Consider the following 143,420-nt stretch of genomic DNA (forward strand, 5'->3'; position numbering starts at 1 on the left):
CTTTGTGCATGTAGTTTTAGCCCATTGCTTCGTGTCCTACCCTCTGCTGCCAACTGGAACAGCTCTTTGCCCTCCTCCAAATGACAGCCTTTCAAATATTTAAAGAGAGCAATCATGTCCCCCCTCAACCTCCTCTTCTCCAAACTAAACATTCCCAAGGCCCTCAGCCTTTCCTCGTAGGGCTCAGTCTCCAGACCCCTGATCATTCTTGTTGCTCTCCTCTGCACCCTCTCGATTTTGTCCACGTTTTGTCATGAACCTTAATGTTCCATTTGCCAATCTGCCAAGGCCCATAAGCTTGCTCTGAGTTTTGCTTCAGATTTAGATTTAGTCTTCCATTCAGGTGTCATTCAATTCCTAGAGAAAAACCAACAAAGTCTGGGTGTACTGGTTTCTTCTATTCAGACATTGTAGATGGCTGATTCCGCACACATTGGATAATGCACTTTCAATGCACTTTATCAATCGTTTGAGGTGGATTTTTTGTTCCGCACATGAAAAAAATCCATTCCAAATGATCTATAAAGAGGATTGGAAGTGCATTATCCAACATGTGCGGAGTCACTCAATGTCTTGAACTATCATCTCAACCAGGTTCATTCAGCAATCTCCACCTGCTTCTTTCTCATAAGATACATGTACATATTTCTAACCTTCGTATACAAAGTCAATATCCTCGGTAGATATTTGGTTGGCTGTTACTATCTAGGAAAATATAAACTATACTATATATATAGGAAAATATTGAGGAAATCAACTGTTATCCACCCCTCCTGAAATTCTCATTTTAAGGTTTTACTAGATGTGTTGAGGGTTCCATATTTATATGCTTATCCAATTTATGTATTGAGCAGAATTTGGAAGAGACGTAGAAAAGAAAATGGTTGTTATATGTATGGGAAGCTGTAAGTTGCTTTACTTTGCTAAAATCTAAACTATTCTCCCATCTCAGTTCCTAGACCAGAAGTGGGCATATCTAAAGAAAATGGTTTCAAGAAGCAATGAAGGAAGATGAAAGAGTGGCTGAGTTTTGACCCCTGCATTGGCATAATCCGTGTGCATGTGCATTTGTATGTGTGTGTCTATGTATATACAAGTGTGTGTGTGTAGTGCATGTATATCTGTGTGGAGGTATAGGTGTGTCTATACAAATACACCCATATGTACAATAGCTCCTCTATGTTTTTGCACACAAACATGAATGTGCCTAGCTCTGTCCTCTTTCACATTTAGCTATACCCTACAATTGAGAACATATCCACTTCCACATTGCTGTTCTCCAACAGATTTCCACAAATATCATACTGTTGTTTTTTCAGCTATAGTGCTGATGGACATCACTTTTGATCTCCCAAAATTTGGGAGAAAACCCCTCAAATTTGGGGAAATTGTTGTCTTTATACATTTTTGCTAAGAATCCTATAAAAGCTCCCCCCCCTCATCCATCCTTCGTCCATGTGAGATGCTTCACCTCCCATAGAATCATTTCTGGAATAAATGGGAGCTAATGCAGAGGGTTTGTGGGGGCAGGTTCTGGGTTACCCATAAGCATAGGGAAGCCAAAGAGAGGGCATTCAATTTGGCTACATCTTACATTTTTGGCTATACCCTCTTTCGGCTATATCCTCCCCATCAACCTGAGATGCATGTTAAAAAATCACAGCACAACAGCAGAGGAGGAAACCCATGAAAAGAAAGTACAACCATGCCCTGCATCTTAAATGGTCCACAGGGGAATCTAGAGCAGACAGAATAAACATTCCTTTGCAAAGGAGATACCACTGGCTGCACCCTCCCGTCTCCTGGAAGCAGTTCCAGAATCTGTGATCGAGGCAGGAGGTTTGGTAGCATGAAATGAATTCCATCTTCTCTCCACCAGTCCTCAGTATAATGAAACTGGGTGAACAGTGGATTTGGAATTCCCAGTGAGATAAGAACAAACGCCTGGCAACTTGACAAATGTGTGAAAGGGCATTGTGAGGAAAACAACTAATGATTAGAGCAGAACAAGTTCCAATTTCATACTAGATTTTAAAGTTACTACTTAAAACATGCAAGATTATCAATGATTAACTATTATCAATTATTAAGCTGTCCTGTCCTCTCCCCCAGTTTGTATGCAAGAGTGCGTTGAGTTTGGATCTAACCAAAAGCTTAGGAGGCATGTTTAGGTTTCCTGTCACCATGCTTCATTTCCTTCTTACATCCTCAGGCTTCCCCATGAACTACAATGGTATTTTATTAAATAAGAGAGAAATCAACTGATATTTTAGCTAGTTTTATGTATTTTGATACATTAATTTTATGGTTGCCAAACTTCTGAGCAGTGGTAAAAGAAAAATAAATTTAGCACTGCTGCAGGCCTCTGTGCTGGTATGTCAGTTCTCAATACAACCCAGATATGACAATGGGTATCTCTAGGAATTGATGGAAACTCTATGGTAAGACTTTCTGGTGATTCCTAGAGCTACCCATTGTCACTTCGTTCTGAGTCTTACCTGGAAGTGAGGAAATGAGGTCAGCAGTGTCACTAATGTCCCCTTTTCTTTTGTAACATATAGAATCATAGAATTGGAAGGGTCATCTAGTCCAACCCCCAGTACAATGCAGGGTCACCTACTCCCTGCACAATGCAAGAAATACACAAGTACCCCTCCACCCAACTGCCCCAGTGACTCCTGTTTCATGCCCAGAAGATGGCAAGACACCTCCAGGATCCCTAGCCAAACTGGCTAGTTCACATGAGAACTAGCTAGTTCACATATGGAACACCAGTTGATCACATTTCAAAATGAAAGGCTCAGATTTGAAAAAAAGCATCAGGGCTAATACCTCCTTATACTACTTAGTTAATGAGGCCATGATGCCTCCAATCAATCAATATGGAGCCTTTTGATGTGTCTCTGCTTGACAAACAGGTGAAAGTCATTGCTACAAGTGCTTTTTATCAGCTTGATTTGTTACATAGACTCTGTCCCTTCCTGAATAGAGGAGAGCTTGATTTTCTGGTATGATTATGTAACTACCTGGGTTGACTACTGTAATGAGTTCTACATGGGGCTGCCCTTGAAGATCACTTGGAAGTTTCATCCAGCTCAGACTGTAGCTGCCCGTTTCCTTACAGATTTGGGGAGATGTGAACATATTCAGCCTACCTAATATCAATTTCATTCGTTTAGATGGCTACTTCAAGGTACACGCTTTGACCTTTTAAAAGTCCTCTACACCCTAAGACCAACATACCTTCTTCCTAAATGAGCCTCCACTCAAGTTGTGTTTTTTTTCTAATTGGGGTTTACTTCATGTCCAAACAATGTGCAACTATGGCAGATAGAAGAAGGGTCTTTGCAGTAAGCTTGAGGAAAGTTCTGCCCCCTGAACCCCAATGTTCCACTTACTTTGCTCGCATTCAGAAAGGAACAGATGTGATTCGTAACAAAATGTCAGATCTGTGGCTAAATAATAGTTGTATCCAGACTACCTTCTGCAAACAGACAAGAGTCCGTTGTTTTCAAAAGATTTACTGAAAAAAGCAACCATTATAGTCCACTGGCCCAGATGCAATATCTGGGCTGGTACACGTGTATTGTTACGAATGAGAGGCAAAGAATACAGTACAAAGGAATTGCCGATGGGGTGGGTAAAACTGGAAGCCACGTTTGACGGAGACCCCTCCAAATTAGGATTTTTCCTAGTACAAGCTTTACAATTCTTTAACCGTTGGGGACATTTGTTCAGAGATGAAGCCAGCCAGATCGAACATTTGGGGTCTCGCCTACAAGGAAAAGCAGCAGAATGGTATGTAGCCCTTTACGAATTGGGGGCCCCTGAGTTAAACACATTACAAGGTCTTGTAGATGCGCTTCGCACCCAATACGAAGACCCTTTGGAAGAAAGTAGAGCTCGGACTGAATTACAATCTATTAGACAAGGCAGCATGTCGGCTAGAGACTATGTTACAAAATTCCGACAGCTGGCCGCCAAATGTCCAAGGTGTGAGGAGTCCACCAAAATAATTCTGTTCAAACAGGGCATGAATCCCAGACTATTGGACAGGGCCCTTATGCAAGATAATCCCCCCACACTCTTGGGGTGGATTCAATTAGCTTGTGAAGTGGAAAATTGTATGCAAGAAGTACGCTTGGTCGAACAGCAACAAACCGCTGGGCACCGGCGTTCATCTGTACTTGTGAGAGGGAGCAGGGGTGCTGGATATGCAACTAGAGGAGCGAGAGATGCTAGATGGCAACAAGGATTGTGTCTACAGTGTGGCCAAAGCGGTCACTTTGCGGCACAATGTCTGTTCCAGCCTGTGCAAAGAAATCCGTTCCTAACAAGGCATCCAGCCCCCACCTCTCAGTCCACGCCAGCCCGCCCGACACCCGCTCCCAGAGCGTCGAGAGGCAGAGGGATTTCCGCAGAAATCCTCCCGAAAAAGGCTTAGAGCTTGAGAAAATTATGGACTATGATTCAACAGCTCTAATCGGTGAGGAAAACCCCGAAAGTCCTACCTTGGGAAACGAGATGGATCTGTCGTAAAAGGACCCAAGCGGCAGATCAAAAATCAGTCAGTTCCAATTCCAGAAAGACCTCATGGGTCCATACTATTCATACCAGTAACGTTAGTTAATCCAGAAAGAAAAACACATATTTGTGTGCAAGCCCTCATAGACTCGGGCTGCTCTAGAGACATTATTGCACCAGCCTTAGTAAATGGATTAGTACTCCCTGTAAAAGAACTGGAAACTCCAGTCATTTTTGAACAAATGGATGGCACTAATATGAATCCTGTCACTACCGAAACTATACCTGTCATTACAGGTATGGGACAACATTGGGAGACGAGATCATTCGTAATTAGTACTACAGCAAAGTACCCTTTAATCTTGGGAAGCAGATGGTTGTGGGATCACAACCCCTACATAGACTGGACAGTAGGAAGCATTACCTTTTCCCATGATAAATGTGAAAATCATCGTTGGAATCAAAACTGAGGTAACAACCCTACTCTCATTGAACAAGCCCTGTTAACTCAAGAGGAACTTAACCAAATACCTAAACAGTATAGAGCCTATGTCCAAGCCTTCACCAAAGAAGAAGCCAACTCCTTACCTCCCCACCGGAGGACAGACTGTGCTGTGGAAATTTTACCGGGTGCATCTTTACCCAAAGGCAGACTGTATCCCATGAGCCCAAATGAGCGGGAGGAGCTCCGCAAATTCATTGACACTAATCTTCAAAGAGGATTCATCTGACCCGCAAATAGCCCGCATGCTGCTCCAGTGCTATTTGTCAAAAAAAAGGATGGGGGATTGAGACTTTGCACAGACTTTAGAGGACTTAATGCAGTCTCCTCCAGCAACGCCTACCCCATCCCACTCATCTGGGATCTACTCAACGTCGTGGCGCAAGGTAAGATCTTTACGAAATTGGATTTAAAAAATGCTTACTTCCACATTCGTATAAGGGAAGGCGATGAATGGAAAACCGCGTTCAATACGCCCCTCAGCCAATACGAATACTTAGTTATGCCTTTTGGCCTGGCCGGGGCCCCTTCGGTTTTCATGTCCATGATCAATGAAGTATTGCATGACTTTTTGTACAAAGGAGTAGTGGTGTATCTAGATGACGTTTTAATTTATGTACCCAGCAGTTTAAGAAAAGAAGTGTTACAACGCTGTCACGACGCCCCTACGGCTGGCCACTACGGGTACTTAAAAACACTCCATCTAGTGCAATGGCAATTTTGGTGGCCAGGCATGCGCAAAGACATTTCCCAATATATAGCGTCATGCCCCATCTGTCTCAGCGCCAAGTCACGCAAAGGCAAGCCACCAGGACTTTTACAACCTTTAGAAACGCCAAGCAGACCATGGGAAACCATATCCATGGATTTTATTACAGACCTCCCCCCCTCCAAGGGCCACACTTGCATTTTGGTTGTAGTGGATTTGTTCTCCAAGCAAGCTCATTTCATACCTTGCACCACTATACCTTCGGCCTGAAAACTAGCAGATATCTTCCTAAAACACATTGTTAAACTGCATTCTTTTCCGTCAAAGGTGATTTCGGACCGCAGCGGACAGTTTGTTGCCAACTTCTGGCGGGAGCTTCTACAAATTATGGGAATTGAGCAAGGTTTAAGTTCCAGCCATCATCCTCAAAACCGACGGACAGTCCAAAAAAACTAATCAAATATTGGAACAGTTCCTCCGCTGTTATATCAATTTTCAAGAAGACAACTGGATCGATTTGCTTCCCTTAGCAGAATTTTCGTACAATAACAGCGTACACGCCTCCACTGGAGAAACTCCCTTCAAAGAAGTATATGGCTTCCACTTCAAACCCTTCCCATTTGAAGCGCTCCCCCCTTCTACTTCAGCTTCCCAAGATGTTTCAGAATGGTGGGGGGAAGCAGCTCAGCAATGGACTCTAATTAAAAAGCATCTCGACAAAGCCAAACAGGACTACAAAAAATATGCTGATCGCCATCATGTGGCCGAATGGGACTTACAACCTGGAGAACTTGTTTATCTATCTACAAAAAATTTGAAAGTTACTCAAACCAGCCGAAAACTAGCATTGAAATTTCTGGGACCCTTTCCTGTTCGTAAAGTAATCAATAAAATGACTGTAGCCCTGGATTTACCAAAGAACCTACGCCATGTACATGATACATTCCATGTCAGCCTCTTAAAAAAGGTTCCCCCAGCAAATCAATGGCACACCCGTGCCCCTCCTATCCCTACTTTGATTGATGATCAGACCCATTATGAAGTGCAACAAATTTTGGACTCTAAACTTAAAAGAAATCAGCTGTTTTATCTTATCAGATGGAAAGACTTTGACTCTGGGTTTGATGAATGGGTGAACTCTGTGCATGTTCATGCTCCTAGATTAGTAAAAGCATTCCATACCCGCTATCCGCATAAACCAGGGGGGGCATTTTAGGGGGGGCAGAAATGTCAGGTTCAGAATGCTTCCCTATATGTTGTAACCAAAGAGACTCCATTTTAATTCTTTTAGTGTTCTGAGTGCTTTCTTCACAGGTGCCAAGATGTTCCCTAGCAGCTATCTCTCAGAAGAGGAATGTTTTGACTACAGCTTTTCCAGCCCTGGGAAACTTTCACTTTCTCAGCTTCAAAGGGATTGTTTTGAGAACTATGGGGGGAGGCTGGGCCTGCTGGGTCTTGATACTTTGTACTGTATTCTTTGCCTCTCATTCGTAACAATACATGTGTACCAGCCCAGATATTGCATCTGGGCCAGTGGACTATAATGGTTGCTTTTTTCAGTAAATCTTTTGAAAACAACGGACTCTTGTCTGATTGCAGAAGGTAGTCTGGATACAACTATTATTTAGCCACAGATCTGACAGCAGTATACCCTTTTACAGGCCTAACAATATGGTGTTAATTTGATTGCAATAATAACATGCCCTGAAATAAGGGGAACGGGATGGACAAACTAAGCTACACAAGTAATAACCTGCGTTTGTGTATGTGATTAGCAGAAGCTCTTTGAAAGTGTTGCATTACAAGAACCTGTTCTTGTAGACAACACTGTTGAGCCTGCCGTGCTCATAAATAATTTCTCCCAGCCACACCTAGGTATCGCTAACAGATCAATTTACATATTCTGTACAAAAGCAAAGTTTGCCATGACACATTGTAGAAACAAGCTGCCACTTTGATCCCCAGAGGAGTTGCTATGAAGAAGGTCTCTTTAATAACCAAATATAGGCAGGAAGTTTAATGGGAAAAGAATTTAAACATTTCTTAACATGCTTATGAACATTTCACAAGATGATTTGGCAAAGATGATTTGGCAAAGCGGCAGAATTAGCTGGACTAATCTTTCAGTTAATTCTCAGTGTTGGCCAAATAATTAAGCAATCCGGAGAATTAAAACCTGTTCTGCAGAGTTTTCTAGACTCCAGCCACCAAAATAATTAGCAAAGGAAAGACTAAACCAGCTAGCATGGATTAAAAAGTTAGAAAAGGAAAGACTAAACAAGCAAGGATCCAGCAAGAATAGATTAAAAAGTTTGAGCTGAGAAAGCGGGAGGGAAAGCAGGACAAATTCTCTTACTGAGGATAGTTATTGATTTACTAAGAGTTCTAACAGCAAGTAGAAACAACTACTTATTCTGCTTGTTTCAGTTGACAAAGACTGCCCTAGTTGTGTTTTACTACTTTTGTGGCAATCTCTTTATAGTTTCTTATTTTCTGGGCATGGATTTTATGGATCCTAGTACCTTGTTGTTCCTGTTTGTCCTTACAATGATGTTCTTTTTGAAAATGGGCAACTTCTGGAAGTCCAGCAGCCAGGATCTTCCCCCGGGACCAAGGCGGTGGCCCCTCATTGGAAATCTCCACCTCCTGGATCTGAAAAGGCCTTACAGAACCTTGTACAAGGTGAACATTTTGGTTCTTTCCATGCCACTCGTGGGCATGTTTTATGTTATCTTCTGGGCCAGGGAAAGTATTCAAGATGTCCTCTCCCAAATGAAGATATCAACGGGCAAAATAACAAGCATCTACAAGGCATACTTGTTTTGTTCTTGCTTACTTAATTCTTTGCAATAGCTGCAAGCTGCAATAGCTGTGTTTACTGCTCCTTGGTGAATGCCAGGAGGAGACCAGAGGGACTTGCTGGCTGAAAGAGAGGATTAAATAAAATCTTTGTTTTCGGCTTGTGACCTTCTCAGAAGCTCATGGCTGGAAACAGGCTTCTCAATGGATTCTTGATCCAATCCTTGCTCTTGTTTATGTTCTTTAGTGTTTTAAAGAGAAGCAGGAACTAGGACTGGGAAAGAATGCACAGGCCCACAGACTCCTCTGCCAACTAAATCATTGTGTAGCTGATCAATGGAGAGTATGTGAAATGATAAAAAGATAGAGAGGTTTTAGAAGATGTGCTGCAGCTTTTATTTAGCGGGATTCATGAATCAAAGCAAGGGTAGACAGAAAGAAGGGGGAGAAGGGAAACAGGCAGTCTGGAAATCTGGGATAACTGTGTCCAGGAAAACTAATGAGAGGGGATTAAAGGCATGGATCCCTTGCCACATGGGTGCAGCCATGGGCATAGAATTTCCAATTTCCTGGGGGAGGGGCTGGGGCTGGGCCAGATGGGCTGCTATGCTAGGTCCTTAAAAGAACCGGGGCCCGGTGACATCATAGGGAGGGGCCTCTACTATCTATGGAAGCGGGGCCATGGGGAATTTAGGGAAGGGCTCCCTACAAAATTAGGGGGGCAGAGGCACCCCCCTAACAACACCCCTGGGCTGGGTGAAACCTAGCAGAAGGTGGGAGTTGGCCAGCGGTTATAGCGGTATCTCAGCAATCTCCTGCCGCATCCTGTTTTTGAAATTCACTTTTAGAATAGTCACTTTAAGATCTAAAAGTATACATACCTTGTGCATAGGACAAACTAATGGTCACAAATTTGACTCTAAGAAATGCAACACAGAAAAACCTGTAGGGGAACATTTTTAAAGTTTTTTCTGGACGTTCGTTTACAGGAATCTTGTTTGTGCCTTATTCATAAGGGTAACTTAGTACTGAAATGTACTAAATTATGGGATCACAGATGTGTTCATTTGGTAAATGCATGAAGTCTTTCTGAGCCAGGGCGGAATACAAAGCAGTTGCTGTGCACTCAATTTCTGAGCAATGTACAGAGTTCAGACTAGTACCAATCTTCTTCGCACTTCAAACTAATATCTTATAAGTGAGTAGAAGCACATTTTGAGACAACTCAGAACAGCACTCATAGTAGGGCTGCCAGGCCCCCTCAATCTCCCAGCAGGAGATCATTTCTGGGAAGTGACGTCATTTCTGGGAAGTGACGTCATTACACAGCCCCTGGATCGCACTGTTGGGGGCTGCTGCAGAGCGCGGTAATGCTCCTGCATGTCTCAGCAGCCCAAAACAGGCCCAATCTGTGCCAAAATGGGCCTGATCTGTGCCCATTTTGGGCCCGTTTTGATGCAGATCATTTCAGGCCCATTGTGATGCAGATTGGGCCTGTTTTTTTCACGCCCAATTCAGGCGCATTTTGATGCGGATTGGGCCCATTTTGGGCCCGAGCGGAGTGCAGTGGCCCCGATACAGGCCCAAACAGGCCCGATTCTGGAGGCTGCTGTGCGCGGGAATGCATAGCACCGCAGGGGGGGGCATGCATGGAAGGGCACTTGCCCCCACTGGCCAGGTAAGTGGGGGCGGGGTGAAGGGGCAGGGGATCCCTCACCCCCACCAAGGGTCTGGCATCCCTAGCCCGTAGCCATGACCTGAAAGAAAACTCACAGTTATATGCCACCTAGGATTTTAAGTTACACTGAATGTGTTTGTTCTAACTGATGTTCTTTGAATGAGTTCATTAAGATCAATTTCTGGAGAGATTTGTTTATGTCCATGAAGAAGACCCATTTGTTTGAGCCTGTCTCATGCTTGACTGTAGAAAGGTCCTTATTCTATGAAGCCGTAAGAATGACCTTTCTGAGATGCAGGAGGAAACAGGTATGGTAAGGCCAATTCAGATAAGTTTAGCTAATTCTGGTAGTAGGTGATGCAGACATTTTCCTTGTCTGAATATTCATGCCAGGTAGCTGCTACCGGCATCGCTCTCCAGGTACTATGAAAGAATTGTAAAAGACACTGTGCAATACTGACACACCCCTGAGGAAGTCCGTAGGGACAAAAATCTGCGTGAGAAAGAGCCAGCCCCAGTTTTGGGCGTCTGGATTCAATCACCATCAATCCACTGGTCACATTGCAAACTGAAAGAAGAAAGGAAGAAAAGTTTATACCTCAAGGCTATTTGCTGAACTGACTTACCTTCTACCGTGGAGTCTTTACCTGTGGAGATTATTACACAATATGTATTGACTATGAATTGTTGTTGCACATGAGAAATTGAGCACTTGCCACTTTAAATTGTGCTAGTAAATTTTGGATACGCTTTAGACTTGGTGTGTGGGGGGGTTCCCTCTCTTGTTTCTGTGTAATTTAGCTGGGTCTTGCCTTTTGTTATATATTTTGGTCCTTGGCAAATATATGTGGCTGTCTGCTGGGACGGGCTTGCCTGAGTTGCACAGGCAGGGTGTAATCCCCGGAGCATCTAACTTTTTGTAATTTGCCAAAGTGTTTTATAGCTTTTAATCCAAACAACCACCAGGCAAAGTAAATCACAGTGCAATATTATTATATGCTTGAAAACAGTTCATATTAGCTGTTGCTGCCTAGGTGGTAAACAATTGTCAGTACACATCTACTTGACCAACTCTTCAGAGTATAGACATTTTAAAAAATGCTTAACAGGCTTGCTTGGGCCATTCATTAACTTTAAAAAAGAACTGATTCAGCATCCACTTCAGCAAACATAGGAAATCACAGGCTTGAAAAAGGCACAAAATATTTATCTACTAAAAGAATCCTCAAATCTTATAGCAGTACATTTTCTCTAGTTTTGAAAGTGCTACTCGTCTTTTAAAAAAAAAAACTTCTTTCAGCGTTAGCTAGTTGATTGCTCCTTTGAAACTGTACCATACCATTTTATGTAACAGCAAAATAAATAGTATCATCATGTACGGAGTGCACATTCCTTGCCAATGTTCTCTCTGAGATGCGCACAGGGCAAAAGGAAATTCTGGAAAGGCTTCTGATCTGTCTTGTTCAAGCAGATGGGCTTTCTCATTGCTTCAGACAGACAGCATCTGGGCTGCCCTTTTAGGAATTGTCGTTTTCTTCAACAGATACCACCTCACCACTTAGAAATGGAATGGAAATTGAAAGAGGTGCTTAGGAGCAGCCCCCCCCCCCCCCATGTACACACTACCATAAAACCAGAGGAGTTAGCCGTGTTAGTCTGTAGTAGCAAAATCAAAAAGAGTCCAGTAGCACCTTTAAGACTAACCAATTTTATTGTAGCATAAGCTTTCGAGAATCAAGTTCTCTTCGTCAGATGCATGATCCAAACTGGTCAAATACAGAAGAGGAGGGGAGAGAGGGGAGAAAGAAGGGGACATAGAGACTATGAATGGTTATCACATTATCACAGGTAACAGATTCCCTTTACAGAGGCGTGGTCTGGGGGAGCCCAGTGACGCCTGGTGTGGGCTTTCGGGGACCACAGTTCTCTTTGTCAGATGCAGCTGGCAGGGAGAGCTGTGGTCATCGAAGGCTTATACTACATAGGAATTGGATACTTTCACTGCTACAAACTAATAGGGCAAACTGACTGCACACCAAAAGGAGATGTTTACATTTCCAAGCAAAGGAATGTTTTGACTGCCTCCACGCTAATTGCATTCTGTCTCCTTGTGATATATGTCCCCTTCTTTCTCCCCTCTCTCCCCTCCTCTTCTGTATTTGACCAGTTTGGATCAGGCATCTGACGAAGAGAACTTGATTCTCGAAAGCTTATGCTACAATAAAATTGGTTAGTCTTAAAGGTGCTACTGGACTCTTTTTGATTTTACTACCATAAAAAACTAACTGTTCTCAATGCTATATAGATCCATCCCACACTCAGCAAAAACCACAGCAGCAGCAAGCAAGCAAGCGAACAGAACTATTTTAACAAGGAAACATAGGCCCTACCCTTCCCCAGTGTTCCATTTCCAAAATACAATGTAATTGTACAATAAGTGAAAAGTAAAATAAAATAGAGACTCGCTTTTCCCTATTAAAAGGAACAGAAACTGGTCCTTAACAAAGTAGCATAGATTGCAGAGAAAATATGATGGGCAGTTGGAGCATGGTGGCTGGTGTGAGTTAGAGAGAGAAAGTAACAAACTTACACTTGCCTTAGGTTTAGAAAAGAAGCAAGAATTCTTTATTATAGGAACTCCATACTTTGATGGGGAGGTGGAGTGGTAGATTCCTATCAACCTAAGTCTAAGAGTGGGCATGGATGGGACAAGTCCTGCCTGCACAGTGCAAGATGGAGAGAAAAGGTAGAAGTGTGACAAAGGGAGGAAAAGAAGGATGTCATGAGGAGGAAGTCTTGAGATTATCATTCTACACATCAAAGGATAGTTCAGGGCAGTAAAGGAGTAAATAGTAAATAGATGCTCTAACCTTTCTATCTTTCTAACTCTCTGGTTTGTTCCCATCTGAAACATGAGGGAAGGGTCAAGTCCTCCTCTTCTAACATTCCCCGAATGTAAATTGGAGCCAAGCAAATATGTTTGGCCCAACAGAGGCCTTGTAGTCTGACTATTGATACATTGAAAGTGAGTGGAGCCAGTCAGGGTTAAGGATTAAGCTACTTTGTGTGGACCATAGCCACAGATCTTTTAAGGCAGTGCATAAATTCTTTTTTAATCAAAAATATTTTTTATAAATATAAACAGAACAGAAAAAAATTAAAATATCACAATTATAATTACATCAAAAGAAAAAAAGAATAGAGTAAACATATAAGATAATAAACAATGATATTGTAAACTATAAAAATTACATAATAGCAACCATTTTACTATGTCTTCTTGTAATAAAAGATTGTCATTTAATTTCCATCTTTCCCTTCTGTCTCTGTTTTGTTCCCAAGTTACTGCAAACTAATTGTGATCTGCAAAGGTTTTTGGTTGTATCTTTGCACTCTCTACTAGATTGATAACTAAGGTTTTTGATATCCAGCACATATCAAACCTTAAACATGTTTGGTGTCTGTCAGAAAAGAAAGTACCTAGTATTCAGATTTTTGATCCTCCAAGCATCTTCCAATAGTATCATTTCCATATAATTAAACATATTTGGGGGAAGTTTGTCTTCTTTGATTTTTTCACCTTTTTTTTTAAAGACCATTACCCCATTCATGTCTCTCCTTAAAAATCTAAAATGGGATGTTTCCACACATCTTACCTGCCTGCGGTTCTGCACGTCTTACCTGCCTGCAGAACCGCAGGCAGGTAAGACATGGGGAAACGGCCATGGATTCGAAAACATTTCCATAAAATTTTTCTCTTGCATTGTTTGGGGCATATATTGTTGCTTGCCATCCGGTAGTCTGATTTTCAAAGTCATATATCTTCCTTCAGAGTCTCTTAATTCTTCTATAGCATTTATTTGTAAATTGTTTATATAAACCACGACTCCTTTTTAAAAATAAATTCTTAATAAATGGAGAAATACATACTAGCAAACAGGAACAAAGCCCCAAAGAATGATGGAACTTGTAATATGATAAAACAGGGAGGCTGAGCAGTCCTGTGTTTCACCTGCCATTATAACTGATTCCCTCATGTGAGTTGTCACTGGTTGCCTGTGGGGGGGCTTGACCCCTCAGCCCCCTCGTAGTTTACACCAATGGATGCAGCAGATGCAATTACATGCCCTGTACTGAAAATGGAGAAGTGGACATACACTTCCCACGGTTTGTGTGTGCCACACAAATCCACAGTTACACACACAGACGGAACAGAAGGGTTTGAAATTAATTGTTCATTGCTGCTATTTCATTGGATGGTTGTACCCACCAGCACATTGGAGAAGGAAATGGAAATAAAGTCTTTGGGAAATGACAGATAGTCCCTTGTTACTATCATTTTAAAACAGAAATGACATTGGTGTGCCAGTGTAATGCCAAGCCTTCCTCACAGGTCCCTTCCCCACCCCAGTTTCTCCCAACAGTGTCAAGGCACCCATGGGCATTAAAGGAAATTGCAGGGAGGTCTCTTGTTCCAGAAGAATAATTCACCAATAGAACTGATAGTCTTTTAGAGCTGTCTTTTAGGGGGACCTAGCAACCAGAGTCCCCAAGGCAGCAAACACTAACAATTTAAGACAATTTAAATTTAAAACAATATATTATTAAAACAATACAATAATTACAGTCACACAAACAACACAAAGAACAGGGAGGAGGGCCAATAATAGGTACTGGAGGTATGCCAGATAAATTTTTCAAAAGTCATTACCAACTGATGGAAGACAGAAGTAGAAGGCTTTGAGGCCTTCTGTGTAATGATATAGGTGACCACAAAACTCAAAGTCTTCTATCTGGTACCACCACTGTTATGGAAGTACCATTCTACCACGTCTACCTGGCACATTTTAAATCAAATGTTAGGTGCCAGTTTTAAACATTCTATCTACCCAGGGATTTGGTGTTTAAATTGATACTTAAGTGGTCTTTTTGAGTAAGCTACCCATGGTCTTGAAGATCTGAACTGTTATTTCTCTTTTTAAAATTACATTTCAGTTATCCAAGCAGTATGGTCCTGTCTTCAGATTTCAAACGGGATTCCAGAAAATGGTGGTTGTGGCAGGCTATGAAACTGTACAGGAGGCTTTGGTGAACCAGGCAGATGCGTTTGCAGAGCGGGCCAGCATCCCAATGTTTGAAGAGTTCTCAGAAGGTCATGGTGAGGACATTCTTTTGGATTAACAAGTAGGCTTGTTTACTTATCACTGTAGCAAATTATCCTAGCAGATATGCAAAGTGGAGTTTCCCAGTCAGAACTAGACTGGCTTAACCTACAACTTGAGCGTAGTTTGCCAGTTTTTCAACCCTTATATATAGATCTGCAGGCTTTACATTCATATGTGCCATCAAGTCTCCACCAACTTGAAGGAGAGGTGGTTGGACAGTGCAGGAAAAGAGAGCCAAAGGGGATGACTCAGCTATGAGACCAACGAGGCAGGGAATCTCAGGACAGTTCAGAAAGCCTTGCAATGCACATTCTTTTTTTAAAACAGGGTGGGAAGAGGACAAGGAGGATTAGCTGCCCCACCTCCTGGGTTGAGGCAGAGGTAGTGGAAGGAGGCAGCAGTACTGGCAGGGTAGGCAAGGCAAGGTAGAAGCAGTGGCAGCTGCGAGTGTCCTACAATGAGGCCGAAAAGTGGTCCCTCAGGTGGTAGATTTGGAAGGGGCACCTCCCATCCTACCTGCTCATATCTTACTTCACTGCCTCCTCTACCTTGACTCAACCCACTCTTCTGCTACTTCTCTGCCAGGAACCACAGCTTTGCTTCATTCCTCCTATAGACCTCTTTAAAGATGGCATGGCAAATCTTTCTTCCTAAACCTAACTGATGATTTAGCCATTATTTCTGGTTTCCTGCATAAATAAACCCATTGCATCCCTTCATCCTGGCCTTCCAGCGATGTGCAAGACCTCCTTCTATATACCCCCTAGGTTTTGTGAATACAGCCCTAACGGCCATGCCAGCCCTTCAAACCAGCCCTTTTCATCCATGCAGGAGTCATTTTTTCTCACGGTGAGAACTGGAAAGTGATGCGAAGGTTTACGTTAACCACGTTGCGTGACTATGGGATGGGCAAGAGGACCATAGAGGACAAAATTGTCGAAGAGTGCCATTCCCTAATTCAGAAGTTTGAGTCTTACAAAGGTAGGCTGGCGTTATCTTCTGTTGTAAGAGCATACCTGTAAGATCATACCTACTGGCCACAGTATGAACTGATTTTTGTAATGATTTACTCTTATTTCTTTCCCCCAAAGAATCCGAGGAAATTGTAATTGGAGTGCTCTGACAGTTGCTTGTTATGTATCTCTAACTTCTAGGACTATAGCTCCCAGAATTCCTCAGGGAAGACAAAATTAACATTAAACCTTGTTGTTTGGGTGAAGATTAAAAGGAAGAAAAAGTTGCAGAGTTTAATATGAGCACATCGGAAATAAGTAGACAGACGTCTATTGTTTTAGCTCTAGAAAAATACTTTTACTACGTATCAGGGCAAAGAAAATATTTGGTAAGAAATTTGGAAAGAATTTGGAAAGAATTTGGTAAGAAAATAATAGCTAACTAACTACATCTTGATGATTAGACTAGGAGCTTAGAGAGAGAAACTTAGACAGACTGAAGCTTAGATGTTCCCTCAGATTGAACAAAGAGCAATAAAACCTTATTATGTGTTGCTAGCTAATTGCCCCCCAATAAACTGGCTCATCCAATAGACAATCCTAGATTCCTTCATTAAGACTAAAGACTCCCCTTTCCATGGCGGGAACATTTACTCAAGGCTTAAGTGGTCCTATGCTAACTAGCTATCTGACTACAAAAAGAGAATAAAAATTTAATTCTTTCATGACTGAATGTAGGACACTTGCAAAAATCCCAACAAACCTTTCTGAGGGCCAAGCTACAAGTGATGAATGACACTTGAACAGCAAGTGGATTGAGTTGGGGCTTTTGCCAAGCATGGCTTCTAATTGGCTATTAGTGATTTGATTGGCTGTGCAGATTTTTAAAGATATTGCTTTGGCAGAAGCTGCTTCCACAGCACAAGGATCTTCACTGTGTGGCTGAAGGTAAGCTGCAGCAGTCGTTTTGTGCCTGGCTCCATCTCCTGTAGCAGCCATTTTGTGGCAGCCATTTTGTGACTGTGCCTACCACTCTATTTCAGAATTCCAGATGTGCTCAAAGACTCAAAAAAGTTGGGACCCCTGCTGGAGTGTGTAGAAGTCCAGCAAGAGTATTTATAGCATTCCACTCTTTATTATAGATGCAGAGGAGTTAGCCGTGTTAGTCTGTGGTAGCAAAATCAAAAAGAGTCCAGTAGCACCTTTAAGACTAACCAATTTTATTGTAGCATAAGCTTTCGAGAATCAAGTTCTCTTCGTCAGATGCCTGATATCTGTATCAGGCATCTGACGAAGAGAACTTGATTCTCGAAAGCTTATGCTACAATAAAATTGGTTAGTCTTAAAGGTGCTACTGGACTCTTTTTGATTTCACTCTTTATTAGCATTTCTTAATCAAAACAACTCCAAGTATAATGTTTAAGATGAGTTTGTATGTAGTACACAGCATGAGCAGACTGAATCCATTCTGGGTCCCCCCCCTCCATTTAAGATAGCTGCACAAATTGCAAAATTTGACTCCCAGAACAGCTGGTTCTTCCTGTTTCCAGTAGATATTAGTTGAGCCTGGCCCTTAGGCAACCACAAAAACCTCAATCCTGTCAGGCTGTGGAATAGTTGATTGGCAAGAGCATGAGGTAATTACAAAGGCATTCCCTCTCTTAGCTCATCTTGAGAAAAAGTCAAGTTTTAAAATATTCAAATAAGGCATCTTAAAAGAAGAGTTCAGAATATGTGTTTAAATTGACAAACCCTTATTAAAAAGAGTTCTAACCAGTTAAATGTCTGCCCATATCATGGGAGGCAAGAAAATCCATGTTAGAGTAAAAGCAGTGAAAGTGTGCCAGTAGAAGAGGAAAAGAAAGTTGAAGCAGAACTAGCCATGAAGCAAAGAATAACTCACCTGCTCCTGGAAAGTGGTATTTCTGTCTTCTCCTTAAATGCTAGCTTTTTTTTTGTACAGGAAAACCATTTGAGACAACAGTAATCATGAATGCAGCTGTTGCCAATATTATAGTATCCATATTACTTGGCAAGCGATATGAATATGAAGATCCCACGTTTCTAAGACTACTGAAGTTGGTGAATGAAAATGTCCGACTTGTTGGAAGTCCCGCTGTCTTGGTAATCTAACTGTTGAAACTGGTTAAATAACTTGGGATTTTGATTTGGAATTTTGCTCTGTATGGTACAGTCATTCATGGTGTGAGGGACTCAGCTTCAAAAGCTGGGATTGCCAGACAGTAGAGAGGATGGTTAACGTGTTTCCTGCCCCGGTGTGGCTAGCCTGAAATGGCAGTTGAGGATGGAACGTTGAGGGATTGACAGTTGGAGTAAACAGAAGAGTGAGGGGAGTTGGAGTCTGGCTTCTGACCAGAGAGGGTCAGCCAGAGAGTCCTCTGTGTGAAAAAGGAAGGGAAGGAGTTCCTTTAAAAGTGAAATCGGTACATTCCTGAAGCATTTTTAGTCCTTGGACTAAAGTGGGAAAGACAGCACTAACTCCTGCGTAGACTCAAGAGATCTGGGAATTATAGTGGGCCAAGGAACTAGGTAGAAAGGAGTCTCCCCTTTGGCAGCAGGAACAGGGTTATAGCTCATAAACGCCTGCCCAGTATCTTGAAAGGGTTTGACTCAGTGGAGTTTCCTAAGGTCTGGAGAGGAGGGAGAGTTGTGCTGTGTCTGTGTGTTAAAAGTGGAGCATTTGTGAAGCAGTGCCAACCTCTCAAAGAAGCCAGCAACTTAGAATCCTACCAAGTGTTTTGTGCCTCACACCAGTAAAGTTTCTGTACAAAAACATTTCCATTACTTAATTTCAAGCACCTGCCCACCTATCTTCTAACATTACATACTTGTAAATAAACGTTCTGTTACACTTTGAGTCTCCCCAAGCCTTGTGGGCCAGTTTCTGTTTATGGGCAGTGCAAACCCCTGATCTGTCCCCTACTTGGACTTGGCTGGGTAACCATTAGAGATGGGCATGATCCGCATTACGATTGAAAAACCCCCACTATAATGATGATCGTGCGATCATGACCCAGCGGATCGTGATCGTCCACGGCCAACTATCCAGTGATCGGGAGGGGCCTGGATCGGGGTGATCGGGCTCGGATCAGGGATCCAGACACTCGGGCACCAGCAATCTATTCCCCTGGCAACAGAGCCAGGGGAATGCCTGAGCTGTGTTTGCCCTCCTTCTGTCGCCCTGGAAACCTGAATGGAAGCCCAGCTTTCCTTGATCAGCAGGGCTTCCTTCCAACCATGGAGCAACAAAGCAGTCACCAGCTGGGAGAAGACACCCAAGGGAGGGAGGGGGAAGGGGGTGTTCTGCCACCGCCAGCACACACCTTCCAACCTGCACCGGGAATACCAGCGCACTCCTTTTTGGCCTGGCAGGCAGGCACACGGGGGGGGGGGGTGCCGGGGGGTCGGCCGGAACGGCTTATTGCCGTCTCCCCGTGCTTGCTGGGCCCGGCAGACGCCGCCACCACCCACCTTTCCACATAGCTGGGAATAGCAGCACGCCCCGCTTTGGACTTCACAATCCACGGATTGGAAACAGGAGATGACGGTCTGGATCGTTAATTCGGGATTGTCGCTGGTGCCGATCCACGATCAGCTTGATCGTTAATTTTTTTGGATCGTGCCCACCTCTAGTAACCATACTACTCATATGTTACAGAAGGGTGGGACAAGAAATAAAGTTAAAGCTTAACATCAACCATGCTACTAAAGGCTTCCCAGCACAGTGTACACCTTCATAGGCTTAGAGAGGAGACGTTTTACCTCAGGGTAGGGGAAGGTCAGCCCAAGACTGAGATGTGGGTTTGTGACACATGGCAACATAAAGCTGCCTGTCTTTTGAACACTCACTGCCCTAGCAGATTATCTGATGGCGCTGAAAAACTGATTCAACAAATTTAGGGGAAAATATGTTGGACAGGCCTCTCAGCACTATTCTTCATCAGCACAGAAGGATGATGTTGCACATGGGATTCATGACAGCTTCTTAGTCAGGCTCCATTTGGACTCTCCCTGACTGGGATGGCTCAGGAATCAGGATGCCCCAATCTCATCATATCTCAGAAGCAAAGCAGTGTTGCCCCTGGTTAGTACATTGATGGGAGATCACCAAGGGGTTCTATGGAGAGGCAGGCAATGACAAACCACTTCTAAACATATCTTATGAAGACTCCTACAGGGTCTTCATAAATCAGCTGTGACTTGACAGCATTTTCCACCATATGAGGGCTCAGCCTAGTGCTGCCAGCCAGTGGCTGGCAGGAAACTACAGGCAGGGACATGGGAGTTGCTTTCATATTGATGGCATGACAAACCCACACCACTCTAGGATTCAGTACAAACTCTATGGTTTCACCATAGCATTCCCACTGAATCCTAGAACAGAGTGAGGTCACATCCTGGTTCACCCCAGAAATGACATTTCTCCATTGAAACAACAGCAATTTTTGTATTCTTGTTCACCCAGCTGGCCTACTGAGCAGTGGCAGGTCACGGGCTGCCCTCAAGTAGTATCCCACTCTAGCAAGAGACCTGGCAAATCTAGCTCCAGTCCAGAACTTGGAGTCAGCAGCTGAACCTTGTTCTGTTCAGCTGAAAGAGCTGCTAGCTCAGTCTCCCCTGCACTACACCTAAGGAAGCATACCCTGGCTGGAGGGATCCAGTGAGAGTTGCTGGCATCAGCTGACTGAAGGGCCCAGTAAGACCTAGGCTGGAGGTATGAAGCTGCTTCCCCTTGAGGATGAGACTCATCTTGTGTTCTGAAGACTGACTTGATCTTCTTGACTCTTCTTGACTTCTGCCTGCTGGACCTGGACTCTCGCCTTGGCCTTGGAGCACCTTGCAAATTCTGAAGCTTCCTGCAGTTCTGCCTAGCCTCAGTTCTTGCCCCCAGATTCTGACCATGCTGTGCCCCGCAGACCTGTAGCATACCCCAGTACTCCAGCTACCTCGTTCCTGTCTTGACTCTGGACTTTTCTTGCCTGCCCAGCCAGCTTGCATGCCTTGAACACCCGACATTTAAAACTTTGTGGCTGGTTATGTTAAGCTTTAAAAATAATTTCTTGTTGTCTTATTTACTGAGTGTGAGCAATGAGTACTGAAATGCATTTTTTTACTGCTGGCTGGGAGATGGTAAGATTGTGTGTTCACGGGTAGCATTTGTTCCTAGAGCAGAATCACAGAACGCAGCACCAAACGGAAGATGAGATCCATCCGGGCCAAGTGTCTGAACGAAAGGAGCAAAGATCGTTTAATAGAAAGAGCTTTGAGATTTCTGCCTCAGCAGTAGGATTTGGGCCTTGCTTAATCTTTCCCTTTCTCATCTGTTATTCTTTCAGCTGTACAACATGTTTCCTGCGCTGAGCTTTCTCTTCAGCAGTCGCAAGACTGTCCTTAATAACAGGAAAGAAATGCACACTTTCATACAGGAAACCTTCATAGAACGCCTCAAGGAACTGGATGTCAATGACCAGAGGAGCTTTATTGATGCTTTTCTAATCCGACAGCAAGAGGTAACAGTGTATTGTCGAAGGCTTTCACGGCCGGAGAATGATGGTTGTTGTGGGTTTTCCGGGCTGTATTGCCGTGGTCTTGGCATTGTAGTTCCTGACGTTTCGCCAGCAGCTGTGGCTGGCATCTTCAGAGGTGTAGCACCAAAAGACAGATCTCTCAGTGTCACAGTGTGGAAAAGATGAGGTCATTTGTATCTACTCAGGAGGGGTGGGGTTGAGCTGAGTCATCCTGTAAGAGTTTCCCAGGGTGTGGAATGCTAATGGCGAGAGGCTTCACTGTATCCTGAGGAGGTTCTTATGCATATGGATTGGTACTTGATGTGCTAATCTTCTCTGCAGGGCTATTGTCGGGGATAGAATGTTTTGTTAGCCTGGTGTTTTTCAGAACTGGAAACCATGCTCTGTTCATTCTTAATGTTTCTTCTTTCCTGTTGAAGTTTTGCTTATGCTTGTGAATTTCAATGGCTTCCCTGTGCAGTCTGTCAAAGTAGTTGGAAGTGTTGTCCAGTATTTTGGTGTCCTGGAATAAGATACTGTGCCCTGTTTGCGTTAGGCTATGTTCAGCCACTGCTGATTTTTCAGGTTGTCCAAGTCTGCAGTGTCTTTCATGTTCTTTTATTCTTGTCTGGATGCTACGCTTTGTGGTCCCGATGTAAACTTGTCCACAGCTGCAGGGTATACGGTATACTCCTGCAGAGGCAACCAAGAGGTAACAGTCTTGACATAAACCAATTACCAAATAACCACAGGCAAATTTTTCAGCTCTCTGTTTTAAATATGTTTTTGCAAGTCACAATAAGGAGTTTTGCTGTTCAAGAGAACAGCCAATGAAGGTAGCTGGGATTTCCTAAACTACAGCCATTCTTCTTGTTATTGGAACAATATGTTATGGGAAGAGAAGCACATTATGTGCAGACCAAATAGCAAAATCTGCACATTTCAAAAGTCTAGTGGATATTTCTGGAGGAAAGATTCTAGCTCTTCATCCATCATATGACCTGTGTTCTTACTCTTTCTTCCTTATTCCTATCCTTTGGCTCCTTTTTTTCCCTTCCTTCCCTCTCTGCTGGGGCTGCTAACCTCCAAGTGGGACTTGGAGACGTCCTGGAATTACAACTGATTTCTAGTCTACAGAGATCAGTTCCCCTGGAGAAAATAACAGTGTAGCATATGGCATCACGTTCCTGCTGAGCTTCCTCCGTGCTCCAAAATCTGCCCTTCCCAGGCTCCATCCCCAAATCTCCAGGAATTTCCTAACCCTAAGTTGGCAACCATACTCTCTTTCCCCCTCCCAGCTGGGCCATGTGACCTCTCTGCCGGACTCTGGGTTTGCATCCTTCTTCGTTTCTTAATATAGCCTTCCTGACGTAACCGGCAGGTCGATTTTGAGGCACAGATTCAGGCCAAACCAGCCATGATGCTGGGAATTTCATGACTAGCACTCTCCGCATTTTAAAACATATTGCAGAGGGCTGATTCAGACTTGGGCTGAGAAGGAAGGGAAATTTAAGCTTTCCTGTTCTGCAGTTTCCCTATTCTGTTTCTCCCAAGAAACAATCTTGAGAGACGGCTATTCGCTCCATTAGAGAAACATAGATATAATGTTTTGCCATATAAATAGTTCACATCTTGTTTTTGTTGGTTAGTATGGGGTGTTGGAATATTTGTTACTGTGACTAGTAGTAGTACACAGGGCCGGATTGAGGTGGGGCAGGGGAGTAGCCTGCCCCCGGTGCCGCCAAAGAGGGGGCGCCAGGCGCGGCTGCCAGCCGCCCGGGAGGCTAAGCTCAGGGTTGGGAGACCCTTGCCAGCCCCGCCGATGGTGCAGCTGGCTGGCTTGCTGCGCATGCAGGACCTCCCAGCCCTGCGCTCAGCCACCCATGCGGCAAGCCAGCTGCCCCAGCGCATGCCCTCGCCACCGCCAGCTCTGTGGCTCACCATGCACTGGGGGTGCCGGCTTGCAGTGCGGGCAGCACAGAGCAGTGGGGCACGCTAACTGCGCAGAGGGCCTCTTAGCCCTGCGCTCAGCTGGCCGCACGGCAAGCCGGCCACCCCAGCACCTGGTGAGCTGCGGAGCTGGCGGCAGCGAGAGCGTGTGCTGGGGCAGCTGGCTTGCCACGTGGGTGGCTGAGTGCAGGGCTAGGAGGTTTTGTGCGTGCGGCAAGCCAGCCAGCTGCCCCAGTGCACGCCCACGCCGCCGCCAGTTCCACGGCTCACCACACGCTGGAGCGGCCGGCTTGCCGCGCAGGTTGGCATGGCTCCCGCCCTGCATGATGATGTCACAAAGTGACATCATCACGCAGCGCCAGGGGCGCGTGCGCATTCTGCACTGCACAGAACACCTGGGCAAGGTTTGCCCAGGGTGCCCGCGTGCTTGGATCCAGCGCTGGTAGTACAACTAGTAGTAGTTTATTTTCCACGGTCAGTGACCAACAATTAACAAAAAACACCAATACTGTGACTAAAATGCAGGCCTCTAAAGCAAGAAGGAGGGGTGCTGGTTGGGTGAGTGAAGCATGCTGTGATGGAATGGTAGCTGTACCTTGGGGGTCTGAGTGAACTGTAATTTTTAGTCTGTGGGCTGAGGGAAAGTGGTCAGTCAGTCAGGAGCATAGATGGGCATGAACCAAAACATGAACCAAAATTCATGACGAACCAGGCCGGTTTGTGGTTCGTGAACCAGTGGTTCGTTAGATCCCATTTCTGATGATCTGCCACGAACTTTAGGCTGGTTCATTTGGTTCCTTTTTCAGTTCATCACTGCAGACAGTCTGGCGCCAATCAATCAGTTTCCTAGGCAACAGGGGATGGCCTTCCTGCAGACCTTCTGCTGACCCTGGAGTGACCGTTTGCTGACTCAGAAGTGGTGATTTGCTGGCCCAGAAGTGATATTTTCACAAACCAAAATGAACCAATTCATGAACCAGGGCAGGTGCATGAAAGTTTGTGGTTCGTGAAACATGACAAACCATGAACCATGTTTCATTTTATTTCTGGTTCGTGCCCATCTCTAGTCAGGAGTTTGTCAAAGACTCTAATTCAAACAGTCTGTCAGGTTCAGTGAGTCTTTGTGGAAAAGTCTGAGTTTATCTGTGTTTGTATGATTGAGCAGACTGTTTATTCTGTGAGCAACGAATGGAGGGAAATAAGTTTTTGTGACCAAGTCTGTGAATAAACATTCTAAGTTTTGTCTTGGGTGTTGCCGATTTTCATAACAGCATACTTGTTATTGTCCATATCAAGGCTAATGGAAGTGCCTTACCTCAGCTTTAGCAAGCAGCCAGACACTCCCCTATAGCAACATGTAATATGCCAGAATGGCATTGGTTGAGTATAATGTTGGTAGGCCTCCATCCACCAAGCCAGCTCCAAATGAAAGAGCAAGTTGTGGTAGTATAAGAAAATGACGCATGTGCAACAACACTCTAGGTACTGTATAGGATATACCATACTTATAATGTATTAAACTTTAAGTTGCTTTTTAAAGATGTGGTATATTTCTTTGGAGAATGACTCTTGAGTTGATGCAGCCCACTTGAAGTGCAAATACATAAGATGAAGGATGGGTATAATATCGGCACCTATAAAATGATGCCATAGTAAATCAACCTAAAGAACTCATTTTTCTTTAATGCTGTCCAAAATTTACTACAAGGAATCTCAAAATGGTTGGTTCAGGTTTCAGTTCTCTCCCAGTGTTCTTTGACCTTATTCCCTCTCCATTACAGAACACCTTACTTCCTTTTTAAATGGCGCTAAACTTTCTTTAAAAATGCTGTTTGCGTTCAGAAGCCAAAGTATGTTAAGAAGCCTGTAAGAAAGGTCTATCAGTGCCTTCCGTCTAATCTCTGCTGTAAAATTATTGGGCCATTCTTTGTATTTATTTGTTTGTTAGTTATGAAAAGAAGAGAAGCATAAATTTGTCCAGATAAACTGGATCTAATCTGTTTTCACCGGCAGAATAAAGAAGTCCTGTTTTGATATGCACACATTTACTCATGCCCATCTTTTAGTTTCAATTCTTTCTTCTGATCTTCTAGGAAAAGAACAAGAACAAGATTAATAAATTTTTCAATAATGACAACCTAAAAGGTGTTGTGGGTAACTTATTTGCTGCTGGCATGGAGACCACTTCGACTACCTTGCGATGGGGTCTGTTGTTGATGATGAAATACCCTGAGATTCAGAGTAAGTGCTTTCCATTGGTTTGTTTCCATTATTCTGGATTCCAGTTACGGATCACAGGTCCCCCAGTGAGGGCAGGGGATTCCCTGCTCCCACTCTCTGTCCCCTGCCTCCACTCACCTTGCCAGCGGGGGAAAGGGTGTGGGAACAGGACTCCCAGGGTCCTACAAAAATTTCTCAGAAATATTTATACCAACCTGAAACAAAAAAGCAAACTTACAACAACCTAAGACTGTTTAACGGAGGGAGGAAAACTGGGGAGATGTGAAAAGTCACGTAGGGGAGGCAGGAGAGCCTATAGGGTGATCTTCCTGCACCTGCCCTAACTTTAGGAAGCGATTCTAGACTCCAGATGTTCCAGTTCTATCTTCCCATTCTGCCCCCTCCCCTCCTCTCCTGCTGCTGCCTCCTTAAAGAGAAAAATGGGAAAGTAAGGGCAAACTGGGCAACAGAATTTACCCTGGAAGTAATTTCCGGAGTATATACAGAGTATATTTTACCCTTTGTATTGTATTACAGTAGCACGACAACAGGCAAAAATCCACAGGTGAGGAAATCTACATTACCACATGGTTAAAAAATCTCAAAGATAAATTAATGAGAAACCAAAGAGAATTTCACTTGTGAAAGATAAAAAGGAAATAACCAACCAACTGCTTTATCTAAAAAACAAAATTTTGGAAAAAGAAATTCTACCCTCCCCCTATAAAAATCCTAGCTGTTGAACACTTCATTCCCAAATATCAGGAGCAATAACAAGTGTTTATTCGATCTCTGATGCCCATTGAGAAATACCATCAAACCATAACATGAAACCCACTCTGTTGCCATTCTTTGCCAGTGGGTGAAGCCTTCATTTCGCTTGGTGTTCCCTCAGTCATCTCTCCTCCCTCCAACATTTTGAGAGTTCTTATCTTTTGTATTTATTTTATGTTCTGGTTTAATGATTTTTTTAAATGATGAATGTATGTTTTGGCTTTAACGTTTTTTAAGATGAGGTCAATTTTTATGTTTGGATTGGTTAGCTGCCGTGGTGGCCCTTGTGAGGGCAGAAAGTTGGAGTAATTTTTTGTTGTTGGTGATAGTGATTATTCTTAGTAGGTCATATTAAGATAGCCTTAATGGGGTGGAGCCTACCACTCCTCTGAGCAAAGTTTATTTATGTATTTCTTTATTAAAAATACTTATATCCCATCCTTTCTTTTGGATCAAGTCTGAAGACTTCTTCCAGTCTAAGGAGCTTTTATCTAACTTAAGTGGCTGTTCCTTTGGAGAAGCCATTTAAGTTACAAGAAGGCTACTTATGCTGTGGGAAGGCTCCTTGAAGGACATTATCCCAATATTTGCTGGAATAACGTCAGTTTTATTTTATTTATTTTTAATTTATTTCAAGATCCTTCAGTTTTCCCCTCATTGATGGAATAAGTCTGAAACCATAAAGTTTATTTTAGTGGAATGAAATATTTTATTTTCTCAGATAAGGTCCAAGAAGAGATTACAAAGGTGATCGGGTCTGCTCAACCTCAGATTGAACACCGATCAAAACTGCCATATACAGATGCGGTAATCCATGAAGTCCAGAGGTTTGCTAATATTCTCCCTATGGACTTACCACATGCCACCACTACGGATGTCACTCTTAAAGGCTATTTCATTCCAAAGGTGATCAGCCTTAAGCAACTGCATTAACTTTACAGTCTTCGCTCATTTGACATCTGTTCATTTGCAGCATACCACACTTTTTACAAAGAGCTTGGTTTGCAGACATTGAGAAAATTCAGAGCTAGCCAGTGCAGCCATTCTTAAGCCATTAATTTAAATGACAGAGACCTAAGTGCAGGACTGGCCCACCCATAAGGCACACCTAGGGAACCAGAGGTGGAGAAGAACGAAACTCAGCCCTGCCAGGCAGTGCCCAGTGGACAGCCCACAGAGAGCCTGCCCTCTCTCCTCCATTGAGGAGGTGGGGCCACAGCCTTATAACAAGTGAGGGTCGTATAACATGGAGGCCGCTTCCCCATAGTGCAGGGGGGAGGAGGAGGGTGGTGGCAGTTTCCCCAAAGTGTGAGGGGAAGGGAAGGCAGGCACTGGCTTCCCGATGGTGTGGAGCACATAGTAGTCTTTCGCCTAAGGTGCCAAAACGTCCTTGGGCCAACCCTAAGTGCTAGCTTAGTTTTCTGATGGAAATAAAGGGGAGTGAAGCACAACTGACTTGGGCTGGATCATGTTCCATTTCTCTTCAGGATCTTTCACCCTTTTATTCATTAAAGTGAAATTTCTGTCTTAACTTCTTTACACTTTCATTCTTACCTAATTCACTTTGTGGGTGGCATTTTTAAAAAATTGGTTGAAAAATTGTGATCATAGATAGGTTATTGACAGGCCATCTTCCTCAACTTTAATAGCTCGTTGCTTTGACTTTGCAGGGAACTTATATTGTTCCATTATTGTACTCCGTGCTGTATGATGAATCTCAGTGGGAAAAACCCAATAAATTCTACCCTGAACATTTCCTGGATTCCAACGGAAAGTTCGTAAAGAGAGATGCCTTCATGCCTTTCTCTGCAGGTAACTCCTTTTATCTTTATCACTGGATGTTGAATTCATAGTTTCACTACTCAGCTTCATTCCCTTGGAAGGCCACTTCTCACTTGTTCTTTCAAGATTGGAGCGATTCCCCAGTAGCACTATTAATCACTGTGTGGTTATGTACTTTAGTCTTCTTTTCATGTTTGCTGTTTGGTATTTTATGGTAAATGATTTGGGGGCAGCGTTCTGTGGGGAAAATGGTATAAAATATTATAATGAAGTTGTGCTTTTGTGCCACATCTGCACTGTTACAGGTCGGCGAATGTGTGCTGGCGAGACCCTTGCCAAAATGGAGCTCTTCCTGTTCTTTGCAAGTCTCCTGCAGAGATTCACTTTCCAGCCCGCCCCTGGGACGTCTAAAGAAGACCTGGACCTGACCCCTGCAGTTGGGTTTACTACGCCTCCCACACCCTACTATTTATGTGCTTTGCCACGTTCTTAAAATTTAACTGTACTTATCTTCTCTGCACAACACTCTCATTTCCTGCACCTTCTTGCCTGCCAGGAACATTTCAGATTCAGTGGATCAAAACTGTGCTTTGTCACAAATCTTAGAGCTTCAAATGCCTATCTGTGAAACTCACACAAGATAGTTCAGAGAAATAACTTAGATCAAAATTTGATCCTCACAGTCATTAGCTCTATAAAGCAGCTAATCCCGGCTGATTTGTTCAATTCACACATTACATCTTCTCTTTGAATCCCCATAACAACTAAATTGAATTACAGTCCAAGTGAGATCCATCCAATGGTAGCAGCTGTGTAGACAAAATAGATATATTTCATTAGCACTGTATTTCTGACTTCAAACTGGCTTCACAAAAGCTCAAGGCCTACCCATTCTACTAACCTTGGAACTTGTTTAAGTCTCACATTTGAGAAAGATATATAACACTAGAACAAGAGTTCACTGAATGAGTAAGCAAACCCTGTAGACTGGAGCTGGCACACCACCCAGTTTGCATTAACAACTCTTTACATCCCTGATTTCTGGTCAGTTGGCACAGCACAACAGGAATCGGGGAGTCGTTTCATCTTGTTCTCTCATCATTCACAGAGCACAACATTCCCATACACTCTAAGTAATATTCTTCTATGCTTAGAAGCTCATGATGTACCTTTCTTTCCGTTATGCTTCCTAGATAAGACAAAAGTCTGATCACAGCATATTTTGCTTAGTTGGCTGAGAATGGAATGTGTAACTTGTAACTGTTGCTATAACCATATTTGGGCATCCGGACATCCTGAATACAAGCTAATAAAACTCTCGCCTCCATCTTTGGAGGGACAGACTTTGCATCCAGACCCTGTCTCGTGTCGTTACTACAAAACCCAACAGCCATATTTGTAAAACGTTTTGTGAGGTTGAGAATTAAAGATACTGGCTTGGATCCAGCCAGCTATTTCTGTAGGCAGAATGATTTCTACCTACACAGTCTGAGTTGGGTTGCATTGGGAGACAAAAAGGCACACTCTGTGGGCAGAAATCATTGGATCCCAGCCACTGACTTGTGTGTTTCCACCAAAGCACATTTCAAGCCTTCCTCCAATGCAAAATACATTGAAAAGCCTCTTTCAAAGGAAGAAGGCTTCATACTTGGCTGAGTGGAAGGGTAAGACACAAGCAAATCTTTTCAGAAAACCTAGTCCTGTTGATGCTCTTTCAAGGTTTTGTCTATTCATTTATGGGTTTGGGTTGCAATCACCTTCCTACTTAGCCACCAACTCACAGTACCCATCTATCTTTCTTCTTTCCGTCGCTAATGTAATACAATGACCCTCATTACAGTGTTATGTACCTGTAATGAGGATTGTCAAACACTGTCAGGCTATGGATGACAGGATATGGCAGACAGATCTCTGAATCATTGCAGCAAGATACAGGTTCTTGGTGAAATGACTTTTATTCAGAAATCTGACCTCTTCCATATGCACAGGTCCATAGGTTTATTTAGAAGCAAGAATGCATCTGAGCAGCACAACTTCTCTTTGAAAGGAATAAGGCTTAAAGCAAGTACAGGTCTAAATACTCAAACATTCCCCTCCCTCCCAAACCACAAGTTCAGAACTAGTCTGGGGAACTGTTCTGGAGTTTATACATTAGTTAGACAAGATATAGAGAACTGTAACATTTCAGACATATGAGGTCATTTCAAAGAACATCGAGGGAGAAGATTGTCCGCAGCTCCACCAGCTGCATTGCTGGGCTGTGAGAGGGAGAAAACGAAAGTGATACACACAGTCTATGAAATCAACCAGAGAAGTACCTAGCAGTTACAATATTGAGTAACATCAGGATTATGTTAACAATAAGCATCAGAACCAGAATGAAAGTTGGCATGGGTGAATGGGTACAGACATACATGACAGTCTGCCTCCCTAAAGATGGCCTCCCTTCTCCCTAAAGGCCTGGTTTGTCAGGATAGCATCTGTGGAAGCTAGAAATTAGTCTAGGGGCATTCATATGGGATTTCTCTACCCATTCCTTTTAAGAATCATCAAAGTCTTTCCACCTAACTAGGTAAAAGAGTTTGTTGTGTTTAACCTTGGAATCAAGGATTTCTTCCACTTCATAGTGAACATGTCCATCTACTAAAATGGGGTGAGGGGCCCCTTTTCAGGGTGTCACTTGTCAGACAGTGGCTTGCTAAAAGTTGCAATCCAGACTACCTTTTGCAATGAGACAAGAACCCATTGATTCCAAAAGATTTACTGAATGATAACAACCATTATAGTCCACTATCCAAGACACGAGGATCTTGGCTGATACACGTGTTGTTACGAATGACAGGCAAAAGCTAAGGTACAGAATAGCAAACCTCTGCAGGCCCCATCCTCCCCCACAGTTCTCAAAACAAATGGCCCGAGGCTGAGAAAATGGAAAGCTTCCCAAGACTGGAAGAGGTGTAGTCATAACATTCTTCTTCTCTACGATATCTTCTACTGAGCAGCTTGCCACCTGCAAGAAAGGCACTTAATACACTGACAGGATTAAAATGGAGTCTCTTTGGTTTGATCACACATAAAACATAGTCAGAACCTGACATTCTGCCCCCTCTAAAATGTTCCTCCCCCAGGTTTGAGAGGGTATAGGGAATGAAATGATCTTAACAATTTAGGAGCATGAACATGAATAGATTCCACCCATTCATCATACCCAGAGTCAAAGTCTTTCCACCTGATGAGATAAAACAGCTTATTACGTTTAACTTTAGAGTCCAAAATTTGTTGTACTTCGTAATGGACTTGATCATCAATCAAGGTAGGTATGGGAGGAGCGCGGGTGTGCCACTGATTTGCTGGGGGGACTTTTTTCAACAAGCTGACGTGGAAAGTAGGGTGCACGTGACATAGATTCTTTGGTAAATCAAGTGCTACAGTCACTTTGTTGATTACTTTACGAACAGGGAAAGGTCCTAAAAATTTTAGCACCATTTTACGGCTGGTCTGTGCAACCCTTAAATTTTTTGTGGACAAATAGACAAGATCGCCAGGATGCAATTCCCATTCAGCCACACGATGGCAATCGGCGTACTTCTTATAGTCTTGCTTAGCTTTGTCAAGATGTTTTTGAATAAGAGTTCACTGCTGAGCTGCCTCCCCCCACCATTCCGAAACATCTTTCCGAAACAGCCGGCAGACCCTGTGGAAGAGGAAGAGGGCCTTGCGGTCTCAGAGGCGGGGGGCCTCTCGGAAGTTGCCTTGGCACTGGCCCTCGCGGAAGAGGTTGCTGAGGTGGTTGCTCTTGCGGTTGCAGAGGCTGTTCCCCTGGTAAGACTGGCTGTTCTTGCAGCTGGAGAGGAGGTTGCTCTAACGGTCCTTCTCCTCCATCGTCTCCCGGTGGCCCTTGCGGGGCCTCTAGGGGGGGCGGTACTTTGTCTGGGAGATCTTGAGGTTGGTCAGGCGGTGGTAACACTGGTTCTTGCTGATCATCCTCCGGCAGGACCGGTTGCTCCTCCTGAGGGGGGATCTGGTCGGGTACTGGGTACAAACCAGGTAAGATCCTTTGGAGAGCTGCCACCCCTCGACCGATCGAAACTCTAGTAGACTCTCCAGCTTCTTGTGGGGGCTCCTCTCCTGAGCCTCTTACGACCAACACCGATAGCAAGTGCACCGCATGTGCCAAGCTCTCCTCCATACTACTGATTCTCTCTTCCAATCTTTGTACATGTCTTGGGGCTGAGGTATCAACATCTTCCTCTGGTAAATCCTGGGGCTGTTCAGTGGGAAATTGTGTAGTCTCTACATATTCCACACAGGAAGCAGCAGCTCAGGGCCAAGGGGGAATCTCTCCCATTCCAGTGGCTCCTTCCTCCGATATGCCTGCCAGGATTCGTTTCGCTAGGCCCGTTATTGCCGAAATTCCAGCATCCACCGCTAAAGTTCAGCTTTGTAGCTGCTGCCAACTTTGATCACTCGACTCACGTTGCCCCGTCCACGGGGTGACTTCTGCGTAGTCCCAACTCATCAGATCGCAACGGGAATTTTCCCACACCTGGGTACTTTCTGAACCTCTCAGATCCCACTCAATTTGGTCGGATTCCCTATTCCAGTAATACCACGGTTGACTGCTGGACCTCTCCACAGACGAACCAACAACTCTGTTCCTGTCCATTTGCGATCTGGAAAACACCGTACTCGCTCTTCTCTCCCTCATCTCTCACGGCCTAGATCCCCACTGCCTCGGTGTGGGCAAAGATATTAGGGGTTCCGCCGCCGTCCTTGGTCGAGCTCCTGCTCTGTCGGGCGCAAGGGTATACACCGTTGTGCGACTTGACACAGTTCCTCCCCGAACGGGTTGATTTGTAGGTTCCAGTCCTTCCGAGTTGGAGGCATAAGGATCAAACAAAGGGTCCCTGTCGGACGCGGCCTTGGTATCCGTCTCCCCCGGCTTAGGCATTGGAACAGATGTGATTCGTAACAAAATGTCAGACAGTGGCTTGCTAAAAGTTGCAATCCAGACTACCTCTTGCAATGAGACAAGAACCCATTGATTCCAAAAGATTTACTGAATGATAACAACCATTATAGTCCACTATCCAAGACACGAGGATCTTGGCTGATACACGTGTTGTTACGAATGACAGGCAAAAGCTAAGGTACAGAATAGCAAACCTCTGCAGGCCCCATCCTCCCCCACAGTTCTCAAAACAAACGGCCCGAGGCTGAGAAAATGGAAAGCTTCCCAAGACTGGAAGAGGTGTAGTCATAACATTCTTCTTCTCTACGATATCTTCTACTGAGCAGCTTGCCACCTGCAAGAAAGGCACTTAATACACTGACAGGATTAAAATGGAGTCTCTTTGGTTTGATCACACATAAAACATAGTCAGAACCTGACACCACTGATCCCGGGGGGGGGGGAGGGGGAGCCTTCTTTAAAAGACTGAAGTGGAACACAGGATGGATTTGTTTTAAGTACTTTGGAAGTTCAATTTCTACAGTCACATTATTTATTACTTTCTTCACAGGGAAAGGACCTAAGTATTTCCATCCAAGTTTTTTATTAGGTTGCTCCCCTTTTAAGTTCTTGGTGGAGATATATACAAAATCTCCTGGCTTCAGCTGCCACTGTTCTGAGCGGTTTTTATCAGAAAATTTTTTGTAATCCTCTTTGGCTTTGTCCAAAGTTTTCTGGATGATTCCCCACTGGGAATCTAACTTAATCCACCATTCCTCCAAGTCTCCTTCTTGTGAGGACTCAGGGGCTGTAGCGAAAGGTAGAGCATTTCCTTCATATCCATGTACTATTTTAAATGGTGTAGCTCCTGTGGAGGAATGTACAGAGTTATTATACACATACTCGGTGAAATCCAGAAAATCCAACCAATCATCTTGTTGGTAGTTAATGTAGCATCATAGGAACTGTTCAAGCGCCTGATTGGTGCGTTCGGATTGTCTGTCTGATTGTGGATGAAAAGCAGAGCTAATCCCTTGTTCAATTCCCACTAGTTGAAGAAGCTCCCGCCAGAAGTTGGCAATGAACTGTGGGCCCGTGTCGGAGATCACCTTACTAGGAAACAAGTGCAATCTCGCTATATGCTTCAGGAACAGGCTGGCTAGCTTCTTGGCTGTAGGTATTGTAGTACAAGGAATAAAATGAGCCTGTTTTGAAAAGAGATCCACCACTACCAAAATGATTGTGTGTCGTTTTGATGGGGGAAGATCAGTAATAAAGTCCATTGAGATTACAGCCATGGTCTAGGGGGAGTTTCCAATGGTTGTAATAGTCCAGGGGGCTTCCTCCTCCTTGATTTTCCCATTATACACACTGGGCAGGAGGATATGTATTGAGATATGTCCTTTCTCATTGCCGGACAGCAAAATTGTATTTGCACTAAGTGCAACGTTTTAAATATCCAAAATGTCTGGCAGTTTTTGCATCATGACATTGGTGCAAGGTTTCTTTTCTTAAGTTAATTGGGATCTAAAGTTTGCTTCCCTTGTTGGCTATCCTTCACCTGTTTCGATTCGGCTTTGGGCACATTTCCCCCCCTCCTTTTCAATTTCTGCTTTTACTCTCTCTCCCTACTCTGAGAGATCAAGTTTCAGGTTGCTTGGCATTTTCACTGCTTGGCTACATGTTGTTACTGCTCCTCCCAATTGAGCTGGTGAAAAAACTGTATCAATTATCTCCTCCCTCCAGCTGTCGTGTTGGGGCATGTGTGAAAGGGCATCCACTAAGAAGTTTGTTTTCCTAGAGAGGTTTTTCAACATGAAGCTAAATTTGGAGAAGAATTCCACCCACCTTAACTGTTTGGCATTCAGTCTCCGGGGAGTATGTAGTGCCTCTAGATTTTTGTGATCAGTCCATACTTCAAAAGGCACTTTTGCCCCCTCTAGCCAATATCTCTAGGTTTCAAGGGCTAGTTTTACTGCAAAAGATTCTTTCTCCCATACACTCCAGTTGTGTTCAGTCTCAGAGAATTTCTTAGAAATGTATGCACAAGGGTGCAGTTTCCCCTCAACATTTGGCTGTAAGAGCACTCCTCCCATATAGATTTATTGAAAATTTTGGAGGCTCTATATTATAACAGACTTTGTATATCTACTGTTAAAGCGATAGTGATAATGTGATAAATGGGCCTTTGGAGTTTATTAATTGTTCTTAGACTGTATTCCTTCTCAGAATACAAACTAGTGGTTAAGCTAAACGACCATCTGCTCTTCTCAACCTTACAAGTATGAGAATCCAAGTAAACAAGTGCAGATGGACAAAATAAAACTGATGAAGGAGCTACTATTTTTAAAATGCAAAATCTGTGTTTTAGCTATAGAGTTATGTGGTCATCCTAGCCTTATTAATATGAAAACCCAAGCAAATAAGTTTAACTGGAACAAAATAGATGAAAGAGATATTTTTTATAGAATATAAAATTGTCTTTAAACTAAATATTGATTTGGCCTCTCCACCCTTACTATTATGAAAATTCAAGCAGACAAGTTTGGAAGGCATGGCCAGAACAGATATAAGAAAGAGGGGAAATTAGCATAAAAATTGCTCTTTTCTTTATGTTGATGTATACTACTGTCCTGCTGATATTTTATGTTTTGCTATTTCCATCTCCCACTCCTGGAATGATTAAGGATGTAAGATCCCTGATTAAAAGGTTAAAAGAGGTGAAAAGTGATCTATCTATAATATGCACAAAAGAAAAAATTATTAGAAATGATATAAAGAGCAGAGTAAGTGGATTAAAAAGTACAGAAATTAAATAAAGACTATAGAAAACAAAAGGGAATTTTGAAGGTATATGGGGTGCTAATTACATATATAGTGGCTTTTTGTATCTGGACAGATGGATATGTGTCTTTTATATGAATCTGCTAAATGTTTGTCTTGTTGTAACCCCATAAAAATTTAACATATATATATATATATATATATATATATATATATATATATATATATAAACAACATGGCCCCTCTTTCTCTCACCTTTGGAGGTTCAGATTCTTTTTGGACCTGCCAGTGTGGCCTTCTTACGGCAGGTCTCTCTTGTTTCCAGACGGTGGGGTAGACTCCTCCTCCACTTCCTTTCGTGTTGGTACCTCAGTATATCCAGGACTCTCATTGGCATCCAAGCCGGCCTCTGGTTTCCTACGTTTCAGACCCCCAGGTCCGTCCTGGCGGTTTAGGGGCCCTTGTGGGATCGGATGGGTATTGGCTCTTTCCCCCCTGCGCCAATTTCCTGGGGCATTGCACCGCAAAATGTCCCATGCCCCCACAATTGAAACATAGTCCTTGTCTCCATCGTGCCTCTCTTCCCAGCACTGAGATAGGGGCTTTTGAATCCAGCAGGCTGTGGCTCCTGTTCGCCAGGGTGGGTCTCCTGGAGCCTGCTTGTTGTTGCATTCTTACAAGCTTCACTATTTGGGTTCTATTTTCAGCCTCACAAGCTAATTGAATCCATCCCAACAAAGCTTGTGGATCATCTCGCATTAATGCATGGTCTAGTAGATCAGCATTTAGACTGTTTCAAAAGAGTTTAATTTTTACTCCTTCATGATGGTTCAGTATTTTGGCAGCTAGTTGCCTAAATTCAGCAGCGTATTCCCTGATGGTTCTGGACCCCTGCTTGAGGGTTCTGAGCTGTGTTCTGTTTCTTTCCCCCTCTAATGGGTCATCAAATTGCGCTTTAAGCACATTCGCAAAAGCGTTTAAGTCCTGCAACTCAGGTGCTCCCACATTATATGGAGTTACATACCACTCGGCTGCTGCTCCTACCAGTCGCGATCCCAGGTGGATTACTCGACTGTGCTCCGAAGGAAACAGGTGCCCCCAGTCTCGGAAAAAATCCATAGCTTGTATTATAAAAAAACCCCAAGTTTTGGGGGCTTCCATCAAATGTGGCATCTGATTTGCATCAACTTTGCGGCAACCCTGTTGTGAGGGCTCCTGCTCCTTGGTGCCCCACCCCCTGTTGAATTGGGGCCGCTCCCAATGGGGGTGGTTGCAAAGGTCCCTGTACCATTTGAGGTATTTGGTAGGCTCCATTTGCTCCCAAGTTCATTGGAGCAATGAGCAGAACCCCTCCGTATTGCAGTTGCACCATTTGTGCAAAACCCCTTGGAGCAGTGTGCAGAATCCCCCCCCCCCGTATGGTGATTGAAAAACTTGTGCCTGGATTCCTTGTGCTTCCTGCGGGATATTCCCTGGGGAACACCCCCCCCCCTGGGTATGTCCAATTTGTACTCCTGCCCCTGTTGGGACAAAACTGGGGTTCTTTGTGGTTGGCCTGGTTGGGACATCCTTCTCCCACTGGTTGCAACTGAGGCTCCTGTGCTTGCTTGAGCTTGCATGGGTAGGCTCCTTGACACTCTCATCCCCATTGTGGTGCCAGGCACTCCTGCACCTCTCACGATCGGAGGTATGGTTAAAAGCTGTGGGTCCCTGCTTGGGCCCATTCCCTCTCCCTGAGAGGGTATGTTAGCAGCCGTTGCTACAGCATAGGGTGGAGCAGATCCTCCCCTCATTGTAACTATAGGAGGCTACGCCATGGGAGGAATTACTTGAGTTCCCATCAAATGTTCTGGAGTCATTAAAATTAGTTTCCCCCCTTCTGCCCTGCCTTGTTCTTGTCCAATCTGTAGAGCTCTCCTTTGCTCCTTTGGCAGTAGCTGTGCACTGAATCCCATTGGTAAGTTCATCATTTTGTTCATTAGCCGGGCGGTTTGCTCCAGCTCTTTTCTCCTCTTTTCCATTTGGGCTTCAAGGATTTGGTACCTTTCTCCCATCTCTCTTGGTTGCGGTATCTGGCCCCCAACTGGGACTGATGGCCCGGCCACACTCCAATCCAGGGTATAGGTACCATCATTTCCCATATAATCCTGAGAACTTTGCCTGTAGCCAGGGGTTAATCCAGGGCCCCCCTGTATTTGTACATCCTCCAACACCAATTGTGTTGTCGCCTCTTGCGGCATGGGGAGCTCCAGCATCTGGTCCCATCCCTGGTTGCTTGGCCTAGCAGCAGCTCTTGTTTGTACATCTGCCAACACTGACTGTGTTGTTGTCTCCTGTAACGTTGGTAGCTGCAGCATCTGGCCCCATTCCTGGTTGCATGGCTCAGCTGCAGCTCCCGTTTCCCACCTATTTAGTGGGTCAATTGTAAATCCACTGTAGCATTTGTAAATCCTCTGTAGCATTTTCAGGGGGTAATCCCAGGTCCCCCGTTACTTGTAAATCCACCAGGACTTGGGTACGTTGAGCATCCACTGTGCTCCTCATCCAACCCCGCGTAAGTCCTGTTAACGCCAACAGGTCATATCTCATCACTTGGAGCAGTTCACTAAGATAATCCAAATGGTCCTCTTCTTTCAACTCTGTCCCCTCCGTCGGCTCGGGTGAGTCCCAGGCGAGGAACAAGCTCCCTTGGCAAATGTTTTTCCATCGCTTATAATCCTTTCACAACTCAGGGCCTCCATCTGGAGGGAGGTCTGGAGGAGGCTCCACCCCCCATCCCAGCACATAACTCTCCTTTTCCAAGGGGAGGTTTACATAATGTCCCAGTTCATCATCCCAACAAAATTCTGCTGCGCTGGCAGCTATATTTTCCACTACTCTCTCTGAAGTGGTCTGGGATGTTTCGAGGGAAAGGTCTCCCATGGGCTCGATCCTCTGCCCGTTCTCCAGGATGGAGGTCAAATGGGAAGCCATGGAGTGGTCAGGCGCTCCCATCTCACACAGGCAGTGACCAAATAGTGCTCCTCTCCGTCTCTCCTTTTTCTCCTGGTTCCTGGGTGCCCATTGTCTAGGAGTTGGTAAAGTAGTCCATGTAAGATGAGTGACCCCTCTCCTAGAATTGCTCCCAGTTCTATAGGAGTTCTTCCAGCAGCCTTTGAAAATGAACATATTTTAAAGTGGGGGATTTATTTTTTTTTGCATACACACAGCTTTCTCTCAGTCAAGCAGTGAAAATCTTTCTGCAGTGGTGGCAGCTATGTACCAAAGCAACATTTTTAAAAATCTTCACAGCCAATCAAATCTCCAATGGCCATTCAGAAGTGTTATGGGGCAAAACCTCCATTTGGCCCTACTTACTTTCTAAAAATACTTCATGGGCACCAGGAAAGGTGTCAGTGGTGCCATGGTCAGGGAGCAGTGAATATACGCTGCAGAGGCACACTAGCTGAGTACTCTCTGCTGCAGAGCTCTCTGGAGATCCAGCGTCCACATATGCAATGTCCTTGACCGGCTCCATTGTGTTGCATATACCCCTGTTGAAAGCCAAACTTGGGGCTGCCAGGTCCCCTGGTAGGGGATCCCAGCCTCTGCCCCCCACTGCTACTCACTTGGCCAGAAGGAGAAAAGGCCCAGGGAACAGACAAAAATGGGTGCAATGACATCACTTCTGGAATTGACATCATCAAGTGTGACACCGCCACTTGAGCACTTTGCAAACACAAGAGGAAGTCACCCCTGGTTAAGTGCCAGGTTTCCCCTAGGGTTGCCAGGTCTAGGTTGGGAAATTCCTGCAGCCTAGAGAGGGCAGGGTTTGGTAAGAGGAGGGGCCTCAGAATGGTATAATGCCATAGAGTCTGCCCTCCAAAGTAGCCATTTTCTCCCATCTCTAAACGCTCCAAAAATTTCCCAAGATGAAGTTGGTGGCCCTCTGGCCTAGGGCCACTGTGCCAGGATAGGCCACAGAGTAAAACTGAGTAAACATGCAAGCAGTGTATCCAGACTTCCAGATAAATGTGCTTCTCTTGTTTGTCCTAGACCAAAAAGTTAAAAAAAGAAGAAAATAATCCAGGCCTCAAGAAGATCCAGGCCAACTTTACAGGCAAAGCCAGTGTCACAGTGAAACATTTTAAACAGAGGCAAGCAGAGTGGCCCAGCATCAATTTAAACAAACAGTGTCCCTTCCATTCCTCCCATCTCTCCCCTAAATAATAAAACTCTCCAACCAGTCCTCCTCTCTCCTGATGTAGTGAGTCAGTTGATCCACAGCAGTCCAGTCCAGGAGGGTCACGCCAAGGCAAAGACAGTGAGAAAAAGCAGTGTCTCTTTCAGTCTCTCTGCAGCAGCAGCCAGCAACAGAACAGAAGCTGGCCCAAAGTCCAGCCTCTATTTTAAATCCCTTGCTGCATCTCCTTCCAGAGAATCCATTGGCTGGAAGGAGGATCCGGCAGTGGGACTGGACACTCCTAACTCCCTCTTTCTTTGCCTGATCCCCCTCTCTCCTCCCCCTTGTACTATCCCCCTCTCTCCTCCCCCTACTATCACTCATTCCTCCTCACCCCTCCCGTACCTGAAATTTAGGCGGGAATCTCTTGCTGCTTGCTTTGCATTGCATTTTGCAAAGCAAAGATTCTCACCTTTTCTAGCAAGAGGGGAGGGGTGAGGAGGAGGTAGTGTCACTCACTCCTTCTCCCCCCTCCCTCTTCAAAGAGCCAGCAGGAAACTTTAGCTTCCTGCAGAATTTTGCTAGGCGCTTGCAAATGCAAACGGCTAGCAAAATGGTGATTAGTTGATTTCCAAATATTGACCCAAATCTATTCAGAAATATCCAATTCGGTATTTCGGAATCAGGGCCAGTATGCTGGCCACGATTCGGAAATACCGAATCTTTCCAAATTGGGCCCAATTCGGGTCGAACACCCCTAGGCAGGAGGTGGTCTCCTGAAAGGATAACAGCAAAAAGGGTGGTGGTGACCATGTGTGAAGAAACAAGCAGTTGTAGTGCATTAAAGGTTATACAAGCTAGCTGAACTTAACAGTATAGTCTGTCTGTCTATCTCTCTTTGTGGATATCTGAGGAGGGGTGGCAAATCTGATGGCTGGCAGTACCTTGTGTTCATCTAAACTCTGCCTCTATTACAAGAAAAACTTCTGTCTCTAATACTCTAGGAAACCATACCTGGAAAGCATTGCTTCTGGAATGTCTCGACATTGATGAGGAATGGGGAGTCTTGGAAAATGTTCAGCGAGCTTAAAAGGGGTCAAGAAGGAATGTATATCTGCACTTCCCCCCCCCTCCCCAATACATTGGGAACTCTGGAGTTAGACTACAGCAATACTGCACACTTTCCACTTTCTTGGGAAATCTTGTTTTCTTCTTTCGCCTGGCTGAAGATTGCCCTGATTTGACTAGAAGTTTTCTTGGATCTTCCCGTTGCTTTTGATATTAAAAGTCCCCAGGTGTTCATTTTGCTATGTGAAGAAGCATTTTTCTTATTCTATTCACATTTAATTGTTTCTTTCCTTCCTATCCCACAGGTGAAGAAAAATAAGATTAGTTGATTTTTCCATAATGAAAACCTAATATTTCTTGTGAATAACTTATTTGGTGCCGGCCTGTCACAACTACACTGTTGTGGAACTTATTGCTAATGATGAGGTATCCTAAAATCCAGAGTAAGAACTTTTCGGTGATTCATTTCCATTATTCCAGTTATACACAGAGAGAGGGTGGGGGGAAGAAAACATGGTATGTCAAGTTTTAAAATTGTCACCTTTATGTATCCCACATGCATACGTTATATGTTCTGGATTAAAAGATGTTTTTACCAACCTAAGGGTGTAATCTTAAACAGTTGCACCAGCCCTTAAACTGTTACACCCTTCTTAAATAGTGACACTCTTCTAAATGTATGGACTTCAAAGGTTATAACACTACCTGAGATTGCACTGTATTAGCCGTTTCCATCTTTACAAACCAGGATAGCAATAGATCTTGCAAAGATAAAGATTTCTGTATAATACAGAGTGAAAGGCAACAATCTTAAGTAACGCATGCTACAAGGAAAAGTTAAGGGTTGAAAAGAAAACATTTGAAATTTTATTGGCTTTATCCCAGACAGTTAAAATTTTGTTCTATAGTTCTACAAGAAACAAATATTAAATAAATGCTAAATGTACGTCTGCAAACAGAATGGATAGTGGTCAAAATATTGACGAAGTCCAATAATTTTTAGATATTATAAAAATATCTGCATCTAAAGAAGATACAGGAAAGTGACAATGTTTATTTTTTAAAAAAAAAATTATTAGGTGAGCATAGTTTACAAATAGCAATTATCTATTAAAACCTTAATATCTATATTCCCCCACCCTTTCCCTCCCCCTTTTTCTAAGACTTCCAACAGCTTTCCAACCCAGTAGTAAAATCTATTACTAAATCTATTCTTTCTGTATGTCATTGAAATATCTTACTTTACTATACTAAATAATATCCATCAATTTTAAATCTAATTCTTATCTTAAACTAACCATAGTTAAAACTTCCCTTTATCAGATAAAGATTCATATCTCCTAATCCTCAACTTTAATCATTTTCCAGTTGCCACAATTTTCCCTTTACATCCCACTTCTTCTCTAAATATTGTTTTAATCTCCCCCATCCGTTAAAAAAATTCTTCTGAGTTCTGGTCTCTCAGCCGCCTCGTCATCTTGTCCATTTCTGCCATGTACAGCAATTTTTTTATCCAGTCTTCAATAGTTGGTATTTCTTGCACCTTCCATTTCTGCGCATATAGTATTCTTGCCGCTGTTGTCATATAAAATAATAATGTTCTGTATTGCATAGGAACATCTTCCATATTTAAGTTCAGTAGCAACAGTTCTGGGTTCTTTGTTATCGATACCTGCAAAATTTCATTTATTGCTTCTAAAATGTCTCCCCAGTACTGTTTAGCCACCTCACAAGTCCACCACATATGATACAATGATCCTTCATGATTTTTACATTTCCAACATTTGTTTGACATCTTAGCATTTCCATACGCTATTTTTTTAGGCGTCAAATACCACCTATATATCATTTTATAAACATTCTCCTTAATACTGGTACAAGTTGAAATTTTTAATGTATTTTTCCACAAATACTCCCATGATTCCATTGTTATATCTCTCTGGCAATTAATGGCCCGCTTCACCATCTGGACTTTAACTGTTTCATCTTCTGTATACCACTTCAAAAGTATTTTATAGATTTTTGATATCTTTTTCTTATTCTCTTGTAATGTTTTCCTCCAACTCCGAGTCTTTCCATCTAATTCCTCCTTTTGTACAGTCTTCTTTATATAAATCCTTAATTTGCCTATATTGAAACCATCCATAATGTGGAGATAACTCTTCTTCTGTTTTAATTTTGATCATATTTTGCTCCATTGTCAATATCTCTTTATATGGCAGACATGGTTCTTTGTTATATATAGCTCTCGGGTCAATGACTTCAAACGGTACCACCCATGCGGGGATACCTTCACCCAAATAGTTCTTATACTTTTTCCAGATCGTGAAGAGGCTTCTTCTAATGTAATGATGTAAAAACATAGCATCCGCTTTTAATTTATCTTGCCACATATAGGCATGCCAACCAAACAATTTCTTATATCCCTCCAAAGTTAGCAGCTTGCGGTTCTCCTATAACATCCAATCTCTTAACCACACCAGACAAACAGCCTCATAATACAGTCTAATATTCGGTAGTTGCAGTCCACCCCTCTCTTTAGCGTCACATAGAACTTTCATCTTTACTCAAGGTTTCTTGCCTGCCCATACAAAGTCCGATATTTTCCTCTGCCATTTTTCAAATTGCTTACTATCTCTGATTATTGGTATTGTTTGTAGTAAGAACATGATCTGTGGTAACACATTCATCTTTACTGCTGCCATCCTTCCAAGCCATGACAGATTCAATTTGTTCCATTTAATCAAATCTCTATCAATCTGCTGCCATAACTTGTCATAGTTGTTCTTAAACAAATCAATGTTCTTTGCAATAACCTCAATTCCTAAATACTTTACTTTATGTGTTACTTCACAATTAGTAATTTCCATCAATTCTTGTTGCTTTTGTTTGACCATGTTCTTACATAATGTCTTTGATTTTCTCTTGTTAACATAAAATCCAGCCAAAATTCTTTTATCTTATCCAAATTCTTTTATCTTATCAAGCAACTTCGGCATATTTTGCACTGGGTCTTCAACAATAATCATCACATCGTCCGCAAAAGCTCTAACCTTGTAGGTAAATTCCTTAATCTTTATGCCTCTTATGGCATCATCTTCTCTTATCTGAATCAGTAACATTTCCAAAATAAAAATAAACAACAATGGAGATAGTGGGCAACCTTGTCTTGTACCTTTTCTTATTTCCAGCGTTTTTGTTAAATCATCATTTACTACAACTGCTGCACATTGGTCTTTATATATCGCTCTCATCGCTTGAATAAATTCATTTCCCAACTGCAGTCTTTCCATTGTGGCGAACATGAAATCCCAATTTAAATTATCAAAAGCTTTCTCTGCATCAACAAAAAAGAAACCAACTTCCTTCTCACAGTGTCTGTCATAATATTCAATCGCATTTATTACAATTCTTAAGTTATCTTTAATTTGCCTATTCTGAAGGAATCCTGCTTGTTCTTCTGCAATAAACTCAACAAGCCATTCTTTTAACCTCTCCGCCAAAATTTTCGCAAATATTTTATAGTCATTATTCAGCAATGAAATAGGTCGATAATTCTTAATACTGCTCAAATCCTGGTCTTCTTTTGGTATCAATGATATATTAGCTTCATTCCAGGACTCTGGAACCCTTTGCCCCTTTAGAATTTCATTCATCACTACTTTCAGGAAGGGCACCAATTCATTTGCCAGTACTTTATAAAATTTAGCCGTAATTCCATCCGGTCCTGGTGCCTTTCCTAATTTAGTCGACTGTATTGCCTCCTTTAATTCCTTCTCTGTTATTTCGGCATTCAATTTTTCCTTCCATTTTTCTGATATCTTTGGTAAATTAATTTTACTCAAATATAGATCAATAGCTTCCAAATTTACCTCTTTCTTTTGGTACAATTTTGCATAGAACTTAAAAAATGTTCTACTAATAGTTGATTGATCCATTAACATCTTCCCTTCTTCTTGAATCTTAGTTATCACCTTTTTTTCCCTTCTCCTTTTCAGTTGCCACGCTAAATATTTCCCAGGTTTGTTTGCACTTTCAAATGATTTTTTATTTAATTTCTTCAACTCCCATTCTAACTCTTTACTGTCCATTGCCTTTAATTGTTCTTGCAAGATTTTTATTTCTTGATGAAATTTCTTTTCCCCAGGTCTTTTTTTCAATTGCAGTTCCTTAGCTTGGATACTGTCCACAATTTCTTTCCTCTTTTCTTCTTTTTTCCTTCTATCTCTTGCATTTAAGTCCATTAAAACACCTCTAATAACTGCTTTATATGTATCCCAGACTTTATATGTTCGAACAGTCTTATTTAAATTATATTGTACAAAGAATTTGGTTTCCTTCTGTAATATCTCTATATTGCTCTCTGACTGCAGCAAATCTTCATTTATTCTCCATCCTCGTCTTTTGGTGCTTTTCCCAAATTTCCACATAACTGGATTGTGATCTGAGCCTACCATAGGCATTATTTCTACATCCTTAGTCCATATAGCCAATTCTTTAGAGGCCCAGATCATATCAATTCTTGATAATGTCAAATGTCTTGCCGAATAATAGGTATATTGTTTTACTTTAAGGTTACTTCTTCTCCAAACATCTTCCAAGTTCTCCTGATCTTTAATTTCGAAGAAGGATTTTGGCAATAGTCCTCTTTTTTCCCCACACCTTTTGTTTTTTTGTCATCATTTAAGTTCATAACTCTTTTAAAATCACCTGCCAAGATTATTTGTGAGTAAGTTAGTCCATCCAGTTGTTTCTCTCCCCAATTTAGCATTTTTTAAATATTTCACATCTTGTTTCTTAATATGGGTCTCTTGTAAACAAATTATATTGCAATGCTGTTTGTTTAGTCAGTGGAAAATAATTCTACGTTTAGCTGGTGAGTTTAGTCCATTTACATTCCAAGATATTATTTTGCACTCCATAATCAAATTCTAGATCTTTTAGGTAAGTCTTTTTCATTATCCAGCAGAAACATCTCCATCTCATGTCCAGATCTAATAATTTTTCTGATTGTCTGAAATTCAAAGCTCAGACCCTCTGGTATCTCCCATCTGTACCTGATGTTTAGCTCTTTCAGCATTTGCACCAATTCTTTATATTTCTTTCGCTCCAACAAAACTTCCCTAGGCAATTCCTTCATTATTCTCACCCCTTTTCCATCAATTTCCAGAGGGTCTTGAAATTGCTTGCTGACAATATCTTCTCTTACTCTTTTGGTAGTAAATTGCACAATCATATTTCTTGGTAGATTTCTTTGAGCTGCATGTCTCAAATTAATTCTGTATGTCACATCTAGAAGAACTGCCACCTCGTCTACTTCCTTGCCTAAAAATTCTGCCAATATTTCTGAAATTTGCTCTTGTGCCAATTTCCCCTCTACCTCTGGGACTCCACGAAATCTGAGTTGTTTTTCCACATGTTTACATCCCATCACGGCCATTCTTCCTTTCAAACCCTTAGTCTCTGTCTTAAAAGAAGAAGACAACTTGGCCGTTGCATCCTCCACTTCCTTAACTTTCTGCTGCATCATTTGTAACTCTTTCTTGACCCCATCAATACTCTTTGTTAATTCCGCCACCTCTGATTTAAATGTCTCTTTTAGGTCTTTTACCATCTCTTTGATCATGTCTTTAATCTCTTTATTTCCCTCCACCACTTTCTTATCCAGACTGTCCAACGCCGACTGCCACTCCTTTTTTGACATCGTGGGGCTAGCTTTGCCTCGCTCCCACGAGTCTGCTCTCTTCCATAACTCCGTGGCGTGATTTAGTTATTTTTGGAACTTAAAAGCTTATTTTCATCCACTTTTCCACAATTTTAACACTTCCATATCCAAAATGGTGGGCGTCTTTTCTCTATGATTTTTATGCCAAAGGATCTGCCCTTACCCTTCTCCAAGATGGCCCACTTCCGCTTGTGGTGAGGCTGTACCCTTCCCTTTCCCAAGATGGCGTGCTTCCTTTTTCCGGTCTGCTCTTTAACAGCCGCTTCTGGCCCGTCACTCTATTACACTGATGCACTTCCTGTTCCGTTTTCACTGCGCAGCATTTCTCGTGGTTTTTCGGGTTTCCCACACTTCACTATCCCTCTTAAACCGCAGGTATGTAAACAATAGTCCTTTTTATGCTCTAATTCTTCTGCAATAACTTCTCGTTTATTAATTCTTTTACCGGAAAATAGTCAATAGAATTTTAAAGCGTTCCCGTTTTTTATCCTCCACTTAGCTTATGTTCTTTTATCAAGCTTTAACTTCAAAAGAGAGATAGCAATCTTTAACTTCCTCCTTTCTTTGCGGGTTGTAATCACTGTTTCATTACTCAAATTAGTCCAAATTAGTTTCTGAAGCTTGGGTACGATGGTCTTATGTCACCTCAGTGACTCCAAAGTTGCTGCAGAGATCTCTGCCACCCTTCTTCGAGCGGGACCTCAAGGCTGGGTGGAAGATTGTTGTGCAGATCTCCCCCCACAGCCGAGATCAAACACACTCTCGGGGTCTTGGGCGTTCTTGCCTGTTCCCCGCCTGAGAACAGGGGGCCACGGGCGATCTTGCACCCCACTAGCCCTCACAAACAGCGGCTTGGACAGCCCAGCTCCCTGAGCTGTGTCAGACCACCATGATCCCAAACCGGAAGTCCTGGAAAGTGACAATGTTTATTGATGTAATGGTTTATGAGATGCTTTTGGTTACTTTGACTTGCTGAAATACTGAAAATAAAATACAGGTTATATTAATACAGTGACACATCTTCCAATTGAAAGAACAAAAGTTTGTAGAATGTTAAAAAATTGAAAGCCCAAATATGGTATTCCTTCAGAAAATGCACCTAAGGAAATAAACAGTATCTATTAAATAATGTGTTTGAAGATCAATTTTTTTTGCATATGCACAAACAATGAATAAGCCCAGAAGGTTTTGTTTCAGCTTTTTTTTTTAATGGATGCTTAGAAGAGTTTCTAGAAGGTAAAATAATCTTAGACATTATACGTGGCATGTGTTGGGATGCTATCCCAACTTGCTGTCGCACATATGAACTGGGCAACTTACCTTAAAAGTGCTCCATTTGGCCTCAGACCCCTACAATGGCTTCCTCCCAAGCCATTTTTGCCAATGGAAACATCCTTGGAGGGAGCCATTTTCCTGAGGGAAAAGGGTAAACAAGTTCCCCTCATGGTGATTTCTGCTGGTGAAAACGGCATGGAAGGGAAGCCAGAAGCCCCTCCTCCCCCCTCACAGGGCATGTCCCCCAGTTCATACATGTGACAGTGGGTCAGGTCAGGCACCCGTGTCCAAACTCATGTCACACATGAAGTCTAGTTTTCCTCTTCAGGGAGGACTTTATAGTGCAATCATAGGAACACATTCCTGGGAGTAAGCCCTATTGAGTAGACATACTTAGAATCGCCCTGCCAATCTGTGTCTTAGTAAAAGTAGGATATTGTCTAAAGATTTTATGAAATTGTTAGAGAACAGGGAGTTCATAGAGATTTGGAAAATGACAGGCTGCAACTTTACTAACCCCGCATCAGAACCCCAGAGAGATATGTTTGCTCCTTGAAATCTTGATGGCCCATTTCCCAGAATCTGAAAGTGCCAAACAGGCTCCGATTCTTTGTCTACCTTTGTAGACTCTTCCCAAGCTCTATTGGGTATTATATTCCATGGCTCTATTGAGTATCACATTCCAAGACTACTTATTCCAAGATATCCATCAGGATTAATCACATTTTTCTGTTACTTTCCCGACTCTCATCTGGGGCCAGAGGTGAGAACTATGCACAGTAATAGAGGTGGCCACAGAAGGTTTTGGGAATAATGCAATATCCAAAACCATGTAGTTTATTTTAGTAAAAAGGTATGTTGTGTTTCCTCAGATAAGGTCCAAAAAGAAATTGCAGAGGTGATTGGGTCTGCTCAACCATGGATCGAACACCGAACAAAACTGCCATATATGAATGCAGTAATCCATGAAATTCAGAGGTTTGCCAATATTCTTCCCACCAGTATGCCACATGAAACCACAACAGATGTCACTCTTAAAGGCTACTTCATTCCAAAGGTGATCACTCCTATGTATTGTGCTGTTCACTGTACAACCGTAAGTCAGTTGACTATCATTTATTTATTCATTTGTTACACATGAAATATTTGCTTTTCGTGGTGTGAAATAGAAGTTGTATTCAGTTCGTACCAAATCCCACAGGTGTATTTTATTGAAATAAAGGGAACTAATGTGTCTTAGTTGGCTCATTCCTCAAATTGTCCAAACCTTCAAATACTGTCCATCAAATTTAACTTTTTACCTTGCTTTCCTTGCCCTTGGATTCTCATGGAACTCAGTATTTGGGATGGCATTTTCTTTGTCTGAAGGATAGCTGTGTGCTTGATAAACTGTTTTCATTTTCTTTAATAACTCATTGCTTTGACTGTGCAGGGAATTCAAATTGTTGTATTACTGTCTCTGTGCTTTATGATGAATCTCAGTGGGAGAAATCACTTAAATTCTACCCTGAGCACTTCCTGGATGCCGAGGGAAATTTTGTAAAGAGGTAGGAACAACTCCCAACACACCATAATTCCATGCCTTCATGCCTTTCCTTACAGGTATATTGTCTCTTCGACAATATATCCTTTTATATACATTAATGTGTGTTCTTATTAATATATCAGGTACCCTATTCCATGCTGTATGATGAATCTCAGTGGGGAAAACTTTATAAATTCTATCCCAAGCACTTCCCGGATTCCACAGGAAATCTTGTTAAGAGAGATGCATTCATGCTTTTCTTTGCAAGTAACTTCTTTTATACATATTAACGTATGTTTAATTCGGCTTTGAGCATGTGGGCACCTTTGAAATTCTGGCATAGGGCTGTGGGTGCACTTACTAAATGACTTCCAGAAGAGGAGAAGCCAGCCACAAAATGTGAGGGAGTGAGGTTCTGCTCCTCCAAAGTTATGTAAATAGCTCTTGACCAAAGACTGTTTCACCTTCTCAGTATGGCATGTGGGGAGGGAGAGGCAGGAACACCTCCCAACACACCATAATTCCAAGCCAAAAAAGGCTCCCTCCAATCTTAAAATGACATTCCCTGCAGCTGGTCTGTTACTGCAGGCAATGAGAGTTGGGTCAGACGAACCGGACACAGATAGCCAAAAAATATAACAACAACAACATTTGATTTATATACCACCCTACAGGACAACTTAATGCCATATTCAGAGCAGTTTTTAAAGTGTGTTATTATTATCCTCATGACAATTGCCCTGTGAAGTGGGTGGGGCTGAGAGAGCTCCTGGAAGATGTGACTGACCCAAGGTCACCCAGCTGGCTTCAAGCGGAAGAAAGGGAAATCAAACCTGCTTCTCCAGATTAGAGTCCTGCTGCTCTTAACCACTACATCAAACTGGCTAGACCAAACTGTAACGTCTAGTTTGGCCCTAAGGGGATGGCTTTTAAGTTTCTTCTATGTGACTCGTTCAGAAGGTAGTTATATGAGATGAGGATTCTGAAGTATGAAGTTTCATCTGGGTGGCCCTACAGAGTTTGCTGTTGTTCCCCCATGCTTTAAAAATGTCTGTGTACAATGTGCAAATATCCTAAAACAATAGGATCTTCCAGGAGTTCCTGAATCAAACAACGCCACACCCTGCTGATCTTCTCCCTATCTGCTCTCCCATTCTGTATTCAGGGATCTGATAAGCCTCACTCATCCAGCCATCACAGGTCATCAGTCATCACTGATAACTTTAGTAACTCCCAGGAAAGTTTAATCAAACCTTCCCAGTTTTATTGTCTCACCCTGGTGACAGCCATTAAGTTATTGTTTTGGTCAGAAGACACAATCCTGCCTCAGAGTATGTTCCACATATTGTGACCTGCCCTGAGCCCGCTTGTGGGGATGGTGGGATATAAATAAATATATAAATAAACTGTATAACTGGACTACCTGTGGCTTCACTTAGTGTGTGTGCCTTCGGATCCAGCATCTACCCTCAGACCCCTGTTTGAACCTCTCATTTTTCTGTTGCAAAGAGCTGGTAGCTCAACGCTACTCTTTCATGGGCAATCCCCTTGTCTTCTGAATCGATAACTATCACCTGTCCCCTCAACTCTCTCCACTTTTCCCCCTTATTTTCTAGTTAGCTCTCTGTGTGTGCTGCGTGAATTGTGTGCAATTGATTTTGTTATTTTATTGAAAGAGTTTTCTACAGGAAGAATACCTGCATACACAGGTGAAAGATTTTACAGTTACTCCCTCTCACTGCCTGTCCTTGCATGCTAATTCCCCCAAATTTGCAAGGAGACCCCCATTTGGGTAACAATCTGACCACCTTAATTGACACTTTAATCTAGGGTTGTTAACCTCCAGCTGGGTCCTGGTGATCTCCTGGAATTGCCACTGATCTCTTGGCAAGAGATAAGTTCCCTGGAGGATATGGCTACTTTAGAGGGTAGACTAGATGGCATTAAACCCTGCTGAGGTCCTCCCCTTCCCCAGACACTTCCCCTCCGTAGGTGCCACCTCCAAATCTCCAGGAATTTCCCAAGCCAGAGCAGGCAAACCTACTTGAATCTAACCTTATGGTTCAACTGTTGTAACATGCTTTATGAGGGGCTGCCCTTTGGACAACTTGGAAACTTCAAGCATTGTGTTGACAATTGCTCTGGTCTCTGATCTTTACAATGGTGGCCTATATTTTGCTCAGTTCAGTTCAAGATGATTGTACAGTAGAACAATTTTTTAAATATAACAAACAAACAGAACTCCCCTCCTGTTTCTGCATTATTACAGGTTGGCGAATGTGTGCTAGTAAGATCCTTGCCAAAATGGAGCTTTTCTTATTCTTTACAAGCCTCCTGCAATGATCCATGTTCCAGCCAGCCGCTGGAATATTTACAGAAGACCTGGACCTTACCCCTGTAGTCGGGTTTTCTTCAAATTGAATGACCTTCAAGTTATGTGTTTTGCCACATTCTTTATATTGAACTTTCTGGATTACTGATTTTCCATGTGTTCAGTGTCTTCAACACATTCTTGCTTGCAAAGGACATTTGAAGTTGATAGCCTCTGTGGAACTGGCTCACATTTTGTCACAAACCTTAATGCCCCATTTGACAATCTGCCAAGGCCCATAAGCTTGCTCCGAGTTTTGCTTCAGATTTAGATTTAGTCTTCCATTCAGGTGTCATTCAATTCCTAGAGAAAAACCAACAAAGTCTGGGTGTGCTGGTTTCTTCTGTTCAGACATTGTAGATGTCTTGAACTATCATCTCAACCAGGGCTGAATCCACATTACCTCGGCATGTCCCGGTGTTGCACTAAATGTTCGCTAAATACCCAGAAGTATAGCATCTTTCAAGCGCGATTTCTGAATCGTGCTAGAAAGACACTATACTTCCAGGTGTTTAGCAAACATTTAGTGCAACACCAGGACGTGCTGAGGTAATGTGGATTCAGCCCAGGTTCAACCAACAATCTCCGCCTGCTTCTTTCTCATAAGATACATGTACATAATTCTAACCTTTGTATACAAAGTCAACATTGTCGGTAAATATTTGGATGGCTGTTACTACCTAAGAAAATATATACTATACTATATATATAGGAAAATATTGGGGAAATCAACTGTCATCCACCCCTCCTGCCATTCGGTCCTGGTGGAATGCTCTGTCTGCAGAGATCAGGGCCCACGCCTGCAAGACAGAGTTGTTCCGCCAGACATATGGCTGAGGCTTGGCCTCCACCAGCCTGAAAAAAGGGGTGTATAAATCTTAACCCTCCCTGTTAGGGCTGTCCACCATCCTGTTTTAAATGTGTTGTTTTTAATGTACATGATTTTTAAAATTGTATTTTTAATATGTTGTTATCCGCCCTGAGCCCACTCTCGGAGAGGGTGGAATACAAATCTGAAACAAATAAAATAAATTCTCATTCTAAGGTTTTACTAGATGTGTTCAGGGAATCCACATTTATATGCTTGTCCAATTTATGTATTGAGCAGAGTTTAGAGGAGAGGTAAAAAAGAAAATGGTTGTTATATGTGTGGGAAAAGCTGTAAGTTGCTTTACTTTGCTACAATCTAAACAATTCTCCAGTCTCAGTTCCTAGACCAGAAGTGGGCATATCTAAAGAAAATGGTTTCAAGAAGCAATGAAGGAAGATGAAAGAGCGGCAGGGTTTAGACCCCTTCATTAGCATAATCCATGTGTGTGTGCATTTATATGTGTGTGTCTATGTATATATGTGTGTGTATGTGTAGTGTATGTATATCTATGTTGAGGTATAAGTGTGTGTATATAAATAAACCCATATGTACAAAAGCTCCTCTGTGTTTTTGCACATAAACATGAATGTGCCTAGCTCTGTCCTCTTTCACATTTAGCTATACCCTACAATTGAGAACATATCCACTTCCACATTGCTGTTCTCCAACAGATTTCCACAAATATCATACTGTTGGTTTTTCAGCTGTAATGCAGATGGACATGACTTTTGATCTCCCCAAATTTGGGAGAAGACCCCTCAAATTTGGGGAAATTGTTGTCTTTATACATTTTTGCTAAGAATCCTATAAAAGCTTCCCCCACTCCCTCGTCCATCCTTCGTCCATATGAGATGCTCCACCTCCCATATCCCAGAAAGGATAAAACAGCAAGGAATGAGAAAAGGTGCTTGAGCACTGATATGTATATGCATGCCAGCAAGTGGCAACAGACTTCTGAGAAACCCAGCAAGGAGTTTCCAAGGCAAGGGAGGAGCAGAGGTGGTTTGCCGTTGCCTTCCTCTGCAGAACAATCCCAATTTCCTTGGCAGGCTCCCACCCAAGTACTGACCAGTGCTGCCCTGCCTAGCCTTTGAGTTCTGATGAGATCAGGCTGTCCTGAGCCACCATCCCTCCCTTGAGTATGGATGAAGTCAGGGATTATGTCCCTAGATGGGAATCACTGCTTCTGTTGGAACCAGAATCATTTCTGGAATAAATGGGAGGTAATGCAGAGGGTTTGTGGGGGCAGGTTCTGGGTTACCCATAAACACAGGGAAGCCAAAGAGAGGGCATTCAGTTTGGCTACATCTTACATTTTTGGCTATACCCTCTTTCGGCTATATCCTCCCCATCAACCTGACATGCATGTTAAAAATTCACCAACCAAATAGTCGAGAGGGGCACGGAAAAAACTGTCTATCTGAATACCAAACCGTGACCTAATTTACTGAAATTAAATGAAAATTACTATTCAATTATGAATCATAAAATACACAACTTTATTAGATTGATTGTATTACTCTATATGCAGCAGCTAGCTCAATACAGGTCCCAACAAGGCTGCTCCCAGGATAAGTAGAAGAATTTACATAACATGCACATAGCAATAAATTGAAATGATCTCAAATGGCGCCATTTGAGATTTCACGCCATTTTATGCCATTTGAGATTATTTCAATTTATTGCTATGTGCATGTTATGTAAATTCTTCTACTTACTCTGGGAGCAGCCTTGTTGGGAGCTGTATTGAGCTAGCTGCTGCATATAGAGTAATACAATAAATCTAATAAAGTTGTGTATTTTATGATTCATAATTGAATAGTAATTTTCATTTAATTTCAGTAAGTTAGGTCACGGTTTGGTGTTAAAAAATCACAGCACAACAGCAGAGGAGGAAACCCATGAAAGGAAAGTACAACCATGCCCTGCATCTTAAATGGTCCACAGGGGAATCTAGAGCAGACAGAATAAACATTCCTTTGCAAAGGAGATACCACTGGCTGCACCCTCCCGTCTCCTGGAAGCAGTTCCAGAATCTGTGATCGAGGCAGGAGGTTTGGTAGCATGAAATGAATTCCGTCTTCTCTCCACCAGTCCTCAGTATAATGAAACTGGGTGAACAGTGGATTCGGAATTACCAGTGAGGTAAGAACAAACTCCTGGCAACTTTACAAATGTGTGAAAGGGCATTGTGAGGAAAACAACTAATGATTAGAGCAGAACAAGTTCCAATTTCATACTAGATTTTAAAGTTACTGCTTAAAGCATGCAAGATTATCAATGATTAACGATTATCAGTTATTAAGCTGTCCTGTCCTCTCCCCCAGTTTGTATGGAAGAGTGCGTTGAGTTTGGATCTAACCAAAAGCTTGGGGGGCATGTTTAGGTTTCCTGTAGCCATGCTTCATTTCCTTCTTACATCCTCAGGATTCCCCATGAACCACAATAATCTTTTATTAAATAAGAGAGAAATCAACTGACATTTTACCTAGTTTTATGTATTTTGATGCATTAATTTTATGGTTGCCAAACTTCTGAGCAGTGGTAAAAGAAAAATAAATTTAGCACTGCTGCAGGCCTCTGTACTGTTATGTCAGTTCTCAATACAACCCAGATATGACAATGGGTATCTCTAGGAATTGATGGAAACTCTATGGTAAGACTTTCTGGTGATTCCTAGAGCTACCCATTGTCACTTCTGAGTCTTACCTGGAAGTGATGAAATGAGGTCAGCAGTGTCACTAATGTCTCTTTTCCTTTTGTAACCTTCGAATATGTGGTGCTATGGGATATTTCACATTTGGAAAATAAACCCTATAAATCTTGGCATAATTTGTCCAGAGCCGAATGGACTGCTTTAAAGGAGTTGGATAATGACCCATCTATAGTAATCAAGCCGGCCGACAAGGGAGGGGGGGTAGTTATATTGGATACAGCCATACCTACAGGATATCCAGAAACAACTAGGAGACAGGGAAACTTATTGTCCCATTCCTCGAGACCCAACAGCCCACATTTCAGAGCTAATTAAAATAGTGTTGGATGAGGGGTTGGCTATGGGGGAAATATCTGAGAACATCTATAGATTTCTATTTAACAAAACACCTAGGACTCCCTTATTCTATTTTCTACCCAAGATCCATAAAGGAATTTCCCCCCTACCAGGTCGTCCCATTGTTTCGGAATGTAATTCTATCCTTGACCTCTTGGCAATATTTTTGGATCGGATTCTGCAACCATTTGTTGTAAAGACCCCAGCATACCTTAAAGACACTAGCATGTTTATACAACAGGTAGAAGGGTTGGAGATGGGATTGGACTGGGTTTTCATTACTATGGATGTGTCCTCCCTGTATACCTCCATCCCACATGAGGGGGGCCGAGCCGTCATAGACACCACCTTATACCAGCGAGAACAGCAAACTCCTTTTCTTTTACAGTTAGTAGATCTTATACTGGAAAAAAAATATTTTTCATTCCAAATTTTTTTTTTCTACCAGGTGAAAGGAGTAGCAATGGGGTGTTCGGCAGCTCCGAGCATTGCCAACTTGTATATGGCCCATCTTGAGTCCCAATATATATATACTCAGGAGCACAACCCCTTTTTTTGATAGGATAGTCAAGTACATGAGATACATTGATGATTTATATATTTTATTCAAAGGGAGCGATCAGTCTAAAGCATTGCATTGATGGATGAATCAATTGGATCCAAACATTAATTTTTCTTTTGAGGTTAGTTCCAACTGTGTAAATTTTCTCAATGTTGTGACATACAGGGACCACAACAACAGAATAGGGGTAAGACCGTATAAAAAGCAAACTGATAGAAACTCTTACCTAGATTACGGGTCTTTTCATCCCAGACATGTAATTAAAAATATTCCTTTTGGACAAATGCTTCGCCTTAAGCGTAACTCATCATCATGTATTGACTATGATATAAACTGTGTGAAGATGAAGGAAGCTTTCAGGGAGAGAGGATACCCTCTAGGAGTTCTTCAGCATGCAGGGAATAGGGTTGCAGCAACATCTAGACGTGATTTATTTAAGGTAAAAGAATTCAGGACATTGAGTTCCATTACATGCTCATCGGAATACACACCCTTGGGATATGATATCAAACGGGTCATTCAACACCACTTGCATTTAGTGTCAGACATTAAAAGATGCGAGAGACCACCTAGGATGGGTTTTAGATGAACACAAAATATAAAGGATTGTGTTGTGCACACCAGTTTTCAAAAACGTGAGGTAACCAATAATATGCCCACGGGACATTTCCCTTGTGGGCATTGTCAGGTGTGCCCACTGGTGTGGTCGCTTGCAGAATTGAAAGCAGTTGATAGATTTAAGGATTTTAAATTCCATCATTTCTCGACTTGCCAGACAGAAGCTTGTGTGTATTTGATAAAGTGTCCTTGTCACAAGTTCTATATAGGCAGTACAACTTGTGCCATCCGATTACACATTTCTGAACATCTGTCTAGAATTAAACAACGAGTCATGGAGGCTCCACTAGTGCATTACTATGTGGAACTCCACCAGGATGATAACAGTCTGCTATTTACTGTATTATATGTGTCAAAAAGGGAAGGACATTATGATACACAGAGAGATTTACTAAGACGAGAGGCGGAGTGGATATATCGCCTGGGCACCCTGCCTCCCAAGGGTTTAAATTTGGATTTGAACTTATCATGTTTCCTTGGCTAGTGAAGCATTTTGACAGCCAAGGATTTTGACATGGTCTCTTTAACAATGACTCAGGGAGTTGTGATTAGGAGGGTTACCTTTACATTGTAAGCAGTATGTGACCATATAATCCTCTTGAGTGTGGGGGTGAATTTACCATGACGGCTCCTATATATGCACTGAATATATGCATGAGAATTTTTCTTCATTGAGAGTTGGGTAAGCATGATTGCTTGCAGGAAATTAAAGCCACAATTGTTGTGGGAGTATTGGTATAAGAATGTACTTTATTTATTTGTTGTAGATGAGATTATTGTAGAGGTGGATTGTGAGCCGTCCCCTGAGGAAGAGTGCTTGAAACAAGTTGAATTACCAGATGCTTGTAGGGCGGAGGGGGGGGCGAATGGGTCCCCCGGTTTCCTCCATTTTCCACCTTGAAATTCACCATACCAGGATTATTACCACCTCTCACTTTTTCATCCTTGGAGCCCCGTCTAGTTCTGTTTTCAGCGGCGTCTTCAGTGTGTGGAAAGTTTACTAAGGAAATTTTGCTCCACAGGACTGAGCAACTGGACTGGGGGTATATGGTTGGACATTTTCACACCATCATTGTTTGGAATGCTTTATTTATGTATGGATGGATCATTAGAAAATACTGTTTCACAGAATTGTGATAATTTCATATATAATGTTATTTATTAGAACAATTCACAATAAGTGCCAATAAGAAATATATTTTTTTGTGATTTCAGTACTTTATTTCTTTTCACTCATTGGTTCCCTTGCTGAGTACAGCTTTTGTTGTTTTGCTTTATGTAAGGAACCACCTATCTTGTATATTGTTGATGTTAAAAAATCACAGCACAACAGCAGATGAGGAAACCCATGAAAAGAAAGTACAACCATGCCCTGTGTCTAAATGGTCCACAGGGGGATCTAGAGCAGACAGAATAAACATTTCTTTGCAAAGGAGATACCACTGGTTGCACCCTCCCGTCTCCTGGAAGCAGTTCCAGAATCTGTGATCGAGGCAGGAGGTTTGGTAGCATGAAATTAATTCCATCTTCTCTCCACCAGTCCTCAGTATAATGAAACTGGGTGAACAGTGGATTCGGAATTACCAGTGAGGTGAGAACAAACTCCTGGCAACTTGACAAATGTGTGAAAGGGCATTGTGAGGAAAACAACTAATGATTAGAGCAGAACGAGTTCCGATTTCATACTGGATTTTAAAGTTACTGCTTAAAACATGCAAGATTATCAATGATTAACTATTATCAATTATTAAGCTGCCCTCTCCTCTCCTCCAGTTTGTATGCAAGAGTGTGTTGAGTTTGGATCTAACCAAAAATGTAGGGGGCATTTTTAAGTTTCCTGTAGCCATGCTTCATTTCCTTCTTACATCCTCAGGATTCCCCATGAACCACAATGATATTTTATTAAATAAGAGAGAAATCAACTGACATGTTACCTAGTTTTATGTATTTTGATACATTAATTTTATGGTTGCCAAACTTCTAAGCAGTGGTAAAAGAAAAATAAATTTAGCACTGCTGCAGGCCTCTGTGCTGGTATGTCAGTTCTCAATACAACCCAGATATGACAATGGGTATCTCTAGGAATTGATGGAAACTCTATGGTAAGACTTTCTGGTGATTCCTAGAGCTACCCATTGTCACTTCTGAGTTTTACCTGGAAGTGATGAAATGAGGTCAGCAGTGTCACTAATGTCCGTTTTTCTTTTGTAACATATAGAATCATAGAGTTGGAAGGGATGACCCCCATCCCAACCCCCAGCACAATGCAGGGTCACCTACTCCCTGCACAATGCAGGAAATTCACAACTACCCCTCCACCTAACTGCCCCAGGGACCCCTGCTCCATGACCAGAAGATGGCAAAACACCTCCAGGATCCCTAGCCAAACTGGCTAGTTCACATATGGAATACCAGTTGACCAAATTTCAAAATGAAAGGCTCAGATTTGAAAAATAGCATCAGGGCTAATACCCCCTTATACCACTTAGTTAACAACGTCATGATTAGATATGGGCACTATCTAAAAAACAATCCTGATCAAGCCGATCGTGAACTGGCGACGCCACCGAACCCAGGTACCCAAACCTCACCAATCAAGTCCCGTATCCGATCCTTGATCGGGAATCGGGAATCGGGGAGGTGAACACGTGCGGGTGGTCTGTGGTTGGTGGGGGCAGCAGCCACGCCTGGCAGGCCCAGGGAGGCAGTGACGAGCTGCCTCCCCTCAGTGGGGGGGCTCTGGCCGCTCACAGGTGGCAGCCCCCATATGCCCGGCCGCCAGACCAAAGGGGAGCGGTCCGGTATTCCCCACCAGGGAAGAAGGTGGCTGAGAACGGCGGCCGCCAGGCCCGGCAGGCCCAGGGAGGTGGTGACGAGCCACCTCCCCTCAGGGGGCAGGGTGTGTGGCTGCTCGCCAGCGGCACCCTGCATGTGTCCAGGTGCCGGGACAAAAGGAGCGGGCCGGTATTCCCTGCCAAGGAAGGAAGGTGAGTGAGGATGGCGGCCGCCGTGCCCGGCAGGCCTGGGGAGGCAGTGACAAGACACCTCCCCTCAGGGGGCGGGGGGTCTGGCCGCTCGCCAGCGGCACCCCCATGTGCCCGGCCGCCAGGCCAAAGGGAGCGGGCCAGTATTCCCCACCAGGGAAGGTGGGTAAGGACAGCAGCCGCCGGGCCCGGCAGGCCTGGGGAGGCGGTGACGAGATGCCTCCCCTCGGGGGCAGGGGGCGTCTGGCTCCATGGGAGCAGGCCAGTACTGCTGCTGGGGGGGAGTTGACATTTGCCCGGGGGGCCGCTTGATTCCCCCGCTATCGGGTGACAGCAAGATTACCTCCAGCTTACTTTGCGTGAACTCAGCGGCAGCTGACCTCACTCACCTTTCTGTCTCACCAGAAAGGGGCAGGTCATGTCACCATTGGAAGGATACGAGGGACTGGATGTGTCATCGGGAGGAGGGTACTGGGGACAGGCCTTGTTGTCATGAGTGTTGGGGGGGAGGTTCCCCCATTCCCGACAGGCCAAATTAGAACGAGCTGGTATTCTTGCGGGGGGGCACATTACCCCGTGGGCGGCCTGCTCCCCCAGCTACCAGGTGACCGCACCTGAAGTTCCAGCTTAGCGTCTTACAGTAATGCCAAAAGAAAAGGCTGCTCCCGATTATAGTCACTAAATAAAGGTGGTCAAAAGACCATCGGGAAGGAAAATTCCACAATACTATAGTGCAACAGTTTATAAATATTTTCAAGTGATTTTAACAATAATACATGATTACATCATATTACATATCATATCTCATCATTTTTCAACATTTTTCAGCAATCTTATTCATAATACACAGAAACAAGAGTCCTCTGCAAGAGGACCTGAGGGTGTGACGGCAATGCAGCAGGAAAAGTCTTTGAAGACTCAAAATAACGTGTCTTCTTTAGCTTTTTTCTTTTTCTATTTCTATATTTCAAAAAATAAATGCCATACAATATAAGCCACTCCTGGCTTTACGTGTATTTCTTTACAATGATAATAGCAAACATAATAAATGAACATCCAGCTAACCCGTACACAGTTGCATAATATACGCGCCGAAATGGGTGTTCTTTCGGCGCGTATATTATGCAACTGTGTACGGGTAAGCTGGAAATAGCTGGTTGCCCCTGAGGAAGTCCTTATGGATGAAGAACTATAGGAAAATCTGCCGGTCTTAGTTCCGGGCACCGCTGGGCTTTCCAACCTTCATCTTTGGACCAGCCACGTACTTTTCCATCTTGGCTTTTGAAAAATTTGAAAAAAGAAAAAATAAAAAAGCTAAAGAAGACACGTTATTTTGAGTCTTTAAAGACTTTTCCTGCTGCATTGCCATCACACCCTCAGGTCCTCTTGCAGAGGACTCTTGTTTCTGTGTATTATGAATAAGATTGCTGAAAAATGTTGAAAAATGATACGAGATATGATATGTAATATGATGTAATCATGTATTATTGTTAAAATCACTTGAAAATATTTATAAACTGTTGCACTATAGTATTGTTGAATTTTCCTTCCCGATGGTCTTTTGACCACCTTTATTTAGCGTGCTTACAGTGGCAGCTGACCTCACCCACCTTTCTGCCTCACCAGAAAGGGACAGGGCGTGTCATCATTGGGAGGACACGAGGGACTGGACGTGTCATCAGGAGGAGGGGGAGGATGGTGGAAGTCCCACAGCTGCTTAGTGTCCTCAACCGAGGGTCCCACCACCGAGGAACATTTCAGCAGCGGCTGCCAACCTCACCCACCTTCCTGCCTCGCCAGAAAGGATGGCATGGACAACAATCGTGCCTTAGACTGTTTTTTCAGCATACAAATTATAATGGAAGTAGTTGACTTTATAAAGAATAAGAGGAGGTACTGTGAAGGTTCGAGGGATGGGGCTTGTCGTCAGGAGGAGCATGCCAGGGACGGTGTCAGGATCTGTTTGTATGTTGCCTGAAAGGATGCAACCTGAGTAACGCCATGTTTAATTCTTTAGTTGTTTAGTCTTCCCTCTAGGCCCCACCACCTGCGAGGAGCCGTTTCCATGGGAGAAGACACTGTCTTATCTTTTCTTCAAGCCGAGTCGACCTTGACTAGTGTTCCCACAGAGAGCTCTCCTGCTATGTGAACTCTGGGGGGAGGCTGGGCTCTGAGTGTGAAATGTAACAACTTCTGTTCTGTATCTCATTCCTAACAATGCCTTGTTCAGCCAGGGTCTCAAATCCTGGAATATGGACGTCTAGGCCTGAATGCTGTCTTTCAAAATAAAACCTTTTGAAATCAAAAGACCTTGTCTTCTTGCAGAAGGGAGTAAGACAAACTCTCGTGTCTGGAATGCCATAGTCTGACAGACGGGACATGTCAGCATGAGGAGGATATGAGGGACACTACATGTCATCATGAGGAGGGGGAGGAGGGGGAAGTCCCACATCTTCTGAGTGTCCCCGGCTAAGGAATCCTCTTTAGGCGACACACGATGGCAGCTGACCTCACCCACCTTCCTGCTTCACCAGAAAAGGATGGAAGGCACGGGACATATCACGAGGAGGATATGAGGGACACTACATGTCATCATGAGGAGGGGAGGAGGGGGAAGTCCCACAGCTACTGAGTGTCCTCCTGTCATGGCCCAGTCTGAGAGTGAGGTCTCCTCTGGAGGAGAGGAGCCTCGTGTAGTCAGCCAGGACTCCTCGGGAGAAGAGGAGCCCTGTGTAGCCAGCCCTAGCCCTGATTCAGCAGAAGCCAGCAATCAGGAGCAACAGCTGCTGGCTGATCAGAGCTTACAGCCAGCAGCTGAGGCACCAGCACCCTCTAGCTCCAATACTACAGAGGAAACTCAGCCAGGGACTTCTACAGGTGCAGCGCAGAGACGGCGCAGTGCTCGCCTCTTGAGCCAACGCCAGCTGCTGGAGAGTGACGATGAGTAGTGGCAGGATAGAGCCCCAGCAGCTGGCTGAAAACCACGCCTGGCTATAAGAGCCAGTCTGGGGAAACTGCTGGGTGTGGAAGCAATGTGTCTACTGCCTGCAACTGCTCTGTGTTTTGTGAACCTTGCCCATGCCTGCTTTTGGACCTGACACTATCGGTGACTGACCTTGGACTGTGCCTGACCTTGCTTTTAGACTCTGGACTCACTCCTGGCTTTATCTCATGCTCTTGGAACTCCCCTTTGACTTTGGCCTTAAGGTTTGGACTTGAACCACCCTGCTTGGGCTGGCCCAGCCCGTGACACCTCCTTTCCTTAGGCGGGGGTCCCACCGTGGAACAGTGTGGCAGCAGCAGCCAGCAGCTCACACCTCCTTCCTTGCCCAAAAGGATTGTAGGGACATGACGTGTCATCATGTGGGGGGCAGGGGGAGGGGGAAGGTCACCCAGCAACTGTGTGTCCTGGTCTGAAGCTCCCACCAAGAAGCATCGTCATGGCCAACAGCACCCACCTTCCTTCCTTGCCAGAAATGATGGGAGAGACATGATGTGTCATCATGGGGGGGCAGGGGGAGGGGGAAGGTCCCCCAGCAACTGTGTGTCCTCGGCTGAGGCTCCTACCGAGAACCAGTCTGTGACGTTTTCTGGCAGCACCCACCTTCCTGCCTCGCCAGAAAAGGATTGTTGGGACACGATGTGTCATCGGGGGGGGGCAGGGGAGGGAAGGTCCCCCACAACCGATGGGCCAAAGTCCAGCACTAAGTTAAGCCCTGTTTGGGTGGGGGGTGGGAGGCGACATTGGCCCCACGGCAGCCCGATCCCCCAGCTACCGGGTGTCCTCAGGCTCCAACTTCGGAGCTAGTTGATGGCTGCCGACAGCACACACCTTCCTGCCTCGGCAGAAAGGACCAGAGTTGCAGGACACATCCCCACCCAAGTGAAAGAGGTCCCGTTGGGGAGCCTCCAAAATTCCAAATGGTCAACCAAATGTATCCTCACACAATGCAGTCGACCGCTGTAAAACCAAAGAGAGAGCAGCACAATATCCGAAAGCAGCCAACTGCACCCACACACCTTCCTGCCTCACCGGAAAGGTCCGGTCACAGTTGCAGCATGACACATTCCCACCCAGCTGAAAGAGGTCCCGTCAGCCCCATTGACAGGGGAGCCGCCACGAGTGGTACAATCGGCTGCTCGATCACACAACCGAGCTGTGTATGTGACCAAGGAGGGAGCAGTCACAGGAGAGTCCCTCGTGAAGCGGGGGGCAGACTGGATCCGCCGTCCTGCCTGTGTGGAATGTGGGTGATGGGCAGGACAGGAGACATCACCTGGATGGATCAGCGTGTTTCCTGAGAGGGGGGGGCAGAAACATGACAGCAGCATCAGCAACAGAACTCAACTCCCTGCCTTCGCGGGGCAGACATGATGAGTCAGGAGACCCATTCCCCCCTGTCCAGAGGGGACAGCAGGTGCCCATGCAAAGGGGGAGACAACGCGTGGTCCCACTCTCACATCGGCAACCTCTTCAGAGACGTCTCTCTTGCCCCAAAGCAGCAGCGGCAGACCTCAATGACCTTCCTTCCCTCGCGGACACCAGGTGCCCATGGAAAGGGGGGTTTCCTTGCCGCACAACCATACACACAACAGCTCCTGAGCTGCCCCCCTCATGGCCAAAACCACCACTATCAGACATCAACCACCTTCCTGCCTTGCCAGAATGGGACAGGACATGTCACCATTGGGAGCATGTGAGGCACGGGACATGTCATCCAGAGGAGGGGGAAGAGGGACACAGTTATGCCAGGCGTGGGGAGGCCGCGAGGCCTGCTCCAAGGATCCCTCCCACTGAGGAACTCTGCGGTGGCAGCCACCATCAAAAACCTTCCTGCCTTTGCGGAAAGGACATCACGTGACTGGTTGCTGCGTCCCATGCCCCCCTGCCCAGAAGGGGGCATCAGGGGCCCATGGAAAGAGGGGGGCTGCATTGCAGCACACACACCAGCAACAGCAGCACAGCTGCTCCTCGTGGCCAGCAGCAGCATCAGCAAGGAGCACAGCACCTACCATCCTTTGCAGAAAGGACGGGTAGGGAAGGACAGGAGAGGTTGGGGGACTACGTTGGAGCCATCTGTGCAGATCCAGAGAGAGAGAGAGAGAGGTGTGAGGAGGGAACAGGAACTCGTCTGGGAGAGGAGGACAAAGGGTCACAATCCATGGAGGCCGCCCCGAGAACCAAGGGAGGCTTGAGCCCGCTGTGGATGAGCTGGTCCGGCCACTATTGGAACTCATCGACCAGAAATCACCCAGTGATGAATGCAGAATGAATACTGAGCAGAAGGCTTATGCAAATGTATGTCTCGGAAATAATACCCGAAAACATTTTACTTTGAAAATTGGCCAAGGGAAATACTGCATGAGATATTCTTATGGCCCAGTAGGTTGAGGTTCACCTTGGTGAACGTCAACATGTCCACCAGGTCTGGGTCAAGACTTGCACGGCGGGGACGGAGGAGGTCTCCCATGTGGGAGAACACCCGCTCGCTCTGCATGCTGGTGGGAGGGCAGGAAAGGATGTTGATGGCGACGATGGACAGGTCTGGCCAGCGGTTCGATTTCCTCACCCAATACTGCAACAGGTTGGCATGGGGGGGGCTCGGTGGGCTCCAAAAGGTACTCACGCACCATGGCCCCCACTGAGTCCTCCACTGGGAGGGACCCGCCCGCCGTGCTGTGGCCAACCCCGCTGCCCTCCGCCGAGGCCCACAGATCGAAGGTGTCCATCGGGGTGGCTCTTCCCTGGCCTGGCTCTCTTCCCACCTCCTGCCCCTGCCCCTCACCCTCCTCCTCCACCGCCTGCCCCTTGCAGCTGCCTGGTTCCTTGTCTCCTGCCCTCTGTCTCTGGAAACGGAGCACCGCTCTGCGGAGCTCCTTCTTCCATTACTGCATCTGCCCCGCCTGCGTGGTGATGTTGCCCTTGATGCAGGGGTCACAGAGGGAGGCAAGTTGGTAGGGGGCCTCGCGGCAGAGAGGATGTAGGCATTCGGCGATGCAGGCCTGGATCCTGAGGACAAATTTCCGGACTCTGGGGAGCAGCTCTTGCCCTTGCTGGAGCTCCTTGTCCAGAAACTGGTCAAGGCCGTGGATCAGGGGGAGGACCTGACCCAGACTGGCCTCGTAGGAGCACAGGAGCTCCGTGGCATCCTTGAAGGGCTTGAGGATCCGGGACATCTGGTGAAGGACTCTCCAGTCCACGGCACTGAGGCCCAACTCCTCTCCCCTACTCAGCACATCTGAGGATGACAGGATGTCTTGCACCACACGCGCCTCTGCTCCACCAGATGACAGATCATGTCGTAGGTGGAGTTCCAGCGCATGGGCAGGTCCCAGAAGAGCTGGTGCTCGGGGTCCCCTTCTTCCCCTTGCCTCTTGAACAGCTCTCGGGACGAGTTGATGCTGTGGGAGAAGTGGGAAGCGATGCGACGGCAGCTGTCCAGCAGACTGCACGTCCGCAAGGTTCCCTCATCCCAGCTGTCCCTCGGCTTCCTCCCCAGCCCGAGCACGTCCCACATGATGAGGTGCAGCTTGTGAGCCATGCACACCAGGCCCGGGAGGGATGCCTCTCTCAGGGCTGCCAACTTGTTGGCTCCCACGTCTGTGACCATGTAGCCACGGACAAACCCTTCCACCCCGGACGTCCACTCCCTCAGAGCCGCCTTGACGGTGGTGGTGATGTTCTTGCCGGTGTGGACCTCGTCCATCCCCCGGGCCTGAAGGAGAACTGCTCTGTACCCAGGCTCAATTTGGACTTTTTACGGTGGCCAGATCCTGGCCTGCGGAGGCAGAGTTCCTGTGGTTGCCACCAGTGGGTGGTGATGGCCAGGTACCCGTGATGGCAGCTGCTCCACAGGTCAGCGGTGAAGTGGACTGTTCTGCTCTCGGCAGTTGACAGGTCTCTGCACACCATGTCTCGCACAGGGCGGGCACAACTCGACGCCCAATGGTGCGCCGTGATGGCATCTCGAACCATGGGGCAAAGTGATCGAGCAGGAATCGGAAGCCCACGCCCTCCACGACTTGCAGGGCGATAGTCTGTGCCACCGCACGAATGCCCGCCTCCCAAGCCCTTGACCTCACCCTTTTCAGCAGCACCACCCCCGACCCCGAGGGAACAACTTCCCCCAGGGAGGCCTGCCTGAGCCTTCCGCTCCCACCAGCCGCACCCTCGGGGCATGGCTTCTTGCTCTGGCTGCATTCTGGAGACCCTCCCACTGATCCCAGATCAGACTTGCTGACGGTCCTCCATTCCCCCCCCAAAGAAGTTTCGCTGCCCGAGGACAGAGAACACAGGCTCGGGTGGTACCTCTTCAGGTGCCGAGTGAGGTTCGACAATGACAGGTACTTTAGGTCATTGCCCCAGTGCACCATGGTCCCACACGCACAGCACCGCACCACACGGGGGTCATTACCAACAGCCTGGAAGTGCCTCCAAACATTGCTCTTGAACCCTGGCCCACTTAAGGTTCCAGGGGAGGGAGGACGAAGGGCTGTTGCTGGCTGTGGTATGGTGCTGGCAACGGAAGACGGAGTGGTGGGTGGAGTGCAGGCAGGGACAGCAACACCGATAGTTTGGGATGGGGACGGGCTGGAGGTTTCCTCAAACCCCAACCTTTCCTCCAACAATCCCTCAGCCTCCTCCTCCTCCTCCCCAAACATTTTTAGCAGTTCCTCTTCCGCCGCTGGCAAGAGTGCTTGGGCCTCCTCCACAACTTCAACTTGTGATTTGCGGGGAGCGGGAGTCACTGGCAATGCTGCTCCAGAGCCCTGCGCAGCACTGCTGCCCGTGCCACAACCGGGACAATCCTTGCACTTCCCCCCACGACCACTCTTTTCCCCCACCCGGAGCCTCATACTGCCAGCCAACAACGCAGGAGGAGATGACACTGTGTGAGCCCTCAGCCGAGGAGGTGCCCACTGAGCTTGGCCCCAGAGCTAGGCGGCAGCCCTGGAAGCAGAGAGAGAAAGAGAGAGGGAACAGACTAGAGCCTTAGCCCACCACCACCAACACTCCCCCAGACCAGAGCAACCAGGCACTAAAGTGTGTAGTAATGTGAGCCCTCAGCCGAGGTGCCCACCAAGCTTGTCCCCAGAGATAGGCAGCAGCCCTGGAACCAGAGGAGATAGATCCCTATTCCCTAATTCCCTATCCATGCGCTGAAGCCCAAAGCTAAAGCTCTCTCTCCAAAAGTCACAACAAGCAAGAGCTCTGTCCCACTCCACCGCAAGCAGAAAGTGAAACTTAGTTGCACAGCACATGGCTATTTATAAGCCTGGGTCTGCAACACAGGAGGGCCGTGTTTGGCTGTAAGAGCTGCTCTCAGGCTTTGCAGGGATGAGATTCGAGTGCCCATGGCTACAGAAGAACAACCCCTTCCCCCGCCCTCCCCTCTCTTCTCTCAAATGGATGAGACGGGCGCGTGCTTTGCTGGCTGCTCCGTGGTTGGAAGAAAGCCCTGCTGATCAAGGAAAGCTGGACTTCCATTCACGTTTCCAGGGAGACAGAAGGAGGGGAAACAGCTCAGGCATTCCCCTGGCTCCGTTTCCCCAGGGCTCTGTTTCCCCGGGAATAGATGGCTGGTGCCAGAGTGTCTGCATCCCGAACCGAAACCGATCGATCCGATCAAGACCCGAGCGAGCGCCACACCTGAACGCTGCATCAGTTGCTGTGGACGGAACCGATCAGCCCGGTCCCGATGGCGCAAACGCCATAATCGGTTTTTTTTTCAAATTGTAATTCAGCTTGTGCCCGTCTCTAGTCATGATGCCACCAATCAATCAATATGGAGCCTTTGATGCATCTCTGCTTGACAAACAAGTGAAAGTCATTGCTACAAGTGCTTTTTATCAGCTTGATTTGTTACATAGACTCTGTCCCTTCCTGAACAGAGGAGAGCTTGATTTTCTGGTATGATTATGTAACTACTGGGGTTTACTACTGTAATGAGTTCTACATGAGGCTGCCCTTGAAGATCACTTGGAAGTTTCATCCAGCTCAGAATGTAGCTGCCCGTTTCCTTACAGATTTTGGGAGAAGTGAACATATTCAGCCTACCTTATATCAATTTCATTCATTTAGATGGCCACTTCAAGGTACATGCTTTGACATTTTAAAAGTCCTCTACACCCTAAGACCAACATACCTTCTTAAATGAGCCTCCACTCAAGTTGTGTTTTTTTCTAATTGGGGTTTACTTCATATCTAAACAATGTGCAACTATGGCAGATAGAAGAAGGGTCTTTGCAGTAAGCTTGTGGACAATTCTGCCCCCTGAACCCCGATGTTCCACTTACTTTGCTCGCATTCAGAAAGGGTTGCAGTATACCCTTTTACAGGCCTAACAATATGGTGTTAATTTGATTGCAATAATAACATGCCCTGAAGTAAGGGGAAAGGGATGGACAAACTAAGCTACACAAGTAATAACCTGCGTTTGTGTATGTGATTAGCAGAAGCTCTTTGAAAGTGTTGCGTTACAAGAATCTGTTTTTGTAGACAACACTGTTGAGCCTGCCGTGCCCATAAATAATTTCTCCCAGCCACACCTAGCTATCGCTAACAGATCAATTTATATATTCTGTACAAAAGCTTGCTATGACATGCAAAGTTTGCCATGACACATTGTAGAAACAAGCTGCCACTTTGATCCCCAGAGGAGTTGCATTGAAGAAGGTCCCTGTCGTTAATAACCAAATATAGGAAGGAAGTTTAATAGAAGAATTCAAGCATTTCTTAGCATGCTTATGAAAATTTCACATCAGTTGTTGTCCAAGATGATTTGGCAAAGCGGCAGAATTAACTAGACTAATCTTTCAGTTAATTCTCAGTGGTGGCCAAAGAATTAAGCAATCCAGACAGTTAAAACCTGTTCTGCAAAGTTTTCTAGACTCCACCCACCAAAATAATTAGAAAAGGAAAGACTAAACAAGCAAGGATCCAGCAAGAATAGATTAAAAAGTTTGAGCTGAGAAAGCGGGAGGGAAAGCAGGACAAATTCTCTTACTGAGGATAGTTATTGATTTACTAAGAGTTCTAACAGCAAGTAGAAACAACTATTTATTCTGCTTGTTTCAGTTGACAAAGACTGCCCTAGTTGTGTTTTACTACTTTTGTGGCAATCTCTTTATAGTTTCTTATTTTCTGGGCATGGATTTTATGGATCCTAGTACCTTGTTGTTCCTGTTTGTCCTTACAATGATGTTCTTTTTGAAAACGGGCAACTTCTGGAAGTCCAGCAGCCAGGATCTTCCCCCGGGACCAAGGCGGTGGCCCCTCATTGGAAATCTCCACCTCCTGGATCTGAAAAGGCCTTACAGAACCTTATACAAGGTGAACATTTTGGTTCTTTCCATGCCACTCGTGGACATGTTTTATGTTATTTTCTGGGCCAGAGAAAGTACTCGAGATGTCCTCTCCCAAATGAAGACATCAACGGGCAAAATAACAAGCATGTACAAGGCATACTTGTTTTGTTCTTGCTTATTTAATTCTTTGCAATAGCTGCATTTCTGTGTTTACTGCTCCTTGGTGAATGCCAGGAGGAGACCAGAGGGACTTGCTGGCTGAAAGAGAGGATTAAATAAAATCTTTGTTTTCTGCTTGTGACCTTCTCAGAAGCTCATGGCTGGAAACAGGCTTCTCAATGGATTCTTGATCCGATCCTTGCTCTTGTTTATGTTCTTTAGTGTTTTAAAGAGAAGCAGGAACTAGGACTGGGAAAGAATGCACAGGCCCACAGACTCCTCTGCCAACTAAATCATTGTGTAGCTGATCAATGGAGAGTATGTGAAATGATAAAAAGATAGAGAGGTTTTAGAAGATGTGCTGCAGCTTTTATTTAGCGGGATTCATGAATCAAAGCAAGGGTAGACAAAAAGAAGGGGGAGAAGAGAAACAGGCAGTCTGGAAATCTGGGATAACTGTGTCCAGGAAAACTAATGAGAGGGGATTAAAGGCATGGATCCCTGCAGCCATGGGCATAGACTTTCCAATTTCCTGGGGGAGGGGCTGGGGCTGGGCCAGATGGGCTGCTATGCTAGGTCCTTAAAAGAACCGGGGCCCGGTGACATCATAGGGAGGGGCCTCTACTATCTATGGAAGCGGGGCCATGGGGAATTTAGGGAAGGGCTCCCTACAAAATTAGGGGGGCAGAGGCACCCCCCTAACAACACCCCTGGGCTGGGTGAAACCTAGCAGAAGGTGGGAGTTGGCCAGCGGTTATAGTGGTATCTTACTGATCTCCTGCCACATCCTGTTTTTGAAATTCACTTTTAGAATAGTCACTTTAAGATCTAAAAGTATACATACTTCGTGCATAGGGCAAACTAATGGTCACAAATTTGACTCTAAGAAATGCAACACAGAAAAACCTGTAGGGGAACATTTTTAAAGTTTTTTCTGGACATTCGTTTACAGGAATCTTGTTTGTGCCTTATTCATAAGGATAACTTTAGTACTGAAATTTACTTAATTATGGGATCACAGATGTGTTCATTTGGTAAATGCATAAAGTCTCTGAGCCAGGGCGGAATACAAAGCAGTTGCTGTGCACTCAATTTCTGAGCAATGTACAGAGTTCAGACTAGTAGCAATCTTCTTCTCACTTCAAACTCATATCTTATAAGTGAGTAGAAGCACATTTTGAGAGAATTCAGAACAGCACCCATAGCCATGACCCGAAAGAAAACTCATAGTTATATGCCACCTAGGATTTTAAGTTACACTGAATGTGTTTGTTCTAACTGATGTTCTTTGAATGAACATAATCAAAGACAGCTTCTCTTTTAGGATTTCTGTTCTCTAGCATGGTTACCTCTTATGATAATTGATCATTGGCAGAGCTGAATCTGGAAGTATCAGTAAAGGATACGTGTCTGGCTTTTAAAACAAGGTCACGCCATAGACCGAGAAAGCAGTCAAATACCATATTTACCCTGAGCCAGTTTGGTGTAGTGGTTAAGAGCGCGGTACTCTAATCTGAAGAGCCAGGTTTGATTCTGCACTCCTCCACTTGAAGCCAGCTAGGTGGCTTTGGGCTAGTCACAGTTCTCTGGAGCTCTCTCAGCCCCACCCACCTCACAGGGTGTTTGTTGTGGGGATAATAATGACATACTTTGTAAACCACTCTGAGTGTGCATTAAGTTGTCCTGAAGGGTGATATATAAATTGAATGTTGTTGTTGTTGTTGCTGTTGTTATAATAAAAGGAAGATAACCATGAATATAAGAGCCAAGTTACAAGAGACAAATTACACAAGGAGGAGCACGTGAAGGGAGTTGCAATGTTAGCCAGGAAGCTGAGTTTTACAAGAGATGAGAAGGCTTTGTTAATTTCCCCTCTCTACAGAGCCAGGGAGATCTCTGCTCAGAGGGTTTGTTAATTTCCTCTTTGCCTCCTTAAGGCTCTGTCAGTTTCACTTTCCCTTCTAAGAGGTGAAGAGGAAATAAACCTTCTGAGCAGCAATCTCCCTGGCTCTGTAGAGAGGGGAAATTGACAAAGCCTTCCGATCTCTTTTGAAACTCAGCTTCCCGGCAAACACTGTGATTCCCTTCATGTGCTCCTCCTCTTATAATTCGTCTCTTGTAGCTTAGCTCTAAGATGATCCCCATTAAAAATGTACACACAGGATTTTTTTGTATTACTCTACATCACTATAACTTCTTTGCAAATTAAAGACAGCCACCATATGATGGAGGAGGTAAATAGAGCATTTGATATTCTCCCAGACCAGTTAATTACCCAGGATTATCACCAGATAACTACGAGGGTCCTAGAGGATTTGGGGCAGTGCAGAGGATGTTGGCCAATCTCTGGAAACATCAGCGAAAAAGATATTCTCCCAAACAGACATAACATTCTTAATGGCACGTACTACAATTCTAAGCACATTATGAAGAAGCACTCAGAGGTTCTGAACGGACATCTGGAGTTTGTAATAAGATGGATAATGGTCAATAGCTCAGATCCGATGATATTAAGCGGCTGTTGGTCAATAATGGTGCATAATGGTGGAGTTATAACTCCAAATGTGATCAGAGCTATGGATATACTACATGGCCAGATCTTGTTTTTCAAGCAGGGGATGTGGCTATCAATCCAACCAAAGTTGGTTAAAAGCTCTACAAGTAATAGATAAGATCTGTCTATCTCCCTTAAGGTTGCTAGGTCTCCCCTGGCAAAGAGTGTGAGACTTATCTTTGGGGTTTGCCAGCAATGTGCTGGTGTCACTTCCCATGCACCTGGAAGTGATGTCAATGCATTGTGGGAAGCACTCTGGCATTTCACAAAAATGCGATGGTTTTGTCATAAAGTCTTTGGGAAATGCCAGATAGTCCCTTGTTACTATCATTTTAAACCAGAAATGACATTGGTGTGCCAGTGTAATCCTCAGTTTCCTTCCCCACCCCAGTTTCTCCCAACAGTGTCAAGGCACCCATGGGCATTAAAGGAAATTGCAGGGAGGTCTCTTGTTCCAGAAGAATAATTCACCAATAGAACTGATAGTCTTTTAGAGCTGTCTTTTAGGGGGACCTAGCAACCAGAGTCCCCAAGGCAGCAAACACTAACAATTTAAGACAATTTAAATTTAAAACAACATTTTATTAAAACAATACAATAATTACGGTCACACAACACAAAGAACAGAGAGGAGGGCCAATAATAGGTACTGGAGGTATGCCAGATAAATTTTTCAAAAGTCTTTACCAACTGATGGAAGACAGAAGTAGAAGGCTTTGAGGCCTTCTGTGTAATGATGTAGGTGGCCACAAAACTCAAAGTCTTCTATCTGGTATCACCACTGTTATGGAAGTACCATTCCACCACGTCTACCTGGCACATTTTAAATCAAATGTTAGGTGCCAGTTTTAAACATTCTATCTGCCCAGGGATTTGGTGTTTAAATTGATACTTAAGTGGTCTTTTTGAGTAAGCTACCCATGGTCTTGAAGATCTGAACTGTTATTTCTCTTTTTAAAATTACTTTTCAGTTATCCAAGCAGTATGGTCCTGTCTTCAGATTTCAAACGGGATTCCAGAAAATGGTGGTTGTGGCAGGCTATGAAACTGTACAGGAGGCTTTGGTGAACCAGGCAGATGCATTTGCGGAGCGGGCCAGCATCCCGATCTTTGAAGAGTTCTCAGAAGGTCATGGTGAGGACATTCTTTTGGATTAACAAGTAGGCTTGCTTACTTATCACTGTAGCAAATTATCCTAGCAGATATGCAAAGTGGAGTTTTCCAGTCAGAACTAGACTGGCTTAACCTACAACTTGAGCATAGTTTGCCAATTTTTCAACCCTTATATATAGATCTGCAGGCTTTACATTCATATGTGCCATCAAGTCTCCACCAACTTGAAGGAGAGGTGGTTGGACAGTGCAGGAAAAGAGAGGCAAAGGGAATAACTCAACTATGAGACCAACGAGGCAGGGCATCTCAGGACAGTTCAGAAAGCCCTGCAATGCACATTCTTTTTTTAAAACAGGGTGGGAAGAGGACAAGGAGGATTAGCTGCCCCACCTCCTGGGTTGAGGCAGAGGTAGTGGAAGGAGGCAGCAGTACTGGCAGGGTAGGCAAGGCAAGGTAGAAGCAGTGGCAGCTGCGAGTGTCCTACAATGAGGCCAAAAAAGTGGTCCCTCCGGTGGTAGATTTGCAAGGGGCACCTCCCATCCTACCTGCTCATATCTTACTTCACTGCCTCCTCTACCTTGACTCAACCCACTCTTCTGCTACTTCTCTGCCAGGAACCACAGCTTTGCTTCATTCCTCCTATAGACCTCTTTAAAGACGGCATGGCAAATCTTTCTTCCTAAACCCAACTGATGATTTAGCCATCATTTCTGGTTTCCTGCATAAATAAACCCATTGCATCCCTTCATCCTGGCCTTCCAGCGATGTGCAAGACCTCCTTCTATATACCCCCTAGGTTTTGTGAATACAGCCCTAACGGCCATGCCAGCCCTTCAAACCAGCCCTTTTCATCCATGCAGGAGTTATTTTTTCTCACGGTGAGAACTGGAAAGTGATGCGAAGGTTTACGTTAACCACGTTGCGTGACTATGGGATGGGCAAGAGGACCATAGAGGACAAAATTGTCGAAGAGTGCCATTCCCTAATTCAGAAGTTTGAGTCTTACAAAGGTAGGCTGGCGTTATCTTCTGTTGTAAGAGCATACCCGTAAGAGCATACCTACAGGCCACAGTATGAACTGATTTTTGTAATGATTTACTCTTATGTCTTTCCCCCAAAGAATCCGAGGAAATTGTAATTGGAGTGCTCTGACAGTTGCTTGTTATGTATCTCTAACTTCTAGGACTATAGATCCCAGAATTCCTCAGGGAAGACAAAATTAACATTAAACCTTGTTGTTTGGGTGAAGATTAAAAGGAAGAAAAAGTTGCAGAGTTTAATATGAGCACATTGGAAATAAGTAGACAGACGTCTATTGTTTTAGCTCTAGAAAAATACTTTTACTACGTATCAGGGCAAAGAAAATATTTGGTAAGAAATTTGGAAAGAATTTGGAAAGAATTTGGTAAGAAAATAATAGCTAACTAACTACATCTTGATGATTAGACTAGGAGCTTAGAGAGAGAAACCTAGACAGACTGAAGCTTAGACGTTCCCTCAGATTGAACAAAGAGCAGCAAAACCTTATTATGTGTTGCTAGCTAATTGTCCCCCAATAAACTGGCTCATCCAATAGACAATCCTAGATTCCTTCATTAAGACTAAAGACTCCCAGATCCCCTCTGTGTTGGAAGAATTGTGGAGAACAAGGATCATTTGCCCACTGCTGGTGGAAATGCAAATATATTGCAGAATTTTGGCAGGTAAGTCTCCAAAAAATCTCCTTAATTACATCCCACACTATTCCCTTGTGTCCGGAATTGATCTTCCTAGATGTGTGGAAAAACTCGACAATTCTTTCATGACTGAACGTAGGACACTTGCAAAAATCCCAACAAACCTGTTTAAGTCTGTAGTGCAGATTTCCCAGGAGTGGTGGTTGTGGGCATGCACTAGCATGTGCCAGGACCTTTCTAGGAGCCCTTCTTTTTAGAACATGGGTGGGGCCAGGTGGGGCTTTTGCCAAGCATGGCTTTTAATTGGCCATTAGTGATTTGATTGGCTGTGAAGATTTTTAAAGATATTGCTTGGCAGAAGCTGCTTCCACAGCACAATGATCTTCACTGTGTGGCTGAAGGTAAGCTGCAGCAGCCATTTTGTGCCTGGCTCCGCCTCCTGCAGCAGCTGTTTTGTGGCAGCCATTTTGTGACTGTGCCTACCACTCTATTTCAGAATTCCAAATGTGCCCAAAGGCTCAAAAAAGTTGGGACCCCTACTGGAGTGTGTAGAAGTCCAGCAAGAGTATTTATAGCATTCCACTCTTTATTAGCATATCTTAATCAAAACTCCAAGTAAAATGCTTAAGATCAGTTTGTATGTAGTACACAGCATGAGCAGACTGAATCCGTTGTGGATCCCCCCTCCATTTAAGATAGCTGCACAAATTGCAAAATTTGCCTCCAAGGACAGCTTGTTCTTCCTGTTTCCAGTAGATATGTCAGAGTATCAGTTTGCTAGTCAGTTCTCAAGCCAGAGCTACGCCATATTCTTATGTTATAATCTGTAGTTGTTTAGTTCTCTCCCTCCAGGCCCAGGTGTTGCCCAAGCCACATATATCCATGGGAGTGAAGAATTCTTATCACCCCGTTCCGGCCGACCTTGATGTCCTCGCCTTCCCAGGCCTTCTAGACAGGACTAAGGGGGGAGGCTGGGAATGGGTGTTTGAAGTGTTGTTACTTTCACTTTGTGTGTCATTCTCAACAAAGCCTTTGTTCAGCCAAGACTAGTCCTTGGAATATGGATAACTGTATCCTGAGCATTGTCTTTCAATAAACCTTTTGGAATCAAGGAACTTTGTGCTTCTTGCAGAAGGGGGGAGACGAACTTTAGATAACTGGGATTCCATAGTCTGACATTTTGTTGAGAATCCCTTTTAACTTCCCCGACCCCTCAACTGGGAGAGATGGATACCGGATTACCTCCAACAGACCTGTCTGATTCAGGCGAAGAGGGTGAGGGGCCGTTTAAACAGCCTGATGGTGGGACCAACCAGGCGTGAGTGAGCCGGGAAGGTGCCAGGCCCCGGACCAGCATGGGATGAGGATTTACCCCTCAGACGGCCGAGTCTACACCCCAGCAGGGGCCCCTGCAGCCCTGGGATACCAGCGTGGGATGAGGATTTACCCCTATAACGTCTGTGCCTACACCCCAGCAGTGGGGCCCGCGGCCCCAGGATACCAGGGAAAGACGTGCCGGCACTATGTTTTCCTGCTCTATGATGGACTTAGCCCTAGTGTCGGAGGACCTGGGAGCAACAGGAGGCCCGGTTTGGGAAACCGACAGGAGGTTCACTCTCTCCGCAAGAGAAACCCAAGCCAGTACTCAACCGTGGTATCGTTGGGATGAGACGGCGCAATGCCTGGTGGAAGTGAATCCACCAGAAGAAACAGGCACTCTCCCAGATTGGACTATGCCACACACGGAGCCCATGAGCTGGGACTATGCGGATGTCGGTTCGGTTGGAACTTGGAAGAGTGAGGTGGAGGTTCCTGAAAGGCAGGGACGTTTGGCCACCCTACAGGGGCAGGCCCAAGTGCTACAGTATGGAGTTCTAGCAGTGACTGGAATTGCCAAAGGTTGGGTGGCTAGCGAGACTGAGATGTTGGACCCAGTCCCTTCGCGGGCCGCTGCAGCGTCTGGTCCCCAAGTCCAAGTTCAAGAAGCCCAAGCCACGGAGGAGGCGGTGGAGAGAGCTGACTGCCAACAGAGAGCTTGGGAGGAGCGCTTGCTCCAGCAGCCCGGAGAGGATGAAATGGAGCCTGACCTCAATGTAGAGGAGGAGGACTGCTGCCAAGCCCTGGAAGTGCAAATGGAGGCAATGTGAGCGGATTTAGCGCAAGCCAGCTATCTGATTGCGTTGCTGGTCCTGGGAGAGGACGGTGCAGGATGCGCCGGGGCGCAGGCCCCAGCGGGACTACATCAGTTACTTGAGCTGGCGGCAGCCAGGGGCAGTGCAAGACCAGCCGCCCCGCCCGTGCAAGGCCCACCACTCCTGTTGCCACCGCCACTGGGAGGAGTCGCACCCATCAGAAATGGTACACAAAGGGGGGTAGTGCTCCAAGGACCAGCGCCAGGAGTCCCTCCAGTGGGAGGCTGCCTGGCGCCTATCGTTGGAGGAACTGCCCCTGCAGGTCCAGGGCCTGCTATCCCTGCGGCAGCCGTGCCTCAGCCTCAGGGGTCGGCACCACCACCACAACCAAGGCCACAACCAGGACCAGAGGGAGTTGGACCACCAGGGAGACTCCCAGTTCCACCGCCACCTCAACCACATCCGGGTGCCTCAGGAGCGCTACCGAGACCTAGGCTGCTCAGGCCCGTGCCGGTTCAGCAGTGTCCTCAAGGCATACCTCCTGCACCACGTCGGCCACCTGTCCAACCTGTGGAAGTGGGAGGAGCCGGTGAAGGCGAACTACCGATGGGATGGATTAAGCTGGAAGCTACCTTTGAAGGTGATGCCCATAAGTTAGGGTGCTTTGTCGTACAAGCCCTGCAATTCTTCAATCAGTGGGGGTACATGTTCCCTAACAAAGAGAGCCGAGTGATGCATCTCGTGGCCCACCTAGAAGGCATAGCAGCTGAGTGGTATGTAACCCTCTACTATACGGGGGGCCCAGAACTGAGAAGTCTACAAGCCTTTATTGCCGTGCTTAGAGCCCAATATGAAGACTCCCTAGAAGGGGAACGGGCTTGCACGGAACTGCAAACCTTGCGGCAAGGATCCCAGTCAGTGAGAGATTATGCAGCCAAATTCCGTCAGCTGGCAGCTAAGTACCCACAGCAAGAGGAAGGAACCAAGATTGTGCTGTTTCAAAATGAGATGAACCCCACGACAGATGGATCTGTCGTGAGGAGGTCCCAACGGCAGATCGAGAGGAAGACCACCCCGGAGGAGGTGAGAGAAAGAGGGGCCATATTATTCATTCCGTGATGCTATTAAACCCTAAGAGGGGGACCCACATTCGAGTTCAAGCCTTAATTGACTCAGGGTGCTCCCGAGATATTATAGCACCAGTGCTTGTAAATGGATTGGGGCTAGAAACACATGAACTAAAAGTCCCAATTATCTTTGAGCAAATGGACGGCTCTAACATGAACCCAGTAGTCCTAGAAACAGAGCAAGTGCCCACAGGCATGGGCAAGCATTGGCAAGTGCGTCCGTTCATTGTCAGCCAAGCCGCCAAATACCCGCTCATCTTAGGCAGTAGGTGGTTATGGGATCATAACCCCTACATCAACTGGGCCAAAGGAATGATAGTGTTTGATCCAGAATATTGCCAACAACATCGTTGGAAGGCAGAGTGGGATGAAGTAGCCCCCACAAATGCAGAAGTCGTCCTGTTAATCACTGAGGAACTAAGTCTAATCCCTCCAGAGTATCAAGACATGGCTCAAGCCTTTAGTGAGGAGGAGGCGGATAGCCTGCCGCCGCATCAGAACACGGATTGTGCTATTGAATTAATCCCAAGGGAAAAGCTCCCCAAAGGAATGTTATATTCCATGAGTCCATCGGAGAGACAAGAACTCAGGAAATTCATAGACAAGAATATAGAGAGAGGATTTATTCGCCCGGCTAGCTCCCCACATGCCGCCCTGGTGTTGTTCATGAAGAAAAAGGATGGGGGACTTAGACTTTGTACTGACTTTTGAGGCATCAATGCTGTGTCTATGTCCAATGCCTATCCAATTCCGTTAATTCGAGACCTGCTGAGTGTAGTGGCGCAGGGTAAGATCTTTTCGAAATTGGATCTCAAAGATGCATATTTTCATGTTAGAATAAGGGAGGGGGATGAATGGAAAACCGCGTTCAATACCCCCCTCGGCCAGTTCGAATACTTGGTCATGCCATTTGGCTTATCTGGAGCCCCTTCAGTTTACATGTCAATGATAAATGAAGTCCTACATGAATTTTTGTACAAAGGAGTTGTTGTTTACCTTGATGACATGCTTATTTATTCAGAAAATAAAGAGGCACATGTAAAACTAGTCCGGCCACCCTCATGCACCACAAGCTTCCAATTAAGCTGTCCAAATGTGAGTTTCACAAAGAGGAGTTGGACTATTTAGGCTACCATATTTCTGGGAAAGGACTAAAAATGGACCCAGCCAAAATCAAAGCAGTGCAAGAGTGGCAGGCACCCACCACACGCAAACAATTACAGTCATTCCTGGGCTTTGCTAATTTTTACAGACAATTCATTGAAGGCTTTGCCCAGATTGCCCTTCCCCTAAAAGAGTTGCTTAAGACAAAGGGGAAGGGAGAACAAGCCGCCAAACCTACGGCCCAACTCCGGTGGAGCCCAAGCTGTCAGCGTTCGAAACGCTGAAGGATCGGTTTACTACCGAACTGGTCCTACAACACCCCGATGAGAACAAAGCCTTCATAGTACAAGTGGATGCAAGTGACTCAGCCATTGCGGGTGTCCTCATGCAGGAAGAGGAGGATGGGCAGATGCGGCCCTGTGCATATTTGTCCAGGAAATTTACAGAGGCGGAACGGAATTGGAGTGTGTGGGAAAAGGAAGCGTTTGCTGTTAAAATTGCTTTAGACTCCAGGCGCCACTGGTTGGAGGGAGCGCGTCATCCATTTCAGGTCTGGACTGATCACAAAAACTTAGAAGCGCTCTGAACACCCCAGCGTCTTAATGCTAAACAACTCAGTTGGGTGGAATTCTTTTCTAAATTTGATTTCATTCTGAATTTCTTACCGGGAAAGTCTAATTTCCTGACGGATGCCCTTTCACGCATGCCCCAACACCAGAGCAGGAAGGAGGAGACTACTGACACAGTGTTTTCCCTCACCCAATTGGGGGGAGTGGTTACTACTCATAGCCAGGCAACCAAGCAGCCAGATAATCAAAAGGGGTGGAGAGCTAAAGCAAAAAGCAAAGTGGAAAAAGAGGGGGAGCAAGCACCCACAGGAAAAATGACACAAACGGCGGCTGGCGAGTGGTTTAAGGGAAATCGGCTGTACATCCCTGCTAGTTTAAGATGAATGGTGCTTCAACAATGCCACGATGCCCGGATAATGCCACGATGCTGGCCATTTTGGATACCTAAAAACCTTGCATTTAATTCAAAGACAATTTTGCCCCACATGTATTATGGCGAAACCCAGGAGGGGGAAGCCCCCGGGACTACTACAACCCTTGGAAACTCCCAGCAGGCTTTAATAAAGTCCATGTAATAAAGTCCATGGAAACTCCCAGCAAGTGGTTTCCATGGACTTTATTACTGATCTCCCCCCATCTAAGGGTTGTACCTGTATTCTAGTAGTGGTGGATCTATTCTCCAAACAAGCCCACTTCATTCCATGCTCCAGTATTCCCTCAGCTAAGAAGTTGGCCAGTTTGTCCATGAAACATATTGTAAGACTGCATTCTTTTCCTTCCAAGGTCGTATCGGATCGGGGAGTTCAGTTCGTTGCCAACTTCTGGTGGGAGCTTTTACAACTGGCAGGCATTGAACAAGGAATAAGCTCTGCCCACCATCCTCAAAGCGATGGACAGTCCGAAAGAACTAATCAAGTGTTAGAGTAATTCCTCCGATGCTACATTAATTTCCAACAGGATAATTGGACCCAGCTCTTGCATCTTGCCGAGTACTCTTACAACAATGCAGTACACAGTTCAACAGGAGAGACTCCCTTTAAAATTGTTCATGGCTATGAAGGAGTAGCGTTCCCCTTTTAGATGCAACCCCCCAGCACACGTTCGGGGGACTTGGGCGAGTGGTGGACCGCCCTGGCGAAACAGTGGACGGAAATCCAAAAGACTTTGAATAAAGCCAAAGCTGACAACAAGTATGCAGATCACCATTGTGGGGCACAGTGGAAATTACACCCCAGAGATAAAGTGTATGTCTCCACCAAAAACTTCAGAACGGAGCAACCTAGTAAAAAGTTGGGCTTGAAATACTTGGGGCCCTTCCCAATAAAGAAAGTAATCAATGATGTGACTGTAGAACTGGAATTACCAAAAAATCTATGCCAAGTCCACCCAACTTTCCACGTCAGCCTGCTCAAGAAAGCACCTCCCCCAGATGAGTGGCATCCCAGCAAGTTGGTGCCACACCCAACCATAATAGAAGATCAAGTTCACTATGAAATTGAAGAAGTCTTAGACTCCAAACGCAGACGCAATAAACTCTTTTACTTAGTTAGGTGGAAGGACTTTGAGGAGGGGTTTCGTGAGTGGGTAGAAGCTTCTCATGTAAATGCTCCCAGACTGTTTGCTAAATTCCATAAGAAATACCCAGAGAAAGCAGGAGCAGAAGGGTGAGGGGAGAGGTCTTAAGGGGGGCAGAATGTCAGAGTGTCAGTTTGCTAGTCAGTTCTCAAGCCAGAGCTACGCCATATTCTTATGTTATAATCTGTAGTTGTTCAGTTCTCTCCCTCCAGGCCCAGGTGTTGCCCAAGCCACATATATCCATGGGTGCGAAGTATTCTTATCACCCCGTTCTGGCCGACCTTGATGTCCTCGCCTTCCCAGGCCTTCTAGACAGGACTAAGGGGGGAGGCTGGGAATGGGTGTTTGAAGTGTTGTTACTTTCACTTTGTGTGTCATTCTCAACAAAGCCTTTGTTCAGCCAAGACTAGTCCTTGGAATATGGATGACTGTATCCTGAGCGTTGTCTTTCAATAAACCTTTTGGAATCAAGGAACTTTGTGCTTCTTGCAGAAGGGGGGAGACGAACTCTAGATAACTGGGATTCCATAGTCTGACAAGATTTTAGTTGAGCCTGGCCCTTAGGCAACCACAAAAACCTCAATCCTGTCAGGCTGTGGAGTAGTTGATTGGCAAGACCATGAGGTAATTACAAAGGCATTCCCTCTCTTAGCTCATCTTGAGAAAAAATTCAAGTTTAAAAATAATTCAAACAAGGCATCTTAAAAGAAGAGTTCAGAATATGTGTTTAAATTGACAAACCTACCAGATACTTATTAAAAAGAGTTCTAACCAGTCAAATGTCTGCCGAAAGTATGGGAGGCAAGAAAATCCATGTTAGAGTAAAAGCAGTGAAAGTGTGCCAGTAGAAGAGGAAAAGAAAGTTGCAGCAGAACTAGCCATGAAGCAAAGAATAACTCACCTGCTCCTGGAAAGTGGTATTTCTGTCTTCTCCTTAAATGCTAGCTTTTTTTTTTTTGTATAGGAAAACCATTTGAGACAGCTGTAATCATGAATGCAGCTGTTGCCAATATTATAGTATCCATATTACTTGGCAAGCGATATGAATATGAAGATCCCACGTTTCTAAGACTACTGAAGTTGGTGAATGAAAATGTCCGGCTTTTTGGAAGTCCCTCTCTCTCGGTAATCTAACTGTTGAAACTGGTTAAATAACTTGGGATTTTGATTTGGAATTTTGCTCTATATGGTGCAGTCATTCATGGTGTGAGGGACTCAGCTTCAAAAGCTGGGATTGCCAGACAGTAGAGAGGATGGTTAACGTGTTTCCTGCCCCCGTGTGGCTAGCCTGAAATGGCAGTTGAGGATGGAACGTTGAGGGATTGACAGTTGGAGTAAACAGAAGAGTGAGGGGAGTTGGAGTCTGGCTTCTGACCAGAGAGGGTCAGCCAGAGAGTCCTCTGTGTGAAGAAGGAAGGGAAGGAGTTCCTTTAAAAGTGAAATCGGTACATTCCTGAAGCACTTTTAGTCCCTGGACTAAAGTGGGAAAGACAGCACTAACTCCTGCATAGACTCAAGAGATCTGGGAATTATAGTGGGCCAAGGAACTAGGTAGAAAGGAGTCTCCCCTTGGGCAGCAGGAACAAGGTTATAGCTCATAAACGCCTGCCCAGTATCTTGAAAGGGTTTGACTCAGTGGAGTTTCCTAAGGTCTGGAGAGGAGGGAGAGTCGTGCTGTGTCTGTGTGTTAAAAGTGGAGCATTTGTGAAGCAGTGCCAACCTCTCAAAGAAGCCAGCAACTTAGAATCCTACCAAGTGTTTTGTGCCTCACACCAGTAAAGTTTCTGTACAAAAACATTTCCATTACTTAATTTCAAGCACCTGCCCACCTATCTTCTAACATTACATACTTGTAAATAAACGTTCTGTTACACTTTGAGTCTCCCCAAGCCTTGTGGGCCAGTTTCTGTTTATGGGCAGTGCAAACCCCTGATCTGTCCCCTACTTGGACTTGGCTGGGTAACCATTAGAGATGGGCACGATCCGCATTACGATCGAAAAAAACCCACTATAATGGTGATCGCGCGATCATGACCCGGCGGATCGTGATCGTCCACGGCCAACTATCCAGTGATCGGGAGGGGCCCGGATCAGGGTGATCGGGCTCGGATCAGGGATCCAGACACTCAGGCACCAGCAATCTATTCCCCTGGCAACAGAGCCAGGGGAATGCCTGAGCTGTGTTTGCCCTCCTTCTGTCGCCCTGGAAACCTGAATGGAAGCCCAGCTTTCCTTGATCAGCAGGGCTTCCTTCCAACCATGGAGCAACAAAGCAGTCACCAGCTGGGAGAAGACACCCAAGGGAGGGAGGGGGAAGGGGGTGTTCTGCCACCGCCAGCACACACCTTCCAGCCTGCACCGGGAATACCAGCGCACTCCTTTTTGGCCTGGCAGGCAGGAACACGGGGGGGGGGGGGTGCCGGGGGGGTCAGCCGGAACGGCTTATTGCCGTCTCCGTGTGCTTGCCGGGCCCGGCGGACGCCGCCACCACCCACCTTTCCACATAGCTGGGAATAGCAGCACGCCCCGCTTTGGACTCCACAATCCACGGATCGGAAACAGGAGATGACGGTCTGGATCGTTAATTCGGGATCGTTGCTGGTGCCGATCCACGATCAGCTTGATCGTTAATTTTTTTGGATCGTGCCCACCTCTAGTAACCATACTACTCAGATGTTACAGAAGGGTGGGACAAGAAATAAAGTTAAAGCTTAACATCAACCACGCTACTAAAGGCTTCCTAGCACAGTGTACAGCTTCATAGGCTTAGAGAGGAGAAGTTTTACCTCAGGGTAGGGGAAGGTCAGCCCAAGACTGAGACGTGGGTATGTGAAACATGGCAACATGAACCTGCCTGTCTTTTGAATGCTCACTGCCCTAGCAGATTATCTGATGGCTAGTGCAGAATTTGTTGCGTTGAAAAACAGATTTAAAAAATTTAGGGAAAAACAGGCCTCTCAGCACTATTCGTTGTCAGCACAGAAGGATGATGTTGCACATGGGATTCATGACAGCTTCTTAGTCAGGCTCCATTTAGACTCTCCCTGACTGGGATGGCTCAGGAATCAGGACGCCCCAATCTCATCATATCTCAGAAGCAAAGCAGTGTTGCCCCTGGTTAGTACATTGATGAGAGATCACCAAGGGGCTCTATGGAAAGGCAGGCAATGACAAACCACTTCTAAACATATCCTGAAAACCCTACAGGGTCTTCATAAGTTGGCTGTGACTCGACAGCATTTTCCACCATATGAGGGCTCAGCCTAGTGCTGCCAGCCAGTGGCTGGCAGGAAACTACAGGCAGGGACATGGGAGTTGCTTTCATATTGATAACATGACAAACCCACACCACTCTAGGATTCAGTACAAACTCTATGGTTTCACCATAGCATTCCTGCTGAATCTTAGAACAGAGTGAGGTCACATCTTGGTTCACTTTAGAAATGACATTTCTCCATTGAAACAACAACAATTTTTGTATTCTTGTTCACCCAGCTGGCCTACTGAGCAGTGGCAGGGCACGGGCTGCCCTCAAGTAGTATCCCACTCTAGCAAGAGACCTGGCAAATCTAGCTCCAGCCCAGAACCTGGAGTCAGCAGCTGAACCTTGTTCTGTTCAGCTGAAAGAGCTGCTAGCTCAGTCTCCCCTGCACCACACCTAAGGAAGCATACCCTGGCTGGAGGGATCCCATGAGAGTTGCTGGCATCAGCTGACTGAAGGGCCCAGTAAGACCTAGGCTGGAGGTATGAAGCTGCTTCCCCTTGAGGATGAGACTCATCTTGTGTTCTGAAGACTGACTTGATCTTCTTGACTCTTGACTTCTGCCTGCTGGGCCTGGACTCTCGCCTTGGCCTTGGAGCGCCTTGCAAATTCTGAAGCTTCCTGCAGTTCTGCCTAACCTTAGTTCTTGCCCCCAGATTCTGACCATGCTGTGCCCCGCAGACCTGTAGCATACCCCTAGCTACTGTCTAGCTACCTTGGCCCTGTCTTGACTCTGGATTTTTCTTGCCTGCCCAGCCAGCTTGCATGCCTTGAACACCCGAAATTTAAAACTTTGTGGCTGGTTATGTTAAGCTTTAAAAATAATTTCTTGTTGTCTTATTTACTGAGTGTGAGCAATGAGTACTGAAATGCATTTTTTTATTGCTGGCTGAGAGATGGTAAGATTGTGTGTTCAAGAGTTGCATTTGTTCCTAGAGCAGAATCACAGAACGCAGCACCAAACTGAAGATGGGATCCTTCCGGGCCAAGTGTCTGAACGAAAGGAGCAAAGATCGTTTAATAGAAAGAGCTTTGAGATTTCTGCCTCAGCAGTAGGATTTGGGCCTTGCTTAATCTTTCCCTTTCTCATCTGTTATTCTTTTAGTTGTACAACATGTTTCCTGCGCTGAGCTTTCTCTTCAGCAGTCGCAAGACTGTCCTTAATAACAGGAAAGAAACGCACTCCTTCATACAGGAAACCTTCATAGAACACCTCAAGGAACTGGATGTCAATGACCAGAGGAGCTTTATTGATGCTTTTCTAATCCGACAGCAAGAGGTAACAGTCTTTACATAAATCAATTACCAAATAACCACAGGCAAATGTTTCAGCTCTCTGTTTTAAATATGTTTTTGCAAGTCCAAATAAGGAGTTTTGCTGTACAAGAGAACAGCCAATGAAGGTAGCTGGGATTTCCTAAACTACAGCAATTCTTGTTATTGGAACAATATGTTATGGGAAGAGAAGCCCATTTGTGCAGACCAAAAAGCAAAATCTGCACATTTCAAAAGTCTAGTGGATGTTTCTGGAGGAAAGATTCTAGCTTTTCATCCATCATATAACCTGTGTTCTTACTAGACATGGGCACGAACAGCATTATGAACGGAAAAAAACAACGAAGAGGCAACTTGGCTGCTCGCAAATGGGCCATTCGTGAGGCGCCATTCCACCCAAACAGGCGGTCGTCACAAGCCGTGTTCGTTGCGTTCGTCCGCTGTTCGGGAAGCTAGACACTCAGGTGCCTTCAATCAATTGCCTCGGCAACAGAGGGGGGGAGTGCCTGAACTCTGTCTGCATTCTCTCTGTCACCCCAGACACCCAATCAAAGCCCAACTTAGCTTGATGGGCAGATCTTCCTTCCAAGCGTGGAGCTGCAAATTGGTTACAATCGGTAATGTGGGAGCAGACACCAGGGGGGAGGAAGGGAGGAGGGAGGTGTTCCGTAGCCATGGGAACTCCAATCTCATCCCTGCAAACCCTGTTAGGCAGTTCTGATTGCCACCCACAGACTTCTAGCGTTTCTGAATGAGACCTCTGCTTATAAAAGGGCACTGTGCTCCTAGTTCTGGTTTCACTTTCAGCAAGCAGTGGAGTGAGACAGAGCTGTTGATAGCCTTTTGGGAGAGAGAGAGGGAGAGTGCATTGGAGCTGGGCTTTTTTCTGTGTGTGGTGGGCGGGATAGGGAGCTATCCCCTCTAGTTCCAGGGCTGCTGCCAGCCCTGGAGCCAAACTCATTGGGCACTTCAGCTGAGTGCTCACCCTGAATATTATTATTATTAGTTTCAGTGCCTGATTTGGTGATCAGGCTTGTGGGTGTGCCAGGCTAGGGCTCTAGCCTCAGCCTCCGGTTCCAGGGCTGCTGCCAGGCCCTGGGGCCAAGCTCATTGGGCACTTTGGCTGAGGGCTCACCCTGACTATTATTATTATTAGTATCAGTGCCTGATTTGGTGATCAGGCTTGTGGGTGTGCTGGGCTAGGGCTCTAGCCTCAGCCTCCGGTTCCAGGGCTGCTGTCAAGCTCTGGGGCCAAGCTCTGTGGCCACCGTGGCTGAGGGCTCACACAGACTATCATCATCAACATCATCATCATCAGTGCTTGATCTGGTGGTCAAGCTTCTGGGTGTGCTGGGCCTAGGGCTCTAGCCTCATCCTCTGGTTCCAGGGCTGCTGCCAGGCTCTGGGGCCTAGCATTGTGGGCACCTTGGCTGAGGGTTCACAGTGTTCTCTCCTTTTGTTTCCTCCTTAATTCTATTTTGGTGGTACAATGAGTCTTCATGTTGTGGTGGCCGCCACGGGTGGTTGTGGGGTGAAGTGCAAAGGCAGTCCTCCTGGTTTACTTGTGGAAAGCAGTACTGGGTGTGGCTCGGGGGCAGCAGAGAGTACTCCCGCTCCCCCAAATTGACCTGTGGGGGCTGTGGAGGAGGCCAAACAGGTCTTTCCGCTGGGGGGAGAGGCTCTCTCTTAACATTTTGAGGAGGAGATGGGTGACGGATTCCTGTAGGAATGGTTTCTGTTTTATGAAACATTCCTCCCGTCCCCATCCCAAACTCTCGATGGTGTCCCTGCCTGCAGTACACCCCTCACCCCATCATCCATGGCCAGCTCCGCAGTGCAGCCTGTAACCATTCGTCCTCCTTCCCCTGGGACAGTTAGTGGTCCACATTTCAACACCTCCATATGGAGGCACTTTTGGGGCATTCCTAATGACCCCCGTGTAGTGTGGTGCCATGCCTGTGATGTCCTGGTGCGCAGGGGCAAAAACCTGAAGCACCTGTCGTTGACGGCCCTGACTAGGCACCTGAAGATGCACCATCCAAGCCTGTGGTCTCTGTCCTCACCTAGCGAAATGTCCGCTGGGGGGAGAAAGGAGGCGAACAGCTCTTCTGAGCGGGGATCAGTGGGAGGGTTACCAGAATCTACCCCAAGCAAGAATCCTTGCCCTGAGGGTGATGCTGGTGGAAGTGGGGCACTCAGGTAGGCCGCTCTCGCAGAGGTTGTCCCCTTGGGGTCTGAGACAGTGCCACTTAGAACGGCGAGGTTGAGGGCTCAGGAGGCAGGCCTTCGCATCTTGGCAGAGATTATCGCCCTACATGGCTTGCCATATCTATCGTGGAGTGCGTGGGCTTCCACAGGCTATTAAAGCATCTTCCCCTTGGTTCTCCATGCCGTCTCCATGTACCCTTGCCCATCAAGTCTGGCGGGTATCTCAAATGAGGGCTGGCACATTTGGGTCGGGTTTAGCCAGGTCCACTCTCACTGCTAACAGGCTTCTGAGGCCTTGCTAGGCCTTCCTGGTACAGCCAGATCATCATGACACCTCCTTTCTGCTAAGCCAGGAAAGTGGGTGATGCTGGCGGCAGCCTCCTTTGGACACTTGTGAGCTCCTGAGCTGTTACACATGTAGTTGAGCCACATGGTGGCCCTATCCATTGCAAACGCTGTGCCCTCTGAGCAGGGGGGAATGGGTCCCATGACTCATGTCCTTTCTGCAAAGGCAAGAAGGTGGCTGATGTCAGCTGCTGCTGCTGCCCCATTTCTTCCTCTCCCTCTCTGGAACCACTCTGACCCATCTAAGCAACCTCTCCTATCCCGTTCATCTCTGCCTTTCTGCAAAGGCAGAAAGATGGGTGGCAGCCTCCTTTGGGCGCTTGTGCAACAGCTCAGGAGCTCCCGATCCATTGCAACTGCTGTGCCCTCTGAGCCAGGCCTTGTGGCCGCAGTCCTCACCCACTTTGCTGCGTAAGCAGATAAGTGTCTGCCTTCTACCCGGAGGCCTAGTGGGCGGGCACATGGGGGTGCTGCCAGCAAGTGGCCAGACCCCCCCACCCCCGAGAGCAGAGGCGGTCTGCCACCGCCTCCCTGGGCCTGCCGGGGCCAGTGACTGCAGTCCTCACCCACCTTGCTGTGTAAGCTGATAAGTGTCCGCCTCTGACCCGGAGGCCTGGCGGGTGGGCACATTGGGGGTGTCACCAGTGAGTGGCTAGACCCCCCCACCCATGAGAGGGGAGGCAGCCCACCTTCAGGACCACCGCACGGGGCCAAAGTGAACTGGGGAGGGTGGCTCCATTTGTGTTGAATGGAGGTTTCCTGGGGGCATCAAATTTGGGAATGTGTAACTCCGAGATCCATATTGCAATCTTGACCAAACTTGGTTGATAGCTGGAGAAGAGCCTGCTGCACATTTCCTGTGAATGTGGGCTCTCTAAGTGCTAAGGGGGCTGCTCTGTCAATGACAAACACCGGACACCAGATACGTTCGTTAACAGGACATGTTCTGTTCTGTTCATCTGTTCGTGTTCATCATTGGGAACAAACACTGAACAGCCTGTTGGGGTTTTTTCCCCCATTCATGCCCATGTCTAGTTCTTACTCTTTCTTCCTTATTTCTATCCTTTGACTCCTTTTTTTTTTCTTCCTTCCCTCTCTGCTGGGGCTGCTAACCTCCAAGTAGGGCCTGGAGATGTCCTGGAATTACAACTGATTTCTAGTCTACAGAGATCAGTTCCCCTGGAAAAAATGACAGTGTAGTGTATGGCATCACGTTCCTGCTGAGCTTCCTCCGTGCTCCAAAATCTGCCCTCCCCAGGCTCCATCCCCAAATCTCCAGGAATTTCCTAACCCTAAGTTGGCAACCATACTATCTTCCCCCCTCCCAGCTCTCTGCCGGACTCTGGGTTTGCATCCTTCTTCGTTTCTTAATATAGCCTTCCTGACGTAACCGGCAGGTCGATTTTGAGGCAGCCATGATGCTGGGAATTTCATGACTAGCACTCTCAGCATTTTAAAACATATTGCAGAGGACTGATTCTGACTGGGGCTGTGAAGGAAGGGAAATTTAAGCTTTCCTGTTCTGCAGTTTCCCTATTCTGTTTCTCCCAAGAAACAATCTTGAGAGACGGCTATTCGCTCCATTGGAGAAACATAGATATAATGTTTTGCCATTAGTTCACATCGTGTTTCTGTTGGTTAGTATGGGGTGTTGGAATATTTGTTCCTGTGACTAAAATGCAAGCCTCTAAAGCAAGAAGGAGGGGTACTGGTTGGGTGAGTGAAGCACGCTGTAATGGAATGGTAGCTGTACCTTGGGGGTCTGAGTGAACTGTAATTTTTAGTCAGTGGGCTGAGGGAAAGTGGTCAGTTAGTAAGGAGTAGAGATGGGCACGAACGAAAATATGAACAAAAATTCATGACGAACTAGGCCGGTTTGTGGTTCATGAACCAGTGGTTTGTCAGATCCCATTTGCCTTACCTCAACTTTAGCACGCAGCCAGACACTCCCCTATAGCACCATGTAATATGCCAGAATGGCATTGGTTGAGTATAATGTTGGTAGGCCTCCATCCGCCAAGCCAGCTCCAAATGAAAGAGCAAGTTGTGATAATATAAGAAAATGGCATGTTTAACAACACTCTAGGTACTGTATAGGATATACCATTCTTATAATGTATTAAACTTTAAGTTGCTTTTTGAAGATGTGGTATATTTATTTGGAGAATGACTGCTGAGTTGATGCAGCCCACTTGAAGTGGGCTATATCATAAGATGAAGGATGGGTATAATATCGGCACCTACGAACTTTATAAAATGATGCCATAGTAAATCAACCTAAAGAACTCGTTTTTCTTGAATGCTGTCCAAAATTTACTACAAGGAATCTCAAAATGGTTGGTTCAGGTTTCAGTTCTCTCCCAGTGTTCTTTGACCTTATTCCCTCTCCATTACAGAACACCTTACTTCCTTTTTAAATGGCGTTAAACTTTCTTTTAAAATGCTGTTTGCATTCAGAAGCCAAAGTATGTTAAGAAGCCTGTAAGAAAGGTCTATCAGTGCCTTCCGTCTAATCTCGTAAAATTATTGGGCCATTCTTTGTATTTATTTGTTTGTTAGTTATCAAAAGAAGAGAAGCATAAATTTGTCCAGATAAACTGGATCTAATCTGTTTTCACAGGCCGAATAAGGAAGTCCTGTTTTGATATGCACACATTTACTCATGCCCATCTTTTAGTTTAAATTCTTTCTTCTGATCTTCTAGGAAAAGAACAAGAACAAGATTAATAAATTTTTCAATAATGACAACCTAAAAAGTGTTGTGGGTAATTTATTTGCTGCTGGCATGGAGACCACTTCGACTACCTTGCGATGGGGTCTGTTGTTGATGATGAAATACCCTGAGATTCAGAGTAAGTGCTTTCCATTGGTTTGTTTCCATTATTCTGGATTCCAGTTACGGATCACAGGTCCCCCAGTGAGGGCAGGGGATTCTCTGCTCCCACTCTATGTCCCCTGCCTCCACTCACCTTGCCAGCGGGGGAAAGGGCGTGGGAACAGGACTCCCAGGGGTGATGCGATGATCTCACTCTTGGGAGTGATGTCATTGCACTGCCCTGAGACCTCTCCCGTGCTTTGCAATGGCCAATTTGAGACCCAAATGGGCCAAATTGAGCCTGTTTGGGGCCCAAATTGGCCCACTGTGAAGCATGTGCGCACTCCTGCACCTGCGCAATGACATCACCTGGAAGTGACGTCAGTGAAAGTGAAATCATCACTCAGGCATGGGAGAGCACGTGGAACCAAAAGAAGGTGTGTGGCCCTCCTCTTGCCATGAGGGTAAGGGGACCCGGCAATTCCAGTTACACATAGTGATAACAGTGGAACGGAATCTTAGGTTGAGGGTGGATGTTACCTGAATGAGGGAAAACAGGAAGCTCCATTGAATTACACTTCCTGCTTTTCCCCAGCTGCTATAATATTGAAAGCAGAAGGGATTGTGAACTGCTTAAAACTCTCCATGATTTTGCCCTCCAGAATTTGCACCCCTTCCTCACTAAGTTTACTTTCCATGATGTGATCAGGGCTGCCACGGGTCTGCATGGGCATCCGGACGAAAGTTCCATCTGGACCCCCCACCCCCACCCCCATACCCTGATACAAAAGAAATATCATAACGAAACAAATTGTTTGGCTTTCTTTTATTGTGAATATAAGAATAACTGTTCATTAGGTAGGGAATGTTATTGGAAAGTGGACAGGATTATTAAAGAATAGATTTTACTTAATTTATGGTTTACACAGTGCACATTGCAATGGGGCACAATGCAAAAAAGCAAACATGCAAACAAACAACAGCAGTAAGCAGAATCAGGAAGACTCCTCGTGAGCCAAGGGTCCTAGCCAGAAAATGGATGTACACTATCAAATATAGGTGAGACACAATTTACCTGGGAATAAGCCCTATGGAATTCAGTGAGACTTTGCTCTCTCAAAAAGTACTACAAAAATTCCTCAGAAATTTATACCAACCTGAAACAAAAAAGCAAACTTACAACAATCTAAGACTGCTTAACAGAGGGAGGAAAACTGGGGAGATGTGAAAAGTCACGGAGGGGAGGCAGGAGAGCCTATAGGCTGATCTTCCTGCACCTGCCCTAACTTTAGGAAGCGATTCTAGACTCCAGATGTTGGAATGCAACTAGTTCCAGTTCTATCTTCCCATTCTGGTTACCATTCTGCCCCCTCCCCTCCTCTCCAGGTGCTGCCTCCTTAAAGAGAAAAACAGGAAAGTAAGGGCAAACTGGGCAACAGAATTTACCCTGGAAGTAATTTCCATGCTCCTGATCAGGTTGAAGGTACCTTAGTAGATCCAAGGGTCCAAAACTGAGTAGAACTTGGGGGGGGGGCAATCATAAGTAGGCTTTGTTAGAAGTAAGTCTCATTTTAATCAGTGGGGCTCACCCCCAATTTTCTGTTTCCCTTCCATATGAGCTTTTTATGGTATCATAGCTTCATAGCATGCCTTTTAATGGGAATTACAACTATTTTTCTTCCTTACCAAAACACATTTTTCCACATGTGTAGCAGTATCTGCAGGCTGAGAATTCACTTCATGCATCTGACGAAATACATTCTAACCATGAATGTTGGAACTGTAATACATCGTTGAATCTTTTTTAAAACGGTAGTTTTGTCAGAACAGACTGAAAAGTCTACCCTTGTAAAATCTGTCTGTCTAATTACTCAGTTCATGCCAAGATCTTAAGAGTTTGTTTTCAGCACAGGCTGAGTTCTGGAAGAAAAATACTCCTGAGCATGTGCAGAGTGCCTCTTTCTCAACATTAAAATAACTCCCTGCAGTTTCCTTTCTTCCCACATACTTTAATAATTCAGAAGCATACTTAAATATACAGAGGAAGCAGCGGGATTCTCTGAATAATATTTTTAAATCCCTCTGTAAAAAAGGAGGCGAGGATAACTACATGGCCTCTCTCATAAGAATTAAGAGTCACGCAGAATCATACCGGGGATTTCTTTAGACTGATGTTCTGTTTCCCATTCTGGCCAGTCAGATACTTCCTGGGATCTCACCATAAGGGAATAAAGGCAACAGCCATTCCAAACAGTTACCCACTCACCCCCAAGTCATTCGAGCATACTGCCCTTGAAAACAGAGGTTCTAGGGGTTATCATAGCTAACATAAATTATAGTTACATAGTTAAGCTGGAGTTTACTTTGATATAAACCGGAACTAAGATGGTCACTATTATTCAAAAAGTATGTTATGGGTGGAAGGAAAGGAATAACTGGTTGATAGATTCCCGGGAAATATTAACTTTATCACCACCACAACTCCATTTTTGTTCATAATATGAACGGAGGCTTTCTGTTCTACTGTTACATATGTGTGTTTTTTACTTCTCAGGCTGGAAAGAGATGAGAAGGAATGAGGCTAGAAGGCGAGGGGGACAAACACAGAAGAATTAAAAACTGGGTAAACTGGGTACTCTCAGATTCCCACAGAACAATCTCTGCTCCCTGAAGTCTTGTCACAGTGTCCCCAAACTTAAAACTTCCTAACAGGCTCCAAATTGTTCTCTGTTCCTCTCCACTCATGGGAAGTTGTTACCTTCCCAGACAATGATGGTAGAGTTGTTAAGTGGCATTCTCTTTTTGAAATTTCTCCCTAGAATCCAGAAATGCACTTCTCTTCCTCAGAAGAGAGGAAGTTTTGAATCAATTCCACTTTCATGAAGAGGAAAATTCAATTCAGATCTCTAAGAAGTTATTTATTTATTTATGTGCTACAAGCATAGTTGAAAAATTAAGAACAACACGAGCCATTAAGCAATTAAACACAAGCCAGGACTTGTCTTAATATATCCTTGCTGGTTTTTACGCTTTGTATTGTATTACAGTAACACGACAACATGCAGAAATCCACAGGTGAGGCAATCTACATTATCACATGGTTAAAAAATCTCAAAGATAAATTAAGGAGAAACCAAAGAGAATTTCTCTTGCGAAAGAGAAAAAGAAAATAAGAGGAACCAACCAACTGCTTTATCTAAAACACAAAATTTTGCGAAAAGAACTTCTATCCTTCCCCCATAAAAATCCTAGCTGTTGAACACTTCATTCCCAAATATCAGGAGCAAAAATATGTGTTTATTCGATCTCAGCGGGTGAAGCCTTCATTTCGCTTGGCATTCCCTCAGTCCTCTCTCCTCCCTCCAACATTTTGACAGTTCTTATCTTTTGTATTTATTTTATGTTCTGGTTTAATGATTTTTTTAAGTGATGGATTTATGTTTTGGCTTTAATGTTTTTTAAGATAAGGTCAATTTTTATGTTTGGATTGGTTAGCTGCCGTGGTGGCCCTTGTTAGGGCAGAAAGGTGGGGGAATTTTTTGTTGTTGGTGATGGTGATTATTCTTAGTAGGTCATATTAAGATAGCCTTAATGGGGTGGAGCCTACCACTCCTCTGAGCAAAGTTTATTTATGTATTTCTTTATTAAAAATATTTATATCCCATCCTTTCTTTTGGATCAAGTCTGAAGACTTCTTCCAGTCTAAGGAGCTTTTATCCAACTTAAGTGGCTGTTCCTTTGGAGAAGACATTTAAGTTACAAGAAGGCTACTTATGCTGTGGGAAGGCTCCTTGAAGGACATTATCCCAATATTTGCTGGAATAACGTCAGTTTTATTTTATTTATTTTTAATTTATTTCAAGATCCTTCAGTTTTCCCCTCATTGATGGAATAAGTCTGAAACCATAAAGTTTATTTTAGTGGAATGAAATATTTTATTTTCTCAGATAAGGTCCAAGAAGAGATTACAAAGGTGATCGGGTCTGCTCAACCTCAGATTGAACACCGATCAAAACTGCCATATACAGATGCGGTAATCCATGAAGTCCAGAGGTTTGCTAATATTCTCCCTATGGACTTACCACATGCCACCACTACGGATGTCACTCTTAAAGGCTATTTCATTCCAAAGGTGATCAGCCTTAAGCAACTGCATTAACTTTACAGTCTTCGCTCATTTGACATCTGTTCATTTGCAGCATACCACACTTTTTACAAAGAGCTTGGTTTGCAGACATTGAGAAAATTCAGAGCTAGCCAGTGCAGCCATTCTTAAGCCATTAATTTAAATGACAGAGACCTAAGTGCAGGACTGGCCCACCCATAAGGCACACCTAGGGAACCAGAGGTGGAGAAGAACGAAACTCAGCCCTGCCAGGCAGTGCCCAGTGGACAGCCCACAGAGAGCCTGCCCTCTCTCCTCCATTGAGGAGGTGGGGCCACAGCCTTATAACAAGTGAGGGTCGTATAACATGGAGGCCGCTTCCCCATAGTGCAGGGGGGAGGAGGAGGGTGGTGGCAGTTTCCCCAAAGTGTGAGGGGAAGGGAAGGCAGGCACTGGCTTCCCGATGGTGTGGAGCACATAGTAGTCTTTCGCCTAAGGTGCCAAAATGTCCTTGGGCCAACCCTAAGTGCTAGCTTAGTTTTCTGATGGAAATAAAGGGGAGTGAAGCACAACTGACTTGGGCTGGATCATGTTCCATTTCTCTTCAGGATCTTTCACCCTTTTATTCATTAAAGTGAAATTTCTGTCTTAACTTCTTTACACTTTCATTCTTACCTAATTCACTTTGTGGGTGGCATTTTTAAAAAATTGGTTGAAAAATTGTGATCATAGATATGTTATTGACAGGCCATCTTCCTCAACTTTAATAGCTCATTGCTTTGACTTTGCAGGGAACTTATATTGTTCCATTATTGTACTCCGTGCTGTATGATGAATCTCAGTGGGAAAAACCCAATAAATTCTACCCTGAACATTTCCTGGATTCCAACGGAAAGTTCGTAAAGAGAGATGCCTTCATGCCTTTCTCTGCAGGTAACTCCTTTTATCTTTATCACTGGATGTTGAATTCATAGTTTCACTACTCAGCTTCATTCCCTTGGAAGGCCACTTCTCACTTGTTCTTTCAAGATTGGAGCGATTCCCCAGTAGCACTATTAATCACTGTGTGGTTATGTACTTTAGTCTTCTTTTCATGTTTGCTGTTCGGTGTTTTATGGTAAATTATTTGGGGGCAGCGTTCTGTGGGGAAAATGGTATAAAATATTGTAATGAAGTTGTGCTTTTGTGCCACATCTGCACTGTTACAGGTCGGCGAATCTGTGCTGGTGAGACCCTTGCCAAAATGGAGCTCTTCCTGTTCTTTGCAAGTCTCCTGCAGAGATTCACTTTCCAGCCCGCCCCTGGGACGTCTAAAGAAGACCTGGACCTGACCCCTGCAGTTGGGTTTACTACGCCTCCCACACCCTACTATTTATGTGCTTTGCCACGTTCTTAAAATTTAACTGTACTTATCTTCTCTGCACAACACTCTCATTTCCTGCACCTTCTTGCCTGCCAGGAACATTTCAGATTCAGTGGATCAAAACTGTGCTTTGTCACAAATCTTAGAGCTTCAAATGCCTATCTGTGAAACTCACACAAGATAGTTCAGAGAAATAACTTAGATCAAAATTTGATCCTCACAGTCATTAGCTCTATAAAGCAGCTAATCCCGGCTGATTTGTTCAATTCACACATTACATCTTCTCTTTGAATCCCCATAACAACTAAATTGAATTACAGTCCAAGTGAGATCCATCCAATGGTAGCAGCTGTGTAGACAAAATAGATATATTTCATTAGCACTGTATTTCTGACTTCAAACTGGCTTCACAAAAGCTCAACGCCTACCCATTCTACTAACCTTGGAACTTGTTTAAGTCTCACATTTGAGAAAGATATATAACACTAGAACAAGAGTTCACTGAATGAGTAAGCAAACCCTGTAGACTGGAGCTGGCACACCACCCAGTTTGCATTAACAACTCTTTACATCCCTGATTTCTGGTCAGTTGGCACACCACAACAGGAATCAGGGAGTAATTTCATCTTGTTCTCTCATCATTCACAGAGCACAACATTCCCATACACTCTAAGTAATATTCTTCTATGCTCAGAAGCTCATGATGTACCTTTCTTTCCGTTATGCTTCCTAGATAAGACAAAAGTCTGATCACAGCATATTTTGCTTACTTGGCTGAGAATGGAATGTGTAACTTGTAACTGTTGCTATAACCATATTTGGGCATCCGGGACTTCCTGAATACAAGCTAATAAAACTCTCGCCTCCATCTTTGGAGGGACAGACTTTGCATCCAGACCCTGTCTCGTGTCGTTACTACAAAACCCAACAGCCATATTTGTAAAATGTTTTGTGAAGTTGAGAATTAAAGATACTGGCTTGGATCCAGCCAGCTGTTTCTGTAGGCAGAATGATTTCTACCTACACAGTCTGAGTTGGGTTACATTGGGAGACAAAAAGGCACACTCTGTGGGCAGAAATCATTGGATCCCAGCCACTGACTTGTGCGTTTCCACCAAAGCACATTTCAAGCCTTCCTCCAATGCAAAATACATTGAAAAGCCTCTTTCAAAGGAAGAAGGCTTCATATTTGGCTGAGTGGAAGGGTAAGATACAAGCAAATCTTTTCAGAAAACCTGGTCCTGTTGATGCTCTTTCAAGGTTTTGTCTATTCATTTATGGGTTTGGGTTGCAATCACCTTCCTACTTAACCACCAACTCACAGGACACATCCGTCTTTCTTCTTTTCATCACTAATGTAATGTAATGACCCTCATTACAGTGTTACGTACCTGTTATGGGGATTGTCAAACACTGTGTATATTGAGGCTGTAGTCATAATAAAAATAATTCTCTGGTGTGTGAGTTTGGTTTGGCTTCTCTACCTTTTATTTTATACGAGTAAAACAGTTGCTACATTGATGGATTTAGATTTACTAGCAACAATATTGTCAGTCATCAATCACTTATTTTACCTTTAGTTACACCCAGGAAAGATACAACCAAGCCTTCCCACTTTTTTGTCTCACCTCCAGAGATATCCATTAAGCTATTGTTTGGGGGGCAGAAGACACAATCCTGCCCTAGAGAACATTGCACACGATAATTGCACTGCCCTCATTTATAGCTGTGTGTGTGTTCTGGACCCACCCACGCACCCTCAGATTATGTCTGAGCCCTCCTTTCTCTTCTGTGAAGCGCGGGTCATTAATGTGTACCTCTACAGACCTTTTCTTCTTCAAGACTGGTAACTATAGCCCTCCCTGAAACTGCTTTCCCATTTCTTCTCTGTTTTCCTAGTTAGCCCTGTGTGTGCGCTGTGTGTGTATATTCTCTGTGTGTTTGCTGGTTTTGCTCTGTTAATAAAGAAACCATTCCGGTTAAACACCAACCTGTTTACGTGAGAGTTCTCTAAGGGAATTATCCTGGTATATATTGGTGGTAGCTGTAGATGAATGCTAATTCCCCCAAATCACAAGGAGACCCCTCCCCCATTTAGGGTAACATAATTGGAGGCTTGGGGAAGCTTTGTTTGCACTCAGCACCAAAAATTACACAGACTACAATTCTCCCTCTGAAGCATTGACTCTCTTTCCATAACACACAAACATGGGGGTCAGTGTTAATGGACCCTGAAGTACGTAAGTGTTGGTGGTGCAGGCTCATCATTTAATTGACTCCTGCAAACAAACCATTAGTGGCAGGCCAGCTCCCAGGCAGAAGAGCAGAGCACCAACAGTTTATGCTAGCCAGCAACATTTGGAAAATAAATCCTGCTTTGTTTACTTTTTTTTCTTTTTCTTGTCCTATAATAATGGCACTACAATGATTAATTACCCTTGCGTTCTGTTGTCGAAGTCCCTTTAAGAGGGTAGAAAGGTTCCCCTGACAGGATTTGAGGGAGTTTATGGGTGAGTCTGATAGGGGAGGTAAGACAGGTTCCCCTCTGGAGTGAGGGAAGAGAAATTTGTGCCTTAACTGCAACATCACTATCCTGAACAAGAACTCTATTTAAGAATTCTTAGTATACGTTTCAGGATAAGCTGAAGCCCACTTGACACAAGACACCATAGAACTGGGAGTGTGTTTTGGCAAAAGTGATTGGATAATAGGTTTACACTCCCTTACATGCCAAAAGACAAAGGGTTATATCTTCTTAGATGAAGATTAATTCCTGCCCAGTTTCTAAAGGGGGTATGGTTCTGAGGAGGACCCCAGTTCTGTTGTGAAGGGAAAATAAATATTAAGTAAAACATCTCTCACTGTTAAGAAACAAGAATATCAGTCAGTCAGTACTTTTATTGGCATAAAATAAAGTAAAAAAATTCAGTATTTGAATTTACAAAATGGAAAATACAATCCAAAATCAATCATCTCTAAGAAAGGGAAGGGGGAAGTTCGGTCCTTTCAATGTAACTCCCATTAGTTAAGCCCGGTAAGTTTTGGTGCATACCAAACTAGTGTGTGAATTAAACACACTAGTTAAAGGGGCTTAGGGGAATTTATTCTTCAACTTTGTGCAGTTTGTATTAATTAGCTGGGAGGGATTGTGGGAGGGGGAGACTTTGGAATTAATTTTTATTTCAGTGCTTATAGCACCTTCGTAGCCAAGACCTCAGTGAGAGGGAAAAGCAGATTATATTAAGGGAAGGGGGAAGATCGCGATTAGAGGGAGGGTGTAATTTCTAAAACTTACTTATATAGTTACCTAAGATTTTGAGGGAAAAGTGTAGTGGGTTAGGGAGGAGGAGGGGAAAGAAGGGAAGGGAGGGAAAGAGATGGGGGGGGGGAAATAAACAGATTTAGTTAATTTGATTAAGCTAACGACAAAAGGAAACAGTAAAGGAACAAGGGGGAAGAGAAAAGGGGAAGGCAGATAGAGAAATTGGACAAACCCTTTTATAATTTATTTAAGCTACTTGGTGTGAAGCTTTAACATTATAAGTAGACACATACAAGCATATAAATATATACTTATCCTACTATTTTCATATATATTCTTTTATTTTCTACTAATATTTGAAGTGTGAATAAAACACTTCAGTAGCAGAACCTTCTCTCTTACTCTGTTTTGGCTGAATCTACAAGCAGAAAATAGAGAGAGGAAGAGAGATAAGGGGAACTTTGGAAAAGAACAAGGGAAATTGTTAAGTTATATAAAGCTAACTTCATTATTCAAGTTAATTAAATTTTCACTAGTTGAAAACAAAGAAACCTATATAGTTTTGATTCGTTTAAGCATACTTGATACTTGTATTTAAGGAAAACCCAAAACCTATTCTATTCAAACAGCTATTACTGCAACAATCTGTGACCTCTCCAACCAAGGTTGGAAGAGAAAGACTATACATAAAACTTATTGTACTAAAATATATTTGAACTGTGGACTGCTACTTTATCAAACTTGTAATATTTAATATTTACAGTCCATCCTTGATTATAAAAATTCATTTCATAAAGCTAGCAAGTTCTGTCATAAAATTAGAAATCCATTAAATAATTCAAGAGCATTATTTGCAAATTAATAATCAAATCAGAGGGAAATTGATTAGGGGAGACACAACACTACCATTTAGTTACAGCTGATTATATTAATAACAATTTATAAATTGGCATCCCCCCCAATAAAAGAAAAAAATAAAAGCTCTTAATCCTGATTGTATTAATTTATTCTGAGACAGCACTACTAACTAACAAACAGTTAATCAACATAAATAATTAAGAAATCCATTGGTTTAATTAATTAGAGCAAGTATGTCATCAAATATTAAATTTACATCTTATAATGTTCGTGGTTTGGGTAACCCCATCAAAAGAAAACGCATCCTTACAAATCTGGCTAAAACAAGATCAGATATCATATTTCTGCAAGAAACTCACCTCCATCCCATAAACAGTCAAAACCTAAAATCAAATTGGATTCATCTCCAATATCATGCAAAAGGCACCTCTAAGGCAAGAGGAGTGGCTATATTAATCTCTAAATCCTTTACTTTCCAGCATCAAAACACTTTGAGTGATCCTAAAGGAAGATTTATTTTCGTAAAGGGCATAATAGGCACACAAACTTACACTCTAGCTTCAATATACGCCCCAAATTCAGACCAAATACCCTTCCTAGAAGACAGTCTGAATAAATTAGCTAACTTTCAGGAAGGAGAATTGATCTGGGGGGGGGGACCTGAATTACATAATAAATCCTAATTTAGATCGTTCCAAACCCTAAAACAAAAAATATAAGAAGGGGAAAAACACTAAATTAGCAGAAATTTTGGATAATAACTTTCTAACAGACACATGGAGACATTTACATGGAACTGAAAAGGATTTCACATACTACTCACCTAAATATGATGTTTATACTAGAATAGACTATATCCTAGTCTCAAATACAACAACAAACAGGTTACTTTCATCTGAAATAGGTAACATAGCAATATCAGATCATGCCTGGGTTAGCTGCAATCTAATGTCTTCCCAAGAATCATTGAGGCAAAGGCACTGGTCATTAAATAAGACACTCATAAATAACCAAAGCACCATTAAAGAGATCAGTAACAACATTGAATTGGCTATAAAAGAAAACACAACAAATGATGTAAATCCATGCATCATTTGGGATACAATTAAAAGTGTTACTAGAGGTCATATAATTTCCTTATCATCACAATTAAATAAGAAAAGAAATGCTATAAAACAAGAATTAATTGATAACATCAAATTGCTAGAAGTCAAGCACAAAAAAACTGGTAGTAAAAAGGCATATAAAAACTTATTGATTCAACGTAAATTGTTGGAATCTCTGGAAACCAACAGAATTTTGAAGAACCTTCAATATGTCAAGCAAAACTATTGGTTCAATAACTCCAAATCACTTAAATTGTTATCCCATAAAATAAAAGAGAAAAAATCATCCAAAATCATTAAACAGATATATGACGCAAAAGGGAAATTACAATTTAAAACAAAAGAAATTCTCGATACTTTTGTACAATATTATAAACAACTCTATTCGTCTAAAACACCAAACGAAGAGAGAATCACACTCTTTTTAAAATCGCTTAAAAGCTTAAATAGATTGGAAGATAAACATCGCATAATATTAAACAGCCCTATCACACAACAAGAAATACTAGCAGTAATCAAATCTCTTAAAAACAATAAAACACCAGGTCCAGATGGCTACCCATCAGAATTCTATAAAAAGTTTGCTACACTACTCATTAATCCATTGATGCAAGCTTGTAATACAGTCCTAAACACTGGTCAAATACCCCCATCCTGGCTTACAGCATCAATTATAGTAATCCCCAAACCAGGCAAAGATATATCAAAAACCACCTCTTACAGACCTATCTCATTATTAAATCAAGATTATAAAATCTTCACAGCTATCTTAACTAAAAGGTTGAATTCATTCATTTCACACTACATACACCAAGATCAATCAGGCTTCATTCCACACTGGGACATAATCAACAACATTTATAAAACACTCAATTTAATTTCATACAGTCAAAAGAAACAATTAGAATCAATTATTTTATCTCTGGACATAGAGAAAGCATTTGATTCCATAGAAATACCGTATTTAAAACAAGTCTTACATCACATGGGATTTGGTGAAACATTTTTAAAAATCATCAGTTCTATATACTCACAAGCAACAGCCCAGATCATCATCAATAACCAAACATCCAATAAAATACTGATCCAAAGAGGCACAAGGCAAGGGTGCCCCCTTTCACCAACTTTATTTGCGTTGTCTATAGAGCCACTAGCCATAGCTATTAGAGAAGACCCAAAAATTCAAGGGATTAACATAGGAAACAAGCAACATAAATTAAGTCTTTTTGCGGACGATATGATTGTTTATATTACAGATCCTATAACTTCTTTATACTCACTCCAAAACAAATTAACGGAATTCGGCTCAACTTCAAGTCTTACAGTTAATCAATTAAAATCACAGCTTTTTCCAATATTTGTCAACCCAAACACTATAACAAACATCAAACAAATCAGCCAATACCACTGGAATAATAAGCAAATGTCATATCTAGGAATAACCATTCCAAATGATCTTAAACACCTAATAGATCAAAATCATATTAAAGCAATCAACCAAATCAAAGCAGACTTACATAAATGGGGGGAAATTGCCCACTCATGGTTTGAACGTTACCATCTGGTTAAATCATTCACCCTACCAAAATTACTCTTTTTCTTAAGAGCAATACCAGTGGCAATTCCACAAAAGACAATTAAATCATGGCAAAATATACTAAACCAATTTCTATGGGAGAAGAAACACCCAAGGATTGCCTTTAAAGTTCTTAAACTCAGAAAACAGCAAGGAGGCTTTAAATACCCTGACCTAGAACTTTACCAGACAGCCATCAGGCTGTCCAATACAATACAAATTTTAACTACAGCAAACAAAATTGATTGGATTACTATCTTGCAACCAGAAACTGAATACAGCAACATTCAAAATCTGTTTTGGAACAAAAAAAAAGGACCAGGCCCATAAAATAAATAACCCCTTCTTAGAGTCAATAATCAATGTTTGGGACCACACCAGACTCAAACTTCTGCCACAGGTTTCAAGATTTTCTTCCTTTATAGAACAACAATGGTTCCCGCCAGGGCAAACTAAAACCTTCAAAAACATATGGCTTCAGTCAAACGTGACCCGCATTATAGATATAACAACAAAACAAGGAATCATAAACAAAACAGAAATTGAACAGAAAACAAAACATAAGATCCACTGGTTCACTTACTTTCAACTTTCCAGCATGCTACAACAACTGAAAATACAGGAAATATTCAAACAAAACCTGACCAAATTTGAACTTTTACTAGACACCAAATCATTTAAACAAAAAGGTTTAATCTCTAAAATTTACAACATCCTATTATCCCTTAACCCAACTGACACTTTAAAATGTCAAACAAACTGGCACTCAGATTGCAACATAGATTTAACACAAGAACAATGGGGGGAAATTTGGATTTCAAATATATTAAACACCAAAACGATTACATCTCAAATTCAAAATTACAAAATAATTCACAGGTGGCATTTAACGCCAAGAAAACTTTCACTTATAACCAAAACAAACTCCCCACTTTGTTGGAAGGAGTGCGGTGAAATAGGAATGTTCAAACATTGCTGGTGGGGATGCCCTAAAATAGAATCTTTTTGGAATGAAATTTTAGATTATATTAAAGAAATAACAGGCTATAAAATTCCTTTAGACCTGAAGATCATTTTTTTAAATTTATGGGATACAATTGAAATCCCACAAATCAGAAAAGACCTCATTGGCAATCTCTTGGTTGTGGCAAAGAACTTGCTGGCTTTATATTGGAAATCCAAAATAATCCCCACAAAAGATATATGGTTAGAAAAAATTTGGGATCACTATGTACAAGAAAAAATATATGATAAATTATATCAAACTGAACATTATCCAAGGGAAACTGATTTTATGGCAAAATGGCAACCATTTATTGAATTTATTTCTATCAAAGATCAGCATCCTCCCAAACATTTACTTTTTGTTACTCAAGATTGAAGTAATAGCTCCCAAAGAAGATCTAGTTATATGAACCTTAACAAAGCTGACTTATTGACTATTATCTGTTATCCTTGTTTCTTGTTCGAAGCTGTAACCAATCGTGATTAAGTATCCCTGTACATAATTGTATATAGTTAACTATTACTTTGTTGTTCTTTGTTAACTCTGTTCACTGATTTTAATATGTTAATAAAAATATTACTTAAAAAAAAAGCAATCATCTCTCCAGAGCTGAAATCTTGTAATCCCTAATAACAAGGTTGTTGTGGCTTTTCCGGGCTGCATTGCCGTGGTCTTGGTATTGTAGTTCCTGACGTTTCGCCAGCAGCTGTGGCTGGCATCTTCAGAGGTGTAGCACCAAAAGACAGAGGTCTCTCAGTGTCACAGTGTGGAAAAGATGTTGGCAGGTCATTTGTATCTACTCAGGAGGGGTGAGGTTGAGCTGAGTCATCCTGTAAGAGTTTCCCAGGGTGTGGAATGCTAATGGAGGGAGGCTTCACTGTATCCTGAGGAGGTTCTTTTGCATATGGATTGGGGCTTGATGTGCTAATCTTCTCTGCAGGGCTATTGCACATCAAGCCCCAATCCATATGCAAAAGAACCTCCTCAGGATATGAGGGGCTGAGGCCATGAAGAGTGTTGAACATGATAGTCATGATCTTGAATGGAGTCAGCCTTTCCCATTGAGGCTTCCTCTCCCTCTCCCTCCTTTGGGGGGTGGGGTGGGACCAGGGGGCTATGGAGGGGCCCCTTCCCAGGGATTTTCACTCCCATTCTGCCCCTGCTCACAGGACTGTTCTGTGGATAAAACGGGGGAGAGGAGAATTATGTGAACTGCATTGGGTCCCCGTTGTGGAGAAAAGTGGGGTATAAATGAAAGAAAGAAATATAAATATAGATGTAAGAATAATAGTTAGGCTGGTATGTGTGGGGGTGGGGTGGGGAGAATGAATCAGAGAAAGGTGAGAATATGGAGGCTGCCAGGAGGAGGGAAAGACAAAATAGTGTGGGTAAGATGATACACTAATCTTCTGAATAACAGAACCCAGAATGTAGCTGTGTGGAAGAGTTAATCCGAAAATATATTTCCCACTGAAACGAATGGAAACAACCTCTGAAAGGATTTCTCAGTATTAGCTTCCATTCTGATATTAAACTCAACTGAAGTATTTGCCATGATTACTGGAATTCTGAACCAATTCCAACTGTCTTTCTCCCTCCCTCCCTCTCTTTCACCCACCTAGTTATCAGGGGTGAGGCCAAATTCTGAGTGACCTTAGAATTATGACTAAGGGCCAAACTACAAGTGACAAATGACACAGATTAGACACTTGTCAGCTTCCCTCAAGTTTTGATGGGAAATGTAGGCACTTTGGCAGAATGTTGGACAAGTGACAGTTGAAAAGTCCATTGGACAGCAGCCAAGCTGCAAGACCAGGGTGCCTACATTTCCCATCAAAACTTGAGGGAAACTGACAAGTGTCCAACCTGTGTCAGGCATCACTTATAGCTTGGCCCTGAGACTCACTGATCTTCCATTATGTTGTGCAGCGCTCCTCTCCGTCATGTAACTCATCATGCATGAGTGAGATCAAGACCTATTTGCTAGGTTTATGTATTAAATTATTTTATAGCATGCTGTGCTAGAAATGACAAACAGCCGAGTAATGAAAATACAAATATATTACTTCACTTAGGTAGGTACCTCTGAAGGTCATCCAACATCAGTGGCAGAGAACAAATGTAGGCTGGGTCTTCTCGAGGATGGTAAGGAGAAAGCAGACATCCATCCTTGTGTCTGGCTTTGCCCCTACCAAGTTGAGGAGTGTAAAGTCAAGTGCTCGTGAATGGCACCTGATCTTCTTGAATGACTGAGTTCAGCGGTCTAAGTATTTTTGTTGTCTTTCTAATCATATTTGTGCCCACCCCAAACATACCATAATTTTCTCCTTTTTGCTGCTTAGAAATTAAATGGCACTGTGAAGTGTTATATTGTGAAAATGGTTATGCTTTCTTCTATTTGTCTGAAATTTGGCATGCGGGAGGATTCTTGGATACAGTGATGTCAGTCACTCAGAATTTTATCCCAGATGGATGGGGGTGGGGCGTGGGGGAGTTTCAGCCAGAGATAAGCTCCTAAAATTTGAAACCAAACGAAGCAACTACACTTTAAAAAAAGATGCGTAATATCTCTAACAAATTTAAGAATACAGAAGGCCAGGGCTTTTTTTCAGCTGGAACGTGATGGAACGGAGTTCTGGAACCTTTTGAAAACGGTCACATGGCTGGTGGCCCCGCCCCCTGATCTCCAGACAGAGGGGAGTTGAGATTGCCCTCCGCGCCGCTTGGCGGCGCGGAGGGCAATCTCAACTCCCCTCTGTCTGGAGATCAGGGGGCGGGGCCACCAGCCATGTCACCATTTTCTCTGAGGGAAACCCACGGAGTTCCACCACCTCTTTTCCCAGAAAAAAAGCCCTGCAGAAGGCTAATATTAAAATGAACCAAAAAATGAACAATTTTTTTCTACAGAAAAATGCAGATCTCTCCCTTTCTAAATTCCTAATGTTTAGAGAGGTTGAAATAATGGGGGCAAGTTCCTCATATTTCTTTCAAAATACTTGACATGTGTTCAATTGGAGAAAAGTTTGCAAAGTCGTGTTCAACTTTTGGAAATCTCTCAATAGTTTCAAATTCAGTAATTAACCCAACTGCTCATTGGCAACAATACTCAGTATATAATTAACTGGATTAACCTTCCACATAATTTTGTGGTGAACCTTCAGTCAGGAGTTAAGAGAGTTTACACCTGTTCTGTTCATTTGATGAATTAGACACCACCCACCTAATTATATAGAGAGTTTTTATAGCTGGAGTATGCAGAAAATTGGGGAATAGTTCCCATAAGATGGCTGGGTTGAATGATTTGTGAGAACTTACACAGGGCTCTGGCTATATGAACAATTTGTGCTGTGCATTTCAGTTGGCAGACACCATCCTTGATCAACTTCTATTGCAAATTTTGCTGTAACCACGACAGGCAACTTTTCATTATCGAGAAATGGCTTGGATGGATCCCCTTTCTGTGTTGTTCCTATTTCCCTTGGCAATTGCATTCCTTTGGAAAATGAGCAATTTATGGAACAGCAGTAGCCAAAATCTTCCACCGGGACCAAAACCATTACCACTAATAGGAAACCTCCATCTAATGGATGTGAAGAGGCCTTACAGAACCCTGTTAAAGGTAAGCTTCTTGCTCTTTTTGTTTCAGATCCATGTGTTGTGCTGGCCCTGCAGGACAGAGAGACCTTCAGCTTCTTCATTCCAAATATAAGCATTAATGTCCAAACAAACATATGTCAATTCTCTATGTATAAACTAAATGTACTTGATATATTGCCCTGACCTGGATGTCTTGAGCCAGCCTGATCTCATAAAAACCTGCATGCTAAGCAGGTTCACCCTGGTTAGTAACTGGATGGGAGACCACCAAGGAAGTCCAGGGTATTTATGCAGAGGCATAAAAATCAATAGAAGCATTGATTATTGTCATAACTGAATTCTGTTAACTAAACCACTGTGGTGCCAAAAACAAAATTATAGTCCTCTTTCAATTTAAATTGAACGAAGCATTCCTCCAAAACCATTTTTTCCATAAAGTTGAAGATAACAACCTGATAGATTCCTGGACAATCTTTAATCCAGATGAAAAGGACAGCTCATATAACATATTCAAGACTGAGTTGGGGAAGGCATTAATAACAATGAAACGTAGGAAGCTGGAATAAAAGCTATGACTAAGGTAGATCATGCACAAGTGGATCAGCCAAGATCTTGAAATGAACTAGGGATTCAGAGAACTTGCTACACCTATTGTTACAACTATGTATTGGTATAATTATAGCCTGGTGGTAGAGTGTGTGTCCAATTCACAGCCGACTTATGGTGACCCATGGTGGGTTTTTCTAGGCAAGAAGCTAACAGAGATTGTTTGCCAGTGCCTGCCTCTGCAATGCTGGTCTTCGCTGGAGGACTCCCATCCAATTATTAACCAAAGCCGACCTTGCTTAGCTTCTGAGACATGACAAGATCGGGCTCATCTGGGCCATCCAGGCCAGGGCATAACTATAGTCTAGTGCTATTTTTTTTCCAAAAAAATTGGAAAAGCCCTGTGGCCTAAGTGTGGGGTGGTGACAACTTCTGGGGGATTGGAGCAGGGAAACTGCAAGGAAAACTTGCCATGTGGAAGCCCTGGTACAGCTGTGCTTAATCTGCAGTCGCACCAGCAATGTTGAAACCAAAACATCCCATCCCAGTGTGGATGAGACCAACAACAGTCCCAGGGGACTTGAGACACTTGCAAAGTATGTTGACCAGCCTCTGGAAATACTGGCACAAGTCATTCTCCAAAACAGACATGACATTTTTGATAGCCTATTGTTCTCATTATCTCTAAACACATTACTAAGAACCACTCAGAGGTTCTGAAGAACCCACATCTGGAGTAGGGAATCAGCTGGATGGAGTTCAGTGGTTCAGTCCAGATGACACTGAGGGGTTGGTGGTCAATAATGGTGCTAGCCATCAGTGGTTTGGGGGGTACTATTAGTTTTGGTGCTGCAGATTGTAGCGGTGTGCATAAACAAAATCCGGCGTTCCAAACTGTTAGAATAAATCACTGTAGCCTAATTTGAATAGAAAGAGTGGAGAGTACTTGCAGATGGAAAGGGGGCTTAATACTTTGTATAGTGTCAGTTTGTCTGTTGCAACTGAACTGGCCCCTCCCTGCTGTGAATAAATATTCCTTTTGTGCCAGTTAAAAAAGGTCTGTTACTTTAACTGTCTATCTTATGTACAAGTTAGGAACAAGTTTTCTCTCATAGTTTGCTGTTTGCTGTGCTGTATATAGTTATTAAATAAAGTTCAATATTATCTGAACAAATACGTCTGCAGAATGATATTACTTTTCACTGGATTCAACTATTGACTCAACGATATTGACTATTCAACTATTGACTCAACTATATGGAACAGGAGGGTGAAGGTCAAAAAGCCTAATGGTGGAAGGGGGACTTGTTCAATGGCCTGTAGAATTCAAACACATTGCCAAATTTGCTTGAATTTGGGTTATTGTCAAAAGGACAGGCAAAAGACACGCTGCTGCAATTTTGGTAACATTGTTTAAAAAACAACTCCAACCCTCCTGGAAATTCTACATAGAGAATAATTAAAGTGCAAAGGTTGCTGCAGATGGGGGGAGGGGCTGCAGTGGAAAACTTCCACACTTTCTGAAAGGAAACGAACAACAAACCACAACAAGGAAAGAAGGCAAAGACAGCGTATTCAGTAGAAATCTAAAAAAAATATTGTGAGTCACTGTCAGAGTAGAAAATGAAGGGATACTAACATGACTTTATTTTTTTTAATGCCACAGGCGAGGTGACATTCTCGTGGCACTGGCTGTTGCTTGACAGCCATTTTAGGAATTGAGAACTAAGTGCAGCTACATGGAGAGATGCCACCTCATCACTGTCGTGAAGACCTGAACTATCATTTTCACTTTTAAAAATTATATTTCAGTTATCTGAGCAGTATGGTCCTGTCTTCAGTGTCCAACTGGGATTCCAGAAAATGGTGGTTCTGGCTGGCTATGAAACAGTAAAGGAGGCTTTGGTGAACCAGGCAGATGCATTTGCGGAGCGGGCCAGCATCCCGATCTTTGAAGAGGGTACAGGAGGCTATGGTGAGGACGATGCTTTTTAATAACAGGTGGTCTTGCTTTCTTACATGTCACTGCAACACCTACCAAATTATGCTAGGAGATATGCAAAGTGGAGTTTTCCAGACTATACAATAGTCTGGAAGATAATAGTCTGGCTTAATCTACATCTTGAGAGTAATGTGCTTGTTATTCAATCTTTACATGTAGATCTGCAGGCATTAGAAGGAGATAGCTTTTATCTCCCTGAGTGAAAACATTCACTCGTGGATGTCTGCCCATCAAGCAACTATTAAAGGGGCAATGTATTGTCGAAGGGGCAGCTAAACTGAATGTTTTTCAGTTGGCAGACTTATTTGATAATAATAACAACAACAACAACAACAACAAAAACTGTGCTTATATAGCATTCTTCTAGATAGATTAGTGCCCCACTCAGAGTGGTGAAAAAAGTCAGTATATTATTAACCCCACAATACAGCTTGGGAGCTGGAGCTGAGATGAGTGGCTGACCAAAGAAGACCTGCTGAGCTCATGGCAGTAAGCAACAAACACAAGAAGCCATGATAAACTAACTAACAAGTAGTATATAATTCAATACAATATATTAAACATAATTCCATAATACTTAGTTGAAAAGTAGTGAATATATACATATGGTATGGTTACATATACATAAGGCAAGGCATTTGACAAAGCAATAATCAACCAGAATATCTGTATCGTTTTAAAGTGGTAGTGCCTGAAATTGATAAAAATGTCTACAAAGTAACCACCATTCAATCCAAGAGTATTTTTCTAGACGGTGCAAATAGAGGTCTTCAACATCAATCTATCAATAATTAATTTTTATGAGACAATATAGGTGTTCGATGTATTGTCGAAGGCTTTCACGGCCGGAGAACGATGGTTGTTGGGGGTTTTCCGGGCTGTATTGCCGTGGTCTTGGCATTGTAGTTCCTGACGTTTCGCCAGCAGCTGTGGCTGGCATCTTCAGAGGTGTAGCACCAAAAGACAGAGATCTCTCAGTGAGAGATCTCTGTCTTTTGGTGCTACACCTCTGAAGATGCCAGCCACAGCTGCTGGCGAAACGTCAGGAACTACAATGCCAAGACCACGGCAATACAGCCCGGAAAACCCCCAACAACCATCAATATAGGTGTTTACGGTCTTGTACAATAATGATGGTAATACTAACAACGATGATGATTATAATAACAACTGTGACGGGAAGCCAGCAATCTGCTGGTTTCATCTCTTCATCCTGGCAGTCGTTATATCAGAATTCCACATATACACAACCAAATAGTCATTCAATAAGACACCCTCAGTAACCATCCTCCATTTTAGACATATGTCTAAATTATATTTAATTGTAACCCTCTTTTCCCTCGCACATATAGATTGGGACAAAACTCAGGATAGCAAATCTTAATCCTGGCACTTAAATGTATGAGTGAAAGGGGAACTTTTGATCCTCAACTCTTAATTTTATTCACAAAATCACAGAGCTGGAAGGAGCCATACAGACCTTCTAGTCCAACCCCCTGCCCAATGTAGGATGAGCCTAAAGCATCCCTGACAAATATTCATCCAGCCTCTTCTTGAAAACTGCCAGTGAAGGGGAGCTCACCACCTCCCTAGGCAGCTGATTCCACCTTTGAACTACTCTGACGGTGAAAAAGGTTTTCCTAATATCCAGCTGGTACCTTTCTGCATGTAATTTAAGCACGTTGCTTCAGGTACTATCCTCTGCTGCCAATTGGAACAGCTCCTTGCCCTCCTCCAAATGACAGCCTTTCAAATACTTAAAGAGAGCAATCATGTCCCCCTTCAATCTCCTCTTCTCCAAACTAAACATTCCCAAAGCCCTCAGCCTTTCCTCATAGGGCTCCAGACCCCTAATCATTCTCGTTGCACCCCTCTGCACCCTCTCGATTTTGTCCACGGTGAGAGGCCACAGGAAGAAATTAAAACACTAAAAATGGAGCACAGTGTTGCAGTGGGAAAAACCCTGCAAACCTTTATGACAATCTAGGCAGCATTCCTCCAACTTAAGTGTCTTTTTCTAAAGATAGAATCACTTAGAATGGGCAAAGGCTCCTTAGGTTGGAGGAAGGCTTTTTGGAGGATGGTTGGATCCCCCTTTTTCTGTAGTGCATCCTTCACTATAGATGTGCAAATGAGTGCCCCGTGTGCATCTGTACGCAGAACACAGAAACCGTATTGCACCCTTTCATCCTGGGCTCCCTGCAATGCACAAGACCTCCTTCTAGACACCTCCTAGGTTTTGTGTATATAGCCCTAAGCAGGGCTTTTTTTCTGGGAAAAGAGGTGGTGGAACTCAGTGGGTTGCCCTCGGAGAAAAGGGTCACATGGCTGGTGGCCCCGCACCCTGATCTCCAGACAGAGGGGAGTTGAGATGGCCCTCCGCGCCGCTGGTGCATAGGGCAATCTAAACTCGCCTCTGTCTGGAGATCAGGGGGTGGGGCCACCAGCCATGTGACCATTTTCAAGAGGTTCCGGAACTCCGTTCCCCCGCGTTCCCCCTGAAAAAAACCCCTGGCCCTAAGGGCCATGCCAGCCCTTCATACCCACTCTTTTCTTCCATGCAGGAGTTGTTTTTTCTCATGGTGAGAACTGGAAAGTGATGCGGCGGTTTACGTTAACCACGTTGCGTGACTATGGAATGGGCAGGAGGACCATAGAGGACAGAATTGTCAAAGAGTGCCATTTCCTAATACAGAAGTTTGAATCTTACAAAGGTGGGTTGGTGTTATCTTCTGAACTCTAACCACATACCTACAAGCCACAATATAAATTGATTTTTGTAATGATCTATTCTCATTTACCAAAAGAACACTAAGAATTGTAATTAGAGAAACAGTAAAGAGACCAGTAGCACCTTTAAGACTAACCAACTTTATTGTAGCATAAGCTTTCAAGAACCACAGCTCTCTTCGGCAGATGCATCTGACAATTCCAGTGTGAATTAAGTTGACTTTTACTGGGGTCTTTTGTCACTGAGGAGCAAAATTAAGGCTCTTTCCAACGTAAATGCTACTTTTTTTTAAACAGGAAAACCATTTGAGAACACTGTAATCATGAATACTGCTGTTGCCAATATTATCGTATCCATATTGTTTGGCAAGCGATATGAATATGAAGATTCCACATTTGTAAGACTACTGAACTTGATCAATGAAAATATCCGGCTTCTTGGAAGTCCCTCTGTCACGGTAATCTAACCATTTTAAACAGGTTAAATAATTGTTTGGAATTTTGAGCCATACATTGCAGGCAGGACTAAACCTGGGGAAACTGCCAGAAAACCTTTCCTGGGTTCCAATGTAGTCTAACTCACAAAGCATTGAAGTCTTTATTAGTTACCAAATAGAATAAAGTAATTAAAAAGCCAGTATAGTCTCAGCAGATCATCTAGCATTAAAATAATACAGCTAGCTGATTAGATGATACAGTCAGCACCTGAAGCTTAGTTGGTAGTTCACTTCTGAGCATACAGCAGACACTTGAGTGGTAGCGAGGGCACACATAATAATCTGGGCCATCAGAGTTCAGCCCCTGGATTGGATCTGGGGGTTCGACCTTGGGAACGGGCTATGCTGGATTATAGCCAATTGCATAAATCCAGCTTTTTTGCTTGTCCCAGAGCCAAATCATATACCCCTAATAACCAAAGATATTAGGTATTTAGGTTTAAATTAATTATCATACAATTTGAGTTTTATACAAGAGACAGCAAAGGAAGATTTGAAATGGTGGTCCAAGATGAAGTTATTATGGTTGGGACAAATTACTGTTCTTAAAATATGTGTTTAAAATGACAAGATTAGATGGAAAAGGGAGATGATATAATCTGGGACTACTGGATATAATCTGGGACTATTGGATATAGTCTGGGACTATTGGAGAAAGTAGTTGGTAGGATGTTTTTCAGTTTTAATAATGGTAATTGGCAGTTACCAGTAAAGGAGAGAAAATGAAGCCTGGGGAATATTTCAGCTATTTATAGGCTGCTTGACCAGAAGGACAATTCTAGGCATACCTATCAAGAAAGATGGGCAAAAGGTATAAAGTCAGAAATCCCAGATAACATCTGGGTAAACATTTTTTAAAAATGTTTACTAGTATACAAAAATATGTGGCAATTAAAGAGAACTGCGTAAGATGATTTATAGGTTAGTAAAAATGTTGCCAAGCTCCTCAGGTTTGTGTTGGAGAGGTGGAAAACAGTGGTTTCTTGGCTCCTTTCTCCACATGTGGAGGGACTTACTAAAAGCTATAGGAATGTGATTCAGGAGGGGCTAAGGGATATGAAAACAAATATACAACTTACACCACTGATAGCTCTTCTGGGGCATAACATGGAAAAACTACCTAGGAATTTATGGTAACTAGTTTTATATTTAGTGATTGTGGCCAGGGCCGGATCTACATATTTTTTGAGGGGGGGGGAGTGAAAACTGGCACCCCCTTATATTTTTTCTTTATATATACATATATGATCAATGTTTTAATATAGATATATAATAAACAACTCTTAAACCACCGAATAAATTGTGTTGACTTCTATGAATTGTTAATAATAACAACTTTACATTATCTTATCCATCATTAGCTAAGCATTCCTCCTAGAATTCCTTTCGTTGTAGGGAGCCAAGGGAGTTCATAGGCAGACATGCATGTTAGATATTAGGAAGGCAGAGTTTGAGGAACTCAGAGGCCTGACGAGAGTCAATCCATGGCAAAAAATACTGGAAGGGAGAGGAGCAAGCGAAGGGCGGGCTCTCCTAAAACAAGAGCTATTGCGAGCTCAAGCTGTCAATGTTCCAGTAAGACAAATGTGGTAGGGAACTCACAATGACAGGGGAAATTTAAACTCCAACAATGGAAGCCCACTACCCAAATAAAGAAAATAGATTCAAATTCTTAATTCTAGAAAAATAACATTGGTTAGCCAAGGCAAGTTTCTGACACCCAAAAGAATCCACAGCAGATGCAAAGTAGAGATATATGAAAAGTAAACTCTCTTGCTAGGGCATCATGTCCTTAGGAGAAAATGCAGATAACTACTTAACTTCAACTAAAAGTGAACTTTTCTGGCTTTTTTTCCTTCAAAACTTCTCACAGCATCATCATAATTTATGGTATTTGCCATACCACTTTCAATAGACAGTATAGCCAGTCTTGACAAACGCTCCTGATACATTGCTGACCTGAGGTAATCTCTTTTGGCTGGATATCAGATCTAATTCTGGGAGATTTCCAGCCTGGAAGCTGGCAACCACCATACCATAAGGCTGGATGCTAAGGACTGTTCTTACTAGTGGTGTAAAATTTCCACAAGTTTTGAAGCCATAGGAAAAAGGTCCCCCCTCCTTTTTTTTTTTTTTTTGCTACATAACCTGGGAAATTTGGGGGGAAATTGATATGTATGTAATTCATTAACTTACTTTCCTGACAAATCATGTCTTATTTTATTGATTTAACAACTTAGCATATAGAAGTATGCTATGTGGAATAATTAAATTTAAAAGTATAAAGTATATTAGTATTAGTATCCCACGCCCCTACCTTCCTGCCTTGGTTTGATCATCTCCCTCTGTGCTGATCTCTGAGCAAATACAGCAAATAGAATGGTGCCTGCCAGCTGGTGGGGTGATGGAGGAGCCCCCCCTCCCCCTCCATGCGCACCTTTTGGCGCGGTGGCACTTCAAGCTCTTCTCACCCCAGGCAGCAGCGCGCACATGCAGAGACAGAAAAAAAGCGAGTGAGCCAGGCACAAGCGCCTATTTGCTGGGAAGAGAGGTGAATGCAGATCCCCCTCCTTGCCGGTGCACAGGCCGCTCTCTCTTTGATGGAGCAAATGGAGGCGCCTGCTGGCTGCCGGGGCCTGGGGGGGCAGCAGTGGAGCCCTTCCCCTTCACACACACATGCCTTCTGCTGGCTGTCCCACCGTTTGGTGTGCTTTGCTCTTGAGAGTTGAGGCAGGAAAAAAAACAAGAGGGAGAGCTGGGCACGAGCGGCTGTTTGCTGGGGAGGAGAACTCGGATTCTTCTCTTTGCCCATTTGCCGCCCCCTCTTTGATGGCGCCTGGGGCAGGCAACCCCCCTGCCCCCCCCCCAGATCCGGCCTTGATTGTGGCTAGAGTGTTAAAAGCTTTGAGCTCTGCTTGAGATTCACCATTTAGCTTTCGTTCTCTCTTAATCTTTTCCTTTCTCATCTGTTATTCCTTTAGCTGTTCAACATGTTTCCAGCGCTGGGCTTTCTTTTTGGTGGTCGCAGGACTGCCCTTTCTAACAAGGTGGAATTGGACAACTTCATACAGGACACTTTCTTAGAACGCCTCAAAGAATTGGATGTGAATGACCAAAGGAACTTTATTGATGCTTTTCTAATCCGACAGCAAGAGGTAACAGTTGGCAACATTCTGAGTCTTGCATGGAATGGCAACTTTTCTACAGTCACCTGAAGAGCTCTTGAATGATCTAGACCCCAAATAAGCAAGAAATTAGGGTGCCAGGTGCCGCAGTGGGGGGTCGGGAATACCCTGCTCCCACTTTCTGATTCCTGCCAGCACTTACCTGGCAGGGGAACAGGCCTCCTGGGCATGCTCCCAGTGCAACATGATGACATCACTCCCAGGAGTGACATCATCACAAAGGGCCTAGGTGGGCTCCTATGCTTAACATCAAGCTGATTTGGGCCCCAAATGGACCCCAAATTGGCCCGGTGCTAAGTGTAGGAGTGCTCCCAGGCTTTGCATGTTGAATGAAGGAGAAAAATTAGTGCCAGGTGTGTTCTCCCCCAGAATAGGGTTGCCAGTCCCTCACTGGGGGTGGGTGATCCCCTGCTCCCAACCTTCCCTTCACCCCCGCTTACCTTGGCTGGCAGAGGAGGCGCCTCCTGGGGCTGAATTGGGATGAAATCAGCCCAGATCAGGCCCCAGTCAGCCTGGATTGGGCTGCTGCGGAGCTTGGCAGCACTCCTGTGCTCCGTAGTGGCCCGATTTGGGCCAAATTGACCCAAATTGGGGACAAATTGTCCTGATCCAGCCTGGATCATCCTGATCCGGGCCTGATTTGGCCAGGTCAGGCCTGAGTCAGCCTGGATTGGGCCCGAATCGGGCCAGTTCAGCCCCCTGCAGAGCATGGGAGTACTCCCAGGGTGGCCTACAGTCTGCACTATTATGTCACTTCTTGGAAGTGATGTCATTGCGCGGGCACACCTGTGAGTGCACCCAAGAGCATGCACCCAGAAAAGAACAGGTAGGTGCCATCTCCTGCCCGCGGAGTGGGAGGACCTGGCAACCCTACCCAGAAGGGTAAGGGTGCCTGGCAACCCTTGTTAGAAAGATGTTATGTGTGTGCTATTTCTCCAGACATTCTTTGCCCTTGGTACTGCTGATTATTTAATTTAATTTAATTTATTCAATTTATAGTCCGCCCTCCCCACACAAGTGGGTTCAAAGTACAAAGAAGTTATCTGTTTTTTATGCTGTTCACACAACATCAGACTAATTACTTCCCATATGCCTTTCCTCAGCTTCCACAGCCAGACACTCCCCTATAGCACCATATAATATGAAAGAACAGACATTGGTTGAGTATAGAGTTGGTAGGCCTTCCACATTTTCAAGACCATGAAGCCTCAGGAGGGCTATCACCTGAAGAGCTCCAAATGAAGAAGCATGTAATTATTAGATATGGGCATGAACAGCAATATGAACTAAAAAAAACCCCACGAACAGCCCAAACTGCTGTTTCCGAACAAGCTGTTTGTGAGGCCCCATTCTAAATGAACAAGTGGCCGTTGCAAGCCTTGTTCATTGCTGTTCATTGCTGTTCGTCAAGTCAGACAGTCTGGCACCTGCAATCAATTCCCTTGGCAACTCAGGCAGGGATTGTCTGAACTCTGTCTGAACTTCTGCTGTTGCCCTGGAAACCCCAATTTAAACCCAATTTAGCTTGATAGGCAGGTCTTCCGTCCAAGTGTGGACTGAAACTCCAAATTTGTTACCAGAGGAAAAGACCAGGGGGGAGGGGGGCTCCCAGCTCTGGCTTTCAGGGAGAGACAGCTGCTGTTAGAGAGACAGGGTGAGTGCATTGGAGCTTGAATTTTCTTAGTGTGTGTGGTGGGATAGGGATCTACCCCTTCAGGTTCCAGGGCTGCTGCCAGGCTCTGGGGCCAAGCTATTATTTATTATTGGTACCTTTCCTGCTGCCTGCTCAGGTAGGTTTTATGGGAGTGGTGCAGTAGGGATCTTGATGGCTGAAGGAGAGCCTGCTGGCCCCAACGAACAAGGAACATGTTCGTGACAGGATCATGTTCGTCAGTGTTCGTTGTTCGTAGATGGCAATGAACAACAAACACCATGTTTGTTGGGGGGGTTTTCTGTTCATGCCCATGTCTAGTTATGATGCTTTAAGAAAATGACTCATGTACTTTATCAGTACACCATTCTTGTAAATATTAGATTTTACTTTGCTTTTTGCAGATGGGCTGTATCTCTTCTGAGATTAGTTCTGAAATAAATAAGTAGGGAACACTTCTTTGAAATGAGAGTTAAGTGTAGGACTCAGTAAGTCAAACTTCTTCCGGAACATTCTGTATATCATAATATGACCCTTCAGTTGATTCAGCCTACTTACATTTCAAAGAGAATAATAGGGGAGATGAAGGATGGATATAATATTTGCATCTTTGAGTTTCATAAAAATGTCACATTAAATTGACCTATAGAAGAAAAAAAATTGTTCAATGCAGTACAAAATTGCTACAAGTAATCTCAAAATGGCTGCTGCTATAGATTTCAGTTCTTTCCCATTGTTGTTTGAATTTCTTCCCTTTCAGTTACAGAACCCTTTACTTGCTCATTTAAAGGAATGCAAAACTTTTTAAAAATCTGTTTGCATTCAGACACCGAAGTGGGTTAAAGAGCCCCTATGAAAAGGACCTTTCAGTGCTTTCCGTCTCTATCAATGTTTTAAAATTCATGGGCCACTCTTCGTATTGTTTAATGATTGAAGCAGAGAAACACAAATTTGATCCAATAATCTGGATCTCATCTGTTTACACAGATGGAATACACAAGTCTTGTTTTGATATGCGAACATGTATTTTACTCACACTGCCCTTTTAGTTTCACTCCTTTCTTTCTTCTTATCTCCTAGGAGAAGAACAAGAACAAGACTAACAATTTTTTCCATAATGAAAACCTAAAGGCTCTTGTGATTAACTTATTTAGTGCAGGCACGGAGACCACTTCAACTACCTTGCGTTGGGGTTTGTTGCTGATGATGAAGTACCCTGAAATCCAGAGTGAGTTCTTTCCATTGGTTGGTTTCCATTGTTCTAGGATAGCTTGATTTCAGTTATGCATAGTAATAAGAACGGGAAGAAATCTTAGGTTGCTTGTCATTGGAAGTTACCTGAATGAAGGAGAACAGGAAGCATGATTGAATTATACTTCTTGTTTTTCACCAGTGGGTATAATGTCGAAAGCAGATGGGATTGTTAACTGCTTGAATTTCCTATTTTGTCCAGGAGGTTGGACTAGATGACCCTGGAGGTCCTTCCAACCCTATGATTCTATGAACTCATCACACTTTTGAGCTCCATAGTTTTCATGGCTCCCTCACTAACTTTACTTTCTCCCATTATTGCTGCTCAGCAGAAATAAAGAAATTTCCATTTCATTTTCGTATTTTTCGGTTTCAAACCACCTATGCACAGTTACTATACTTTTCGAGCTGGGGTGTTCTTGGCTCAGTTCTAATATATTTGTGCCCCCCCCCCCATTATCATGATGTTTAGCACCATTCTTTGCAATGTGGGCTTCCAGGCTCTTTGGGGCACCTGTTTTTGCACTGATCGGCACCAAAATCGCACAGAACACATTCCTCCCCTTAAACCATTGGCCCACTGAGTTTTCCCTCAGTTACACTACACGCTCAACAACAACAATTACTGAAGAAAGCAAATGTCAGCAGGTGCATGTGGTGAGAAACTGGATGAGGAGGGAAGGAGTGGCATCAAAACCATCCTGCTTTCTATTCAATTTTTCTTTTTCTATAATGCCAATAAATTACTACCTTTGGTGCTGTGTTTCCTTTTGCTTACTCCCAGGGAAGTGTCGTTAGCATTGCAGCATGATTTGAACCTTTCATTACTTTTATCAAATTTGATTAAACAGGCCATTCCCCCCCAACCCACGTCCTGTGGCACTTTTCCTTAAAGTGATTTCATCTGCCCCGCTGCTGCAGGTTAGACAGACCACTGTTTGGGTAGCACAGCAAAAAACCCCAAGATCCCTCCCAGCAGATCACTTCAGATGTAAATCCCATGGTATTCAATAGTGCTCGCTCCCAGGGAAGTGTCTTTTGAATTGCAGCCTATGACTGAAGTCTCCCTTCAAAACGTTTCCAAAGCTGATAGGTGGGGAAGTGAGAGGGTTCTCCTTGCAAGGTAGACAATGCCACTGCCCAAGTAGTGACTGGGGGAGATGCACTCATGTACTTTGTGCTCATTCTCCCTTCCTGCCAACAGAGTTAATTAATACCATAATTAATGTCATAAGGACTCTCTCCCCATGGGATCTGATGGTGACTGCTATTTAGGAAAACAAGGTGCTGCCCTGTAAGGTAAGCCCAGTGCCTATCTGCTGCTACCTCCTATTGGGTTTTAGTTAAGGCACATTAACTAAACAAACTGCACGCAGAAAGCTCTTGTCCAAGTTAGAGAATTAATAACTGTTTATTTATCTAAAGAAATATATCTACATAAGTTTAGTGGAGAGAAAGAACTAGTAACTGATCTAACTAGCTAGGACGACTTTAGAATGAAAGTAGGCCATCTCTTTCAGGAGGAGACACCATGCTGCCTCTCCTAGTGCATGCAGGGAAGAAGAGAGAGAGGAGGAGGAGAGAAGGGAAGGAAGGAAGTTCCTGTGGCAGGAAGGAGACTGATAGCAGCCTATCTATCTAATTGACTCTATGGTTGTTGCCTTCCTTCTTCTCTGCTGGCTGTCCTAAAGGCCTGAGCAAGAGAAATCGCCAGTCCCTTCTTCCAACACCTCCTGCTGGTGCTGCAAGTTACAAAACAAAACAAAACACACAAACTCTTTGCTGCGAGGGACTCATTACAAATTAGTTTCCCAAATTGGTCCAGCATTCCAGAAGCTGTTTTAACAAAACAAAACAGTGATTTCTGGGTGTATTTTTGGCTAGTATTTTCCATTATGCACCCTCCTAATAAATCCAGAGGAGTTAGCCTTGTTAGTCTGTATCTGACAAAGAGAACTGTGATTCTTGAAAGCTTATGCTACAATAAAGTTGGTTAGTCTTAAAGGTGCTACTGGACTCTTTTTGATTTTCCTCCTAATAAAGAGTGCATCCCTACCAAAGCTGGTTCCAGGTTTTGGGGGCCCTAGGCAGAGAGAGCTCAGCTCCTCCCCATGCCCACTAAAAGGCTCTCCTTCTAGCTCTCCCACCCATCTGCCACCACCTGCCTGTTCATCCTTTCTTTGCCTACTTGCAAGCTCTCCCACCACCTGCAATCACAGCTGCCCACACGACCTGCATGTCCTTTCCCCACTGGTGCTGGGTGTTTGAGTGCCACTGCCCTGGTCACCAGAAATCCTGATGCTTTGAACACCACCCATAAGCCCTTTCCAAGAAGCACTAGGCAGCATATGCAATTGGGAGCAAAGGTGACAAAATACTTATAAGTGATCAGTAGAAGGGTGGGCGTGCAGGTGAGGAGATGCATGAGTAGGGAGGCAGCAGCAGTGGGCCCTGCCAGAAGCCATGGGTCTAGCTGCTGCTGCCCCATATCTCCAGGTTCTAACACCAATTCTGATCTCCACATGGGTAAAGGACAGAAGACTCTCACTGAACTGTTTTTATACATGTATTACCATTTTCTGAATTCCTGAGTCATTTCAGTTTAGTGTAGTGGTTAGAGTGTCAGACTAGGATATGGGAGGAACAGGTTCAAATCCCTAATCTGCCCTGGGAGCTTTCTGGGTGACCCTGGGCCAGACACACTCTTTCAGCCTAACTTAACTCACAGGGATGTTGAGAGGATAAAATAGAGGAAGGCAGGAAGATGTAGGCCACTTTGAGACTCCACTGGGGAGAAAGGTGGTGGATAACTGAAGTAAATATATAAAAACATTTTTAGTAATTTATACATTATTCCAGGTTTCTGTAATATTATTACTTTGCATCATATTCCCAGAGAGAAATCTCTGCTGCGTAAAGTCTTAACACCTCAATGTCCCCAAATTCAAAACTTCCCGACAGGTTCCAAATAGTTCTCTGTCTCTCTCCACTCCCCAGAAGCTGTCACCTTCCCAAATGCTGTTCGACATTTCATTTCCAGCCATCAAGAGCATTTTACTGCTGATGTCTGTTTAAAAAAACTGGTTCCGTAGCATAAGACCTGTTTCTAGAGGATAAGGTGAATGGACATTATGAACAGGGTGGTTCCTATTCATATTCTGCCACTCCTCTGTGAAAAGTTTATTTACATATTTATTAAAATATTTATAGCCCAGATTTCTTTTTGGCTTAAATTTGAAGACTTCTTTTAGTCTAAGGAGCTTCCGTCCAAGTTTAGTGGCTCTTCCATTGAAGAACCAACTTGAGTTCGAGGTTTCTTAAGCTGAGGGAAAGCTCCATGTAGGGTGATTACTGGGAATAACGTTAAATTTATTTTATTTATTAAAAGTTTTGAGATCCCTCAGCTTTTTCACTGATAGACTAAAATAAACTTCATCATTTCTATTTTAATGGAAGGAAATGTTTTCTTTTCTCAGATAAGGTCCAAGAAGAGATTGCAAAGGTGATCGGGTCTGCTCAGCCTCAGATTGAACACCGATCAAAACTGCCATATACAGATGCAGTAATCCATGAAGTTCAGAGGTTTGCTAATATTCTCCCTATGGACTTGCCACATGCCACCACTACGGATGTCACTCTAAAAGGCTACTTCATTCCAAAGGTGATAAGTCTTCCCTAACTGCACTCCTTTACATTCTTAACTCTTTTGACATACTGTTCTTTTGTTGCATATGGTATTTTACAAAGAGCCTATTTTGGATATTCCAAGGAACTTCAGATAGATCCAGTTAAGACCATTATTTAAAATGGAAGAGCTCTAAGAGCTGGCCCATCCATTAGGCACACCTAGGCAATTGCTGCCCTCTTCACATCTCAGCCTTTTGGCTAAGATCAAGAGCAGTATAGTACCTGCAAAAACCCATGGTCAGAGAATCAGAGGCTTGGTATTGTAAATACAGGAGACAGCAGGGAGCAGACACACAGTTACAAGGATAAGATAGAACTCGAGTTTTTTGTAATTTGTAATCAGACTATAATTGCTAGCTTAAATGTCTGATAGAAATAATGAGGAGTTAATCACAACTGATCTGGGATGAATCATGTTCTCATTCTCTTCAGGAACTTTAAATTTTCTATTCTCCATTAAAGATAAATTTCTGTCTCGAATTCCTTGTGGGATGGAATTCACCAAGTATGAGGAGCAACTGCAGCACCGAGGGTTGAAGTGGCTTTATAAGGCCTCTGGCTTTGCCCCTCGTAGCAATCCTGGATGGCCAGGAAAGAGCTACTGCCTTTCCCTCCTCCGGGGAGGCAAATCATGGCCCCCAGGCACAGCAGCTGTTGCCACCGGCCAGGAGTGCCACATTCACTAGTGCACTATGTGAGATAGTGTTTACTAAAAATGTATTAAATGATCAACCATAACTATGTCTTTAATTAGATATCCTCATTTTCTTTCATAACTCATCGTTTTGACTTTGCAGGGAACTCATATTGTTCCATTATTGTATTCTGTGCTGTATGATGAATCTCAGTGGGAAAAGCCCCTTAAATTCTACCCGGAGCACTTCCTTGATTCCGAAGGAAAGTTTCTAAAGAGAGATGCCTTCATGCCTTTCTCTGCAGGTAACTCCTTTTATATTTATCACTGTAAAGGTAGTCCCCTGTGCAAGCACCCATAGGGGGGATGTCGCATCACGACATTTTCTTGGCAGACTTTTTACGGGGTGGTTTGCCATTGTCTTCCTCAGTCAGCTACACTTTACCTCCAGGAAACTGGGTACTCATTTTACCGACCTTGGAAGGATGGAAGGCTGAGTCAACCTTGAGCTGGCTACCTGAACCCAGCTTTCGCCGGGACTGAACTCAGATTGTGAGCAGAGCTTGGACTGAAGTACTGCAGCTTACCACTCTGCGCCACGGGGCTCTTGTATTTACTGAGGGTTTAATTAATAGATCAGGTCCCAAGTCCATTCACTTGGGAGAATGTCATCCTAGATGGTTGTTTTCTACTTGTTCTTTCAAGATTAGCATTATTACTCAGTCCTCTTAATCTTTGTGTTGTTCTGTAAGATTTGGGTCTGGTAGCACCTTAGAGACCAACTAGATTTTTAGGGTGTGAGATTTCGAGGCTCAACGCTCCCTTCATCAGACATAATGAAATGTAGTCTGCTTTCATATATGCTGTTGATGTTTTATGGTAAATTATTATGGGGCATCATTCTATGGGGAAAATGTTACAAAAATATTATAATGAAGTTAAATAAGCAGGGCTTCTGTGCCACTTCTGCACTGTTACAGGTCGGCGAATCTGTGCTGGTGAGACCCTTGCCAAAATGGAGCTCTTCCTGTTCTTTGTAAGTCTGCTACAGAGATTCACTTTCCAGCCAGCCCCTGGGACGTCTAAAGAAGACCTGGACCTTTCCCGTGCAGTTGGGTTTACTTCGCCTCCAATACCCTACTATTTATGCGCTTTACCACATTCTTAAAATTCAACCGTGCTCATCTCTCCTCTGCACAACACTCTCTTTTCCTGCACCTTCTTGACTGCTAAAAACATTTTAGACTCAGTGGATCCAAACTGTACTTTGTCACAAGTCTTAGTGCTTCAAATGCCTAGTGGGGAACACTCCACAAGTTAATGAAGAGAAATAACTTAGTTCAAAATTTGATCCTCACTTCCTGAATCATTAGCTGTACAGAACAAAAAGAATGATGTATTTGTATCTGCGTGCTGATTCCTTTAATTCACTCGTTATATAATGACTTTGAAATTCCATGACCACCAAATTGGGTTACGATGATATTAACATCCAAGTGAGATCCATCCAATGGTATCAGCTATGTAGACAAAACAAATATATTTCATTAGTACCGTATTCCAGACATTAGACTGGCTTCACAAATGATTAAGGCCTACCTTTTCTACTAACTTTGGAACTTGTTGAAGTCTTATGTCTGAGAAAGATATATAACACTAGAACAGTTCACTGAATGAGTAAACAAACCCAGATGCCTAATTTGTAAAACATTTTGGGGGGTTGAGAATTAAAGAAACCGGCTTGGATCCAGCCAGCTGTTTCTGTAGGCAGAATGATTTCTACCTACAGAGCCTGAGTTGGGTTGCATTGGGAGATGAAGGCACATCCTGTGGGCAGAAATCATTGGATCCCAGCCACCGACTTGTGCTTTTGCACCAAGGCACGTTTCAAGCCTTCCTCTGATGCAAAATACATTGAAAAGCCTCTTTCAAAGGAGGAAGGCTTCATACCTGGCTGACTGGAAGGATAAGATACAAACAAATCTTTTTGGAAAACCTGGTTTTGTTGAAGCTCTTTCATGGTGTTGACCATTCATTCATCGGTTAGGGTCACAATCACCTTCTTGCTTAGCCACCAACTCACAGGACACATCTGTCTTTCTTCTTTCCATTGTTACCATAGGCATCTTAATGACCCTCATTACAGAGTTACGTTCTTGTAATAAGGATTATCGAACACTGTGTATATCGAAGCTGTTGTCAATTTTAGTCAAAATAAAAATTGTTCTCTAGCATATGAGCTTGGTTTTACTTCTCTACCTTTTATTTTATATGAGTAAAACAGTTGCTACAGTGATGGACTGAGATTTATGTGGCAACTATATTACTAACCCTTTACTAACTTCAGACAACTGTTCAAGACTTCCACTTATTTAGCTGAAAAGGAGAGAGCTGGATGTTGTCTGAATATTTGTGACACTTCACCCTAAATCTCCACACAACCTCTTCCAGAACTTTTAGGTAAATGTCGAACAACATGGGAAACAGAATATGCATCCTGGGGGTGGGGCGAGCCATCAAGTTGCAACTGACTTATAGGAACACCAACAAGCGGGTCTCAAGGCAAGAGATGTGCAGAGGTGGTTTGCCATTGCTTTCCTCTGCATAGCAACTCTAGTTGTCTTTGGTGGTATTCCATCCTGATACAAACCACTGGGGGCATTTTTTGTTGTGTTTTCGTATCCAGGGCAGTTGAGTGAAACATTTTTCTTGACTGAGTCATTTTCCAGTGGGGCGTTGCTGGGTTGAGGTCGAAATTCATTAGGTTTCTTTCATCCTCATAGTTTCTGTGTCCATAATTTTCATTTTTATATATGATTTTATTAAAACAGAACATATCAGTGGCCTGCAAAGAAAATATCAGAAGCAAAAGAAATAACAGAAAGTAACATTAGACAGTAAACATAATATCAAAAACAGAATATATAACAAAGTATTAAAACTACATAATAGTATAACAGAAAGTAAGATAATATTTTCTGTTTTTGATATTATGTTTACTGTCTAATGTTACTTTCTATGTCCATTTTTTTCAACCAGGAACGGGAGGGGGGGACCAACTGGAAGCTCAAAAGAGCTGTTTTTGTACTCAGCACCAAAAATCACACAGAATACAGTTCTCCCTCCGAAACACTGACTCACTGAGTTTCCAAAACACACAAACAAGAAGTTTAGTGTTAATGGACCCTGAAGTAAGCAAGTGTTGGCTGTGCAGACTCATCATTTTACAAACTTCTGCAAACAAATTGTTAGTGGCGGGGTCAGCTCCCAGGAGATGAACAAAGCACCACCAGCTTATGCTAGCCAGCGACGTTTGGAAAATAAGTCCTGCTTTATGTTTACTTTTTTCCCCTTCTTGCTGTACTTTGATAGTGGCAATAAAATGATGAATTTATGTTCTGTTGTAGACATCCCTTTAAGAAGGCAGAAAAGTTCCCCCTGTGGGGAATATAATCAACAGCTGGGACATTCACTGTGCAAAGTTTAATAATGATCAACAGTAAGGATATTCAGTGAAAGGGATAAAATATCATATGGTAGCAGAAAATCTGAGAAACAAGTATCATGCCGAGCACAGAGATAACATCTTTCTGAAACAAAGAATAACGAATTTACATGGCATGTTTGACAACATGGAAAGCTCCCTAGTAGACATATGTCTATATCATCAGAGAGTATATAACGGCAGGGCCGGATCGAGGGGGGGCAGGGGGGGTAGCCTGCCCCCGGCGCCGCCAAAGGGGGCGCCGGGCACAGCTGCCAGCCGCCTGGGAGGCTGAGCGCAGGGTTGGGAGACCCTCGCCAGCCCCACCGATGGGGCAGCTGGCTGGCTTGCTGCGCGCGCAGGACCTCCCAGCCCTGCGCTCAGCCACCCACGTGGCAAGCCAGCTGCCCCAGCGCACGCCCTTGCTGCCGTGCTGGGGCGGCCGGCTTGCCATGCAGGCGCCAAAGAGCAGTGGGGCACGCTAACTGCCCGGAAGGCCTCCTAGCCCTGTGCTCAGCTGGCCGCACGGGGCGGCTGGGGCGGCCGGCTTGCTGCGTGGGCAGCACAAGGCAGTGGGGCACGCTAACTGCGTGGAGGGCCTCCTAGCCATGTGCTCACCAGGCAAGCCGGCCACCCCAGCACCTGGTGAGCTGCAGAGCTGGCGGCAGCGAGAGCATGCGCTGGGGCAGCTGGCTTGCCAGGCGGGTGGCTGAGCGCAGGGCTGGGAGGTCCTGCGCACACGGCAAGCCAGCCAGCCGCCCCAGCGCATGCCCGTGTCACCGCTAGTTCTGCGGGTCACCGGGCGCTGGAGCAGCTGGCTTGCCATGCAGGTGGGCGTGGCTCCTGCCCTGCAGGATGATGTCACAAAGGTGATGTCATCACGCAGCACTGGGAGCGCGCTCTGCGCACGCGCAGGGCACCCAGGCAAGGTTTGCCCCAGGCGCCTGCACACCTGGATCTGGCGCTGTATAACGGAGTTGCATATAGTCTCTGACCCCACCAATGCTTCATTCTTAGCTACTTCTTAACACCACAGTCCTATAATCTGGGTAAAAAGCCCTCCCGGAGTACTGCATAGTTTGCAAGGAAGCCAGGAGAGTGGAAGCTTTCCTGACCTCCTCAGGCAGGCTGCTCCATAAGGTGGGGGACAACACAGAGAAAGCACATGTGTGAGCAGTTGTTGGGGCCCTTTCCCACGGGTTTTCACTCCTACTCTGTCCCTGCTCAGAGGGCTGTTCTGTGGATAAAATTTGAGAGAGGATAATTATGTGAACTGCATTGGGTCTCCATTGTGGAGAAAGATGGACTATAAATGAAATAAATAAATATAAATATAGATGTAACAATAATAATTAGGTTGGTAAGGGGGGGGAGAGAATGAAGCAGAGAAAGGTGAGGATATAGGGGCTGCCAGGATGAGGGAAAGATGAAATACTGTGGGTAACATGATACAGAGGGAAATCATGTGCAGAGCAAAAAGAGCATAGACACAGACAACACATGCACAGGGCTACTTAGGAAAACAGAGAGCTAATGGGAAAGCAGTTTCAGGGACAGCTATAGTTACCAGTCTTGAAGAAGTTCTCTGGAGGAGCAACTTAACAACCAGCACTTCACAGAAGAGAAGGGAGGACTCAGACATAACCTGAGGGTGCGTGGGTGGGTCCAGAACACACACACTGAGCACATGGCATGACACCCAATTACAGAGTAAAACATATCTCAGGGCCAAACTGGAGTTTCTTCCCCCAAACAATAGCTTCATGGCTGTCTCCAGAGGTAAAACAATAAGTTGGGAAAGGTGTGACATGACTATCATTGTTGTAGTATAGGTAAAAATATTGCTTGATGACCTGGGGAGGGTATCAGATGGGGAAGGTACCAGATTTGCTGAATACCCCTTGATTAGGTAAGTGGTGGAGGAAAGTGTTGATGGGATTAGGCAGGGAGGTGCCTCAGGGAGCCTTTGCTGTGTCTGCTGACCTGCTGCTCTCCGGGGCTTGGGGGCAGCTAGTCAATCAGTACATTTGAGATTCACATTCTGGTAACTTTCCAGTCTCCAGGTAGGAGGCTAGCATCCGTTCTGTCTGGCTGAGCAGTGGGTTTTTTTGTTGTTGTTGTTGCTTATGGCACATTCAGGATATCATTTATGATATTTCATATCCATCAGCTGCTCTTCTAGAATGAGAGCTGGGTCTGACTGCTAACACTTTCTCCTATTTGGGATCCTTTGGATGTAGGGAGGTCAGTCACTCCGAATTTTATCCCAGATGGATAGGAGGGGGGTAAGTTACAGCCAGAAATAAGCTCCTCAAAATTGAAACCAACTGAAGCAAATACAAACTACATTTTAAAAAATGTGTAATATGATATCCATAACAAAGAAAAAGAGTATTTCTTCCAACAAAAAAATGCAGTCCTGGTATCTGGACAGTTTGAAATGGGGGCAAGTTCTTTACATTTCTTTCAAAATATTTGACATATGTTTAATCGGAGAACAGTTTGCAAAGACATGTGCAACTTTAGGACATTTCTCATTAACTTCAAATTCAGTAATTTACCCAACTGTTCATTGGCAACAGTACTCTTTGGACCCAGTATATAATTAACTATATTAACCTTCCACACAATATTGTGGTAAACCTTCAGTCAGGAGTCAAGAGTTTACACCTGTTCTGTTCATTTGATGAATTAGACACCACCCACCTGATCACATACATGGTTTTTATAGCTGGAGTACACAGAAAATTGGGGAATAGTTCCCATAAGATGAATGGGTTGAATGATTTGTGAGAACTTATATAGGAGTGTGCCTATATGAACAATTTGTGCTGTTCATTTCAGTTGGCAGACAGTGTCCTTGGTCAAATTCTATTGCAAATTTTGCTGTAACCATGACAGGCAACTTTTCATTATCAGGAAATGGAGTGGATGGATCCTATTTCTGTGTTTTTCCTATTTCCCTTGGCAATGGCATTCCTTTGGAAAATGAGCAATTTCTGGAACAGCAGCAGCCAAAATCTTCCACCAGGATCAAAGCCATTGCCACTAATAGGAAGCCTCCACCTAATGGACATTAAGAGGCCTTACAGAACCCTGTTAAAGGTGAGCTTTTTATTCTTTTCGTTTTAGGCCCTTGTGTTGTGCTGGCCCTGCAGGACAGAGACACCATCAGCTTCTCCATTCCAAATATAAGCATTAATGTCCAAACAAATACATGTCACTTCTCAATGCATGAACGAAATGTACTTGATATATTGCCTTGACCCGGATGGCCTGAGCTTGCCTGATCTCATCAGATCTTAGCTGCTAAGCAGGGTCCATGATGGTTAGTAATCGGATGGGAGACCACCAATGCAATCCAGGGTCACTATGGAGAGGCCGACAATGGCAAACAACCTCAGTTCATCTCTTAAGGCCAAGCCACAAGTGACGAGTTCCCTGGAGTTAAACCTGTTTCTGCTGATTCCCTTTTTAGTGGATTTGTAATTTTTTAACACAGAGCCTCCCTCCAGAACAGGCACACAGTGGAGCAACCCTAGCTGAGTGCGCTTGCTGACCAGTCAGTTCATCCGAGGAAGATGCAGGAGGAAGACGGCAACCCAACCCGGCTGCCGCTCTCCACACCTCTCTGATCATAAGGCTGGCGAGCTCCACTTGCCTGGCTTCCCTTGCCCCACCTAGCTCTGAATCCACATGCAGAGAGGGGAAGGCTGTGCGCCTCTTCTGGAGGGGACCTCACGGCGCTGTGTTTAAAAACTATAAATCAATTAAAAATGGAGACAGCATACACAGGTTTAACTCCAGGGATGCTGTCACTTGTAGCTTGACCTTTAGTTTGAAAACCCTACAAGGTCACTATGGGGCACCAGTGACTTGACAGCTCTTTCCATCACCATCATTTGATATATTAGTGCATAAGCAGTAATTTATTCTGAGGCCTTTTGCTGTTGTGGTACTGAGGACCAATACCTTCTCCTGAGGGGAAAATTGGTAGAAATCACTGCGTAAATGAGTACCAGCACCTTTTTAAAAAACAAATGAAGCACTGATTATTGCCCCCGGCCCCCCCAGTCAGAATGAAGAGACAGACACAAGGTTTGGAACTACAGGGCCACTTTATTAATATAACATCAACCATTAAATACGGCAAGGGCCAACTAGCGGTACAAGTCAAGCCACGGGGTCACCCCTGGACCACTGCTTTGACCTGTCTGGGCAAGCCCCACAGCCCCAGGTAGGAGCCATCAATGTAATGGCTTTACTCCGGCCAGGCAAAATGGTTCCCCCCTTCAAGCTCCTAAAGCCTCAGCCGTACAGCACGAGGGAAGGACTTTCACATGGGGTCCACTGCAGGCAGTCTCCAGGTGGTGGTAGCCGTCACAAGGATACCATCTACTCCTGATAGACCCCATTTCCCCACCAATGGGGGATTGCCAAAGGGTGCTCACTGGCCTGCTCCAAATCCCCAAATTCTCTCCTGCCACCACTGGGGCCAAGCCTCTGCTTAGGCCCCAGGCACCCCACAGGTGGCCTAGTGCCCACTGAAGCCCGTATAACAACAACAACAACAACAACATTCAATTTATATACCACCCATCAGGATGACTTAACACCCACACAGAGCAGTTTACAAAGTATGTCATTACTATCCCCACAACAAAACACCCTGTGAGGTGGGTGGGGCTGAGAGAGCTAGAAGCTGTGACTGGCCCAAGGTCACCCAGGTGGCTTCAAGCGGAGGAGTGGGGAATCAAACCCGGTTTTCCAGATTAGAGTCCCGCGCTCTTAACCACTACACCAGACTGGCTCTCATAGACCTTGCTGTTGGTCTATGATGATGTAGTTGCTGGTCACTGATAAGTGAACCCTGTCACCTCCGTAGAGGTCGGAAAATGCAGCCCTTATCCTAAAATGAAGTAATTGTACAGGTGAACCCCCACACCTCTGTAGAGGTCGGAAAATTCAGCTTTATGTGGAGGCGCTGTAAAGAAGCACCCAGCTCCTCTCCCACTGCCTCCTCCTAGGCTCAGATAGCTATATGCCTAGTCCCACAGAGGCTAAGGTGTCTCAAGCGTCCTGCATCACCAACGCGGGAGCATTGCAGACCAAGCAGGGCGACCACCGCCATGGGGACAATGACAACACACCCTGCAAACCTCTCTGAGTGGGCGTCAAGTCATCCTAAAGGGCAGTATATAAAAAGAATGTTGTTGTTGTTAATGCATGAAGCATAATGCATGAAGCAATCTACCCTTCAGATGATTGCAACCTGCCCCCCCCCCTGCCTCCGGCCTTAGCCAGGCTTTCACTGCTGCTGTAAGTACTCCAAATAAGTGAAAACACTGGGGTGAGGGACACCTAGATAGGCTGGAGGCCTGCCGGGGCTGGGCCTAACCCTGCTTCAGCCCTCCTGACTGATAGACACTGAGAGCCCAGTATTTCCTTCATCCCTTTGGCCTCTTTATCATCCTCAAAGGATGAGTCTGCAGGAAGGGCCGCTTTGCAAGAGGCCTATTTCTCTGGCTGTTTGCCCTTAACAGGGCTACTACCCTTTTACGTGGCGTGATGGATATGTACAGTAATGTAATGTGCTATAAAATGACTGCTCTTAGAGCTTCAAAGCCCAGTAGGAACACAGCACCCCGAAAATGGCAGCCCAAACACTGTGTAGGCTGCAGAGGCCTCTATCAAATGGCCGCCAGTGCCAGAAGCACTCAAACACTCAAAATGGCCACCCCCAGCACAGGATAAGCTGCTGGAACTGTGCATATTGTAGATACCTTCACAACATGGCCACCATTGCCAGGAAGCTAGGCAGACTACTGGATGCCACTCTCAAAATGGCCACCTCCAGCACAGGATAAGCCACAAAAGCCCCACCAAATGACTGCTACTGCCAGTAAGCAGGAGGCAAATCAGGCCACATAAATGCCACACTCAAAATGGCCATCCCCAGAGCTGTGCATATTGCAGATGCCTTCACAACATGGCCATCATTGCCAGGAAACTAAGCATACCACTGGTTGCCACTCTCAAAATGGCCACCCTGGCACAGGATAAGCTGCAAAAGCCCCACTAAAATGGCTGCTACTGCCAGTAAGCAGGTGGCAAATCAGGCCACATAAATGCCACACTCAAAATGGCCGCCCTTGGAGCCATGCATATCGGACATACCTTCACAACATGGCTGCACTGCCAGGAGGCTGAGAAGGCCATTGCTTGCCACTCTCAAAATGGTTGCACATAACTGAATAAACTGCCAAGCCTTCCCCAAAATGGCTCCTGCTGCCTGAAGGCCTTAGGCTGAGCTATTGCGATTGGAAATAATCTCTCCCAAATAAGTGTAAATGGTGGGGGAGGGAAAAGCCTAGACGGGGGGAGTGGGCTACCAGCATCCACCCTGCTAGGCCAGTAGCAATGTATGAAGAAATCCTCCTCTCTGATGGCTGCAATTCACCCCTGTGGCCTACAGCAAAACCTGTTGCTGAGGCTAGAAGTCCTCTCTCCCAACAAAGTAAAAAGGGGTGGGGAGGAGAGAGGAGCCTAGGTAGGCCGGAGGCCTGCAAGGGCTGGTATCACCCTGCTTCAGCCCTCCTGACTGATAGACAACAGGCCCCAAATGTAAGTAAGAAAAAGCCTCTGCCAAACCACGGAGCCTGGCACTGGGCCCTGGCTCTCCTCCTGGAGTCTGAAGGGAGCAAGCAGGGGGATGTCACCACGTCTCCAAGGCAGCTTCTGAGGGCCTTCAGTAAAACCAGCCTCAGAGGAGCTTGGCTGAGAGAGCTTGAGATAACTGAATTCTGTAAACTAAACCACTGTGGTGCAAAAAACAAATTTTTTCAATTAAAACCAAACAAAGTGTTGCAGAAATAACGAAGCTGAAGTTGGTTCTCAGTTCCAAGTTCCTTATTCACAATTCCTTATTCCTTATTCGCAAAGCCAAAGAAAAATATTGTGAGAAAACTGAAAAGCTCGGCACCCCAAAATGAAGTTTGCAGGGACACATATTATACACCTCCATATTCAGAAGACTCAGCACTCTAAGTGGACCTATACTGGGTCATCCTACAAAACCCAGATCTTGAGTAAACAGCTTCAAAGTAGGATGCCCCCAGAACAATTCAATAAGAAAAAAGGGGTGGCAGCTGCAGGAGAAAAAAACTTTGGATCACCCCAAATCACACAGATCTGAACTCCAGAGACTGTCCCCTACAAGAGGACATGTGCTGGTTCTGATCAAGTCTCTGGTTCTGGACCTAAGACCTCGAATGTAGCCTGCCTCCAAGAACCTTGTATTAGACATGGCTTTGAATAAGGAAGTGGTGAAAATATAAGCCCCCCTGCACCCCAAAATAATCTTTGGATCATCCCAAATCACACACCCCTGAACTCCAGAGACTGTCCCCTACAAAAGGACATGTGCTGGTTCTGATCCAGTCTCTAGTTTCAGAGTTCAGAACCTTGTACTTTATATTGCTGTGAATAAGGAACTCAGAAATATAACAGCCCTCGGCATCTGCAAATAATCTTTGGATCACCAGAAATCAAACAGACCTGAGTTCCAGAGACTGTCCCTCACAACAGGACATGTGCTGGTGCTGATCCAATCTCTGCTTCCAGAGCTGAGGCCTCCTATTTGGCCTGCCTCCCAGAACCTTCTATCAGACATTGCTGTGAATAAGGAACTGGGGAAAATAAAAGCCCTCTACGCCTCAAAACAATCTTTGGATCAGCCCAACTCACACAGACCCAAAATCCAGAGACTGCCCTCTGCAAGAGGACATGTGCTGGTTCTGATCCAGTCTCTATTTCTGGAGCTGAGGCCTGCTATTTCACCTTTCTCCCAGAGCCTTGTATTAGACATTGCTGTCAATAAGGAACTGGGCAACATAAAAGCCCTTTGCATCCCCAAATATTCTTTGGATCACCCCAAATCTCATAGACCAGAACTCCAGAGACTGTCCCCTACAAAAGGACATGTGCTGGTTCTGATCCAGTCTCTGGTTCTGGACCTAAGGCCTCCTATGTAGCCTGCCTAGAAAAACCTTGTATTAGACATTGCTGTGAATAAGGAAGTGGGGACAATATAAATCCTCATAAACCCCAAACAGTCTTTGGATCACCCCAAATCACACAGCCCTGAACTCCCGAGATTGTCCCCTACAAAAGGACATATGCTTGTTCTGATCCAGTGTCTGGTTCTGGACCTAAGGCCTCGAATGTGGCCTGTCTCCACGAACCTTGTATTAGACATTGCTGTGAATAAGGAAGTGGGGACAATATAAATCCTCTGCACCACAAAACAATCTTTGGATCAAATCACACACCCCTAAACTTCAGAGACTGTCCCCTACAAGAGGACATGTGCTGGTTCTGATCCAGTCTCTAGTTCTGGAGCTAAGGCCTCCTATGTTGCCTGCCTGCAAGAACCTTGTATTAGACATTGCTTTGAATAAGAAAGTGGGGGGAATATAAGCGCTCTGCCCCACAAAGTGGTTCTGGTACTGTGAGCTCCCTTTTCGGCTACCTCCAAGAAGCTTGTATTCAGAACAGTTTCTCTTTCAAAGCAGCCCTGGTCTCGGGTCTGCTCAGATTTGGAGCCTGGACTAGAGTGTTAATTTTTATGCCCTTTCCTATTATTCCCAGTCAGATATACTCTAAAACCAGCACATGTCCTTCTGTAGGGGACAGTCTCTGGAGTTCAGGGGTGTGTGAGTTAGGGTGATCCAAAGATTGTTTTGGGATGCAGAGGGCTTATATTTTCCCCACTTCTGTATTCACAGCAATGTCTAATACAAGGTTCTTGGATGCAAGCCAAATAGGAGGCTTTAGCTCCAGTACCAGAGACTGGATCAGAACCAGCACACGTCCTCTTGTAGAGGACAGTCTCTGGACCACATGTGTAATTTGGAGTGATCCAAAGATTGTTCTGGGGTGCAGAGAGCTCATATTTTCCCCAGTTCCGTATTCACAGCCATGTCTAATACAAGGCCTTAAGTCCAGAACTAGAGACTGGATCAGAACCAGCACATGTCCTGTTGTAGGGGACAGTCTCTGAAGTTCAGGGCTGTTTTGGGGTTCAGAGGGCTTATACTTCCCCACTTCCTTATTCACAGCAAATGTTTCCGGGTGCAGAGGGCTTATATTTTCCCCACTTCCTTATGCGCAGCAATGTCTAATACAAGGTTCTTGCAGGCAGGCCACATAGGAGGCCTTATTCCAGAACCAGAGACTGGATCAGAACCAGCACATGTCCTCTTGCAGAGGGCAGTCTCTGGATTTCGCTTCTGTGTGAGATGGGATGATCCAAAGATTGTTTTGATGCATAGAGGGCTTTCATTTTCCCCAGTTCCTAATTCACAGCAATGTCTGATAGAAGGTTCTGGGAGGCAGGCCAAATAGGAGGCCTCAGCTCCGGAAACAGAGATTGGATCAGCACCAGCACATGTCCTGTTGTAGGGGACAGTCTCTGGAGTTCAGAGCTGTGTGGTTTGGGGTGATCCAAAGATTATTTGGGGATGCAGAGGGCTCTTACCTTTCCCAGTTCCTTATTTACAGCAATGTCTAATACAAGGTTCTTGAAGGGCAGGACAAATAGGAGGCCTTAGCTATGGAACCAGAGACTGGATCAGAAGCAGCACATGTCCTTTTGTAGGGAACAGTCTCTGGAGTTCAGGGGTGTGTGACTTGGGGTGATCCAGAGATTGTTCTGGGGTGCAGACGGCTTATATTTTCCTCACTTCAGTATTCAAAGCCATGTCTAATACAAGGTTCTTGGAGGCAGGCCAAATTCGAGGCCTTAGGTCCAGAACCAGAGACTGGATCAGAACCAGTACATGTCCTCTTATGCGGGATAGTCTCTGGATTACAGGGTTGAGTGATTTGGGGTGATCCAAAGATTATTTTGGAGTGCAGAGGGTTTATATTTTCCCCACTTCCTTATTCAAAGCAATGTCTAATACAAGGTTCTTGGACGCAGGCCACATTTGAGGCTTAGCTCCAGAACCAGAGACTGGATCAGAACCAGCACATGTCCTCTTGTGCGGAATAGACTCTGGAGTAGAGGGTTGTGTGATTTGGGGTGATCCAAAGATCATTTTGGATTTCAGAGGGCTTATACTTCCCCACTTCCTTATTGACAGCAATGTAAAGTACAAGGTTCTCTGAGAATGGTGAAATAGTAGGGCCTCAACTCTGGAACCAGAGACTGGATCTGAACCAGCACGTCCTTTTGTAGGGGACAGTCTCTGGAGTTCAGGGGTGTGTGATTTGGGGTGATTCAAAGATTATTTTGGGATGCAGGGGGCTTATATTTTCACCACTTCCTTGTTCAAAGCAATGTTTAATACAAGGTTCTTGCAGGCAGGCCACATTCAAGGCCTTAGGTCCAGAACTAGAGACTGGATCAGAATCAGCACATGTCCACTTGTAGGGGACAGTGAGTGCAGTGCAATTGGTGGGATCCATATGGAATTGGAGGAGTGAATGTAACTTTGCAGCACTGCACAGCCACCAATTGCACTGCGCTCTTGAAAAAGAGATTTCGAAACAGGAGTTCAGCTTGCGCCCTGTTGAGCGCACGGTGGTCTGTCATCTTCCCTGAGGGCTGGATGTCTCAGCTGTGGTCTCTCCCGGTGGGGCATTGGTCTCAGGAACGTTTCCATCATAGACCAGTGTATACAAGAAGAAAGGAATACCATTCCACAACAATTGAAAGTGATTTTGGGGACGTTTACACCCTGTCAGGGGAGGACTTTTGGCTTGTGCATTCTCTATAGTGTTTACCTAATAGCTGTGAACAGCAGCCTGAACTAAGACATATATATATATATAAAGGGCTTTGGCTTATTTTGTTATATTTGTGTGACTGCATAATTATTGTATGGGTCTGTAGACCTTATTACTGTGGGTTTGTTTCTCTGAAAGTATTTGCCAGGCAGCAAAGTGGGTGTCTGCTGAGCAGCGTATCTCACCAGGCCTGACGAGAGCTTCACTCTGTTTCCGAACACAGTTCTGGGCTTTCCTTTACAGCCTTAAATAGATGAACCCTAGGTACTTTAAGGACTGCCTCCCTCTATATAATTGTCTGCCTGGGAATTAAGATGTGCTTAGGCACCTTGTTTGCACTGATGTGGGTGACCGCAAAGAGCAAGATCTTCTCTGAGACCTCCACAATTATGGACCTACCTTTGCTACGTTTGCCTGGCACTTTTTTGCCAAAGGTTAGGTGCCAGTTTTAAATATTTCTCATTACCCAATCATTTGTTGTTTCAATTGGTACGTAATTGATGTTTTCGACTCAGCTCATCACTGTCTTGAAAACCTGAACTATCATTTTCACTTTTTAAAATTACATTTCGGTTGTTGTTGTTGTTGTTATTTCGATTTATAAACCGCCCATCCTCAGGGGCTTTGGGGTGGTTATCTGAGCAGTATGGCCCCGTCTTCAGCTTCCAAATGTAATTCCAGAAAATGGTGGTCCAGGCAGGATTCGAGACGGTAAAGGAGGCTTTGGTGAACCAGGCAGATACATTTGCGGAGCAGGCCAGCATCCTGATCTTTCATGAGGGTACAGGAGGCTATGGTGTAAAAGGTAAATGGTGAGGATGTTGGTTTTTAATAACAAAGCCTATTGTGGGAAAAATATAAAGGGCTCTAGAAAGGGGAGGGAGGGCAGACGGGCATTCCCTCCTCCTCTGTCACTGATCCCGGCTGCATCAAGGTGGGGGGGGGCATGGCCACCTCCTCTGCACCTGATGCCTGCCGAGTGAAGGGGAGCAGGCATTGCCCCCTGCTCTGCGCCTGATCCCAGCCAGGTGAATAGGAGGGGATTGCCTCCTGCCTGATCCCGGCTGGGTGAATTGGGGGCAAGCACGGCCACCTGCTCAACACATGATCCCAGCCATATGAAGGGGGATGGGCATTGCCACCTGCTCCACTCCTGATCCCAGCTGGGTAAAGGGGCAGGCCTTTCTACCTGCTCCACACCTGATCCCAGCCAGGTGAAGCGGGGTGGGAATTGCCACCTGCTCCACTCCTGATTCCGGCTGGGTGAAGAAGGGATGGGCATTGCCTCCTACTCTGTGTCTGATTGTGGCTGGGTGAAGTGACGGGGCATTTCCACCTGCACTGCAGCTGATCCAGGCCTGGTAAATGGGGGTGGGCATTGCCTCATGCTCCATTCCTGACCCCAGCCAGGTGAAGGGGGTGGGCATTATCACCTTCTCCTTGCATTATCCATGCCGAGTGAAGTTGAGGGTGGACATTACCTCCTGCTCTGCTCCTGATACCAGCTCGGTGAAGGCAGAGGGCAGGCATTGCTACCGGCTCCGCACCTGATCCCAGCTGGATGAAGGCTGGAGCACGCATTGCTACCTGCTCCTGATCTCGGCCAAGTGAAGGGGGGAGCGGGCATTGCCACCTGCTTTGCTCCTGATCCGATCGAGGTATAATCGAGTCATACAAATATTAACAAAGGTGCCAAAGTGCTATAAATATAATTCACAATAAATACTACATATAAATATACAATAAATACCATTCAAAAATATTGTTATGCATTTCAGCCTGAAGTCCAACCAGTACAGCTTCACCGCTAGGGTGACCAAACAGAACCTCAGTTATTAGCCCTTTTAATATCTTTTTGTAGGTTATATCTATTCCCATGTGGAGTCTCCAAAAGACAACATGGTCTAGTGGTTTCTGTTGAAAGCCAATAAATGGCTGATGACTGAGCCTGGCGAGTCTTGCCAGCTTGTTCTCCTGTTTCAGCAAAATACTTTCTCAAAAGCTCACATTCATCATATTACGCAGATTACTCCAACACAGTAACACTCATCTCGAGGTTGGTGTGAATTCCGATGGAGCATTGCCGCATGCAAGTGAGTTCTCTTGAGTATGCTTAACCTTATATATAGTAGGATTTTGTATGTGCTGTTGATTTGAAAAATATACCTTAAGTGTTACAAGATTTTTGTACTCCAATAGCCCTTGTAACAAAAAGCTTTGTAATATTTTCTTCTAAATTCTAGTTCCCTTTCCTTTTTCTTTTCTGTACCCCTTTTCTTTTTTATAAATAATAATAGCAACAACAACAACAACAACTAAAACTGTGCTTATATACCATTCTTCCAGATAGATTAGTGCCTCACTCGGTGGTGAACGTAGTGTAGCATTATCCCCGCAGTACAGCTGGAGAGCTGGGGCTGAGAGGAGTGGCTGATCCAAAGTCACTTGCTGAGCTCATGGCAGAAGAGATGCTACAAAACCACCCTTCCCAGAGTCTGCAATGAATACTATTCAATAAATCAATCAATTTATAATATTAAAGTGCCAACAGTGCTCTAATTACATACAATTACATTACAATTATTACACCATTCCATAAATACAAATAATTTGATTGTGATAAATATATTTATAATACTGTCCAACTGGTGAGGATAGAGTATCCTGAATCCAGGAATAGAAGTTTTTGTGGTGGATTCATATAAGAGTCCCAGAAGCGCTGGGATGATATCCCACTATGTAAACCGTCTCAATGCGCTGAAACAAATTTTCTTCCAATGTTATAAAATTGCCACCGAGGCTGCAAATTCACAAAGATGTCAGTGCTGCTAAAGATGGTCCGACGCCGTGGTCAACTACAAAACCATTAAGTATTTAAACTCCCACACTCTTAAAGGAGACAGCAGCCAATTAATCATTATACTCTAAAATGCAAGAAGTTTTTACAAAAAACAAGATAAATCCTGTATGTTATTAAGGCCATAAGGAGACAGACTATTTAGACGGAAAATCCATTGTGGTTCTAACTGTAAAAGTTTCTGTTGTATATTCCTTCCTTCCTTAATATCCAGCTCAGTTAATACAGAAACTCTAAGGTCTTTTGGTGAACCGTGGCACTGGGCAAAATGTTCACCTAAGGGTGCTTCCATAACCTTATGCTTAATACGTGATAAGTGTTCTTGAATTCGCACCTTAGGTGGGCGAGTCGTGCTTCCCACATGAAATAAAGGGCAGCTACCTAGTTTCTAATGACTTAATGCGATTAAATAAACCACATTGGATGTTTTGCAAGTGGAAAAGGAAGTAGCATATAGAGGTTTATTAGTGACGGGATT

At 44.3% G+C, this 143,420-nt stretch overlaps 3 protein-coding genes and 1 pseudogene across 3 annotated transcripts; all 4 read left to right on the forward strand.

Annotated features, from left to right (window-relative positions):
• Positions 1–8,041: 8,041 nt before the first annotated feature.
• LOC129326370 (cytochrome P450 2K4-like) lies at positions 8,042–29,940 on the forward strand. The gene is made up of 9 exons (XM_054974530.1): positions 8,042–8,417; positions 15,208–15,370; positions 16,209–16,358; positions 18,294–18,454; positions 21,688–21,861; positions 25,902–26,049; positions 27,524–27,708; positions 28,473–28,614; positions 28,890–29,940. Exons 1-9 carry the CDS (start codon positions 8,235–8,237, stop codon positions 29,075–29,077), a joined length of 1,494 nt encoding a protein of 497 aa, XP_054830505.1. The 5' UTR covers positions 8,042–8,234; the 3' UTR covers positions 29,078–29,940.
• A 2,214-nt stretch (positions 29,941–32,154) lies between these two features.
• Positions 32,155–52,417, forward strand: LOC129323887 (cytochrome P450 2K1-like; annotated as a pseudogene).
• An 18,067-nt stretch (positions 52,418–70,484) lies between these two features.
• On the forward strand, positions 70,485–99,119 carry LOC129341906 (cytochrome P450 2K4-like). Its single transcript, XM_054997266.1, has 9 exons — positions 70,485–70,865; positions 74,525–74,687; positions 75,527–75,676; positions 83,814–83,974; positions 87,217–87,390; positions 92,644–92,791; positions 96,702–96,886; positions 97,651–97,792; positions 98,068–99,119. Exons 1-9 carry the CDS (start codon positions 70,683–70,685, stop codon positions 98,253–98,255), a joined length of 1,494 nt encoding a protein of 497 aa, XP_054853241.1. The 5' UTR covers positions 70,485–70,682; the 3' UTR covers positions 98,256–99,119.
• Positions 99,120–109,003: 9,884 nt separating this feature from the next.
• LOC129341917 (cytochrome P450 2K6-like) lies at positions 109,004–128,049 on the forward strand. Its single transcript, XM_054997276.1, has 9 exons — positions 109,004–109,649; positions 111,986–112,148; positions 114,740–114,889; positions 115,203–115,363; positions 118,384–118,557; positions 121,319–121,466; positions 124,966–125,150; positions 125,974–126,115; positions 126,791–128,049. The coding sequence occupies exons 1-9, from the start codon at positions 109,467–109,469 to the stop codon at positions 126,976–126,978; spliced, it is 1,494 nt and encodes a 497-aa protein (XP_054853251.1). The 5' UTR covers positions 109,004–109,466; the 3' UTR covers positions 126,979–128,049.
• Positions 128,050–143,420: the final 15,371 nt, after the last annotated feature.

Source organism: Eublepharis macularius, chromosome 1 (genome assembly GCF_028583425.1).
Source record: "Eublepharis macularius isolate TG4126 chromosome 1, MPM_Emac_v1.0, whole genome shotgun sequence".
NCBI lineage: Eukaryota > Metazoa > Chordata > Lepidosauria > Squamata > Eublepharidae > Eublepharis > Eublepharis macularius.

Bases quoted from the DNA above. Each gene is read 5' to 3' on its own strand.
- LOC129341917 (XM_054997276.1), top strand. From the start codon at position 109,467: ATGGCTTGGATGGATCCCCTTTCTGTGTTGTTCCTATTTCCCTTGGCA. The intron at 118,558-121,318 runs GTAACAGTTGGC...CTTATCTCCTAG, and splicing joins TTCTAATCCGACAGCAAGAG to GAGAAGAACAAGAACAAGAC. The intron at 121,467-124,965 runs GTGAGTTCTTTC...TTCTTTTCTCAG, and splicing joins GAAGTACCCTGAAATCCAGA to ATAAGGTCCAAGAAGAGATT.
- LOC129326370 (XM_054974530.1), top strand. From the start codon at position 8,235: ATGGATTTTATGGATCCTAGTACCTTGTTGTTCCTGTTTGTCCTTACA. The intron at 15,371-16,208 runs GTGAGGACATTC...TCATCCATGCAG, and splicing joins AGAGTTCTCAGAAGGTCATG to GAGTCATTTTTTCTCACGGT. The intron at 28,615-28,889 runs GTAACTCCTTTT...GCACTGTTACAG, and splicing joins CTTCATGCCTTTCTCTGCAG to GTCGGCGAATGTGTGCTGGC.
- LOC129341906 (XM_054997266.1), top strand. From the start codon at position 70,683: ATGGATTTTATGGATCCTAGTACCTTGTTGTTCCTGTTTGTCCTTACA. The intron at 92,792-96,701 runs GTAAGTGCTTTC...TTATTTTCTCAG, and splicing joins GAAATACCCTGAGATTCAGA to ATAAGGTCCAAGAAGAGATT. The intron at 96,887-97,650 runs GTGATCAGCCTT...TTGACTTTGCAG, and splicing joins AAGGCTATTTCATTCCAAAG to GGAACTTATATTGTTCCATT.